Here is a 144,179-nt window from a genome sequence, read left to right as displayed (position 1 = left end):
TATTTAAAGAGTGACTAGTGGCCAGAATTTAATATTTAATATTACTTACATATTTGGTACTGCTTTAAGGATTTTAATTGTTTATTGCTCCTTGTTTGTAGGATATAAATATCTAAAATAAAAAGAAATTATTTCTACAGCTGTGATCTAAAAAAACCCCTCAAGATCTTTCAGGGGCGAATAGTGCAAATTCTTCTCATAAAGAAACACAGCTCAAGTTCCAATCAGATAGACAGGAGTGCTCCACTAAAATTAATGGGATGTTCTTTCAAGAGAAATATATCTAAAGTTATGCTGCAATAAGTGCTCACGGTCAGAAGGCAAGGTATGATTTTTAAAATTGTAGATACGGATATGAAGATATAGATCTTCATCCCGTTGGTCCTTTTAATTATTTTAACGACATGTGCAGAAATAGTAAGAAATGCCTAAATCTCAATAGCTGCTGTGTGCTCTCCTAGCCCAGTGATACTTAGCGAGATGGGAGTGGGAGAGAGGAAGTGCCCACCCACATGAGTAGGCTCCCTGTGGGCCACCTGCTAAGACCAGAGACACCTCTCAGAGCTGCTGCTTGGCTGGTGGGGTTTCAACAAAGGTAGTTGATGCACCTTGACCTTTGATGCCCTAGGCAATAGGGTTACCAACCACTAGGTGGGGTCTGAAGATCTCCCAGAATTATAACTGATCTCTAGATGACAGAGATTAGTTCCCCTACAGTTCCCCTGCTTTACTGGGTGGAGTCTATAGCATTATATCCCATTGAGTTCCCTGCCTGGTCTAACTCCCCCCCCCCCCAAGCTCCACCCCCAAAATCTCCAGGAATTTCCTATGCTGGAGCTGGCAGCTTTACTAGGAAATCACCAACCTATCATGAAAATCCTCTAGGACGATACAATTCTTTCTTCCACACAGATTCTGGGTATATTGAGATTTGTGGACTATTTTGCCTTTTCCTACTTCTTCCTGAGTTTAGGCTTTTCCTCATACATATGTATATCACTTTGCTTATGTATATTAATGAAAGAAATAGAAACTGTAATCAGAAAAACTCTTAATGAAGGACACACATCCTGCTGCCTGCTTCATATAACAATGTGGAACACAACGAACTGGAGCAGTGAAAAGGCCCAAGCCAACTCTGGATGTAAAATTGCCACCTGAGTAACACAGGGACTGTAGTAATTTTTAATAATTCATGTAAACTAGGCCAACAGTCAAATATTTTCTGGATAACAAGATTCTACAGCTGAGTCAAATACCAGGAGAAAATGTGTATCTGTTTATTAATGGGATATGAAAAAGGCCAAATCTGACTACAACTGACAACACGTTTAAAAAACCACACACCCAACCTGACAGATGAAAATTTTGTTCCATAATAGAGTTCAAGCACTGCACATTTTTCTGTTACAGATGCAAATGTTGCATTTGTACTTCTCAGTAAATAGATTCCAACTGCAGCACAAACAGACTTGACAGCTCAGATTTTACGCGCATTGATTATAGTTATGCAAATGCCATAAAACACTAAAGGAAGTAAATTTCTTTAATATTCATAGAGGAATACTTATGTTTAATTATAACGCCAAAAGCCCTTGCACTGTAGTTAGAATGTACACAAAATGCCAATGATTTGAGGAAGGGCGTGGATAGATGTTGAGTACTGTTCTGATTTGTATAGAAATAAGGTTATGTCACATTTCATAAAAAGATGACATTTTAGCTTAATCTTTGACTACTTGATATGTCAAATTTTCTGCCATAGCTATTTATCATAGCTTGGGATACCAATATGTAATATTAAAAATTCTGCAGATTTCCAACACTTTGTGATTATACTACAGGCTGCCATCAACATAAACACTATGAATTCCCTGGAAGTCACTTTTTCATTTTGTTCCCCCCAAACTGTTAACAAAGCCAGCTCTGGTGTGAGATCAATGATTTGATGTATAATATTTTCAATTTCTGTAAATATCCCCCCCCCCCCCCAAAAAAAAACAGTAGCATTACTGGGCTTGACCACCACAAGTGGATGTAATCGCCTTGCTGTTTTGCTTTGCTGGTTATGATTTCTCCAGAATCTTGTATTGTTTGTATTACTTATTCTTGCAAGACATACTGGAATGATATACCATTGATGTAGTAGTTTCAAAGAGTTCTCCATGGGGGCTATCGATACAGTTTTTCTTGTTTGAGTCATCCATAATTTATTCCATATATTTTGTTCTATTTTTATCCTAATAACATTTTCCCATATTGTTCTGAGTCCATTTGACATATTTGTATCTATTTCAATTAAGAATATATTTTAGAAGTTATTATTTTTGTTTTCTTCATATGTTGCATTACAATATGATCAAATTTCATAATCTTTCTGGATATAGTTTGCCTTACTTTAGGATTCACAAAGAGGTAATGTAATTGATGGAGAAGAATCCAGTTCATTACAACTTTTCTTTTTAATTGTGCTACAGTAAGGGGAGTTCCATTTTCATAAAAGTCTCTCATTCTATAAATCTGCTCTTCTTTTCATTTAACATATTCTTCTGGTTTTTTATGTAAGAAAAATTGGGGTGTAATGTAAATGGATGCAGTAGGGAGATTTCTGGAATTAATTTGTTTTCCATTTATTCCAAATTTTTAATTTATCTATTTGATTTATTTCTTCACATTTATATCCTGCTCTTCTCAAACGGGCTCAGGGCACATCACATCAGAGATAAAACAATTCAAAAATAAAACAAAGTATAAAATCAGACAAACCAATTCAGAGTTAAAATTCAAGAATTACAGTTTCAGATGGCACCATTCAAAAACCTCCGCTCTGGCTGAACAATAAATCAATAGAAAGATGGCAGTGATCACAACAATCCTAATTGAGCTAGTATGTGGCAGTGTATAGAAAAGGATTCTCAACCCATTTGATGTCTCTTACTTTTCCCCCACAAAAAACATTTTTTTTCAATTAATTCCAAAATGCTACCATTTGTTTCCATACCCACCCATGGCTTATCAGAAATACCCTCCAAGCATGATATCAATGTTCTCAACTGGCTTGCCGCATAGTATCTAGTTGTACTGGGTTCTCCGCATCTCCTTTGATTTAATCTCTTTTGTCTCAAAGTCTTTGTAAGTTGCGGTCTTTTGCCATTTTGCAAACTCTTTTGGTAGAAGAAGAGGAGGAGGAGAGTTGGATTTATACCCCACCCTTCACACAGAGTCTCAGAGCAGTTTACAATCTCCTTCCCTTCCTCTCCCTACATCCTGTGAAGTAGGTGGGGCTGAGAGCTTCAGCTCTCATGACAACTAACTCTTCTCTCTTTGTGCTGCAGAATGGGAGCTCTGTGATTGGCTCCCAGAGCTGCCAATAAAGCTATGGATAACTGCTATGGGTGTTTCTAGGGCTTCCTGAAGTCCACCACCAGTGTTGCCTAGGAATTGATTGAATCAGTGTCAAGCTGTCTGGAAAAACAAGCCACAAATACTTTAATTTAAATCCTTTTATTTAAAATCTCCTTGTCTCTTTAAGTTAAAGTTGACCATTAAACCTTTGTGTCCGTCATTTAAATTTTGCTTGTCTTAGAAGTTTGGGACAACTTGAGATTCCAGCTATTTGTCCTGTCAGTTGACTTTTCCCCCTCCCCCCATTCTCCTTTGCTGTATCTGCCATTCACTTTGGTCTTTTTCTCCCTCATCTTCTCCTCTTCCTGAATCCTTATCTGTAATGTCCTCATTCTCACTTGGGAATTTCAACTGTAAATCTTTCAAGGTTCTCAATGCCTCTTTTCATGAGGTAGCAACATAAGTTTTATTTCCACTTAGTATAATTAATTTGAAAGGGAATACCGAGTGATACTTTATCTTGGCTTCCTGTAATTTTTTTTTTTAACCAAACACAGCATGTCTTCTCCTAAGTGTTTCAGAGCTTTGGTCTTACATAAGCATCACTTTGTTTTCCTTACAACTTAGGGATGGGAGTTTCCAGGCTTGCTTGAGTAATTGGTCTTTTACTGCATATTGTGTGAAACATACAACAATATCTCTCTTTGTTGAAGGAACTGTTTGGCGTAGTGGTTAGCAGTGCAAACTCTAATCTGGGAGAACTGGGTTTGCTTTCCCATTCCTCCACATGCAGCTGCTGGGTGACCTTAAGTCAGCCACAGTTCTCACAGAGCTGTTCTCTCATGAGCAATTCTTTAAAGAGCTTTCTCAGATCCACCTACCTCGCAGGGTGTCTGTTGTGAGGAGGGAAAGGAAAAGGATATTGTAAGCCATTCTGAGACTCTGAGTGAAAGGCAGGGTATAAATCCAATGTCTTCCTCCTCCTCCTGAAGTCATAATTCTATGAGCTCTTTCAAAGTATGGTCTGTTTTGGGGGGTGTCTGGGACCAGGACATTAAACCAGTCAATAAGAAATCTCACCATATGGTCTCCTTCCACATGCTCCACCATCTCATAAATGTGAATGTTTGTACGGCGAACTCTGTTCTCCAGGTCTGCTATTTTTAATCTCATAGTTTTATTTTGATTTTCCAGTTTTTCAATTTTTTTCATAGTGTACTTTGCTCATATCATATGCTTCTTCAGCAATCTGTTACATTTTTTATATTGTCAGCCACTTCTTTTAATTGGTTATTTATTGGTTTTTAACAATTCCCTCCCTCCATCCATTAGTTCTTAAAGCAAGAAGTAAGATGGGTTTTACAAGCTTAGTTTTTAAGGAAACATATGAAAGAGGTGCTGGATAATCACTTGTGGTCCCTTTAATAGGAAAAAAAACCACACACACACACACAACAACCTTGAAAGAGAGTTGACTAGAATAGAGCCACTAGAAATCTGGTTATAAAACATAATTGCTATCATGTAAAGTTGTCTGCTATGCATTAATTAAAAATAAAATGTAATGGACCATACAGAGATAAGCAGAAGCAGAAGCTGCTTATATTTTGAGGATGGGAACGAGCTAGGAATGATTACACGTAAGTATGAATGATTTATTTATTACTCAGTGCATAACTGAACGAAAGTCACTATTGTTTCTCCAAACTGCTGATGAATTATTATGTGAGATGACAGAAAACTGCATGCTTGCAGATTAGGTCTGCTCAGTTTATGGCCCATTTAGTAAAACCCACCCACTAAGTATGGTGGCCAAAAAAGGATTTGAAAAACCATTTTTTCCCTGTTTGCTTGGAACTGCAACAAAGGTGTGTGGCTTGGCAGTTGTAACCCATAATACAGTGACCCAAAGGTGGTGCTTGTGGCCTGCCTGTCAGTGTGTTTTCACTAGCTTTCCTTTGCCTCAAAGAATCAATCCTGGCTTTTCACCATCTAATCAGAGCTTCAGAAGAGTCCAGGAGAGATCACCTTTATGATTACTAAAAGCACCATCCAGAAATAGCAGCCTCCAGTATAGAAGCGTACTTGCTTTAGGACTTCCCCAAATTCTGCAGACATTCCAACCTTTTGGCAGCCATTTTACAATGGCGTCCACTACCACTTTCCAAAATCCCCACAGTGGCCATAGGTTCAAGAATGCTGGAGCCCCACTATAAGTGATCAGATCAGATGCGTTCTATTGGGTGAGTCACAAGCTACACAGATCTTTTGTCTGTAGCTCTGACTACACTGCATAATGAGGGTAGCCAATAGCCTGGAGATGAAAATGGACCATTAATAGAAGCTTCATGAGTGGAAATAGGCAGCTGAAGCTTTCTGTGGCATGGAGGTAAATAATATCATCTAGTAAGTAACATCCCATCAAGCCTCTGTTAAAGGGACAACATATTGTTTCCTCCAGGTTGTAGGCAATGTCATGGTGGATGGATTATGTTACTGAGTCCACTTTCAGAATGATGGGGATTTGAAAGCTAAGAACAATTAAAATCACCATGTTGTTACTTGATTTGACTGAACAGCACTACAGAGAGAGAGTGTGTGCATTTAAATGACCTTTACAAGGGAAACATGGAAAATCCTTGTCAGGGCAATTATAAGCAAACAGTAAAATAATTCAGCAAGCTCTACTAACTTACTATTCATTACTATAGTAACCTGGTCTGACTGTAATTGTAAGGCAGTAAATGGCAATCATTCTTTTCCTGGGGTCACTGACATTAACAAATGATGGCTTTCTAAAATGGAGCACAGATAATGTTTTCTAGCTTGTTGTGGAAACAAACCTTTCAGTTCTACAGAAAATATTTCCTACTTTCCAGAGGCATGTTGTTACTTTGAATTTCACACACACTGAATAGTGCGTTTTCAATCTACTTTTGATGCACTTTGCAACTAGGTTTTACTGTGTGGAATGGCAAAAATAGCCCTCTCAGAGCCCCAGATACCCACAGTGATTCTCCATTATACTGTATGGGGTCCAGTCTCCATTTGGTATAATGGAGTGCCCAGAGAACATTCAAACACCCTGCCCTGGCTTTCTGATAACCCTGAAGTGGGGGGTGGCCTCCAAACCAAGGGATCCTTTGTTCCCAATTACAGCTTGGCAACACTGTAAGTATGGAGTGCAGGAACAAGATGGCCATTAGGCTAAAGATAAAAATGGCAAGGGCCTATCAGGGGAATGGAAATTGGGTTGGTGAACATGCACCATCAGGCATGATCCTCAACCAGTCTGGAATTTAAGGTTCTGCTTTTGCTGTAGAGGAGGGGACAGAATTATGCCATAGTTCATATCCTCCTCCCATTATTCCAATGAACTATCCATTTGTAAGTCCACAAAGAGGAGGGTGTCTTAAAGGAGGGCCTTGATAAATGCTTGATTTGAAGATGGTGGCTTGACTGCCAGACTAAGGAAATAGAACATCCATGAGAAGAATGTGGAAGATAGAACAATTCTTCATGATGTCCAAAATACAGTGTTAATTTCTCTTCTATAATTTCTGACTTGCCTTTCTCCCAGCAGATCTACAGGCAGGGTAACACATTCATCTTAGCAGAATTGAGAAGCAAGTGATTGAAGTAACATGTCAAGGCATACTAGTTTTGTTCAGGCCAAATAAAACAAAAAAGCAGGCTCGTAGATATGAGGGGGCCTGTTGGGGCATAGCCCCCCGACTTCTGGGTGCGGCCCCCTGACTGGAGGCCCCAAGCAGCTCCCAGGGCCTCTGCCATGATTCTGGGGGCTGCCGCTGCCCCCCTGAGCATTTGGCGGGCAAGGCAGAAGCAGTTCCAGCCTCCAGCTGGAGTTAAAGGGCCCCCGATCAGCTGCTTTGCGGGCCCTTTAGCTAGCACAGGGGCTGGGGCTGCTTCTGCCTCCAGCCCTGAGCACTATTTTAATGGTGGGGAAGGAAGGGAGGGTGGTGGCAGGGAAAGCAGCAGGGAGAGGAGAGGAGGGAAGGGAAGCTCTTCCTTGTCTGTCCCTCGCCACCACCTTCCCTTCCCCACCATTAAAATAGCACTGCGGGGCTGGAGGCAGAAGCAGCCCCAGCCCCCATGCTAGTTAAAGGGCCCACGAAACAGCTGATCATTGGGCCCTTTAACTGACAGGGAGATGGGGGGCTGCTTCTGCCCAGATTGCCAGCTTCTCCTGGCCTCTTTCCCAGTTTCCCTCCCTCCCAGCCCCACTCCCTTCCAAGCCCCGATCTCCCAGCCCCTTCCCCTCCCTCCCAGTTCCAGCCCCAGCACCAATCCAGCTTCTCCTGGCCTCTTCCCCTCCCTCCCAGCCCTGATCGCTGCCTTTTCACCTCCTTCCCCTCTCTTCCAGCTCCAATTGTTGCCCATTCTCCTGCCTGTCACTCTCATCGCCACCCTCCCTTCCCTGGGGTGGAGGGGGGAGGGTGTCAGAGAGGGATAACAACTAGAGGGAAGGTCATGTGGGGTGCAGGGGGCATCAGTGCCCCCCCAAATGCAAATGCCCCCCGAGCTTCCAAATTCTGGCTACAGCCCTGCAAAAAAGTCTTCATTCACTTCACCCAACAAAAAGGTTACAGAGGGCTTTTCTGCATTCTCATTTTCCTTGCTTGTAAGTTCCTCTGTTCTTTTTGTTTCCATGTACTCTTTGTAAAGGTCATTTAAGTGCTGTCTCTCTCCCTCTCCCTCTCCTGCTGTTCAGTCAAATCAAGTAACAACTTGGTGATTTTCATTGTTCCTGCTTTTGGGATTTTCCTCCCTGTTCTGCATGTGTTTTGCTCCCCCTAGTGGTCGATTCAGTATTACGTCTGGTTATTTCTTTCATACAAACCTGAAAACTGCAAGTTCTTATGCCACGCATAAACTGATGTAATATTCAGTTGACCACTATAGTCGCTGACTGTAATAATAAAACTGTGAACTGAACAACTGACCACTAAAGAGAGCAAAACATGTGCAGAACAAAACATTCCCCTCCCCACGCAAAAGGAACTCACAAGCAGAAAAGCCTAGACTTTTAATGACTTAGACACATGATGGCTGCATCCTAGTGGACTGTGTTACACAAGCATTAAAAGACCATGGTCTTCATATGAAATGTGTTGCATTCTTTGTAACAACATGAATGCTAATTCTGGAAGAATCAATCACTCTGGAAGCAAAAATATGTTCCATTCCTTGCAACATGATTTGTTTATTTATTTATTCAATTCAATTTTTAGCGTGCTCTTCTCATAGGCTCTGAGCGGGTTACATCATAAAAACAATTAACAGTAAAAAAACAATTTATATGCACTCTAAAATTACAGAGAACGATAGGTATTAAAATCGCAATTAAAAAAGAATTAGTAGGTGTTGATTGTCCAGCACACATCCTTCAAAATTGTATACAGCATGGGGCAGACACATTGTCTGTAGACATAAAACACATGATAATGAAGATTTACAATTATTTCTCCACACATATAGTAAGGACATAAAATCTCAAACATTACTGTGAATTCATTCCAGAGAATTATGGTCACACAGCAGCACAAGATGGCCATCACTCTTTCCTACGGTAGAACAGTTACAGCAGATGTTTTCTAGTATGCAATCTTTTTTCTGTCTCTATCCAATCCACCATCCATACTGAAGTTCTTTGAAAATGACTTAGCAGAAGCATTATCTGTGGCACTTACCGTATATTCATATTTTTGCAGGGGACATTCCTGTTGTTACTTGCTTACTATGTTATTTCTTTTTAGCTTCAGTGCAAGCTTGTAATTTCAGTAATAATAAGCAGTTACGTATATACATTTATAATAAATAGTTTTCCATATACGTATAAGCCCATTCCCAGGGCTTTTTTTCCCCAGGGTAGAATGTGGTAGAATGGAGTTCTGGAACCTCTTTGTGGAAACAAAATACTAAAAATAATGTTTAAAAGTTCATGAGGGGCACCAGGGGAGCATGATGTCACTTGTGAAGTCGCAAAAATATTAAAATAATTATTTAAAAATAAGATCTAAATGAGGGGATAGTGGCTATGGTGAGCAAGGAAGCAGCCAGACAGTGCAGAGGACTTGTTGCACTTGCCAAGGGTGAGGCATAAGCTGTGAGCTTGGGGAGTCTGGGGACGGTTCAGACAGAAGAGAGAAAATAATCTGCAGCCTACCTGTTGAAGGCTTTTCTCCCCCAGGAGCAGCCATTCAAGCCATTCAGAGAAGAAATGCCCAAGGAGCTGTTTGAGATTTGGGGCACTTGCAGTACAATAGGTATTTCCTCCAGTGAGCATAAAAGGGGACCTCCCCTAACAGTCCTTGATCCAACAAAGTATGTTAAAATGTTGTTGCTTCATTCAGCATGGGGCACCGAAAGCAAGACCAAAAAAGAACTGAGGAAGTTAGTGTCATGCTTAAAATTTGGAAACTGCTTTAAAGTAGAAGTAAGTTCATAGCACATAGAAATAATATTGTTTCCAGGGTTTTGTTTGTAGAAAAAGCCCAGCAGGAGCTCATTTGCATATAAGGCCACACCCCTGACATCACCATTGTTTCACATATGGATTTTTGATAGAAAAACTCAACAGTAACTCATCTGCATATTAGGCCACACCCCCAATGCCAAGCCAGCTGGAACTGTGTTCTTGTGCGTTCCTGCTAAAAAAAACCCCTCATTGTTTCAAATAATTTCATGTATTTCTCCTTCATTTCACTTTTGAGAGTTCTGTAACCTCTTTTTCCAGTAAAAAAAGCCCTGGCCATCCCATCCACAATGGCTGGGTGATTTCTACAGTCCTGTTTAATTTGCCAGCAAGAAATTCTTACTCGTCTGGGCATCCAGTTAAAAAACAACAACACCTTATTGCTGACAACTGTCCTCTTTTTTCACTCACAAAACCTGTGTCCCCAATCTTCATTAACTACTACTGATCCATTGAACTAGATAGATTAGGGGATTGAACCTGGAACCTTCTGCATGCAAAGCAGATGCTCTACCACTGAGCCATGTGCCCTACCCAGGGCTTTTTTTTCATAGATAAAGCCCAGCAGGAGATCATTTGCATATTAGACCATCTCCCCTGCCATCACCATTGCTTCACACAGGGAGTTTTTTGTAGAAAAAACCCAGCAGGAACTCATTTGCAAATTAGGCCATGCCCCCTGATGTCAAGCCAGTCGGAGCTGCGTTCCTGTGCATTCTTGTTCAATAAAAAGCCCTGGCAGTACCCACACACTTATCTGGCTGGATCAGATTTTCATCTGAGATACCGTCAAGCACTGAAAGTTGTTTCCATAGAATAATCACATTTTTTAGCATAACCATATAAACATTTTCATCAGTTAGCCATCATGTACCTGGAAAAGACTATGTGATTCACACGAGAATGATGCCAGAGTTCATAAAAAGGATCTCATGTAGCAGAGTAAGTAAAATCCTCTGCTCAGGACTTTAGAGAATTCTTACCATTCAGAGTAAGAAATATTCTGCTGCTTCAATGGATGATTCCATTGTCTGACTCCAAAAATGCTCCAGGTAACCGAGAAAATAGCCTCCCTATTAGAATTCTTTCATTCTAGTTATTCTGATGGACAAATAACCTCTGTATTAGATAAATTCTCCTTTAATTCTTAGTTACTCTGATGAACAAATGGCTTCTCTATTAATTCAGCCCTCCTTCTTTATTTCTGCTTAGTTATTCTGATGAACAAATAGCTTCTATTAAGGATGAGCACAGGCCAGAAAATGCTGGTTCATTTCACAAACACAACTGAATTGGTTCCTGAACCAGTTCACGAACTGAACTACAGTCTGGTTCGCGAACCAGTTCATGAACTGGTCTGGTTTTTAAGAAGCCCCCTACAGGGCTTCAAGGCTCCAAAATGGCAGGTTATCTCCAGATCACTCTCCTCAATGTACCCACCAAGTCTGGTCCACATTGGACTTCCAGGGGCTGAGTTACAGACCCCTAAAAACGGTCATTCAGTGCAATGCTTTTCAACGGGATGTCACCTCTGCTGGTTCAGGAATGACAAAAACTGACCTGGGTGAGATAGAGGCCTTCAAAGCACACGATTCCTCCCTGGGGTGACCCTGCACATGGCCCACATGTTGCATGCATGTCAGATTTGGGGGGCTTCAAGTAACAGACCACCAAGCAAGGTGCATCCACAAACTGTTTTTAGGGGAGTTGTCCAGTGCCATTTTGAACATATGAACATATGTAGCTGCCTTATACTGAATCAGACCTTTGGCCCATCAAAGTCAGTATTGTCTTCTCAGACTGGCAGCGGCTCTCCAGGGTCTCAAGCTGAGTTTTTTCACACCTATTTGCCTGGACCCTTTTTTGGAGATGCCAGGGATTGAACCTGGGACCTTCTGCTTCCCAAGGAGATGCTCTACCACTGAGCCACCGTCCCTCCCCACTTCAGTGTGGGCCTGGTTAAGCTACAGGCATCAGACTCCCAGAGTACCTCCCCAGGGACCACACACATGGCTGCAGGTGGCTGTGTCTTCTTGGGACCAGCCACCCAGCCTTGGCGACGTGATGACTGATTGGAGCCAAGCCTTCCATCCTACCTGGGAAGGTGACAGGGACAACCAAGTCTGGCAACTGGGACTCACTGCACAGCTGTGGGAGGAGGCACTGGTGGGCTAGCTAAGGGAATGTGAGGGAATATGTGGCAGAGGAGAAAGGATTCTTTTCTGGAAGAGCTGAAAGGTCACCCCACAGCCAGGGAAGAGGGCAGTTAGCCAAGCCCCCCTGGAAATCTGTAGGTAGTTTGGGTGCCTGAGTGGGAGGGGAGAGAGGATACCCTCCAGGCAGTGACTCAAGGAACGCAGAAAGAAACAGGGTGCTTTTTGGAGGAGCAGAGAAAGGGCAGTTTTCAGAACCCACAAAAGTGAACAGTCCACCCCCAAATAAAATCAAAAACATGTTTTAAAAGGAAAAAAATCTATCCATGTTCCCCACTTCTCACAGCAAAGAAAAAGGTGTGGGGGGGAGGAGAAATGTAGCTCTGAATACAAGGAAAGGAGAAAAAAGAGAGAGATGATGCTTTTACTCTGACAGTTTGTATAGAGGCCAGGAGATTCAACAGGTTTTTCCACCCACCCTAGTAGTCCCCCCCCACTCCACCAAAAGATATTTTTTCATGTGCAAAGAGAACAAGACTCGCAAAAACCAGACGCAAACAGAGGACAGGAATGCACCTCCAGTGATTATATACATCCCGCCCTCCTGAGGAAGTCAGATAGATGCCTGTCATTGGAAATCAGACTTGCCTGTCAGCTTCAGACTGTAACTATTGGTTCCTCGATGGCTGGAAATATCCCACCCATACCCACTTTTCAGCGCGAAACTCCAAAGGTGGAGTTTCTTTGCCAAAATTGCACAAGAGGTTCCAAACCGGGCAGAAAGTTCGGAGACTTCCTGGTCCGAACATGTGACTTTCGAACCAAACTGTCCAAACCTCAAACAAGGTAAAGTCTGGGCCAGATTTTAGTTCAGTGTTCAAGTCTATGCCCATCCCTAGCTTCTATTACATCCACTTTCCTTTAATTCTACTTGGTTTCCTTAACCTCTTGTTTACCTAATCAAGTTATGTGTTGGGCTTTTTCCCTTCATTTTTCTTTAGTCCAAGAATGCAACTTCATTTATGTCCTTGGAATGTTCAGAATTTCAGAAGGACTCTTCCTTTTGAGGGAAGAAGGTATAGGTATCTAAGGTAAACCAAAGGATTGAAGCATATCTAGTGATCAATGAAGTCTGAAATTACTTGGTTTGGTATCAGAGCACTTCTGCATTTCAAGATGTGTTCTACATCCCCAAGAGTTTGTCTACTGTCCTGATCATAACTGGAGCTGAATATAGTGTCTGTGTCCTTAATAAAGGCATCATACACTCTGGAAAGTACATGTCCCAGGATTCCATTCACCTGTGATATGGTCATGAGCATGATCAGCAGCACCTCAGGTGCAAGAAATGACATATTGTTTCTATGGTGTCTGTTGTCTATACTAAGACTAGAACACCATTGGAAACCTGTATTGCCAAATGTCCCTAACACCTGGGATGCTGTAATGTTTGGTGTTGCAACATCAACAATAGCACTAATAGCACAAGCCCAAATTGTATAATTGGTCTCACAATAAACTCAGCCATTTTCCAAGTTGTGGAGGAAATTCCTCAGACTGCCAAGCAAAGATGAGTGAGTTTTTCAGTCAGTGATTGTAGCTTTTCCTGGGACTTTACTTCCCATATTTAAATACCACCAATCCACACACACTGGGGCAGCTTAACCAGACCCTGGCTTGCTATCCTCATGATTCTGGCTTCCTTAGATCTTATGCTGACCCACTTCCCAGCCTATTTTCTAATCCCAAAGCTTGCTTGTGCATCGCTAGCTGCCCCATTCCCTTTTGTTCACTCCTCCATACTAATGCTTCTTGTCAGTGTAGCCAAATGCCTAGCAACTTTTTGGCAAGGTAAGCCTGTCAAAGTCTAGAGTGATAGCAACCCCTGCCTGGAGATCTGGCCTAGTATATTTAATGCAACACCAAGTTAATTCATTGACAGAAGGAAGAGATTAGAGCTGCCTAAATTTCCATCCAAGGAGAAAATGCTTATGGCTGAATATAACATACAGTTGGATTACCATACCTATGATGTGGGCTGCTCCTTTGTAGAGTACATGATAAATACAACTCAGATGAGACCCAGCATCATATGATGGCCAGTACTGTGTGCACTAACACAGCTACTTGGGACTAAGCCATAGTTATATTGTGTGTGGCTGCATCTACTTGTGTTGAGAATACAGCAACCACATGGTGTTACCCCACTGCCAATCTGCTTACTCAAACACCATGTTAAAGCAAAAAAAATTCTCATGGGGATAAAAGCCCACTATTATTCGCATGGTGGGACAGCTCACTCTCCAGGTGTTACAACTAATTGCTTGAAATAATGAAATGTTGTCTGGAATAGCAGATTGGTTTCAATTAGCTGATAAAAACCGAGGGCATGAAGACAGAAGGGAGTAGCTGAAACTGCAAATCTGCCCTAAAAAGGCAAAAAGCTGACAGGTCCTTTTTTGAATTGCAGTTGATTAATAGAAGAAGAAAATTAATCAAGATGGAAGAGGCCATACTTATTTATCGCAGGTACAGAGTATTATTTATTAGTACATTTTTTATTCCAGCCTTCCTCTAATGAGTGCCAGGCACTATACACCATTCTTCCCTCCTCCATTTTATCCAATGGCCTTATTCATTTGAATATTTCTAAAACATCTTAATAAATAATGACTTTAATAATATAAAAATATCAATCTAAACCATCTTAATAAGACTGAATCTTATAGATTCAAATGCGTGCATTTTCAATCCTGACTTGCCCTCAAGTATAGTGGTCTTCTGCTTTGTGGTAATTTTTCAAATCAAATGTGTGGTGACTTCTTTATTACCATTGAATAGGAATGGCAAACGTCTCATCCGAGCAGAGGCCAGATCCCATATGACACTCCGGAAACTCCAGCCTGTACAAAATGCTACAGCTCAATTATTATTAGGACCTAGGTGAAGTATGCATCCTAACTACTATTGTTGTTGACTCTTAACATTGTGGAACTCACAAAAGGAACTCTACGAAGACATGGGCTATTTTTGTAGCCTATTATTACTTCGAGCCATTTTCAACTGAAGGAAACTGCAAGATTTCAACAATCTGATCAGTTAATCTATGAACATATGTATATGGTTCAAACTTTATAGACAGCAATAAAACCATCTTTATCAGAATTTATGTTCCTCTTGAATTCCAGACCATATAAAGTTTTCAAGAACTTTGTCACATTGATCTGTAATCTTTTTGGCAACACTCAGTGCAATCTTATACAGAATTATTCCAGTTTAAGACCATCGAAACTGAGGGATTTAGACTGGAATGACTGCATAGGATTGCATTGCAAAAAAAAAAAAAAAAATCATTATAAGATCCAAGTCCATCAATGTCTCCCAGGTCATGGCAGCAGGAGCTATTACTATTCTCCTACTTTACAATGCTGTTAAAGAATGACACGCAATCAGGGGACTGAAAAAATGCAAGACAGTCTTTAATTGCAGCACTGGACAATAAAAGAATAAAGAATTCTGCCACAAATTAACATGAACAGGAGAAATTGCTTCTAAATGTTACATAAGTAGGCAACTGTTTTAGCCCAGAAATAACAGCATTGCCAATTTTCTTCATTTTGTGGCCTTTTAACCTCTAACTGAAAAAAAATAAAATTCTTAGCATTAAGCCCTCGGATTAAAAATGGACAGAGGAAGTGTAATTTTGTTGATTCACCTGGATCTCTCAGTGGTTTTTAGTTCCATCAGTCATGGTATCCTTCTGGACAGCCTTTCCAGGCTGGGTTTGGGAGTACCATTTTAGGATGGTTCTGGTCATACCTAGAGGGTAAGGTTTCAGAAGAAGGTGCTGAGGGAATGCTGCTCAGCCCCTTGATCCTGCCCCCTATGCTCTTCAATATCATTAAACAGCTGAGTGAGATCATCTGGAGTTTTGGGCTGGGTTGTTACCAATATGCTGATGACACTCACTTCTGGCTGATCCCAGGGATGCTGAACAAGTGCCTGGGGGCAGTTTTGGAGTGGATGTGGGCTAATAAACCGAAGTTTAATCCTGACAGGATGGCAGTGCTAATGGTGAGCATAAGTTCTAACCTGGGATTCAAGAGGTCATGTTCTGGGTGGAGTTGCTATATCACTACAATCTTGGCCCATCTACACTGGCTCCCAATTTGTTTTTGGGTGAAGTTCAAGGTACTGGTGCTGATCTTTAAAGTCTGATATGGTTTGAGAACAATACATCTGAAGGACTGCCTACTACCTTATGAACCTACTTTGGTTATCTTTGGAGGCCCTACTTCAGGTGCCTCCACCTTCTGATCTTACTTTGGTGTCAGCCCAGGAGAGGGTCTTCTTAGTCATGGCACCTAGACTTTGGAGCTCTCTCCCCACAGGAGACTGATCTGTCTCCTTCTGTTGCCATCTTCCGCCAGTGGGTGAAGACTTGTTTCATTTGGTGCTCCCTCAATGATCCTCCCTTCCTGGACAATTTTCAATTGTTCTTTTTGTGTTTTTTTATGTATTTTAGCTCTAGTTTAAATTGTTTTAAATTTTTTGTTGGTCTTTAACATGTAATTTCATTGTATATGAGGGAATAAAGACATGGTACAAAAATGCAAAAATATAAACAAACAATCAATTCCCAAGACTTCACATCATTTATCTTAGTAAATCTTACAGCAATAGTATGTGGTAAGGCAGGATCAATATATTCCCCTTTTTGGAGGCTGGGAAATGATTTGGCTGAGGGATGGCTTAAGGCCACCCTATGAGCTAACATATGAACTGAGATTTGAACTTAAGAGTCTCATAAAGTCATTCCTTGGGAGATCAATCCAATGGTCCTTTTAGTCCAGCATCCTGTTTCTCACAAAGGTCAGCAACACAAAGATGAGCTACACAGTAACAAGAACAGTAATTCAAAATAACTGTGTACCAATACTCTACATAAAATCCAAAATATTACATTATTACAGACAAAGTAATTACAAAGTAATTTGTATGTTCAAAAAGATGCAGCTTTTCAGCATGAGCCACTTCAGAGGACAATGTCCCTGTTGACATTATAACAGAATGTTTGCCTGGAACAAAATCTAATCAGATCTGTTCTTTGAGAAAGGATTTGGAAAACATGTTTGGAATAAGCTGGCATTCATGTCAGAGAAAGAAGGACGATCTGTATGGTGAAGGGGTTTTTTTTGCAGACTAAAATTGAACATATCGAACATTTAAGGAGTTGTTACTAATAGTGTGAGTTGGAAATACCACACTCCTTCCTTACATCCTTTGAAGAAGACAATTTGTATAGTATCTGTATGGTGCAGTCTTTTTGAACATACAGAACTGTAGTGTACATTAATTTGTCTGTAATAATATAATATTTTGGACTTTATGTACAGTATTTGTACACAGTTCTTTTGGATTACTATTCTCACAAAAGCCAAGATGGAAGAGCTACAAACAGGACAAGAAGGCTCAAAGGTATTCAGTATTCAAAGGTGTATGAATATGATGTTTCCATTTAGCCATCATGGCTAATAACCTCAGGTGGATCTGTCTTCCATGAACTGGTCTAGTTCCCTTTTAAAGTCATTTAAGTTTGTGGTCACTATTACATCTTGTGGCAGTGAGTTCCAGATGTGGATTATAGTTTGTGTGAAGTAGTACTTTCAGTTGTATGTCCTAAATCCATGGCCCAGACATTTCATGACTGTACCACAGCAGATTTCTGTGGAATACATTGCAGAGTTTTGGAAGGAGGGTTGGCAGGGGGGAAGCTTTATTTAAGTTTACAAGAGACAATTGGGGGGTTTTTTCCAGATAAAGTTGAAAATGATTTAAATAAGGCATCTCCACTCATTACACTGTTTTGAAAAACTGCAACCTTTACATTTTCTATATGGTACAATGTCATTTCCCCGTAGATATCCCTTCTTTTGATTCTGTGGTTGCCATAGGCATCTGTTGGAGATTCTCACTGTTCATTCTATGGATATGTAGTTTTTGAGCTCTGCCTGTTCCTCTGCTGTGCAATTCCAGCCTAGAAGCATTTCTGACCCAGAAATTTTTGGTTAGCCAAACATCAAAAAGCAGTAGGGCCAGCTCTTTGCAGAATTGCCTGTCAATACTTACGTTTATAACCAATATTAAGGCCAATAGTTCCAGGTATTGGGGGGTTCTCGAGCAAGACAAACATTAGTAGCACCCAAGACTGCTGCAGTTCACACAAGCACATCAGCTGAGATCACCACAGAAACAGCAGAAGGCAGCATGACTGAAGAATCTGCTGGCACCATTTTAGAACTAAGTACAACAATACTACTAGACACAAGCCTCTTTTTTACCTGAGATTGTCAAAAGTCCCCAATGTAACCTGGACTAAGAACTTCAGGAGGGAACAACATTATAAATTTGCAGCGGAACAAAATTGTAAAACCCTAGCATGAGACTGCCCTCACACTAATCTTGTTGGCTACCAGCAGCCCTTTTAGTCTATCCTAACAGTTTAAGAGCAAAAGGGCAAGTGTCCCAGCCTTTCCAGGAATCATCCCTGCAGTGTTAGCCTGCAGAACGAGTTTCCAGAACACAAGAGAATTATGTAGTAGGTGGTCACTGGGTCAAGACACTGGGATTAGGTTTGAGGTCAGTTGTAGAGAAAGCCCACAACAAGTAAAATTTAATTATTTTGTTAAGGCACGAATAATATTTTAAGAAGAACAAGGCTGTGACAGAAAACAAGAAATCTAAGAATACTAATACGATGATTCCAACAAGTTACCAGATTTACTCCATCTCAAACTGAAGGTTCTCAGCATCAAGCAACTCTTTCTCCAAAATTAGCCAACTTACAGCAGATTTGTCTTGGCCTCTTTCTCACAGGTGAAACCCGTAGACCTCAATTGGTTGGAATGTGCTAACTGGACGTTGGTGCTAGGCACTACCCCCCTACACAGCTGTGTGTTATCCATAAATAACAAGGTCAGTGTTGTGTCCAGGGTTTTGTGTGCTCCTGTGCTCCTGCAGCAGCTCATTTGAGCCAGCAGCCAAACTTGGGACTTTACGGACAATAGGGAACAGGATCCTAGTTCCTGCGCTCCCCTGACCAATTGCGGGTTTCCTGGCTGGTTCAAACAGGCTTATAGTGTGCCAATGCAGGGAATCCGAGGTGTATATAATTGGCCCCATTGGCCCCTTACAGCTAGTTCAGTTCATACTTACTCTGCCATAATCACTAATAAAAAGCTGTGATCACCATGATAAGTGCCTCCTCATGTATCGAACCCAGTATTTAACAGTCAGCTTTGCTAGCTGTGTCTCTTCTATCTCTGGGTGCCCTCTCTAGGCCACATTTGAGGCATAAACCAAAGATTCTAAAATCACCAAAGTTTTTAAAGAACCATTTTCTTCACAGAGATCACCATTGAAAGAGCAAAGGTCATTATCACATCAACTAGGCTTGCCAATCCCCAGGTCCCAGTGAGAGATCTCCCAGTTTTGTAGGTTCCTCCCTACCATCAGCCAGCTGACTGCCAGGAGAAAGCCCCACCAGAACATGCATGTGCCTTTAAATCTCAGCAGGCTTAAAAGAACCTTGCAAAGAACTGCTTGTGTTTTCGAAGGTATGTGTGTCTTTAAATCTCACAGGACAAAGCTGCAGGGAGTGGGGTGAGTGTAGTGTATCAAGAAATGTCATGCGACCCGACAGGGGGGGGCAACTGGGCAGTCCCAGGAGCCCCAGCGCCGGGAGCCAGTCCCCGCCTACCTCCAGCTGTGGCGGGAAGTTCAACGGGGCTGGATTGGCCCGACCAACCCAGTAGGCTGTACCCGGGATTGTACATAAGCGGGACCCGGCCCGCGTGTTCGCTCTCTTGCAACGTGCTCCTAATAAACCATGTTGCCCTACTCTCGTCTCCGCTTCGAGTACGTTACACTGGCGACGAAGGTGGGATACTAGCCTCAGCGGCTACGACGGAGATCTGGGCAACAAGCGACTGCCGCCGCCATCATGGCCAACCAAGGCGGAATCACCGGCTACCTCGAGCCCTTCGACCCAACCAATCCAGAGGGATGGGAGTCCTACGCGGAGCGGGTCGAGTTCTACCTCCGGGCCAACAAGATCACTGACGCCGGAGCAAAGAGGGACGTTCTCATGAGCGTCTGCGGGCCTGCCACGTTCGAGATCGCCAAGGGTCTCTCGGCACCCGCCCGTCTGGCAGAGAAATCCTACGACGAGATCATCCGACTCCTCACGGGACACTTCTCACCACAGCCTTCGCGGGTGGCTCGCAGGTTCCTGTTCCACAAACGGGACCAGATCGCGGGCGAGTCCGCCGCGGACTACCTGGCGGCCCTCCGCAAACTCGCCGGGAACTGCAACCTCCCCCAACTGGAGGAAGCCCTGGCGGACAGATTCACGTGGGGCCTCCGCGACGAGAGGCTCCAGCAGAAGCTCTTCGCCAAAGAAGAGCTTACTCTCCAGGCCTCCTTCAGCGAAGTGGTGGCATGGGAGCGAACCGCACGAACGTTTCCCCGGGCTAAGATGGAAGCTGCCCACCACGGAGAGCTGGACCACGACGGCCCCGAGGAGGAGGAAGCCCATCAGCTACGCCGCCCAGCCGGGCCACCCAACAGAGCGACCCAACGCCCCCGAGCGACCGACCGACCACCAGCGTCGGAGAGAGCCCCGGCCACCAAGTGCGCCAGCTGCGGCGGCCCCCACGAGCGGAGAGACTGCCAGTACCGGACCTGGGACTGCAGGAGCTGCGGAAAGACCGGCCACATTGCCAGGGCTTGCCGAGCCAAGCCCAACCGCAGGAAGCCGACCACGTACCACGAGTCCGCGGAGTCCCACGCGGTAGACTCTACGTCCCTACAGGTACTGAACTTGCCCCACGATTCCCCCGATAAAATCAAAGTGGCGGTCCTTATAGAGGGGAACCCCTGCCAAATGGAGGTGGACTCAGGGTCCTCCATTTCCCTCATTGCGGAAGAAACCCTAAGAGAACTGTGTCCCCGCCAGCGGCTGCAACTTCGGCCGGCAGACTTCATACTCCGGGACTTCCAGAAGAACCCGGTGCAAATTGCGGGGTGGGCGCGGGTACAAGTCGAGCGGGGGTCCTTCCACGGCCCGCTGGACATCCTGGTGGTTAAGCGCCAGCTGGCCACCCTGCTAGGTCTGGCCTGGTTTAAACCCTTGGGAATCCGCGTGGAGGGGGTGGGCCAGACCATAACGCCCCGGGGGTTCGGGGAGATTTGCAAGGAATTCCCCGAGGTATTCGATGGGTCCCTAGGGAGCTACCGGGGGCCGCCCATCTCCCTGCCCCTAGACCCCACGGTCAGACCGATTCGGCTCAAGGCCAGGAGGGTTCCGTTCGCCTTGAAACCTAAGATTGAGGCAGAGCTAGACCGCCTCACGGCACAAGGCGTCCTCGAGCCGGTGGACTACGCCACCTGGGAAACCCCCATCGTTACCCCCATCAAGCCAAACGGGGAGGTGCGGATCTGTGCCGATTATAAATGCACCATAAACAAGGCACTACAGGACAACCCCTATCCAGTGCCGGTGGTGAGCCATGTCCTGGCCGCCCTAGCGGGGGCTAGGATATTTGGGAAGCTAGACCTGGCCCAGGCCTACCAGCAGCTCCCAGTAGACAATAAGACGGCGGAGGCCCAAACGATCGTGACCCACAGGGGGGCTTTCCGGGTAAAGAGGCTTCAGTTTGGGGTTAGCGTCGCTCCGGGGATTTTCCAGAGCCTAATGGACGCCCTCCTTAAAGGGATCCCAGGAGTCCAGCCGTTTTTCGACGACGTTTTAGTCGCCGCTCCGGACCCCGAAGAATTCGGCAACCGCCTTCGAGAGGTGCTCCGCCGGTTCCAGGCAGCGGGGCTCAAGGTCAAGAGAGAGAAATGCTTGCTGGGGGTTCCACGGGTGGAGTTTCTGGGGTTCGCCGTTGACGCAGCAGGAATCCACCCCACGGAAGAAAAGACCCGAGCCATAGTGCAAGCCCCGGCTCCCACTTGTAAAGCGGAGCTCCAAAGCTTCTTGGGGGTGCTCAACTTTTACCACTCCTTCCTCCCCCACAAGGCAGCCCTGGCGGAGCCCCTCCACCGGCTGCTGGACAAAAAAGCCCCTTGGGTTTGGGGCAAACGACAGGCCGCGGCGTTTCAGGCGGTCAAGGACGTCCTGGTGTCCAATGCGGTGCTCCACCATTTTGACGAGGCCCTCCCCGTCATCCTGGCCTGCGATGCGTCGCCGTATGGGGTGGGAGCAGTCCTGGGGCACCAGCTTCCGGACGGGAGGGAGGTACCGGTCGCATATTACTCCCGCACGCTCACTTCAGCCGAGCGCAACTACGCGCAGATAGATAAAGAGGCCCTGGCAATCGTGGCAGGGGTCCGAAAGTTCCATGAGTATCTATATGGGAGAAGGTTCACCATTGCCACGGACCACAAGCCCCTCTTAGGTCTACTGGCCCCAGACCGACAAACCCCCCAAATACTCTCACAGCGCGTGTTGAGGTGGAACCAATTCCTCAACTCATACACGTACACACTGGTTCATAGGGCCGGCAAGGCTATGGGACACGCGGATGCGCTTAGCCGTTTGCCGCTTCCGGAGACGGGTCCGGACCCCGCACCCGCACACCAGGTCATGATGATAGAGAGCCTCCCAGAGCCGCCCCTCCACGCAACGGAGGTGGCCAAGGCCACCCAGAAACACAAGACACTGGCACGGGTGCTCGACTGGGTGGTGAGGGGGTGGCCAGAGGGAAACATGGGGGAAGAATTCAAGCCTTACAAGGCGAGGAGGGAGGAATTAGCCGCACACAAGGGCTGCATACTTTGGGGCAGTAGGGTAGTGATTCCACCCCCGCTCCAAAGGCGTGTTCTAGAATCCCTACACGAGACTCATCCCGGCATAGTGCGAATGAAGGCTCTGGCCAGGAGCTACGTCTGGTGGCCGGGAATGGACGGGGAGATCGAGGGCTGGGTCCGCGGGTGCCAGACCTGCCAGGAATCACGGCCCGAGCCGCCCAGCGCCCCCGTCACTAGGTGGGAGTCCACCCGGAAACCATGGTCGAGACTCCATATCGACTTTGCGGGCCCATTCCAGGGGCAAACCTTCATCATAATGGTGGACTCCTACACCAAATGGCTGGAGGTCATCCCCGTAGGGTCCACCTCGTCCACAGCCGCGATCAGAGCTCTGCGCAGGGTCCTATGCACACATGGCATCCCGGACACCATAGTCTCTGATAACGGGGCCGCCTTCACCTCAGCCGACTTCCAGGCGTTCCTGCAAAGATATCTGATCAGGCACATAAGGTCGGCTCCCTTCCATCCGGCCACCAACGGCCAGGCGGAGCGGATGGTCCGCACAACAAAGGAGGCCCTCGGCCGAATTGTACAGGGGGACTGGGACCACAGGCTGGCCGCGTTCCTCTTCGATAATCGGATCACCCCTAACCCGGTCACAGGAGTCAGCCCGGCTGAGCTCCTCATGGGACGCAAACTCATAACCCGGCTGGACCGGCTGCATCCCGACCGAGCTTCAGACACCCGCGGGAGCCCCGAAGTCCGAGACGCCGCCCGGGGCTTCTTCGCGGGCGACCCAGTTTTCGCCCGAAACTATGCAAGGGGCCCCGATTGGGTGGCGGGGCGGGTACTGAGGGTAACCGGGTCCCGCCACTACGACATATCAACGGAGGGGGGCCAGGTACTACGGCGGCACATTGACCAGTTGAGGCGCCGCACCCTTCCGGAGGCCCCCACAGACACGGACGAGGCTATATCCAGCGAGGAGCCTAACGGAGACCGCCTAGAGGACGCGATCCCAACATCCGTGATGCAGGCGCCGGAGGTACCGGAACCGACCGAGCCCGAGGGATCCGCTGAACCGGACGGGCCGCCCCCGTCCACTCCAGGACCTACCGAGGCACCATCCTCGGCGGCCGCGCCGCCGCCACCGGGACCCCCCAGACGGTCCACTCGGGAGCGCCGGCCCCCCGCATACTTACAGGACTTTGTACATTAACCAGGGGGGGAGGGGTGTAGTGTATCAAGAAATGTCATGCGACCCGACGGGGGGGCAACTGGGCAGTCCCAGGAGCCCCAGCGCCGGGAGCCAGTCCCCGCCTACCTCCAGCTGTGGCGGGAAGTTCAACGGGGCTGGATTGGCCCGACCAACCCAGTAGGCTGTACCCGGGATTGTACATAAGCGGGACCCGGCCCGCGTGTTCGCTCTCTTGCAACGTGCTCCTAATAAACCATGTTGCCCTACTCTCGTCTCCGCTTCGAGTACGTTACAGTGAGCATGCAGAACACATGGCTATTCCCAGTGAGTGTGTGAGAAAGGAAGCCAGCACAGTTCCTCCGTTAGCATTTGTTTCAGAAGTCAATTGTATAGATAGTAAAGAGTTAACCGGAACCTAGACTCCTCTGTTCAGTACTTTTATTTTCCTGTTAGTCTGAAGAAGTTGGTTGAAATACAACAGATTGCTACATCCAGCAGCTTCCATGAGTGAGAGCACAAAAGTGTGGGCTTGCAAACTGTTCATTTTGGTTGCTTTGTGAGTGTGTTTGTGTTCACTTTCATTTAGTGCAGCTACTTGGGGAACTCCTTGAAGGCAGAAAAGAGAAGGAAATGAAAACTGTATTCAAGGGAACTGCACTGCTGTATTTTTATTTATTTATTTAAAGGAATAGGACCATCTCCTGGCTCCACTCCCAAAGTCCCAGATATTTCCTGAGCTGGACCTGACAACTCTAACAGCAGGTCTTACAGTTGTCATACCAGCAGTACCAAGCACTATTGTGCTTCACACAAATACCACCCCCCCATCTTTTCTCATGCACACACTTCCTTCTTTGAGCTTTTGTAAAACCTACTGGCTCTGTTACAAATAGCTGCTCTATATGACTTCTTTAGAAAATGGGAAATTGCCCTAAAAACTCCAATACTACAATGGCCTCTAAATGGGAAATGTCCCATTTCCTGTAGGAAGGATACCTGGAAAAGTAGCCCCACTCGTTCATGCTTCTTTCTAGTGCTAAGTGCACAGGAATTGCACTCTGCCTCATCCTCCAACAAGCAAAAGATGGCTATTCATGGGAGCCATTCCTGCTTTCTGATTCACCTGAGTGGTGATGACAACCAGGAGTAGTACTCACCAATGATTGTCTGCATCTCTTTCTCTGCATAGCAGCAGTAGCAGAAAAATAGTCTCCTCGTTTGGCATGCACTCCACTGATTCTCCTATTCTCAAACAGCAGGAGGAAGAGGAGGAGCCACCCAACATGTGTACTGAGAGATGGCGAAGGTCGCAATTCTTTTGCTGTCAACAAGTGAAACTAGGCTTCCCAAACCCCAGGTCCCAGCGGGTGATCCCCCGTTTTGACAGGCTTCTCCCCGCCCCCAGCCAGCTGGCTGGTGGGGGAAGCCCCGCTCCCACAGTCATCCTGTAGATTTAGCGCTCCTGCAGGTTTAGAAACCTGCAAACAGTTTTTAAAATGTGTGCCTTGAAGGCTGAGCAGGAAGCAGGAAACAGGAAGGGATTCATGGGAAAGGATCAGTAACAGTTTCCTCAGAGAACAGCCCCTCCCTTTCTTTTGCTTTCGTTTTCAGAGAGAGTAAAGTTCTGCAGGAACAAGACCCAGTAAGTATTTGTGTGTGAGAGAGGGAGGGGGCAGGGGATTCTCTGGTTTGGAGGCCCTCCCCCCGCTTTAGAAAGTGTGAGGGGGGAGGGAAATGTCTACTGGGCACTCTATCATTTCATATGGAGAATGATTCCCATAGGGAATAATGGGGAATTGATCAGCGGGTATTGGGGGCTCTGGGAGGGCTATTTTTTGAGGCAGAGGCACCAAATTTTTAGTATAGCATCTAGTGCCTCTCCCCAAAATACCCCCCAAGTTTCAAAACGATTGGACCAGGGGGTCCAATTCTATGAGCCCCAAAATATGGTGCCCCTATCCTTCATTATTTCCTATGGAAGAAAGGTATTTGAAAAGGTGTGCTGCCCCTTTAAATGTGATGGCCAGAACTCCCTTGGAGTTCAATTATGCTTGTCACACCCTTGTTTCTGGCTCCACCCCCAAAGTCTCCTGGCTCCTCCCCCAAAGTCCCCAGATATTTCTTGAATTGGACTTGGCAACCCTAAGTGAAACAGAGCTCAGGTGGCAATTTCAGCAGCCTGATGAAGAATCAGTGATGAATCTTTCTGAGGTCCCAGCATTTACCCAACAATGTTGACCACATGACAGCACTAACTAAGAAGGTACTGTTGCATTCCTTGGAGAATGTGACCCAGGGGAGAACTCCAGAGCTTTGACATGGGCTGCTACAAAACAGGCATAATTGGGTCTTTCCCAGGCTTATTGAGGTCCTTGGCAAAAGGTTTGGAAACCACAGGTCAAGGAGGCTGGTCATGGAGGACAATGCACACAAGGTCTTCAATTTGTTCTTAAGGGACCTGAGAACCCTAGCAGCTGGCTCAGATATGATGCCCCACAAACTAAGAATTATGCCTCCTTTTAGAAGCTCTGTCAGAAAGCAGATGTCAAGCATGATATTTCTGGGTATTGAATCAATGTATGTACTGGAAGCCATTTCCTCTCTGCCTCTAAATTCTTCTCTCTCATAGCTGCATTTCAAACCTTGCTTCTTCTCCCCCCCCCCCTTTCCTTCCTTTCTCACCTCTTGATAGAAGATTTAGAATATGCAAGAAACCTTGATGCTGGAAGCGAGGCGCCTCCCCTGACCAGTTCCCATCCATACATCTTATCAGAAAGACAGGAATGTCCGGGAACCAGAAGAAGTTGTAGTAACATAATGGTAGTTGATAGTACCCTTTGAACCTTTGTTTCAATTTACATCTGCGTGTTATGTTTTGAAGCTATCTTTTCCAATGCCTTTGAAGTAACCTTTAAGAGTCTATACCATGTGAAATTTTGTATCACTTCCAAGGTATCACACCTTGGAGCAAGTACCGGATTATCAATAAAATGAGTCTTTGTATCAAACAATTGCTTGGTTATTCGAAATACCGATGCTTGACAGCAGAATGCTGCCATTTTCCATGAGTTTCTTATCTATTGCTGTGGTTCATTTCCTGCTGTAATGAAACAGTTAGATATCACAGCCCTTCCCTGAACACTGAACAAAGTTTTCATCTGATAAAATAAGTACTAGAACAGCACAACAAAAGGATAATTGAGCTGTCTATTGCAGGGGGTCACTCACATGACCTGGACAAACATCATTTTTCCGTAAGCCTTATCATCATCTTTTGAGAGACTGTTGGCTGCCTGACGCACACTGTAAGTTCCCCAATTTTAACTGCTGTGCTTCTGAATAAGAGCTGGCACAGCTCAGAGGCGGACACAGAGAGGAAAGTGACAGTGGCCGTAATCCAAATGATCGGCCAAGTGTACCAAGCAAGAGCTCATCTGTTTTCTAAAACTGAGGCTGCAACTCCATCTGCCAGTTTGCATCTTGTTTGAAGCATAACAGTGAATTCCTGATTGGCTAGGTTTCCAAAGGCATACAACAGCAAAGCCTATGGCTAAATGTTCAGCTGGTAGAAGCAGATAATTGCTTCATTAACTTTGGTTGAGAAGCCCTGTGTGCACCTGGTCAAGAAGGCAGGGGGCTGGATTTCATAGAAAACTTCTTCATGTGCAGCAGTCTTTGTACAAGTATTAATATTATTCCCTGCTGTCTATTTAAGCTAAGTGAAAACAACTGTATCCATTCCCTACAATTATCCCTTTCCTGTGAACAAAACATAGTACAAGGTATTCCTTCTTACACAATTTCAAAAAACAAAATCAATAAAATTACGCAAACCATCTGTTGTACATTCCATCATCCCTTGTGCACACTGTTATTTTGTTAACTATTTCAGTTAAGTGCTCTGTGTTGCTGCTACCCTTGCACTTTTACTTGTGAAAGCAGAACTGTACTAAGTACATTTTCCTTTTGTTCACATGTTGCTGGATCCAAGCCATTGTTCAGATACAGCACACACTTCTAGAAGGGATGGGAAAGCTCAGTTTCCACATCTGGTACCCTGGCAAACTGCATCGTAAAACAGGACTTACTGATTTTGATTCAGTTTTACAACTGTATTTATGAGGCTTCTAACCTTTCTCCTGAGCAGGGACAAAAGTGGATAAAAAAGATGTTCAAAGCCATAGCAAGAATGGTTTTGCAAAATGAAGTGGCGATGACAGAAGCAAAAAGATATTATTTCTCTGTAACTGTTGCTTCAGCTAGTTCATGACCGTCCCAATTGCTTAAGAAGAAGAGGTGGTTTTATTTCCCACCCCTTCACTACCCAAAGGAGTCTCAGATCAGCTTACATTTGCCTCCTCTTCCTCTCCCCACAAAAGACACCCTGTGAGGTAGATGGTACTGAGAGAACTGTGACTGGCCCAAGGTCACCCAGCTGGCTTTATGTGGAGGTGGAGTGGGGAATCAAACCCAGTTCTCCAGATTAGAGTCCACTGCTCTTAACCATTACATCAAGTTAAGGTATCCCAATATCTGCTGACTCCTGGAACTGAGGCTTTATTGCCTCAGGAACAGGCAATTAATTGTGATGCCTTCAAAAAGCTGATAAAACAACACATACACTCTAATCTAGATGCCAGGCAGATGAAATAATTTGGTGCACATATGGACCATTTTGACCCAGTTACCATGATGTATGTTTGCAGGATCCTGGGATCTGTGAAGGCTACTATGTATGCACTGGAACTTTGCCCACCTTGGCTGCTAAAATCATGTAAGAACCACACTAATGAGCCTTTGGTGTCCACCATAAATCAATCACTAACTTGGAGCACTTTCTCTTGGCTAGTCAAAGAGGCCGTTATCTGTCCACTGCTTTAAAGAAATCCCTATAGAAAAAAAATGATGTGGCCAATTGTGACCCAGTCTTTAATCTGTCCTTCCTGGACAAAGTGATTGACAGCACAGAAGTGGACCAACTCCAGGTCTTCTTAAATAAGTAACATGCTCTAGACCCTTTTCAGTATTGCTTCAGACCAGGTCAGAGATGGTCCTGGTGGCATTAGTTGATGATCTCCTTCTGAATGTTGACAAAGGACATGCTTCTTGGTTGCTCCTATTGGATTAATCTACTGCCTTTGATAAGCGGATCATGCCCTCCTGTTGAGGCATTTATGTTGCAGTAAGCAATGTCTGGTGTATCAAAGAAGAGAAGAACCTGGCAGGATGCAGCAAGAGGAAAGGTAGGGTTGTAGGGTCATCCCCTTCTTTTCTGAACATTGTCATTCCTTGTAGATAGATCCAAGTGGGCCCATGTTGGTCTGAAGCAGTTGAACAAAGCAGGAGTCAATTTTCACCTTTAAGACCAACAAAGTTTTATTCAGAACATAAGCTTTTCCACTGTACCTGATCCCCTTGTCTGAAGAAGCGTGCTTTTAGGACACAAAAGCTTACGTTCTGAATAAAACTTTGTTGGTCTTAAAGGTACCACTTGACTCCTGCTTTGTTCAATTGTCATTCCTTGTCTGTCTCCAGATTGTTACTCTTAGGGTAATATTCTCCTCCTTCTTAGAAGGTCCCTGCAACATAACTCACTTTTTCTCCCCCGCCCCCCACCACTCCGATAGCTATGTAGCTAGGTAACTATCTCTACCTCTATACTATCAACTATGTTAAACAGTTATATTTGAGTCCAGTAACACTTTAGAGATCAACAGGAGTTTCAGGGCATAAGCTTTTGAGAGTCAAAGCCCCAAACTGAAATTCTTGTTGGTCTCTAGACTTGAATCTAATTGTTTTACTGCAGACAACATGGTTACTGTCCTCTAAGGTGTGCTGGGAAGTGCGGGTGCACAAATTTTTAAAAGGCTGCTCACAAGAGTTCTACAACTCACAACCTCCATTGGAAACAATAGGGGATGAGGGCACCTCCTTCTGAGGCCTGTCAAATTGGACCCCCTGGTCCAAACTTTTTGAAAGCTTGGGGTGTTTTTGAGAAGCAGGATCAGTAACTATGCTGCAAATTTTGTACCCCTACATAAAAAAACAGCCCCCTTGCCAAGACCCAGATACCCTCAGATTGATTCTCCGTTATAGCTTATGGGGCCCATAGAGTACAATGCTGCTGGAGGGGAAAATCATTTTTGCACATCCTTATTATGTTTTTCAGTATGATTTGTAAGCTGCCTTAAGTCAAAGTGAAAAGTGGGACATAAATATTTGAATAAATAAGTAGTTTGGGCAGGTTGATAACATTTAAGCAACTTCTTGTTTATTAGGCTAGGCAGGATTCTGACAGTGATTGTTCCTCCTGTGTTATACTTGATTATATGCTGGTTGTCGTATTTCACTAAAAAACCAAAAGTAGGCTGGCCCTGACCTGGATAGCTCAGGCAAGCCCAATCTTGCCAGATCTCAGAAACTAAGCAGGGTCGATTGTGGTTAGTACTTGGATGGAAGACTTCCATGAAATATCCAGTTGGGAGGACAGGGGAAGACTCTATTCAGCCCACCTCTCCAGGCACCCAGAAGTGGTCAATCGCCAGAGGTTCACACGACTTCCAGATGCAGACATGTGCACACACACACAAAACAAACAAATATTGCAAGAGTCCCCCCTCCCAAGTGAGTATGTTTTCTAATTCTCAGCACAGGGCAACTCTCCAAGACCAGATCTACCAATATAGCGCACTAGGGTTGGTAGAGCTGTTCACCAGAGGCCAAGTCTACCAATATAGTGGAAGGGGTTGGGTTGACCTGTTCTCCAGAGGCCCGGCCTACCAATCTAGTGTGCTGCGGTGGGTAGACCTGTTCTCCAAAGACCAGGGCCGCAGTCACACTCACCATTAAATCCATCCCTAACCCGTCGCTATTATACCCCGCAGCTTTTTTACAACGAATTTCCTGATCAGACATCCCTCCATCCTTCAGTTCTAAGCAGCATTGGTCCCATAGTTGATTGATCAGAGGTCTCAACCAGACCTCAGTTTTTGAGATGGCAATCTGCACTCACACAAGCGCAGTACTGTGGGATATCGTGCTTGGCTTTTTTTTAAAGGTGCCAGAAAAGGTGGGCGATCTCCCCCCCCCCCCAAATTTAAACACCCGGCCAGGGAGGGGAAGCCCAGGAGTTCTCTTTGCTGTCTCTCTGCCTGGCGGAGAGACGGCAAAGGTGGGTCATCTTCCTCCCCCCCCCCCCATTTAAACGAGACAGGGTAAAAGCCGGAATGGGCCGGAACAGGCCGGAATGGGCATCAAACAACATAGACTGTCACAAAAAATGAACACCCTGCCAGGGTGTTTAAATGGGGGGGGGGGAGCACAGGAACTCTCTTTGCTGTCTCTCCGCCTGATGGGGAGAAGGCAAAGGTGGCCAATCTGCCTCCCCCCCCCCATTTAGGAAAGGTCCCCTGTGCAAGCACCAGTCATTTTCGACTCTGGGGTGACGCTGCTTTCACAAAGTTTTCACGGCAGACCTTTTACAGGGTGGTTTGCCATTGCCTTCCCCAGTCATTACACTCCCCCCCCCCCGCAAGCTGGGTACATATTTTACCGACCTCGGAAGGTTGGAAGGCTGAGTCAACAATTGCTGGCGCAATGATATCATTTGGAGTGGGCTCTCGCAGGGAAGCGGATGTGCGCTTGCGACAAGTCAGCTACAATGGAGCGTTCAAACATAGAAAGTACGCGCAGGAGTCATTGGAAGCATTCTTATTCCAGATTTAATGTACTATCAAAAAAGTCCGCGTCTCAGTCGTGGCAGTTCGGGACATGAAGGAGCCAACGACCATTGGCAGATGCTGATGTTTGGACAACCGCATAAAATCCGACATGCATCTGGCTTTCATCCATGCCCATCTCATCAGTTTATGTACGTCTGACCTCGGCCCAGGTCTACTAATATAGTGAGAAAAGGTGAGTAGACCCATTCTCCAGAGGCCAGGTAATCTAAAAACTATGTTACATGATACTAAATTTGTACACTCATTCACAACTTTAATGCTACTAGCTTTTTTTGCTCATGGGCTAGAATTTCTGCTCACAACACTGTGAAGCTTAGAGGGAGCCTTGCTGTCCAGCATGTTAATCCCTGAATAAAGGTTTCTGTACTCTTTAATCAGCTTGTCTGCCTCTCTTTTGCAATCACTCTGTCAACAGTTTGCAGGCAGAAGGAGATGTGCCTTGGTTTAAATTGTTCCACATGGGTCATATTTATACCATTGGAGACCAGTTCAGTGTGGGAGTTGTCCTGTGAGGTTTCACAGGGCGTAATCTTATCTCCCATGTTGGTAGATCCATGTGGGCAGCCGTGCTGGTCTAAAGCAATACAACAAAGTTGGAGACCCGAAGCACCTTTAAGACCAACAAAGTTTTGTTCAGAATATAAGCTTTCATATGCATGCATACGTCCTGATATAAATACAGTGACCATGCATAAAGTTGTCAAATTTTGTTCCCATGCAATCAAATTGCATTTTATGGTTCTTACAAGTTAATGTTGAGGTAACAGATTGTAATTTTAACCAGTGTATTCTAGTTAATATTTTTTCTGGAGCTGTATAATTTTTAATTTTTTTTGTATATGTACTATATTTATTAAGCTAGAAGATGTTTGACCACTACTGTATTATTTGTCATATCTCATTATTTATACTAATATCCTATATTTTATTTTCACATTTATTTTTTAAATATCTTATGTTTTACTTATTTAGGTCCATCTTGATTTTTACAATTTTTATGTGGTTGTTGTTGGCCTGCATTGTGCTGTGTATTTGGTCATGGACCGTAATAAAGCAAACTGAAACTGCATGCATACGTCATCAGACAATGAAATGGGGTACAGTGAGCAGTGCTACATATAACGTGGGCAGTACTACTTTGCATTCTTAACCACTGCCTGTTGGTCTTAAAGGTGCTACTGGACTCCTACTTTGTTCTATCTCCCATGTTGTTCAACATCTGTATAAAACCTTGAGGAGAAATCATTGATAACTTTGGAACTTTGGAATAAATCATTGATAACTATGCGAATGATAACAAGCTCTATATCTCTCTGTCCACACTCTCTGCAATATGGTAGAGGTCTTGAGCTTGACAGCTGTGGTTAAATGGCTTAAAGTGAAGAAACTGAATCTGAACCCAGATGAGACAGAAGTGATGTTGTGTGGAAAGCCTGAGGTATTAAATGACATTGTGCTTCCCATTTTCTATGCATTCAGCTAACTCTATTAAGAGCCTATGGGTTATACTGGTCCCAACATTACCACTGGAGGAACAAATTAATGAAGCCATAAAAATCCTTTCCCCCAACTTGGTTCATCCTGGAAGATAAATAACTAACTTGGCCAATCTGCCCACATGCCATAAAGAAATTGAGACTAGAGCACTGTAATGCAGCAGTTCTCAATCTTTTTGGCACCAGGGACTGGTTCTGTGGAAGACATTTTTTTCCATGGACAGATGTCTGTGTGTGGCAGTGCTGGGTTTTTTGCCAGCCCTCCCCAACCCCATCAGGTTCTTTAAATGGGGGGGGGGGGAGACTGGGGCTGCTCCAGCCGCCTCCCTGTGAGGTGTCAGAAGCAGCTGATCTACCTTCCCCTCCTATTTAAAGACCCCCCACTGATCAGCTGACAAAGCTGCTCTGCCTTGCTCTGGGAGGCAGCCTCAGAGTGAGGCTGTGCCGCCTTTTTCGTCTGCCTGGGTCCCAGGTGGACAAAAGGGGCAGTGTAGTGCCTCTGTGGCCCAGTTGCTAACAGTTCATGGACCAGTACAGGTCCATGGCCTGGGGATTGGGGACCTCTGCTGTAATGCATAGGTCTTCCCTCAAAGTCAGCTCAGAGGCTCCAGCTGATGCAGAATGCTGCTGCTCAGTTACTGTCAGGAGCTAGACACAGCATGAGTATTATACCCATTTTGCACTCATTCAGTTGGCTATCCATCAGTTAGCCAGCTGAATTCAAGCTGTCAGCTATCACATACAAAGCCCTTTAGGGTCTTGGGCCCTCCTCCACCTATTTTTTTTCATGGCAACTTCACTTATCTGAACTGGGCCTTCTGCAAGTGCCACCCTTTAGATAGGCAAGATAAACAACTGCCTGTATACACAGCTTCTCTGTAGTTGCCCCCACCTTGTGGAATGTCCTGTGTCAGGAAGGCTCTCGTGCTCCTGGTATTTTGCAAACTATGTAGAATATAACAAAAATATACTCATTAATTCGTCTGTTGTATTTTATTTTAAATATTTATACACTCCCACCTTGTGTCTTCAGTCAAAACAGCTAACAAAATGGCAGAAGCTGCAAGGATGCAAAAACATCACACACACTCACAATAAGATAAAAACCAATACACAGTGGACACAGTTAAAAACATTTCAAAAAATACTATGCGAAAATGCAGCCAACTCTGCCAAAAGGTCACACATGCAAACCAGCTACTAGAATCTATATAAAAGTTTGTGTGCACTTTGGTGTACCAGGAAATAGCTTATGGCCAGCATTACAGTTCCCTCTAAGCTGTGCTAGGGGTGCTGGTGTAGAATTTTTTAAAAAATTGTTCACAGATTTCTGCTTCAACTCACAACCGAAATTGAAAATAATGGGGGATGAGGGCACTTTTTTCTGGGGTCTATAAAATTGGACCCCCTGGTACCCAAACTTTGTACCCCTACATCAAAAAACCCAGCCAAGACCCAGATATCCCCAAATTGATTCTCCATTAAAGCCTATGGGGCCCATTGACTATAGTGGTCCCCATAGACTACAATGCTGCTGAGGGGGGGGACCAATTTTTGCACATCCTTATTATGTTTTTCAGTATGATTTGTAAGTTGCCTTGAGTCAAAGCAAAAAGTGGGACATAAATAATTGTATAAATAAGTAGTTTGGGCAGGTTGATAACATTCAAGCAACTTCTTGTTTATTAGGCTAGGCAGGGTTCTGACAGTGATTGTTCCTCCTGTGTTATACTTGATTACATGCTGGTTATCATATTTCACTAAAAAACCAAAAATAGGCTGGCCCTGACCTGGATAGCTCAGGCAAGTCCAATCTTGCCAGATCTCAGAAGCTAAGTAAGGTGGATTGTGGTTAATACTTGGATGGGAGACTTCCTTGAAATACCCAGTCGAGAGGACAGGGGCAGACTCTATCCTCCAGGCTCCCAGAAGTGGTCAATCACCAGAGGTTGATATGACTTCCAGGTGCAGATGCATGCATGCATGCGCACAAACACACACACACACAAGTAGACTGCAAGACTCCCTCACCCTACATGCTGGTTTGTTTTCTAAGGCTCAGCACAGGCCAACAGACCAAGGCCAGGTCCATATAGTGCACTAGGGCAGGTACATCTGTTCACCAGAGTCCAAGTCTACCAATATAGTGGAAAGGGGTGGGGAGACCTGTTACCTGGAGCCCAAGTCTACCAATATAATGGGAACAGCTAGTGAAATTTGACTGGATTCTGTTTTTTTCTTACAGTGTTTAAATTATTCTTAAAATATGGTTTAAATATAATTTGAAAAAGTTATTCTGAGATTTTTATATGGTTAGGGAAGTAATCTTCTAAAACCCTAATTTACACAATACTCAAATGTTGACTTGCTCACAACTTTAATGTTAGTAGCATTTTTTTTGCTCATGGGGTAGAATTTCTGCTCAACAACACTATGGAACCTAGAGAGAACATTTGCCCAGCATCCATTTCTGTGATAATAGTGGCTGTGGAAATGTTTGAAAATGGCAGGTTTTTGTTGTTCTTTGCATAAAAATTACCAAGTGAACAAAGTATTTGGACAACTGAGGTGTGAAATGGCTCGTTATGTAAGTGAAGTATAAAGGTGAAGCATAAAACTTAAGCATAAAACATGAAGAATAAAGGTCTAGTGGAAAGAGTCACAGTCAAGGATTTTCTTTGGGACACTACTTACTGATATTCTTCTCCCTCTTTTCCTCTCATAATCACCTTCAAGATAGTGATTGCTGCAGAAGACCTCATCTAATAGATATGGAGACTCCCACTGACTCCTTCAGTTTAGTTGCCACAGCACATCTTGTGACTTTATCCATGGTCACAGTGACACAGAAACTGTGTGCAGCCAACTTCTGAGCTTTCCAAGGCTTAAATCAAGAGAAGCACATTGGACATTGTAATGATATGGCACTAGACTGGAGTGACATTGTTCCTTGTTTCTGAAGCAAGACTTCATCCTCATTTTATCCTAATGCATATAGAAGTCTTCAAAATATATTTTGCTCCCCGCCATTCCTTCTCCAATGGAAAATTCATTCAGACTAACAGCTTGCTGATTGGTGCTATAAAGAGACAGTAATAAAAATTGAAGTCACACAATGGCTGCTCTGTAAAGAGATAGGAATAAACAAACAGAAAAAGGAGCAAAACAAGCCATAAATAGAGCCAGGACACCTTCTTCATCAGTGTGGTTATGACTAGGGGCCACTGGATCTCTTTTTTTGAAATATAATAGCATAAAGGCTTAAAGGGACTCAAGAAATAAGTTCCCTTTTCTTACTTTCTGGAGTCTTAAATTTCTGTTCCCTGAACATCCTTTCTGCTGCTGAGACTCATCATTTATTGTAAACTATGTAACTATATCCTATAATTGCTTGTACTACTACCTTTAGCCTACAGCCAGTTGTGGGAAGAATTTTGTGCATGGATGAAATCCAAGGTTTGATTTCTGGCATTTCCAGAGAGCTGTGATGAGAAAGATCAAGAGCATCATAATCAAAACCCATAGCCACAACAGAACTAGAAGGTCTGTTACCTTCTCAGTTGCTCTAGAGAGACATGGTTCATTTGTCCATCAGGCAATCCCCCCAAATCTTCCTATGTGACTGACAGATGTGGATATTTGTGGTTCAGAAAATATACTGCTCCTTTCAGTTTGGTGAATTTTTAAATCTCAACCTTTGCTGGCCCAGAAGGACATGCCATAAAGGTTAGATTTGTCCCCTCCCCTATTTTAAATGCTTGATTAATTTTCTTTAGTATTGAATTTTAAAGCTAGGCATCCTACATTTTAGGACAGCAATATGATTGTTGTTTTAGCTGTTGTTTCATTGTTAGCTAGCATATGAGTGGAGTAAGCCTAGAAGTTCTCTGGCATCAGTGACCCCATGGACTCTTAGGGTGCTGGTTGCTCTCAGTCAATCTGCGTAAGAAGCCATGGGCGGACAGCTTGAGATTGTAGTGTAGCATAAAGCCAGGATGGATTTCCTGGCAGCTTGTTGTTGCAGTGTGAATCACAGTTCTGAGTGTAACTCACTCTCCCTAACTGGGGTGATATTCTCATGGATGGTATTGCTCAAGAGATCCCAGATCCCAAATTTTAGACAGATAAGCAAACATGTCCCTGTTGTGCAACAATGAAAATTTTGCTTGCAGAGAAGACACAGGTATGTGTGACTTGGCCTGTGAGCCCACTTTCCCCTGTTTTCCAGGCCTGATGTTGGCCAGATCTGAGTTTATTTTGATTTGTTTTACAAAAACAGAATATACAAGTGAAAGCAGCTAAACTCCCTTCCTTCCTGTAGGTTAACTCACTGTGTTCCAGAACATTTAGCATTTTTCTCCCAGCCTGGTTGATGTCTTCCAGTAATGGAGCCCGGGCAGGAGAAAATAATGCTTCAAAGAGTTGAGTGCTACAAAGGCAGGTACAGAAAGGAGGAAAGAGGATTGGTGCCACCATTTGAACCTCTTTACTGATTGCTATGGTAGGGTATAATGGTGAAGGTCAGCAGTTTTTAGCCCAGCCCAGATTTCTGTGCAGGCAAAAAAAAGAGAAGCACTGCAGTTTTGCCAGACTGAAATTGCTGGAGGGTAGGAGACTGGCAACCCTTTGCAAGGCCCGTTAAAGGAACCTCCACTCAGTCACTGGGAGAGTTTACTGTTGGGGAATTTCCCCTTTTTATTTTATTTTCTTCCCCCACTCACCATTTCCCAAAACAAATTGATTCTCCCAGCAACTATTGCATGAGACGCAAACTCACTGTTCCATAAATAACTGATACTATTTTATTTTTCTTAGTACCCCAGCTACTTATAGAAAAGACAAAACAATTTCCAGTTTTAGAAGTTTTAGATAAGAAGTCTTATATGCTATACTTTATTAGTTAGAGACTTATAATTTTCTTTTGTACCTGCTAGATTCTAAGACTGCTAAGCATTTTAGAGATTAAGTCTCAAAGGCTCTCAAAATTTTCTCTAAGTGCTCTCAGCTCGTATCTATTAGAGATCTCTAAAAGAAATTGGCTGGCCTCCCCAGAGCAGCATTGGCTCTCTAAGACAGGCAGCAAGTGGTGGCAACAAACTTAAGGCTTATATAGAATCTGGCTATGGGAACTCTTCTCTTTTCACATGCTTATCTCAGATAAATATCTTGCCTATTAATCTTTGACATCTTTCTTAGCACCTGCTAGAACAGATGGACTCCCATGTTGGCTATATCCATCTCCCTTAAATATCAGCTGGACTCAGATAATGTCCAGTGAGAAAATCTTGTTATCTTAAGTTTCTCATCTCTTAACTAACCAAAACATCTTTCTTGCCAATAATTGGTTCTTTCCCATCTGAGATCTCCTTAGATAAACCCTTCTGACCTAAAATACTCTTCAAGCAGCTAAATCCTGCAAAGCTTATAGGCAATAAGTGATTTTAAGTGCTTCAAACAGTGTACGAGTGATTTTTTTGTTTTCATGAAGGAGCCAACTTAAAATTTTTCCACGACAACTGGTTATGAAACTCAGCTGGGAATTAAGAAAACTCATTTTCACATGTTTTAAGAATCTAATGAAGGACTGTATCAAAGGCCCATCTGTCCAGCATTCTGATTCCAGCAGTGGTCAGACAGGTGTTTGGGGGTAGTTTAGGAATGAGTCCTGAAGGAAACATTTCTCCTATTGCTTACAAACACCATCTGGAATTTAGAGGCAATCAGACTTCATTTAATTCTGGGAAACTGAATGAAGAGGGTGAGATGGGATAGAATCTCTTTCTTTTTTTCATCAACATTTTGTCTCTTATGTACTCGCATTAAAAAACAAAACCTAGTTGCTTATTTCCTATGTTTTCAACCCCAGCTGTCTGTTCACAAATGCAAAGGCTAGTAAGGTAAGATTATAGCATGCTCATAACATAAGTTAGATCTCCAGAATCTCAGGCTGAGGTTTTCCATAACATCTCCTACCCGATCCTTCTGCAATCAAAGCAGATGTTCTAGAACTGAGACCTGGCCCTACCTTGCCTGTTCCCATGTTAGGAAAACTGTACAAATTAGAGTAAGAATGAAGGAAAAGGAGCAAACATTCCATTTGTAAAACCCAGAACAAGATAGCCCAATAAAATCCCTTTTGCTCCAATTAAAATCAATTAGCAATGCTTAATCTTTTGTGGATTTTGCCCAGACTTTTTTTATTGCAGTAATGGTGACCCAATTAGGATAGACTAATATTCTGCAGGATCTTGACAGCAACCTACGCTAACACTGCATTCCTGGCATATTTCTAGGTTATTTAATAGTGTTGATTTTGCCCCTGGCTTGAGAAATGTGTTTGTGAGAGATGGCAAAAGCTTTTCTCAGTTTATTTTACATTCAGTGCCTGCTCTCCAAACACTTTCCATAACACATGCAAGTATATAACACCCAGTGTGGTGCCACGGCCTTTCAGCAGGATGGACATTTTTTTCTATGTATCCTTGCCATGTAAATCAGTGGGGGACAATATTTATGTGACTGGAATAGTGAACACTGCCAGCTCAGCAGGTTCTCTGGCTTGCTACTTATGACACAGTCAATTTAAGTTTCTCTAATCTTTCCATGAAGGTAGATGTAGGTGAGTAGCTGTGTTGGTCTGAAGCAATAGAAAAAAGTTAGAGTTCAGTGGCACCTTTAAGACCAACACAGTTTTATTTAAGGTAGGAGCTTTCGTGTGCACACACACTTCTTGTTGGACTGTGATTAATCTGCTGACTTTTACATTGCTGCCAATATTTTATCAGTGATCACAGGTGCAAGTCAACGTATATGAAGGTGCAGGAATTCAGAAGTAGAACAAAGAAACCTGAGACAAGTGACTGAAGGGTCCAACATGAGAAAATAGAGTTTTGGGAAGATTTAGGGTTGGGGAATGTATGCAGTCTCTCTCTGGCTGTGCTAAGCCAGCACAACAATGTCAAGTTCCTGCTCTGCAACGTTTTCCTTGGTGATCTCTCATCCAAGGGCTGACCCTGCTTTACTTCCAAGATCTGGCTATGCAATAAGATTACATATTCCGACCTGTACATTGGGCGTTGTGAATTTAATAACTTGCATAGTGTGAAGTAGGTGGGGCTGAGAGAGTTCTCCCATAACTGCTCTTGAATGGAACAGCTCTGAGAGAACTTGTGGCTGACCCAAGCCTGCTCTGAGAGAACTTGTGGCTGACCCAAGACTGACCAAAGTGCTAAGTATTGTGATCAACTCAGTAATTTGCCACAAAGCTCTGGGCTGGCTAAACACAGTCAGCCTTTCATTTCTAAAACATTCCTACTTTTGGGGGGTGGGGGTGGCTCAATTAGTGGTCTTTAAACTTTCCAGAACCAAAAACAACTAAACTACATACACAAGACAGGTAGTCACGAGACATCAGAGTCATGTGACAGAAAGAAGAGCTAGTTATAACTTCACTTGACATCAAGGAGAGGACCATGGGCAAGAGACCAAAAGAGTTAAGGAGCAGACTGATCAGAGTTTGTGGCTCAGCTGAAGGTACTCTGGAACCTGCCTAAGAGAGTCCTGAACCATGGTCGAGACCACTGGTTTGAACTTTATACTGCTTAAACTAGGGTTGCCAGGCTCTGCTTGCCACTAGCAGGGGATGGGGGGGTAGGGTTGCCATGTTCAATTCAGAAAATATCTGGGGACTTTGGGGGTGGAGCCTGGAGACTTTCCCATTCCCTAAAATACATAATAAAAATACAGCAGTACAATTCTCCTGAATACAGTCTTCATTTCCTTGTCCCACAGCAGTTAGTTGCCTTTCCACTAAATGAAAATGAACACATACATGCATATAGAGCAGCCAAAATAAACAGTTTGCAAGCACACACTTGTGTGGTCTCACATAGGCAATTTACTCATAGGAACTGCTGGATTTAACCATCTGCTGTATTTCAACCACCTTCTTCAGATGGATGCTTTCTCCAGGGAAACTGATCAATGTAGTCTGGTAATGAACTGTAATTCCCTGGAGGCTGGCATCCCTAGCTTGAGCCAAGGCTTGCTTTGCTTACTACCCTTGAATTATTCAGGACTGCACTTTGAATTTTCCTGGGTTGTGAAAACTGATCAAAAGAATAGCTTTTTCATTGAATCAGCAGACATGTAACTCAGGGCTTGATCCATTCTTTACATGCCAAGTTAGCGGGATCATTAATGCATTCAGGGCTGCTAACAACATAAGTACCTACTTCCAAGTACGGGCCCACACCTGTCTGCATTACTCAGGGCCCTGGGGTTTTGTTTTCTGTTCTGGCCACAGTTACTCCCTAATATGACTTGTTTGTCATGTGCAGAAGTTGCAAGCAACAATCTCAGGAATCAGGATTCTGCTTTTCACAGCTGAGTGAAGCTTTCATTCCAGTATCATGCAGATGAAAATAAGGATAAGACCCCTTTTCTCAGGCTAAGTGTTACTGCTGACTTTCCCCAGTTATTCATGACTGAAAGGTCTGTTCAGTCTGCTGTTGTGCAATAACTTGGCCTGCCCTATGTTGAAACACAACTAGGTTATTCTTTAGGTTAAGGTATGATAGAAATACTTGTCTAATGCTCTGTCATAGTGGCCCCCAACCTATTCGGTACCAGAGACTGGTTTGTGGAAGGCCATTTTTCCAGGGGCCGGGGTGGGGATGGGGGGGGGCAGTGTTTTTGGGATGATACGATTGTGCACTTTATTTCTATTAGTTTGGCATGGTGGTTAAATGTGCAGACTCTTATCTGGGAGAATTGGGTTTGATTTCCCACTCCTCCTCTTGCAGCTACTGGAATGATCTTGGGTCAGCCATAGCTCTCACAGAGCTGTCCTTAAAAGGGCAGCTTCTGGGAAGAGCTCTCTCAGCCCATCTACCTCACAGGGTATCTGTTATGGGAGAGGAAGGTAAAGGAGATTGTGAGCCACTCTGAGACTCTGAAATTTGGAGTGGAGGGCAGGATATAAATCCAATGTCTTCTTCTTCTTATTATTATTATTATTAATATTACATTGTAATATATAATGAAATAATTATACAACTCATGGCCCAGTTTCTAACAGGCGATGGACCGGGACTGATCCACAGACTGGTGGTTGGAAACCCCTGCTCTGTCATTTTCAGTGGTTCAAAATGACATGTAAGATGATGCCAAATATTTGTGTATTAAAGATGAGATGTATTCATGTTCAGAGGTTTAATATCCTGAGTCCCTGGGGAGGAAATTGAACCCCAAAGGATGACAATGTGATTTGCAATATTTTAACAAAGCATTCCAAAAGAAGACATATATTAGGACAACATAGGAACCATGGCCTATACCCTAGGACTCTGCTAAGCAGAGCCTGAAGCTTTCTCCAGCAACCTAAGCAGACTTTCCCCAGTTTTAATGGTGTTTTTTGGTGGTGGAAGAATCACTTGGGTCGGAAAGAAGTAGACCAAAGGATAGCTTCAAACCTGGCAAAGTGAAAGGATGCAGGCTAGTGATTTACTAGAAAAAGGGAGAGCAATGTGGAAAAGAACAGTCAAAACCTATATTGATTAGCATATTGACTATATCAACTAGTTGAAAAATCTATATTTTCTAGCACATAACTAGTCAATAAAGATTTTACATTTATGTTGATGTAAACACAACCAGCCTACTCTCATTGTACATCTTATCTTCAGATGCCCCAGGGAAAACGGGGAGGAACTGGCCACTATGAACAGGGCAATTGTGCTTACTAGTTTAAGGCAGTTTCTCCTATTACAAAAGTGCTTTCTGATCACAAATAGTGAGAAACCTTCATATTGATCAGATGTGATGCTCTATTTGTATGCCCAGAACTTGCATTGTGAAGCACATGATAATCTATGTTTATTTTAATGGACCTAAGTGCAACCCTCAGATAATTGTGGCAGATTCTTAAATAGAAGTGCTTCCATATTGGTTCCAGGGTATGGCTGGAAGGTACAGGATGCAGTGCCAAACAAAGCAGAAGTCCAGTGGTTCCTCAAAAGCCAACACCATTCGTTCCATAAGATCATTTCCTCAGAAACAATGGAAAGAAAGAAAATCATTTTCATAATTTTTACACAAAAATGCAGAAGGGGAAGGGAGAGTTGAGCAAAGAGAGACCTGGTGTCATAAATCAGGTGTGGCTGAAAGGCTTAGGCTGTTATGCAGTAAACTTGCTGAAACAAAGGAGGTCTGGATTTGAGAGCCCTTTCAGGGATCCACATACACCATCCTGGGCTCCACACTAGCCAAAAGGTGTAATATAAATGTGATAAATGAATATAGGAATTTTGAAACCTATGAAGCAGATACACTTATTTTTCTGTTACACGGCAAGATCAAATCTGCCACTGTCACAATTTTCAAGGGATGTGGTTGGATCTAGTCTGTTTATATGTTTGGTACATGGGGGAATCAAAGAGTTACACTTTGTAACCTTTTACTAATATTGAAAGGGGTCATGCTGTTAAATACATATTTGATTTATTTATTTACATTATTTCTAATCCGCCTTTTTCACCAAGTGTCAAGGCAGATTACATGGAGTAAATCAAATACAACCAACATGATGAGGCATCCATAAATAATGCATTAGGTTTGTAGAAATCCGGAACCAACCAGAAATCTGAAACAGAGCTGAAACAAACATAATAACAAAACATAAGCATTTAAATATACATTAAACAATGCAGAAATTATATAGAAAGACTGTTTACAGTAGCAACCACAGCAGTACAGCTCCCATTCCTTATACCAATGCAATTTTCTGAACCTTTTCACAACTCTAGATTACATAAACATATATAGCAGAGGTCCATCAGTGGCTATTAGCCATAAGGTATGTCTGAGGCATTGATGCTCTGTATTCTTGGTGCTTGGTGGAGCAAGAGTGGGAGGGCTTCTGTAGTCTGGCACAGCTGGTGGACCTCCTGATGGCACCTGGTTTTTGGCCACTGTGTGTCAGAGTGCTGGACAGGATGGGCCACTGATCTGATCCAACATGGCTTCTCTTATGTTTTTATGTTCTTAACCCCTATTTCTCTTGGCTTGACTTCGCGAACGAAGATTTAAGAAGGGTGCAGTAGTCCATGTCTGCTGCAGGCTCGCTGGTGGCTGACAAGACCAATGCGGGACAGGCAGATCCGGCCACAGTGGCTGCAGGGAAAAGTCTGATTTAGGGTTGGTCCTGTAGCAGTGCGATTCTTCCTCAATCTCCTTTTGTCCTCAAGACCAGCTATGCGTGCGTTCTCAAAGGAAGAGACAGCCTGGTGGATGGTGTGCCTCCATGCTTTGCGATCTGAGGCTAGGTCAGACCACTGGTGATGGTTGATGCGACAGGTGCCAAGGGATTTCTTCAAGGAGTCCTTGTACCTCTTCTTTGGTGCCCCTCTATTTCGATGGTCGGTGGAAAGTTCGCCATACAGAGCAATCTTGGGAAGGCGGTGGTTTTCCATCCTAGAAATATGCCCTGCCCAGCGCAGCTGCGTCTTCAACAGCAGTGCCTCGATGCTTGTAACCTCCGCCCTCTTGAGGACTTCAGTGTTGGTCACAAAGTCTCTCCAGTGGATGTTGAGGATGGTGCGAAGGCAGCGCTGATGAAAGCGCTCAAGGAGTCGCAGGTGATGACGGTATAAAACCCACGATTCGGAGCCGTAGATGAGAGTTGTCATCACAACAGCTTTGTAAACATTGATCTTTGTGCCTTTTTTCAGATGCTTGTTGCTCCACACTCTTTTGTGCAGTCGGCCAAATGCACGGTTTGCCTTTGCCAGCCTGTTGTCAATCTCCTTGTCGATCTTGGCATCTGAGGAGATGATGTACCCCAGGTAGCTGAACTGCTGGACTGTCTTCAGAACTGATTCACCCACAGTGATGCAGGGAGGGTGATAATCTTCCTGGGGTGCAGGCTGGTGGAGAACTTCTGTCTTCTTCAGACTAACTTCTAGGCCGAATAGCTTGGCAGCCTCTGCAAAGCAGGACGTCATATGCTGCAGAGCTGATACCGAGTGGGAGATGAGTGCAGCATCATCAGCAAAAAGTAGCTCTCGGATAAGTTTTTCCATTGTCTTGGAGTGAGCCTTTAGTCGCCTCAGGTTGAACAGGCTGCCATCGGTGCGATAGCGGATGTAGACACCATCGTCATCATCTAGATCTACTGCGGCTTTTTGAAGCATCATGCTAAAGAAGATCGTAAAGAGAGTTGGCGCGAGAACGCAGCCTTGCTTTACACCTGTGCCTATTGGGAAGGGCTCCGAGAGGTCGTTGCAGTGTCTGACTTGGCCTCGCTGGTCTTCATGTAGCTGGATGATCATGCTGAGGAACCTTGGGGGACATCCTAAACGTTCCAAGATTTGCCACAGGCCTTTCCTGCTAACGGTATCGAAAGCTTTGGTAAGGTCGACAAAAGTCACATATAGACCCTTGTTCTGTTCCCTGCATTCTCTTGGAGCTGCCTGAGAACAAATACCATGTCGGTGGTGCTCCTGTTAGCTCTGAAGCCGCACTGGCTCTCTGGGAGGAGTTCTTCTGCAATGGTGGGCACCAGTCTGTTCAGGAGTATTCTGGCAAGGATTTTGCCTGCGATGGAGAGCAGGGTTATCCCCCAGTAGTTGGAGCAGTCTGACTTTTCCCCTTTGTTCTTGTGTAGAGTGATGATGATTGCATCGCGAAAGTCCTATTAAAGTCCTTAACCCCTGTTACCTGTGCAAAAAAGCCTTCCTGAACAACTCAGCTTTGCATAGTTTGAAGAAAGCAGGAGCCTTCCTGATTTCCTTGGGCAGGACATTTCATGAGGTCTACCCACTCCGTGCCACTGTATTAGTAACCAGGCCTCCAGAGGACAGGTCTACTCATCCCAGTCAACTATATTGGTAGCCTGGCCTCCAGAAAACATGTTTCCTCACCTTTTTCCACTATATTGGTAGACCTGGCCTCTGGAAAACAGGCCTACCACTTACCCACAATGTTAGTTCACTATGTTGGTAACCGGGACTCCAAAGAACAGGTCTATCCACCTCTTTCCATTATATTGGTAGACCTGATTTTCAGAGAACATTGTCTAATCACCCTTTCCATTATATTGGGAGACCTGGCCTCTGGAGAACAGGTCTACCCAACTCAGGCCACTATATTGGACCATCACCCTGTGCTGAGTCTTAGAAAACATGACCAGTACTTTTTTGGGGGGGGACTTTTGCTGTCTACTTTGTTTTTGTTTATTTTTCTTTAAGTGAAATATGACAACCACCGTCACAAGTCAAGTATAACAGAGGAAGAACAATCACTGTCAGAACCCTGCCTAATCTAAGAAACAGGAAGTTGCTGAAATGTTATCAACCTGTCCAAACTATTTATTCAATTATTTATATCCCACTTTACACTGTGACTCAAGGCAGCTTACAAATCATACTGAAAAGCATAATAGGGATGTGTGAAAAAATCAGGCATAACAGAGGAGGAACACTTTACTGTCAGAACCCTGTGTAACCTAACAAACAGGAAGTTGCTTAACTGTTATCAACCTTCCCAAATTATTTATTTATTCAAATATTTATATTCCAGAAAGAGGGTGTAGAAAAGGTTCTCCCTCTGTGGTAGGGGGTAGTTTTCAAAGTATTTTGTGGGGGTAGTTTTTGATTAAACTTGGGATGTAATGTTGACTTTCTTGCCCAGATTCTTTGTGGATATTTCATTTGATTATGTAACTGTTTATCCCAGAATATTTTTAAACCCCTTTCTTTTGGAAAGTATGGAATGATATGTTTGTGGATTTGTTCTAGCCCCTTCCTTTCCCCCCTTAGTTTGTACGCAAGTCTGGAGTTGTTTCCTCTTTCTTTTTGACAGATTCCAGATACTTCAGGGAAAGAGGGAGTAGTATGGAGTAGATTCCAACACATTCTGTAGAGGAAACTTTCTGATCAAACTTGATATGTTATGGTGACCTTCTCTACCTTGGTTCTTTGTTGATATTGCCCTTGACTGTAAAAGTTTTTTTATTTTGAATGAATTTTACCGTTAATATTTATTCCACATCCCAGAACACTTTGACTTTTCATTCCTCTCCCCTTTTTATGGAGCGATATGTATATTACAGGTTCTAAATAAATTTTATATTTTTTAAAAAATATTTGTATTCCACTTTTCCCTGTGACTCAAGGCAGTTTACAAATCATACTGAAAAAAAGAATAGGGGTGTGAAAAAAACTGATTTTTTCCCCAGCTCCATTGTAGCCTATGGGGCCATTATAATAGCCTATGAGGATCATTAGACTACCACCATATTGTTGTTTTAATTAATCGTACATTGTTTAACTAATGATGTTTGTGGTTTTAATTATATATTGTTTTATGTATTTATGTTATAATCCACCCTGAGTGTGCCATGGCAGGATGAGCGGAATAGAAATCCCAGTAATAAATAAATAAATAAATAATGAAATAATAGTCAATGGGCCCCATAAGCTATAATAGAGAATTTATCTGGGGTTTGGGCGGTCCTGCTTTTTGAGATAGAGGCACCACGCTGCAGCATAGCTGCTGGAGTCCAATTCTATGGGCCCCAAGAAGGAGTTGCCCCCATCCTCCATTGTTTCCAAATGCCTTATGGACTGAAGCAGAAATCCCTGAGCTGCATGTTAAAATTCTGTGCAGCAGCACCCCCTAGCACAGTTTAAAGGGAACTGTGGTAGTCTCTAACAGCAGCCATTTGAGTCTGAGCCATGAGGACTGATTTAAACCAGTTGAAGGGACATCCCTGATATGCATTTCTGCTTCCATCCACCTCAATAGGATGGCATGATGATTTACTGTATCAGAAGATGTCGGTAGACCCAGTAAAAACAACAAAATAGCATGGGTTTTGTCTATATTCAAGCAGATGAATATAGAGAAAGCAGGAGTAGCAGTTAAGGATACCAACCTCAAGGTGGAATCTGGGGTTCTTCTAGAGTTATAACTGCTTTTCAGACTATTGAGATCAGTTCCCCTGGAGAAAATGGACAGTTCTGGGAGTGGACTCTATGACATCACATCCCCACTACACTCCTCTCCTTATTCAAACTCTGCCCTCTCTAGATCTGTAGGAATTTCACCAAAAGGAGCTGGCAATTCTAGCAGGAGTGCCTCTGCATCCCCACAGAGTGTCACTGGCTGTGACCAAAGACACTAAATAATGTACTTTCAACCCACTTGCAATGCACTTTCCAACTGGATTGTACTGTGTGAACTGGCAAAATCCAGTTGGAAAGTGCATTGAAAGTGCAGCATTTAGTGTGCGTGATTGCAGCCATAGATTCAGACAAGGATCATATGCATGATGACTGGGGCAGTCCCACGATACTCAGCTCTTGTGAGTTACACAGACTGAACTCCATGTAATCTGCTTCTGAATGGAGATGCTTCAGGTTAAGCTTTCAGAAATGTAATATGAGGCTGTTTCAAACCCAGCTGGGCATTCTGCTCCTCTTGTAACACACAAAACAGCTCACACAAATCACTCAGACTCTCAGAGATTACATTTGGCTCTGTATGTACACAAAGAACCAGTGTTTACAGTCTTCAGCAAAATGGCCAAGTGTTCTTTCTATAACCACATGGAAAAAGAGAGCAAATAAGAAAAAAGGAGGGGGGAACCCCCCTTCCATAACTTAGAGAGGGCAAACCCCAATAGAATGAGATGTGTGGATTTCAAGGGGGGGCAATAAACATGAACAAGGAGATTTCCTTGCACAAATGTCTGAGGCAGAAGTTCAAGGAAGCAAACCTTGCTGGTAAATGAAACAGACAGTAAAGCAAAGAGGCAGTGACAAAGGTTGAGGTTTCCGAGCAGTTACACTTTTCTGTCTATGATCTGTCTTTTGGAAAGCTGCTGACTGAGCCTTGGCATTTGATCATATCCAACTGCTGATTAACACGGCACTGTTTTATATTTAACTCTGACCAGAGCAGGAGGAGTTGGGGGTGGGGTTGCTTGGTTTATAAGGCATGTAGCAGCAGCAGCTACAATGTTCTTCTGTGTTAATTTCCTCTGCCTTTCCTCCCTAGCTGCATTCTTTTTGAGCAGTCACTTTCCTTTGGTTAAAACCAAATGTTATTTTTTAATCAATTGAGTGTCTCCTAGGGAGGTAAGGTGGGAGGAGGGAGAGAGAGGGGAGGAGTCAGTGAGAGAGGAAAGAGATACAAATCTTAAAGTATAAAACGGAGCTTGCTGAACCAGTACTTTAAAAAATTCAAAAGTGGCAGAGTGAGACTTTTTGCTTTAACTGTGGGTCTGGGGAACAGAGATGCAAAGAATGGATTTTGAAGATAAGTCACCCAAAAAGTACTGCATGAAGAAAAAACATGTGGCCATCATCTGTGGTGTGGTCATTGCTGTTGGTCTAATTTTGGGACTTGCACTAGGACTGAGCAGACCAAAGGACTGCCATGTTTCTGACGACGGTGGGCAGGTGACAACAGGACCACCCATAAGCCCTGCACCAGAAGACAGAGACCCTTGCCCTGCCCAGAATGATGACAGTGGAGACTGGAGAAATTTCAGATTACCCCTGTACATTAATCCACTTCATTATGACTTGGAGCTGATGCCAGAGATGGAAGCAGATCGTTACACTGGAAATGTCACTATCTCCATCCAGTTGAAAGAACAGACCAGGCACTTGTGGCTTCACCTCCGAGAGACTAAGATCACAGAAATGCCCCTGCTCATGAAGTCCTCTGGTGAATCAATTACTCTAAAGCAATGTTTTGAGTACAAACCACAGGAATATATAGTGATAGAAGCAGCAGAAGAACTCCTTCCTAACACTTATCTCCTGACAATGAAGTTCCAAGGCCATTTGAATGGTTCTCTGGTTGGATTTTACAGAACAACTTACATCGAGAATGGAATGACTAAGTAAATCTCTTTTTTACAACATATTAATACTACTTCTCTATTTCTCATTACTCAAAATTTCTCTCTGCCTCTGTCTCATCTTACTTTTTTCTGTGTTTCCATAAAACTGTGTACTTTATATGAACTTAGAGGATATTTAAGTGTTATGGCAACGACGTGGTGAGCAGATGGTTCTGCTCATTCTGGATTTGGGGGAACATTTGAACTTCTGTGAACCAGCGTGCCCCATGTGTACAGAATCCAAAAGTTATAAAACCAGTAGATATGACTTGTGCAGTGGCAATCTCAATCTGCATTTTTGTCATGTGTCTATCTGTCTATATTGTTGGATTTTTGCCAACAAGTCACAGCTGACTTATGGTGACCCTGTTTTCTAGGCAAGAGATACTCAATAGTGGTTTGCCATTGCCTGCCTTTGCATCAAGTCCCTGGTATTTCTTGGAGGTGGTCTCCCATTCAAATACTAGCCATGGTTGACCCTACTTAGCTTCTGAGATCTGATGAGGTCAGGCTAGCCTGGGCTATCCAGGTCAGAGTGTCTACACTTGGCACTAATTAGATGGCTAGTAACGTAATTTTCTTTTAAGTGAAGGCCATGAGCTCCCTATAAAACCAACTAGCTGGAGTCATTCTAGCAATCCAATTTAAATATAGTTATTTAGAACAATGGGCTCCATCCCATGTGTCTATTCCCAATACTTTTTTTCCTGGGGAAATGCTGCAGAATGGGGTTCCAGAACCTCAAAAATGTTTAAAAGTTCATGAGGGGCACCCATGTGTTTCTTCTTCATTTCCCTTTTGAGAGTTCTGGTATCTCTTTTTCCAGGGGAAAAAAGCCCTGTCTATTCCACAAATGGAATCACTTTTACCAGGCACAAGTGGCCATCTCCACCACAGTAGCATCTTCCGGCATTATCAATGGGCAGCTTTTCCACTGACCAAAAGTGCAGCCATTGTGGGCAACAGATCTGTGGGATGGGCCAGTAAGCAGAATTAATTTGATGTACTCAATTTTGGCTTCTCTTTTAATTTAACATGCAGCAGTTTCTATTAATAGAATGATACCATACTTTTAGAATTTGGAAACTTCTGGTCTGTAAGGTGCTGGGAAAGGAAAGGGTTGTAAGTTAAGGCAGGGATGAGTAACTTCTTCAGGCCAGGGGGCTGCCTCTTTCCTAGCAATGGTGTCATCTTTCCCCCTTTCCTCCAAAAAGGCAGATTGGCTGGGAAGAGTCTGGCCCCACCTTGTAAAGAAGGCTGGCTTAGGGCTCTGTGTAGCTTTTTGCATTATTACAAAAGACAATTCTCTACAACGTGGTATGGTATTTCACAACTATTATTTAGATACCCATAACCCTGTATTAATGCCTACATTTATTAGCTTACTTATGATGGACCTTGTTGAGTTTCAATGTCATTCACTTTATAGAAATACCGTAGCCTAGTATTGCAGCTCAATATTGCTGTGCTGCCTAAATCTTAGCACCAGCCCTTCCCCAACCTTAACCAAAGCAACACCAGTGATAACTTTTGCTAGCCTAACAACACATTAAAGTGTCTGGAGAAAATCTTGACCATCTTTCCCCCATCTGGTCTGAATAATGTGCGGGCAGGTCTGAAATTTGGAGGAGGAAGGACTGTGAGTTGAGAGCTGGAAGGGGTGTGTGTATGTTCTTTCATTTTTTTTTTGTTATCAGTGCCAAAAGAGCACTCAACACAGCCTAATCCAGTGTCGTTTTCTTAGCCTGTATTTAAGTTGACAAGAGATATATGGATTTCCTGATGCTGGTGTTGTATAAGAAGCTTCCAAATGATAGTGTTTATCTTCATAACACTCTGTAAATATATATTTGGCAGCTCTCTTTTTATGGCAAAAAAGCACATAAAAGAGACTCAAAGCTAAGTAGCAAGACTGCTGGTTTGCATCATCCCTCCCCCTTGGAACTGCAATTGTGGGGAGGGCAGTGGGTTGGGATTTCCAACAAAGGATTTTCAGTGCCCTCAACAAATGAAAATTGACAGAGTGTTTTGAGGGATGCAATAACAATTAAACAAGGTACAAAAGTTACAATGTAGATATACCTGTAGATGAGTAACTATCAAGGGAATCCATTGATGAAGCTTCATTCAATAAGCCATAATATTATTTTCTGTATCCAAGGAAGTGGAACTGAAATCCTTTGTGGATGATATGATAACCAGAGATACTTAATGAGCAAAAGGAGAAGGTGGCAAGGATCCTAGCCATTGGCTGTAGCTGTTGGTCATATGGATATTGCCTGCAGGGAGCCTATAGATCAGGGGTCCCCAACCTGTTTGACCCTGCAGGCACTTTGGAACCCTTGAGCTGGAGAGTCGGCAGCTGCCAAAGCAACATTTTTAAAACCTGCACAGTAAATCAAATCTTCAATGATCAGTCAGAAGCTCTGCTGGGCAAAAGCCCCTCATGGCCTAACCCACTTTCTAAGAAAAAAATTTGGTGAGCACCATAAAAGGTTTGGCAGGAGCCATGGCACCCATGGCTATCTTGTCAGGGACGTCTGTCATGTGTATATAAGCTTCAAGACAGATTGTGTATATGTGCATACAGCTGTAGGGCCATGGTCAGCTTTCCTTCCACGATGGGGCTTTAAAAATTTGAAGGGGAAATCTGGCTTTCTTTAGAACATATCAGAAACTTCTATAAACCAGTTTCCATATTGCATGCACATTTAAGGACTTATGATGAACTGTTAGGATCAGAAATGAATAAGCTGAGTTAGAACAGTACCTAAAAAAGTTCTAAAACACTGACCTCTTTAAAACGAACACTTCCTTGAGTATGTCAGAACTTCTTGAAGTAATTTAACATCCTTTAAACACCTGTCATACTTACTAGATAAAGGAATAGGGTTGCCAGGTCCAGCTCAGGAAATAGCTGGGACTTTGGGGGTGGAGCCAGGAGCAAGGCTGTGATTGATTGAATTCCAAAGGGAGTTCTGGCCATCACATTTAAAGGAACCACACACCTTTTAAATGCCATCTATTGGAAATAACGGAGGATGGAGGCTGCTTCTTTATGGGGTTATATAATTAGACTGCCTGGTCCAATCTTTTTGAAACTTGGGAGCTTTTTTGAGGAGAGCCACCAAATGCTATGCTGAAAATGTGGTGCTCCTACCTGAAAAAAACAGCTCCCTCAGAACCATGGCCAGTGTGTAGGAGTAGGCCAGGTAGGCAGCCCCATCCCCACTCACCCCGGCTAGCATGGCTCTGAGGTGTTCGGAGGAGCTCCAAATGCCTCAGAGCTGAGCAAACATGACACACACCCCTGCCCAGCACCTTTTGGATCTGAAGGGAACTGAGCGGGATGTGCATGAGAGCCTGTTTTCTCAGCCCTGAGACATTTGGAACTTAAATGCCTCAGAGCTGAGAAAACATGCCTTTGCCCAGCCCTTTCCAGGTTCTCTGTGCCACCTCTTTCACCTGCCTGGGACCTTCGGAAAACAGCCTTGGAGCAGGGCAGAGATGCCCCTTTCTTCTTCTTTTCTCCACTACCCAATGTTGTCATCTTCTTTTCTCCATTCCCCAAACACCACCTTCTCCAAGATCCCTCCCTCAAATCTTCAAGAATTTCCCACTGGGAACCCTATGAGTTTTAGCTGGTAGCAAATATTTTTTGAAACCGTCTTCATTAGTGCCTTCAACTTGTCCACCAAATGCTGCATGAGATGCAATTCAGAAATATTACAGGGACTCGCTGGTGTCAAAAATCGAAGTATAAATTACTTCCTGAGTTAAAAACTTCTGTTCCTCTTGGATTAATCTCAGTTCACAGTCCTCTGAAGTTTGTGCTTAGAGACCTTAACAACATTTGAGAGTCAGGAGGGTGTATTACTAGGCAGCAGAAGAGGAGGCATCCCTGCTTCATAGAAAATCTGTTGAGGAGGTGGCAACTATATATAGACAGGCAAAGAGATAATTGGGGTGAGGGAAAAGAGGAAAAACAAGCAGGCCATTATTTGAGCTCTGTCTCCTTGTTCAAAAGACTGTTCAAGACTACTTAGCACAAATTAGTTATCCTTTTAAGCACTTTGTAACCACTCAGACTAGATGGGTCAAGACGATGAAAAAGCTGAGGGTGGGGGTTCCCCATAATTTAAGTATATGTGAATGGGTGAAATGAAGCATATTGTGACAGATATTTCAGATTAAATAGTAGAGAATAAAACTGAGTGACCACTAGCCCGGTTCTTTGTAGAGGACAATCTGGCAAGCAAACAGAAATCCCTCAAAAAAACCATCCAGGTTTAAATATCTAATATATTAAAAAGATCAAATTATAAAAAAGAAAAAAATCCCTCATTAAACTGATCTCTAAAGTACAGAGATCAGTTCCCCTCGAGGAGGAGGTGGTAGCTTCAGAGGTGAAACTCTATAGTATATCTCAGATTGTAGCTGAAATCCCTACCCAATTTTGCCCATCCACAGGCACTGCCCTCAACTACCCAGGAATTTCTTAGACCAGAGTTGGCAGTTCTAAAATAATGAGGCCCTAGAATTAATCACAGACTATCCACATGCTTAGGGCTGCCAGACCCCCCCTCCCATGGAGGTGGGGGTCCCCTACTGACAGGTCCCACCTCCCCATTCACCAATCAGTTGGCCAGTGGGGAGAACTTACCTTGAAAAACAGGGAGATCCATGCAACACGCAGTGACACATCTACATAACTGCCCATGACCTGGAAGTGATGTTATTACATCTGGGACATCAGGGTAATACTCCAGTATTCAGGCAAAAACTCTATGGTAGAAGCCAAATTTACTATAGATTTTTTGCCCAAATTCCAGGTCACATCACTTCTGGGTCACATGAGCAGTAATGTAGACACATCACTATATGTTGGATGGGCCTCCTACTCCCAGAAAGTCCACCCCCTTTGCTACCAATTGCCAGGAGAGGTCTGGCAACATGGTCCAGCGACTACTTTTGCTTCCACATAAATTGGTGCAGTTGTATCCTGTGATTCTTCTTCCAGCTCAAACATTACATTTTGTAACCTCTCATCTTAGTGAATCAATGAAGAACATTCCCAAAAGTAACCACTGATTTTCTCCCATTCTGCAAGCAAGTTTTGTTTTACTATACAATCTGTGTATTTGACCAAAAAAAGTGTATTGATACTTCAGTCATATTTTATTTTGGTAACAACAGCTGGATTTAGTCACAGCTGCATGTACTCAGATTATATTTACCCATGTCTCCCTTCTGGATCTTATTTTGAGGCCTAATACCAACTGCAAAGATGGAACAAGCCTTGAAGGAAAGACAGTTTTATCCTAAATGTACATAGTATGTTCTGAAAACCTATAATATTTCATCTTTATTGGTACTTGCGCAATGCAAAGAAAGAAAAAAAGAAAGCATGCCCTAGAATTCTCTTGTTTCCACCTTTAAGAAGTGCAGAGAGAACTTGCCAGTGGGCATAATTCAATTGGAGAGCTATGCAAAGACCCTTCTGTATGGTTTCCATTTATTTTCTTGGGGCTTTTCCATCCACCACAAAATAAGCAGGAACAGATGTATTATCCCATTATAAGTAATCCAAAATGTGCTTTCTCACTGGCAGTGTGACACAAGGATAGACAAACCTCCAAACAGGATTTTTAAAACAATAGTTTAAAAATTATTTCTCTGTAGGCCAAGGTTAATATAAACTTTGAATATCATGTAACTCCTTGAAGAGGAGAGATGAACACCAAATAACTATAGATAAATTATACTAAGAATTGTTTGATTCATTTAACAGAGGTGACTGATTCTGATGCCCCCTCCATAATTGAGAACAATGTGACCCTAGGTAGACTTAGCCCTACTAAGTCCATGGAAGTCAATGTGTTTAGAAGGGTATACTTCTGCTTTGGATTACACTTCAGAGAATTTAGACCATTTGATAACGGACATATTTTAAAAATATTGTATAAATAGAACATGAACTGAGCAAGATTATGGAAACAATAGTCCCGATAGGATGGTTTACTGTTTGAACGCAGAATTCATAAACCACATTTCTACAGATGCTTGTTTATCTGCTGTCTTTAACCCAGATAAGACCATTTTTACATATCTAAATAACTTTTGCTAGCATCCTCTTGGACATGGAATTTTGTCCAATCTTCAATTTTGTGTACAGTGTGTACAATATTTACAGTGTTCTGTACAATGATCATGCTGCAGAGATCATGAAAAGATCAATTCCCTGGGTTGCTTTCAACTACTCTGTTCATTTACTGTTATTTCATGTTACTCCATTCCATATTACTCCAGCTGAAAGTGTTGGAGTATTTCCAGCCAATCTCCTCTCTTGCATTCTTAGACAAGGTGTTTGAGTAGGTGGTTTCTCAGCTCTAGGGTTCTTGGAAGAGGTTTGTTTTCTGGACCCATTTCCATCCGGCTTCAGGCTGCAGTTTGAAACAGATGCTGTCAGCATCTTGGTTGATGACCTCTAGTGGGAACTAGATGGGAAATGTGACCCTGCTAGTTCTGCTGCATCTCTCAGTGAGCACTGAAGGTTACTGACCAAAGTATTCCACTGAGCCTACTGGGACTCGGGTGGGGGGCACCATGTTACAGTGGTTTAAGTCCAATCTGGGGAGGCATTGTCAGGGTGGGGGATTCCTGCTGCACCCATGGATGCTGAGTTGTGGTGTTCTGCAGGGTTCAATCCTATCCCTCATGCTTTTTAAGATCTAAGTGAAGCCAGGCAGTTTGGGGTGTAGTGTAACTAACATGCAGTTGATACCCAACTCTGTCTTTCTTTCCCATCTAAATCCAAGGCTGTTGTTGATGTTCTGACTGGTGCTTGGAATCAGTAATGGGCTGGATGAGGGTGAACAAGTTGAAGCTTGATCCCAAAAATGTTTAACGTGGGGTTATAATCCCCTTAAAAAGCCATATTCACATCTTGGGAGTTGTATTCAACCCAGAAGACACCATATGGTTGGTATGGCTCAGAATGCTTTTGCCCAGCTTTGGCTGGTGCATCAACTGTGTCTGTTCCTGAGTAAGTCAGATCTAGAAACAGTGATAATTCCTTAATTACCTCTAGATTGGACTATATCAATGTGCCTTACTTGAAACTACCCTTTGAACAACCTTCAAGGCTTTGAACATTCTTCAAGCCCCAAGAGGCTGCTGCAACTAGTGCAAAATGCTATGACTAGACTGCTGATCAGGGCCAGCTATTGGGAACATGTGACCCTGACATTCCAGCAATCACACTAACTACCAATCCACTCCAGAGCCCAATTCAAGTTGGGTTTGATCTTTAAAATCCTATATGGCTTGAGACCAGGGTATCTGAAGGAACATGTTCTCTCATATGTTCCTGCCCAGGAATTAAGATCATAGGAAGAGGCCCACTATATCCTATTGCAGATATTTTGCTCTTTTTTTACTGGACAGAATAAGAACATAAGAAAGAAGCCATGTTAGATCAGGCCAATGGCCCATCCAGTCCAACACTCTGTGTCACACAGTGGCCAAATTTTTTTATATATATATATATAGCCACTGATGGACCTCTGCTCCATATTTTTATCTAACCCCCTCTTGAAGGTGGCTATGCTTGTGGCCGCCACCACCTCCTGTGGCAGTGAATTCCACATGTTAATCACCCTTTGGGTGAAGAAGTACTTCCTTTTATCCGTTTTAACCTGTCTGCTCAGCAATTTCATCGAATGCCCAATTTCATCGAGTTCTTGTATTGTGAGAAAGGGAGAAAAGTACTTCTTTCTCTACTTTCTCCATCCCATGCATTATCTTGTGAACCTCTATCATGTCACCCCGCAGTCGACGTTTCTCCAAGCTAAAGAGCCCCAAGCGTTTCAACCTTTCTTCACAGGGAAAGTGTTCCAGCCCTTTAATCATTCTAGTTGCCCTTTTCTGGACTTTCTCCAATGCTATATTTTTCCAATAACTTTTTGTTGCACTCTCCCTATATTTGGTATGTTTTTATCAGCAGCTCCTTGTTTCTCCCCAAATACCTTTGCTTCCTACCATTGTTTTCCCACACTGACAGCCAGTGTGTTTCAGTAGTCAAAGACACAGACTAATTTCGCACTAGGGCTTGTTCCGGTGGAGAGCCCTTTTGCCCCCGTCGCTTCTCTGCATTTTTGCACAAGCTGCCACAGAGCTGCGAGTTGGCGCACCACTTGTAAAAGGATCTTGCTTGCTATGGGAAAGCAGTGCGCCCGCTCTCAGCTCTGCAACAGTTTGTGCAAAAATAGAGAGAAATCTAGGAGCAAAAGGGCTCTCCACCCAGAAGAAGCCTAGTGTGAAATCGGTCACAGAATAAGACTGGAGAGAGCTAGATCTGAATTAATTCCCAGCCAAGAAGCTCACTAGGTGGCCTTAGGTCAGTGATTCTCTGCCAGGGCCAAACTACATGTTATGCTTTCCTGGGTTGATCCCCAGGTCTGGTTGACAAACATGGTCTGGGAGCTCTGTATGTCCTGTGCATGCAAGGATGTGATTCAGATTGGGACTATAAGGAGTTAAACCTTCCTCCCCAGACCAGTTTTGCAAACTTGGGGAGATGCTGTTTGCCCACTATAGTACATGTTAAGCTCATCAGCAGAAGCTTACATTTCCCCCAGGGCAAGTAGGAGCTCTCTGGGCCATTTCAACTTGAGAAAATCACGCTGTAGGGTAGGCTTAAGTCCATGCATACCATACTTTAAATCTGAATTCCTACATGTCTGTGACTTGAGACTGAAGCACAGAGCTCCGAGACTTCATTTGCTGACTGGATCTGGAGGCGGACCTAGGAAAGTTGCAACATGCAGTTAGGCACTCAGCATAACCCAGTGCACAGGGTTGTTGTGAGGATAAAATGAGGAAACGAGAAACCATGTATTGAGCTCCTGGATGGAAGTGTGGGATAAAAGTGGGACAGATATTTTTGTAACGTAAGTATCTATTTATTAAGTTGCTTTTCAGATTTCCTGTTGTTCATTAAAGGTTATATTCTAGCTGGGGGGATTGTATTTGTGTGTGTGTTTCTGCACCTGGAATTCATGGTGACTTCTGGTGACTGACCCCTAGTGGAGGCCTGAAGGATATTCAGAGAGGTGACTGAATAAAGCCCTGCCCCTATCCTCCTAACTGCCAGTATTCCAAGGAGGTCTCCCATCCAAGTACTTGCAAGAGTGGACCCTGCTTAGCTTCCAAGATCTGACAATACTGGGCTTTCCAGATCAGGGCATATTCTTGCTGTTTTGTTTGTTAAGATGAGCCCCCCTTTTAGTATCTTTTACAACTGGCCCATGCAACCTATGATTAAACAACTGAACACAACCCACGCCCAGGCATTCTAGCTTGCCAAGGGTTTAACAGCACTCCTATTTTTACAGTTCCTGGTAGGCAGGAAAAACAAGACAGTTACTGAGCCTCTGGTAAACCACTTTACATGGCTGCTTGGCAGTGTGGGCAAATCCCAAATTGTACAAACCTGTTGCGTAATAATTTCACACAAATCTGCTTATCTACTGACATTTTCCTCTTGAATTGCTTAGGTGATCTGGGCAGGAGCAATACCACCTGATAGTTGAGAAGTAGGGTTGCCACCTCTGGGTTGGGAAATCCCTGGAGATTTGGGGGTAGAGTCTGGGCAGGGCAGCAGGATATAAACCCATATTGTCTATCCTTCAAAGCAGCCCTTTCCTCCAGGTCTGTATAGTCTGGGGGTGAGTTGTAGTTCTAGGTGATCTCCATGTCCCACCTTGGTAATTCTGTTTCATCACCTGTGGTGCCTTTTGTCAGCTTTGGCTCTTCCTTGAAAGGGTGTTCTGAGCACAGTGATTTATAATAATAATTTTTAATTTATATCCCGCCCTCCCCGCCAAAGCAGGCTCATTTATACTCTGATCACACTCAGGTTAGATTACTGTAATGTGCTCTGTGTAGGGCTGCCTTTGAAAACTGTTCAGAATGATCTGTTGGTCCAAAATGCTAGGCTAGAGTCAGGCATTGGATATAGGGATGATGTTGAAAGATTTACAGTGGCTGTCCATCTGTTTCTGGGCACAGTTCAGACTTCTGGTTCTTACCTATAAGACCCTTAATGACTTGGTCCCAGGGTACTTGAAGGATCACCTCCTCCCATGTTGCCCAGCCTGTCAGCTGGGATCCTGATCTCAAGCCCTGTTCTTTGTGTCCCCGACTGCAGAGGTAAGATGTGGGTGCAACCAAAGATGGAGGCTTTTTTTTTTAGTGGTGGCACCTTGCCTTTTGGAATGTCCTCTCCTTTGAGGTACACCTGGCAGCTACCTTTCTTTTAGGTGTGCCCCAAAGCATATCCCTGTGCCCAAGCTTTTAACTAAGGATATTTTCAGCTGTTTATATTCTGCAGAATCTTTTATCCGTATCATTTGAGACGGTCCCATTTTATGTGCTTTTATGCCTGGCTTGCTCATAGTGGAGCTTTTAAATATTACGTTTTTATTACTGAGCTGGGTTGTTTCATTGTGCTTTCATTATTAGTTTTTATAGGATATTTGATTTTGCTTTGTTGTTGTGAGCTTAAAACAGGTTGGGATAGATTATGGAAACATTTTCTAAATAAATAAATAAGAATGTCATAGGAAGCCTGTCTGTGTAGCTTGAAACATTTCTCTGAGAAAGTGCCTTCTGAAGATCCCTTCCCAGCAGGAGGGGAATTGCACTGGTTTCTCCTTCTTCAGAGAGTCATGAGTACCTGTTGCTTTAACAGCAATTAATCTACCCTTACCTTATTCCCAAACCTAATTCCATGCCTAGTAACTACACACTATGGGCCAAGTACTGACATGGTTAATATCTTGTTCAAGCTAACCTGCGTGTTCTGCTTCATGCAGAAGTAACTCACATGGCTGTTGAGGATCAAGGCAATCTGAGCCAGTAGGCAAGTGGGGCAGCTGCCCTGGCCCAACCACCCATGGCCCTTTTACTCCTGACAGGGGAAAGAAAATAAGAACAACAACAGCAGGTTCCTGCTGGTTGTGCCTGTTCCATTCAGGGCCCAGACAATCAATTCCGTGACAGCAGCCACTTGGGCCTGCCCCATGTGAAGCGAGGGCCACACCTTACTTGGCAATGGTTCTGGGGCCCCTTCCTGAACTTTTGACCAGGTTTCCAGAATTATTAAAAGCACCCCAACTGAGGATAAAGTGGAAGATAAGAGAATAATATTACAAGGTACTTTGAGTACCATTAGAGAGAAAAGAGGAATGTAAATCTTTTAAAATAAATGGAAAAATAAGGATCTGGAACACCCAGGTTCAAATCAACACTCTGCCATGGAAGCTCACTAGGTTATTTTGGGCTGGTCATTCTCCCTTAGCCTAACTTACCTCACAGGATGGTTGTTGTGAGAAGGGGAGGATAACACTGTAAGCGGCTTTGGGCTCCCAGTTTAGAAAAAAGCAGTTTATAAATAAATAATTTTGCTAACATAGAAACAAGGATAGACTACAGCTAAGAAGGCCTGAAGGGAAGACAAGACCGAAGAACTGATGAAAAGGTTTCAACAAAGCAGTGGATAAAAATGAAGACTCTCGAGGAATTGCGATAGGGAGGGCATGGAGTTCAAAGGCACCTGGAAAACAAAGATACAACTGATACTCATTTACTAATTCAAATTTATGTCCACACCATTTGGTTGGCATCTCACTACCATACAGTAAAACAACAGTAACCCAAACTTATTCATATCTCCTTGGTCAGATTTCTAGATGCTATTAACAGTTCTTTATCACTAGCTAAACAATGAAGCACTGTAGGAAAAAGTCAAGGACACTGAAACACTGACTAATCAGCTGTCCAGATAACTTATAGATCTTCAAGAATGCTACAGGCTATGATCTCCAGTATTCAGTTACTTTTTGCTTCCTTTCTTTTTGAGAGAATAACCACTCTTACATAGCTCAAGGTATTTGCAGACGTGGGCTTGGAAAACAGCCAGCACATTAAATTAATTGAAGAGACAACTTAGATGTGCTGACCCGTCAATCAAATAGCAAGCATGCTCCATCACAGACTGCTGAGCTGATATGAAGAGCTTAATTTGATTTAGGAAGCAGAATTTTTAATGTGAACACTGACAACAAGTTTAATGACATCATGTTCCTTAGCCATTTATTTCCAGTGCAAGTGAAATATTCAGGTACTAGCTGCTTAAGGTGGATACCCCAATGCACTTCCATTTTCCTGTCAATATTCCAAACCACTCATGAAGCAGAATATAATTGCAATGAAAGGCAGGTGTGCAAAATTATCAGAGGATGATTAATGAATGTGCAGTAATGTAACTAGCTTTTGACAAACTGCTTAAAGCCATCCATCCCCCATAAAAGACATACATTGTACACTTGAAGCCTTTTGGTAGTGTCCTGCAAAGAGTATAAGGTGGGGTCAAGTATCAGGGATTTACCTGGTTATTGAACAAGGTCAAGTCACCTGACCCAATAGTCATGCTGTGAATATGAACTGAATGGAATTTTACAGCTTTGTACATGAGTTGAAGCAGCTAGAAGATTACTTTAGCACATAGCTGCAGCACAGCTGTATTCACATTTACCTTGTCACCATAAAGTTGCTCAAAATGAGTTTATGGGATAAACAGCAAATTGGGAGGATGACCAAGGACAAGCTATGGTTAACTGGTAAAGCATCTACTTGACATGCAGAAGATTCCTGGTCCAATCCCCAGCATCTCCAATTGAATGCATCAGAGAGTAGGTGACATGAAAGATCTCTGACCTTGGAGAGCGACTGCCAGTCTGAATAGGCAATACTGATCTTGACAGACCAGAGGCCTGATGCAGTATAAGGTAGCCTCATGTGCATTTGCAAAGTACTCATATAACTATTAACATATACATGAAATATGCATGGATCCAAATTCATATGCTCAACAAGCTGGTGTACTTGTGTGAACTGGTGCTGGGGTCCATCTATTCAATCAGTACATTTACAAATAATCTACATTGTCATCTCCTTGAGGACAACATAGTTGTTTCACTCCAAGCCAAGCTCAGACCACCTGTTTTAGTTGCATGCCAGTGGTTGAAAAACCACTGTTTTTGTTGCATGCTAGTGGTTGAAAAAAACAAACACCCCAGGTAGTTAGCAAGTACTTGACAAAACCCATCCCAAGATTGTCAGGCTATGCTCAGTTTGGTGGGTACCATCTATGATGGTCAACCTTGTCTTTGTTTTTTAAAATATTACCATATAATGCTTAATAGTATCTCTTTTGCAAATGTTCCCTTTAGATTGTTCATGTTGCTCTTATGAGTTGGATTTTCCCTTCACTGTATTTATTTTAGATAAAGCATTTGTTTTATTGGCTTCAGGTGATCTAATTATGTACTAATATTTGGTCATATTAGGAGCCCCTTGTCGCAGAGTGGTAAAGCTGCAGTACTGCAGTCTGAGCTCTCTGCTCATGACCTGAGTTCGATCCCAGCAGAAGCTGGGTTCAGGTAGCCGGCTCAGGTTGACTCAGCCTTCCATGTTTCTGAGGTCGGTAAAATGAGTACCCAGCTTGCTGGGGGGAAAGTGTAGATGACAGGGGAAGGCAATGGCAAACCACCCCATAAAAAAGTGTGCCATGAAAACGTTGTGATGCGTCGTCACCCCAGAGTCGGAAACAACTTGTGCTTGCACAGGGAACTACCTTTTTTTGGGGGGGGGGGTCATATTACCTGTTTGAGAACAATCGTTTGATGCAACCTTTCATTGTTTCAAAAGGAGCATAGCAGCTACTGATCATGAGCCCACAGATGCCCGGAAATCATTTCCTTGCTTTGATGAACCTAACAAAAAGGCAACCTACAATATATCCATAGTACATGAAGATACCTATCAAGCTCTGTCAAACATGCCAGTGGAGGTATGTGCACTCTTACCATTTCTGTCTGTGTCTTTGTGTATGAGAGAAATGCAACCTGGTAGCAGCTGTTCTGGAGCCCTGTCTCAGCTGCAGCTGCCCCCTGGGCTGCACCATTCCCCAGGCAGGGCTTGATGAAATGACTGGCTCCCCCTGGCTGCCAAACTCTATTATTTAACCTAGAGCCTGCAGCCATGTCCTGCCTCTTTGGGGCACATCCTGGGGGGAGGGGGTGCAGCTGCCAGTTTGTCTCAGCATTGCCCCTGCAAGTCCAAGCTTGGTCTCATTGCTGGACACAGTGATCAGTGAATCACTTGTTCTGGACCAGTCCTTTAATGTCCCCAAAAGCTTTAATGGGAATTCTCTAAGAATACTCTCCAGTACAAGGATTTACTCTATCAGAGTTTGATGGGCAATAGGAACAAATATGTTGCCATTGTGCAATATATTCCTCTTTGCCCACTCACAGAGGAGGGTGTCAAAACCCAACAAGTTCATGGTTCAGAATGGGCTATTTTTAGCAGCTCTGTTGCAAATTCAAAGTCTTCTGTGGAAGTCACTGGCATCAGTTCTCTTACTCTAGGATTTGCAGTGGGGGGGAAATCATATGGACCTCAGCCATAAGAAGTTTCTATAAATAGCCTAATTGAACGTCAAAGCCACATAACTTGGAATGAATGGTTTTCAAAATTTCTCAGTGGATAATTTTTAAAAAGTTAATTCTAGCCACCCAAACTGCTGGCTAGAGATATTATTTCCCAAGACTCACATAAACATCAGTTCAGTGCAAAGTTCAGGGAACTAAGTATTCATGTTAAAAAAGAAAAAAGAGATTCAGTACACAAAATCATACCTTATCTATATATTTTATAATATTGTCATGGTGCTGATGTCCTGCTGTTTACTGTATGGGGGGGAGCCACAATCCAGAACAATGTACATAACCATAATTCAGCACAATTTATGCAGCCACAATTCAGCACATAGTTAATTCTCATTTATTTCAGTGGGATTTAAGTGCACAGAACTATGCACTGATTAATTTGGACTGCCCATCTCTGCCCAAGGTTCCATTAATCTGCCACTTCTTTACTTTTTAGTGAATACTCCCACTATTTTCCTCTACACTGTGGTAACTAGCATCACCTCAACAATATATCTCAGACATTCTTACCACATTTTCCCAGTATTGACCAAAGGAAGGGTAACTGTCTAGACTTTTAAAAAACATGAAACCACAGCTGATCACACTTGTGCAGAGTGTATGATGAAGTGCTATCCAAGAATCCAGGTGCCGGCTGATGCATCAATTTACAGAAGCTGACACATTATCAGTGGCAGATGCAATGAAAACCAGTGTGATGGAGTGGCTGGAGTGTTGGACTAAGAGCTAAGAGGTCTGGGTTGAAATCCACACATCACCACAGAGCTCCCGAGATCACCTTGGGACAGTCTTTCTCTCAGCTTAACCTACATCATAGAGTTGTTCTAAGGATACAATAAAGAAGGTGGAGACATGTATATTGCTCAAAGCTCATTGCAGGAAGCGTTAGCTCAACATGTAATAATAATAATATACATTAAATGAACTATCAAGACAAACCAATAAATGATATCACTTAGGTATCATGGCTTCATGAAGTGCACAGGACATCCAAAATGTTTGTATTTTATGAGAATCACAAATATACTAGATTATATAGTATATATCATACAGGTTTGTTTTATGTTATGTATTATAGCAGTGACAAACAAGTATGTAATATTTCCAAGGAAGGCTGATAGAAAGCATATATGCACAGGTACAAAATGTTAATTCATCATAAATATATCTGAAATTTTAATTTACTAACTTGCATATTCACTTATATATACACATACATATAGTGAGAAGCAGAATCTTAGATATAGTAAGCATGTGGTCCCTGTTTTCAGATAATTTAAGTGTTGCCACTTCCCCCCCCCCCCCCAAAAAAAATAAGGATGGCAAATATTTTGAGCAAAATTACACTGATAAATAGTCTGACAAGAAACCTTTATTAAATAGCCATTTATCAGTCTGCAAACGGAGGGTTTATTTTTGACCATGCTAGCCAATTTCATTTCAACAATAAATGCTGTGAAAGAAATCTTATACCCATTCATTCCTCAAAAATAAAATACCTTCCATGAGAGTAAAATTATCCTTCCACACCACATATTATACATTCTTGGCTTGTAAATTTATAGAAGGAGAATGTTATCTGTGTGGGTTTTGTCCCCTTTCTAAAGTTAGAACCTGAAACTAACCTGAACTGGAAAATACAGAGAGCATCACAAAAGAAAAGCCACATTGCATAAATATAGCAAAACAAACAAACAAAACCTTTCATGCAAAACACATAGAAATAATGAAAAGAGAATTCATTCTATAGCAGGCAATTTCTTGTAAATTGTGTACCATTGATAATTATTTTGCTTTGTTCATATCTTCTTTAGCGTACAGTATCATTGGGCAATGGTTTGAATCGGACTATATTTGAAAAAACAGTTAACATGAGCACTTACTTGGTGTGCTGGGCTGTGCACCAGTTTAGCTACACAGAAAGAACATCAGCCAGAGGAATCCCTGTAAGTCTTATAAGTTTGAATACACTTCTTCAGCTGATTACTACAAACTTTTTTATTTGCAAAGTGAAAACAAAAGAGTTGTTCTCATTACATAGCTTAGGGTTATTTTCTGGTATTGGTATTTTGCAGAATATTCTAATAATCTGGCTACAGTCACTTTTATATGGATCTGTTTTAGTGATAATATTGTAAACCACTTGAGACAGATATTGCAAAAGTGGGATACAAATTCTAAAACCTAAATAAATTACTAGCTTACTTCAAAAGCAATGGGATTTGAGTTAGCACATATACATACTTCATTTTAACAGTATGAATGCTGTTTTGAGGAAAAGTCTTGCCCCCTATGGAAAACTTTGGGTTGTAGCCAGTGGGGATGGGCACAGCTCTTATTGGCTACCTGTGTAAAGACATTTTCCACTCACTCTTTCCCTCTCTTGGAGTAGCTTTTGAAGGTTAAAGAAACATTACAAAAAATAAAGTACCACAAAAATATTTGATCCAAAAGCACGCGGAGGGAGAGATAGAGAAAGAGAGAGCTGGGTGGGGTGGGGTTTCCAAATTTTTCTCATCCTCCCACAGTCCCTCTTGGGATGGTAGTCATGAAATGCCAAGAACAAAATAACTGTTTTCCAGGGCCTGACTAGAGGCCCATCCCGTCTTCAACAACAGTCAGCCAGATGATCCTGAGAACTTTTCAGCAGAGCATGCTGGTGATTCATTGCTGTCCTTCTTGATTACATGCAGCATCTTTGTTCTCAAAAATGTTCCACAAAATTCTCCTGTGCAGAGTTTGATGCTGAATGTTTTTCCAAATGCTTGCGTACTCATATTAGGTATAAAGAAACCTGTTTATGGGCAACTTTATGTATGAATGTTTCCAGTCCTTCTCATCCAGGGTTTTTTTTTTTGAGCAGGAACACAATTCCAGCTGGCTTGGCATCAGGGGTGTGGCCTAATATGCAAATGAGTTCCTGCTGGGCTTTTTCTGCAAAAAGCCCTGCTGTAATCATTCTTTTTGTACTGAGAGCTATGATGATGCTATATTTTAAAGATCTACCTGCAGCCTAAGTACATTTTTCCTGATTAAAAATGATACGAGTAAACACATCAATTGGCACATCTTTCTACAGCCATAGTCCTAAAACTACTCTGGCTACATTTAGAAAGATTCACATCCATAAATGCACTTGCTTCTTGGAACCAATAAGTTGCATGAGAAAGTGCTTTATGCTTATGGTCCTGTCTTTCAAGAAAGAGAAGTCAATAGTATTAGCTCTCAGAATGCCCTCAAGTACACTGGTGCTAATAAATGCTGATTTAGATCCATCCAATTTTACTGCTTGATCTCACCTGCTTCTTCTCATAGCTACAGCTTCTGACTCTTATGGCTTTTGTTCATGCAGACAGCATGATCCCCCAGCATAGCCTTTTTGAATGATTAACAGGGATCCCTTTTTCAACAGTGGAAAAGCTGGTTGGATCCAACCCACTCAGTAGAAGTGGGGGGATTCTCCACTAATGCCTCTCTTTGGTTTCCAGCTCCGAGTTTATGCCCAGCCACAGCAAATACACACAGCAGAGTATGCGGCAAATGTGACTAAAATCATATTTGACTTCTTTGAAGACTATTTCAATATGACCTATTCTCTTCCCAAACTGGGTAATTATTACTGTTTATGTGCCTTTTTTGTTGTTAATTTACTGTTAATTTATTGTTTGACAGGCAGCATCTGCACATCATTGAATATCATAATGCTCATATTGCAATACAGTAACAATATGTAACTAGTTTTTCCTGTGTGGCCAAAAAAATCCAGTTGCAAATAATAATGCAATATCTAACTATGTATAGATGCAGCCCCAAAGCGGCTCATCAGGATCTCTGACAAAGATCTTCTTCAATACAGTTACTTGAATTCTTTTAAAATAGACACAAAACTTGGGGCCTTCTATATGAAACTCATGTTTTGTACCACTGGATTATGAATCCCACTCATGAGCTATGGATGCACATAGGAAGAGGCATACTTCAGTCACAATTAAGATACTTCACTCCTTTAGTTCTAGCAGCTGAATTTAAATGCTAGCACTGCTAGTGGTGTGTGTGTGGGTTGTAAATCATGGGAAGACTTGGTGACATGGGCAGTGAGAGAAAGCTGGACACAACAAGATGCAGCCGACTGATTACAGTCCCAGGAAAGTCTGGACCAAATCCATCAAAGATCTAAGGGTGGTGGGACCAATTTGCATACAGTTTCCTCCAAGTCCTATGGCAACTTGGGCATAAAAGTACAAATGAGCCAATTCTGATCTGGTCAGTAGTATGGGAAGCTGACAACTGCCTTCCCCCTTAACATTTCCCCCCCCAAAAACCCAGTGGCTGTGGAGTGGGCATAATTCGCATTGTTGGAAGGCTGCAATTGCCCACATGCATCCTCCTGATAGTGTATATAACGCTTGCCCTCAAGGCCTCTGAGTCATTTTGACTGCCAAAAATAGCAAAGACAGAAGGCAGGAGCCCCTCCTTCCATACTACTGTCCCCACTAGAATCAGGCTTTCATGTAATTTTTTCAACACAAGCTGCAACAGAATAGGTGCAAGTCCCCGAGGAGAACATGTGAAAAAAGTAGCATATAGTTTAATTCTAACTCAATTAAGAAACTTCAGGTGGCATAGGTAATTCATTAATCTAGAAATGAAGTGAAGGCTATCAGTTTTTATATTCCTGCTATTTGGCAGGAGTCTCTAGGCACTGAAACTTTTAGATTTAGGCAATGAGAAAGGCCTGTCAGTATCACTAACATAAATAGGGTTGCCAGGTCCAACTCAGAAGATATCTGGGGACTTTGGGGGTGGAGCTTGGAGACTCTGGGGGTGGAACCATGAGACTTTCCCATTCCCCAAAACAAAATAAAAATACAGCAGTGCAGTTCCCCTGAATACAGTCTTCATTTCCTCATTCCCCAGCAGCTGCACTTCCACTGAATGAAAGTGAACAGAGAGAGAGAGAGCAGTCAAAATAAACACAGTTAGCATACACACACTTTTGTGATCTCACTGGGGACATTTACTTGCGGGAGTTGCGGGATGTAACATCTGCTGTATTTCAACCAACTTATTCAGACTAACAGGAAAATGAAAGTAGAGCAACCTAGGGGGTAGAGTTTTCCTTCAAAACAAACAGAGGGGCTCTGCTCACTTATCTTCCTTTCTCATATGCTTCACAAACTCACTGGAATGACCCATGTAGCTCTGCCTACTCACCCTGCCCATTCAGCTTTCCTCTTGCTCAGATTTAAAGGCATACATACACAGTCCAAAACACAGGCAGTACAGGAGAAGAACCAGGAGCCAATCTTGAATAAGGAGCCATGGCCAGATGTGACAAAGTAGGTGTGTATACTAAACCAGAAGAAGTCAAATTTTGGACAAATGACACCAGCCAAGCTGAAGCGGACTTGGTGCCAGTTGTGAAAAACACCAGTTCCAGTCATCCTATAACTGGTTGGGCTTGAACTGAAGAAATATTTGGTCTACTTGTAGTGGGTGCCACCATGCTAACAACCTGTGCGTGGACTTCCCCCACTGGGGAAGAACCTGGCATTCTATTCCCAGCATCTTGCCAACCTGCAACACAGCGGGGACCACAAGTGATGGTGCAAGGGCAGGTAAGAGGCTGGACTGCAACAATCAAGTCCATAGGGTCATCTGCCATGGGAAGAATATGTTCAGAGTCCCCTGAAGTGGGTCAGGTAGCAGCCATTCCATCCCCCTGCATCTCCAGGAGCACAATGGCCCATGTGAGAGAGCAATCACAGATATCGATCTGAGTATCATGATTGATGGGCGCCCCAAAGAAGAGAATTCGACTATAGCCATGAACTTGTGGAGAGGCAAATAGGGATTTTAAGGCCTGCTAGCTGGAGCATGAGAGTCCCTCCTGTGAGGCACATGCTCAGCTCTGGTCAACCAGCTTACGCAGCTAAATACAGTGGCACACGGACAAACAGATTTAGCAGTGCAAAATGAGTGCTTCCTAATCCCATAACCAGAATACCTGAGATCCTGATGGTGAAGATTCAAACCCAACCTCCCAAAACCCTCCATATAATGGTACCTTGCTCCCTGAAAAGCAGGTGGACGGACTATAGATTTTATGGACCCTGCCCAGAAAGGTACCTGAAGTTGGCCAGCATTTTCCTGACCCATTTCTGACTCACAGGACTTCAATGGTCTTCTTTTGTTGCTCAGAGACTGCCACTTTTATGGACAGAACTGAGACTCCTGGGGTAGCTGAACTCAGCCGCGGTGCACCATTTCCCCTGAAGGATCAGTCTTACTCGAACTGCAACACTTCTTACTGGTGGAGAATTCTGGACAAGCCCCCAATTTGTTCCATGCAATCCGTGGCTAAGTTTGCCACCCCCATCCCAAAGGAGGATATCTTTGTTAGTATTATAACTATCTTAATTTTTATCCCTAAATTTTAATTATGTTTCTAGATATAAAATGTATTCCAACTAATGCATTCCACAAACCTAAACATAAGGCCTTAGTCTCTGGGGAAACTCAGAAGAACAAGAAGAAAGCCTGTCAGTTTCATTGGAGGGCGAGGTTTGAATTCTTTTTCCTCCAAAAGAACAAGCATATGTGCACCAGTAGTTGTGCACATGAATGATTTAATGTTTAGTCAAAATTGGTTTCTCACTCATCTTTTAAAATAAATAAATGTTCTTTTAAAAATGTCCTTTAAAAAAAAAACCAAACAAACAAAAAGCCCAACTTTAAAATACCAACAACAAAGCAGGAGCCCAGTTTCAGTGAGTGGAATTGACTCCCTTCCTTGCACAACCTTGAGACAGATATGGAGATGCATCTGTCTGAGCCTTCTGTATAAGGCAGCTGTTTATATTCTTAGCACATATTTATTTAGACATATCCTGTCCTATATCTATGGTAAGCGCTTTTCAGAAATCAACATGTGTTATAAGCCAGCAAGAGCCTTGGGGACAGTGCAGGTTATTACAGCATGGTTAATATGAAAATATAAAAATATCCTGGCAAAAATTAAATAGCGAGCAGTGGTTTCAAAACTTTTGGACCAGTAAGGAATGCTTCCATTGTGCCCATCTTTGAATCCATTTGAATTCTATGCTAGACCAAGCAGCAGTGCAGTTAGTCCTCTCAGAGGAGCCCAAAGTCCATAATTCTCATTTAAACTGGTATTGATTGACAGCCATGAAGACATGACCCTACACATTATGGTGAGCAGAAGCAGATGTCGTTCATTACATGGGGATTTAGTTTACTTAATATGCCAATAAATATTTCTTAGCCCCATTTACAGAATCCTTTAACAACGTAATCATAGGAAGACATGGTAGAGATTAGTTTGGCATTACCAACAAGGCAATGAGTATCCCCAGGGGGGGGGGCAGACACCCAGCTTGCTAAAAACTGTGCATCTCTCTGAGAGATGCTGCACTTCTCTGTTGGACTTTGAGTGGCTCTCTTTCTTCTTAAGTTTACAGACAGAGGAACAGAAACAGGGCTTGCCATTAAATGAATAAGCCTTACTGAGAAAAGCAAGCTGTCCAAGTAAGACTGAGAAAAAGTAAAAAGTATGCTCACGGCAACAAATTGAGCAAAAAATACAAAGTAAAGATTTAAATCTACAGTTCCGATGTCATTCACTCTGTACCTACAGTAGCTGATCTTTTTCTATGGGAGGCTGTTTGAAGTTTAAGTTTTCTAAAAGCTTCCCATAATTTTGGAGTCTTTTCCAAGCATTCAGCCCTGTGTCTGCTCCACATAGCAATAGCAGCCATCAAGACAGAACTCTGTGTGAGACCTCTTTCCTCTTAATGTATTCAACTAGAACAAAACCAACAAATTCGACGCTCTCCTTCCATGCCAAAGGATTTTCCTCTTCTGTTTCCCTGTCATTGTGTGCATGAATGAATCCTTTCCTGAAATCTCCAGGAAGATAGCATCTAGCTCCTTGCACCCCACCCCCCAAATCCTAAGTGTTAGATTCCAGACAAGATGTGAGCAGCTGACCATTTCATTGCCTTTGACCAGGATGGCCATGATGGTTGATACTTAGGTGAAGCTTAAAAATAATTTACTTTCCCCTTCCTGCCTAACTTGTTTTAAAACTAAATCTGGAGGTTTATCAAGACAAAAACCCCAAGTAAAAAGGTATTTTCCACCACACACTTCTTGTTGCAGATCTGTCATTCCTCAGCATCACTCAGGAGTAGCATTTTGTGGAATGGAGGCAGGAAACTTCCATTCTCTGTCATTGGAAAATTTAGTCTGGATCCAACCCAAGGTCTTCCACCTACTAATTGCATTTTTATTCCACACTTCCTCTAAGAAATCAGAGCATTATTTCTCCCCTCTTCCACCCTTGCAAAAAGCTTTGAGGTAGATGGGGTTGCAAGACAGACTTGACCAAGGTCACCCAGAGAGGTTTATGGCTGAGCTGGAATTTATACCTTTCAACTCACTCCCAGTCTCATACTGAACTGGCCTTTGGTCCTCCTACACCATTTCCTTTTCATCCTCTTAGATCAGTCCCTACTTTTCTCACACATTTTCTCCTTCCCTGTCTCTTCCCATGTCCACATTCCATTCTGTACAGTTAAACGTGATTCAATATAATTTACTGGCCAAGAAGATGAACTGAGCCACATAGCCACACAAAAAACAAGGATTTCCTCAAAAACATCATGATGCATGTCCCAGTATCAGATGTCCATGCCCTCATCCTGTAAAAGCAAATGCCCTATAAAACATAGGTCGTTTTTGCACTCACCTTAATCAGCAGCGACGACCCTCTTCACCACGCAGGATCTGCGCGGATTTCGCACTAATTGCCGCGGAGCACCCAGAAGAGCCGGAAAGTCCTGACGCTTTTGCGGCGCAAATGGAAACCGCCAAAAACCAGTTTCCGTTTGCGCCACAAAAGCGCCGGGACTTTCCGGCTCTTCTGGGTGCTCCGCGGCAATTAGTGCGAAATCCACGCAGATCCTGCGTGGTGAAGAGGGTCGTCGCTGCTGATTAAGGTGAGTGCGAAAACGACCATTGTTACACCCATGCTGCTGCCACAGTGGGAAAAGTGAAACTGGGGCAAAAGTTCTGTGAATGGTGGCAGAGGAATCGATGGTTTCTTCAGTGCTTAAGTAAAAAAAAAAAAAATCTCTCTTCTGTGCAGACAAAATAGCCATTCCTGATTTTGGTACTGGAGCCATGGAGAACTGGGGGCTAATCACTTACAGAGAAACAAATCTACTTTATGATCCCAAAGAATCTGCAGCTTCTAACAAGCAAAGAGTGGCCGCTGTGGTTGCCCATGAACTGGTACATCAGGTACAGCTGACAAAGCATTTGATGTCCTAAGCACAGCCCAGCAGTGGTGCCCCTTGGTCCTTCCATTGCTTAACTGACAAGTCATTAAGACTCAATAAGCGTTTACCATGCCAAAGAATTTTTTTAAACAATCAAATTAAAGTTGAACACAGCAGATAAGGACAATTACAAACAAACAAAAAAGATTAAGGTGGAGTGTGGCAGTAAAAGAGCTAAGTGCATGATAGCTGGAGGGGGGAAACTTTGTGGTGCCCTTAGCATGTGCTTATTTGCTTAATTGTTAATCCAGGGCTGCATTTGCCATCAAAGCACCAAAAGACAATATTTTAATCATGAAAATAATTAGTTGCTTATCCCATAAATCATATTTTGGGCAGTTCTCTTTGCTACTCAGTTTGTAGAACTGTAAGCTTTCAAACTATTGAAGTATACCTGAGATAGTATTTTTGCCTCATTCACATCCAGCATCAGCACTTTCAAGGTTTACTGAAAAAGGCACACAATGCTGTAGCTGGTCCTCAGTTTCCTGTTGAGTTTTGCTGATACAAATTTTAGTGAGTTCCAGGAGATGCTGTGCATTCTTTTCTCTCCTGATTCTTCTCCTCCTCCTTGCACAAAAGGATGGAAGAAAAATCAATATATGAAATCTATTTCAACCACCCAATGGACTTTAGCAAAATCCAGAGTATATCAGAAGAACCTTGCAGGCTCTGCATTAGTACTGGGGTATCTAGGAGCAACATGGCCAATTTGCAGAGGCCTTGAAAATGGACTACAGTCATGACTCAGAACCTCACTTTTAGCACACAAATGAAGATATGAGTTTTGTGAAAAGGTACCACAAATGCATAAAACAATATTTTAAGCTTAAAAAAAAAAATAGCAGGCTATAGTGTGGGGACCCCAGACCCTACCTGTATACTCCATAATGTGTGCATCTAATTTTCCAGCTTACTTTAAAACAAAAATTATGTTATAAGAAGCAGCAAGAGCAATTTGAAAAAAGGAACTGTTCTTTATATTAATTTTAACCCATCAACAAGTATTTGTAAAACCCTATATATATGCTATTCTCTGAAGTTTTGCTAAGCTACCATACAGCTATTATCCTTCACTGACATTGTTTGTTTGTTTTTAAAATGCTTCCAATTCTAGTGGTTTGGGAATATTGTGACCATGGACTGGTGGGAAGACTTGTGGCTGAATGAAGGATTTGCCAGCTTCTTCGAGTTTATAGGTGTAAATGAAGCAGAAAGAGATTGGCAAATGGTAAATATTCATGTGATGTGTATTGTTCGCTGTTTGGTTAACATAAGTATTTTGATGACTAGTTTATGTAGTTCAAACCAAAGACTTGAGCAATAATGATTTACTGGAGAGGAAATAAGCAAATGATGAATAAAGAGCATAGGATCATTTGATGGCATCATATATAATGTTGTTTCAGTGCAGGGAATTGGGCTTTATAACTCTCCACAACTTCTGCAGTCCTAAAAATCAAAGTTCCATATAATTTTGTGCAGTTGATTGTTGAATGATAGATGACACTAATCTGTTCCCTCTCTGACAAGATACATATCAAGCCAGGCCAGCTACAGGGACAGCTTAGATCCACTATATTGTGCTAGTTTTACTGAATCTCTTTCCATAGCATTCACTGCATCTCAAAAACCAGATTTGGCAGTTAACAGACATGGAACCCACTTCTTCACATATAAAGAGCAAACACTAGTGCTGAATACCGGCTTAACCCAATGCCACTGAAAACGGTCAAAATAAAGAAAGTACTGCAATCAGGGCCTTTTCTGAGCAAGAACGCACAGGAACGCAGTTCTGGCTGGCTTGGTGTCAGGGGCTGTGGCCTAATATGCAAGTGAGTTTCTGCTGGGCTTTTTCTACAAAAAAAGCCCTGTGTGAAACAATGGTGATGTCAGGGGTTGTGGCCGAATATGCAAATAAGTTCCTGCTGGGCTTTTAATACAAAAAAAAGCTGTGACTGCAATGCTTCTAAATGCTTAGGCTAGGTCTTTGAGTTCACAAGATGTAGGGTTGAAAGGCATCCTGGTGATTACAGTCAGTCAGAATATTATATAGTATGAAGTATCTAAAATCAGCCATTCTGTGGTTCTTTAATTCTGCAGATCAGGGGTGATGTGTCATATGTTGCTGTAACAAAAAGACAGATATGCAGAGGATAAGAGAAAGATCCTATAGTCCTAGTGTAATAGTCTGTAGAGCTCTTAATCCATTTTATGAGCTAAAATTAGTAACATGTGTACTCTTTCTTTGTTTGCTAAGCTGCAAATGTAATATAATGTGCATCTGTGAGGGAGAAATGTTGTGAAGAGTAAATAATATCAACAAAGAAATTGTCTAGGTGAAAATAATGTTTCCATCCTTAAAATACTGTGCTGGGAGAAATACCCTGGAATAGTAAATTGTTACTGCCACATTTGTACCATAAAATGACAGAAATAATGTAAACAAGGTAATACCTGGCAACGGAAGCATTGTTGTTAGAGAAGATATACACAACATTCTTAATGTGTTCCTTTTCATTTAAGTGAAGCCATAAACCGTTTTCGCACACAGCTCACCTCGCAGTCACAATCCTGTTCCCTCTGCAGCATCTGGTCGGATTTCCCACCATCTGCGCCGAAGTTACAGGAAGTGCCGCAGCTTTTGCGTAGCAAACGTAAACCGCTAAAACCCAGTTTATGTTTGCTACGCAAAAGCCGCAGCACTTCCTGTAACTCTGGCGCAGATGGTGGGAAATCCAACAGATGCTGCGGAGGGAACAGGATTGTGACTGCGAGGTAAGCTGTGTGCGAAAACGGTCATAGTTGAAAATCCTACACTGTCATTATTTTTAATAATAAGCAGAAATAATTTTAAAAACATTTTTTCTTGGAATAGTTTTAATATAGTATGTTTTGATCTACCCCTCCCTTCATTTCCCCCCAGCTGGACCAGATTTTAATTGATGATATGTTTCCAGTGCTGAAGGAAGACTCTTTACTCTCCTCCCACCCTATTGTAGTGAGCGTGACTTCTCCTGATGAAATAACCTCTGTCTTTGATGGTATATCCTACAGCAAGGTAAGAAAGCTCTTGTGTTATGAACACATTTATGAACACAAGTAACAGGAAAATAAAAGTCAACTGGGATGGGCCCAAAAATAGGATTAGATCCAATGGAACCCTTCTGTGTACAGAATGACTCCTTTGCATAGAAGAATGACTTTATGATGGGCCCATAATAATACCTATTGATCTGTGGTTTTAGAAAAAGGCTAGGAGATGCAATTTTAAGGAAGTTGGGTACATCTACATTGTGTAAAGTTTTGCCTTTCATGGAGAAGATGCTGGATCAAGTGAAAATGGTTTTCTTACTATTAGGAATGGTGTGATTTGTGGAGTACCCTGATACCACCACAATTCCATATTATATGTATGTGCTGGAACTGCGGCTCCATCAGCATCTCTATTATAGTACATGGCCCTCAGTTGTGTTGCAAGCTGGTGCAGAGTCAATTCATCCAAACCTAGTTCATATAATCAACCCCACCATTTTCCATTTGAAGATAGCATTTTCCAGTTGCAGACACCATTTTCGTTTTCTTACATAACACTCAATGCCAAGGATTACTGCTTGGGTCCTCACACTGTACAATATTTTAATTGACTCTGCAATAGAACTAGTGCTGCAATTATCCCAAAAGAAGAGGATATTTATTCTTGTAATTCAAGATAACACTTTCACTAACACTAATTTCCAATTTGTTAGAGGCCAGCTGTAACATGTAAAAGGGTAGGGATTGCATTTCATGTTGCTTTGAATTATTTTGTGTGCAAATTCATGCTCACCAGACAAGACTGCCCAGGTGGGCCGGTGGAGATGTAGCAACCACTGAACCTGTGATATTAGGCATGCACTGCAGGGATAGTAGAGTCAAGTCATACCTGTATTCTATATACAATCAGGCACTAGCTGGACATGGTAACTGAAACATTAACTCTTTTTCAGACATTTTGTTTTGCTATTCATAACCCTCCCTTTACACACTGTCACCATCATGTGTGAATGGGATAATGTTCACATGACCCATTCGCACAAAATAACAGACACACGTGTATAAAGCAGGAGGAAGCTCATGTATGAAGCATGCTCCTGTTATATACAGCTGGAAAACCAAAATGGAATTCATTAAAAGGGCTGTTCCCATCAAAGCAAAGCCACTGGTGACAAGCAAAACTAGTTACAAGTAATAGAGACTATTTGCTATTAGCATCAATTGCCCCTTGCAGGAACTCATCCAGTCATTCTCAAACTTTTTGAAGTGAAACTCATTTGAAAACTTACTGCACTATTTTGAATAGATTTTTTGGGACACACTTTTCAGCTTAGGCTGCTTTCATACACATTGAATAATGCACTTTCCATGGAGATTAGCAATCATTTCCAAGCAGATTTCTCTGGGTGAAACAGGAAAATCCACTTGTAAACAATTGCTAAAGCTCATGGAAAGTGCATTATCCAATGTGTGTGAAAGCAGCCCTGGTGCAGTTTTAAAGACATATGCAGGAAACTCTGAAGACATTTGTTTACACCAAAGAAGTTTATATTTTATTTTCTTGAATTCATTTACACATTCAAAGCATTACAGAGAAGCAAACTGTATTTCATGGCCTTTTCGCACATTATCAAGCCCAGATTTGCTATTGAGTCCCCTTCCAGCTCTCTCTCCTGCTATACAAGAGAAGTGCAATTCACTTTTGATTTCCAGTCTACAGTTTGAAAACCACTGGGCAAAGGAGGAGCAAGAACAACTATCCACAAGCAGAAAGATTGTGGTGTTGGACTGGAGCCCTGACTCCAACTCAAAAATGGGTAGGATCAGGGAGCTGAGTGGATTTGACACACATTTTCTGGATTCTGTGTTCCCACACCATGCTAAAAATACTGCACACAAAACTGGAAGCCAGAATCTGACACAGTTGGAATTTCTTGGCTTTTGCAAGCATTTGCTCATTTGAAAAAAAAACAGCTCCTAGGCCTCTGAGAAATGGCAAAACAATATAAGAATGCAGGCAGTATCCACTGAACCTGCAGAAACTAAGCAGAGCTTTGGATGAAGTGTTTTGTGGCCTGAGGGTGGAGTTTCCCTGCCTTTCCTGCCAAGCCAGAGGCAACATTTAAGATAAACTCTCAGTTGTTCATGACTGAAGTTGGCTGATTCATGCCAGCCTCATATCTGTGGCTGCTAGTTCAGACACTGATGACAAAGTAAGCTGTTAATCTAAATGGAAGGAATAGTGTGCCTTGACCTGGATGGGCTAGGCCAGCAGGATCATGTCAGATCTCAGAAGCTAAGCAGGGGTTGATCCTGGTCAGTACTTGGATGGGAGACCATCAAGGAAATCCATGGTTACAACAGGCGATGGTAAACCACCTCAATTTGTCTCTTGCCAGTTTGTTGCCCTAAGTTAGCTGTGAATTGATGCCACTTTCCACCCTCAAGGAATAATATACATTGCTGGGTTGTACAGAAATAAGAAAGCTATGTTTTATCAATCTATGCCATTTATTTCCACAAACAACGACTTCTTAAAGAATCAAGAACATGACCACCTGAAACTAAGACAAAAACCTTCCTGTCTTTGTTTAGGGAGCATCAATTCTCAGGATGCTTCAAGACTGGATCTCTCCAGAAAGCTTCAAAACAGGGTGCCAGGTATGATTTATGCACAAAAAACAATCATGAAAAGAGGAACTGTTAGTAACTTGATATTTTGATTGAAACTGAAAGGAATTATGTCTTTAAGTTCCAAAGATCTCCAAGTGCGGTGTAGGCATTCCTCAGAAGGATGTCTCCATCCATTTTCTTCCTAAAAGGCCATAATCTATCTCAGTGTGAAATATCTGACAACAGCAATTATGAATTTATACACATTAAGTACACATCCATTTATACACATCCAGGTGTATAGGAATTTATACACATAAAGTACATGCACTCCCTCTTTCTCTTGCACAACCCCGATTCATACAGGGACATGCTGTACTGAGATTATGTATCCAGGTCAAATTTGCCCTGCTTCACTGTAACAGAGAAACCACACACCCATGCCCATTATCTTGAGGTGACTCATAGAAGGCTGTTGTTTGGGGGCAGGAAGGGGGTGGGAACCCAACAAGTTTTCAGTGCATCACATGAGAACAGTAAAGTAAACAAACAGAAATCATGCAAGGTGCTTGGCTCGATTCAGCAACAGTCTGAGCATCACAAAGGAAGTAGTGCTGTCATGAAAACTAGCAGCATGGTCTTGCATGCATGTAGTTTCTGCTTGTACATAATGTCCTTCATCTATTTCCTGCCACTGTATCATAGTGTATCATAGTGTCTCTAGTGCCCACTGTCTCTAGTGCCCAGAGACAGAACTGATATCACCATAATAAAGACATCCAAGCTGATCCCCACCTTCCTGCTATCCCACAATACTCACAACTATAGTGGGAGATGCCAGTTGATTTTAATAGGTCACAAGTAGGTTCCAATTAGTGTACACACTATAGTCCTAGGCTGCCATAATAATAATTTTAAAAACCTAGAATAGTAATGCACAGAAGTTTCTCTGTAGCTATGAGTGAGACAAACATCGCCATCTACTGTCATAGCATAGCACAGCTATAGAAAAATGGACAATGTGCTCTTGGACATAGCTTGTCAAACAGCACATCTTAAATTAGAGAAAAATTATCACACTACTGAGCCCTTTTGGGAATGCATGGATTTACCCAAGTAGCATCCCCAGGACTTTTTTCAGTTTGAAAACTGGAGCAGAGGTGGGGGAGGTTAAAACTCCTTCTTCATCAGTGCTATTGTCCTGATTCCTATTGAACAGTGCTGGCATGGAAATTGAGGAAGATTAACAGCTCACACAGCTGTTACAGGGTGGAAACCCCAAATGCCACCAATGTACTCTGTACTATGTGAAGAAAAGACAGGTGGTTGTGGAGGATCTGCTTCTGTGGGTCAGACTGTCTCACTCTCACTCATACATATATAGAGAGACAACAAGGGCCGTTTTCGCACTAGCGTTTGCTCCGGCGTAGCGCCCCATTTACCTCCGGATCTTCTCTTGGATTTCGCACATGTTGCTCCGGCGCTGCGCTTTGCTCCGGCGCTTCAGGGATTTTACGCCGGAGTATGTTTTTCAGCATGTTGCCGGAGTTTCCGAAAACCTCCGGATCCACTCCGGATCCACTCAGCGGAGTTTGCTGTGCGAAATCCATCCACGCCGGATCGACTGCTTTGTGGGCGTCACCCTCTCCCTTTCCGTCCTCCCACCCCATCCACCCGCTTGGCCAATCATCAGCCTTTCGCGGCGCTTCCCCAAAGTGCCGGCACGGCCATTTTTTTTAAAAAACTTCACAGTTTTGCGTAATAGCGATATTTCGAAATTAACAAATAAAAAAAAAAACCCCTCCTGGAATAGCCTCAATTGCCACTTCAATTGGTTTCGTTAGAATTTTTTTTATTATTATTGACTTTAGTTGCGTTATTTCGCTGTTGCGTTATCTTGATAATGCGAAAACGACCATTGTTGGGGGGGGGGGAATCTAGTGCCGGTGCGGGCCAAAGCGTTCATGTGTGTGTGTTTTAAAAAGGGAATGCCTCCCTCAGCTGTGCCACCAGGATTTCTGGACCTGCACAAAATCGCCATGTATAAAATGGGAAGTTGGAGTCCTGCATTCTTCTCCCTGGCTACATTCCGCTCGGTTAGAAAATAGACGCGACCTCGCTCTTCACACGCGCCATAGAAGGGGAAGGAGAGAATGGAGGGGGGGGGAGCTCTGGCAGCAGGAATCAGTCAGGTCCCCGTTGCAAGCGCCAGCCGGGGAGGGGAAAGAGAGCGGAGGAAATTGGGGGGGGGGATCTAGTGCTTCAGAATTTTTTTGGGGGGGAATCTAGTGCTAGGATTCTCCACTGTGAATGCTTCCGTTAATACATAAAGGGCTGTGGAGGATTCTACAGCTGCAGCCAATCCATAAGCAGCAGCAGCACACGTGATGCGGTTTGTCCAAGAAAAGAAGGGGAGGGAACAGCTCGATGTTATGTTAGTACGTTAGTACGTCATTACGCAACCAGACTTGCGCTTAAAAAAAAAATGATTGACAGGGCATCGAACTCAAGCCGATGCCAGTGGGAAAACGATTTGAGCCGGGGCTTCAGGGAAGGCGACTCCGCAAAAAGTCACTAGTGGGAAAACGAGAAAAATGATCCGGACATAATTGCGCCGCGGAAAAAGGGGAGCAAACGCTAAGTGCGAAAACGGCCAAGGATACATCAAAAGCATCCATACCACTTTTTTTTTTTTGGGGGGGGGGGGATCAAGAAAAAAACCTCTCTTACACATGCACTCCCTTGCAAAAGCATTCTCTGCTTTGTTTTTTTGCTTTGCAATAATAAGTCACATGTTGAATCAACCCTGTAAGGGGCTTGCAAAAGAAAGATAAAAAGTACAAAAGATAAAAATAAACTGGAAGAGTACTCATGTCATGCAAAGGGATGTTATTTATGCTTCATGCTGAGCTTTGGTGACCCTAGTTTGTCTCTTTGTGATGATCCTAGTTTTGTCTGCTTTGGTGACTCTAGTTCTGTCTGTGTGGGAGCCCAGAACAAAGCAAGCAATGTGTCTGTCTAGTCAAGAAGTAGCAGAACAAAGTTTGAGTCCAGCGGCACCTTTAAGACCAAAAAAGTTTTGTTCAAGGTATAAGCTTTTGTGTGCATGTATACTTCTTCAGATAAATCAAAATGGAAGATACCAGTCCATACATATAGGCTGAGGGTGAGCAGTAAATTAGCATACAGCATAATGAAGATGTTTAACAGATTCAAGGACCAAACAGGAATAACAAGCTTCATTACCATTTGCTTGGGTTTAATTCCTGCAGGGGGGGGGGTGTTATATGCTAAATCCTGGTGGGCTGCTGCCTGGAATTTCTCCACCCTTACAATTGGGCATGCAAAGTGGAGCATAACTGTGCTGCCTTTCTCTCTAGCCAAATCTATCAGTTAGGGAGCTTGGTGGTGGGAGGGGGCATGCTCCTTTCCCAGGACTGTTTTGGTATCTCAGCCAATCATAACCTGGTCTTTTATGTTACATTTGCAAAGGGACCAGAACAATTTGGATGAAAGTATCATAAACAGAGACATCCTCTTCTAAATCCAGTATAGTCAAAGTACGATAACTCTGTTCAGTAGTGCACTGTAATCTGGATGACATGGCCATAGTTAAGAAAGTTGATTGAAGTGAGTGGGCCAGACCTGTTATGAAGAAACAATGGGAGACATCTAGATGCTTAACATGGAACATGCATAAGAACATAGGAGGAGTTCTGCTGGATCAGACTAGTGGTCCATCTAGTCCAGCATCGTTTCTTACACATTGGTCAACCAGCTCCTCTGAAGGTCCAACAACAGGGCGTAGAGGCCAAGGCCTCTCCTAATATTGCCTCCTGGCTCTGGTATTCAGAAGTTGATTGTCTTTGAACATGAAAATTCCCTTCAGTCACCACAACTAGTAGCCACTAATATCTATCATCCACAAATTTGCCTAATGCCTAACACCTAGGACTGTAGCAGGGTTGAAACTAAAGTCAGAAGTAAAACCAGATAAAATGATAGTGAACACCATTAAAAGCATTCTATAACAAGATGGAACTCAGCTGGTACCCAGATACACATTAAAAATGTGCCTAGGTAGTGAATTCCAGTTTCAGAGAATACAACCGAAGTCTACAGTATTCATCTCTCTCTACTCAGAATAGGGTTGTCAAGTCTGTGTTGGAAAATACCTGGAATCTTTGGAGGTGGATCCAGGAGAGGGCAGGGATTTGGGAGGGGAGAGGTCTCAGCATGATACAATGCCATAGAGTCCACCTTTCAAAGCAGCCATTTTCTCCAGGGGAGCTGCTCTCTGCCAGCTGGAGATCAGTTGTAAAAGCAAGAGATCTCCAGGTGCAGCCTGGGGATCTCTTGCTTTTACAACAGTCTTGCTTTTACTACAGTCCTAACTCAGAAGATAGATGGGGAAGAGCATCATATGAAGATCTTAAATTATGGGCAGGTTGCCAGCAATGCTAAAAAAGTCGAGCTAATCTCAAAATAAATTCTCTCTCTCTCTCTCTCTCTCTCTCTCTAATATCAGGGGTGGCCAACAGTAGCTCTCCAGATGTTTTTTGCCTACAACTCCCATCAGCCCCAGCCATTGGCTATGCTGGCTGAGGCTGATGGGAGTTGTAGGCAAAAAACATCTGGAGAGCTACGATTGGCCACTCCTGAATCATGGTGTACACAATGGCAAAGATCAAAGATTTTAAAAACTGGTTTGATGATTAGACTACATAGAATGTCAGCATGAGCTTTACATAAGCTATAATAATTTTACATACAGCGTTGATGATTTCGCATTCAAAGCTAATGGAAATATCAAATGACTCTCTGTCACCTGGAGATCAGTTGTAATTCCAGGAGATCTCCAGTCACCATCTGCAAGTTGGCAACCTTATGGCAGTTTATGTGTTAAAGAGTATTGCAGGCCTCAGTTTAACCTTTACAGAGTTAACATCAACATTTTGAATTTAGCTCATGACCAACAATGAAAGTTTTAAAACATGGGACAAAAGTTAATGGTGACAGTTCTCAACCAATAATTTGGCTGCTGCATTTTGTGCTGATGGAAGTTTCTATACACTTTCAAAGCGTGTAATGTGTTATAGTAATCTCCACTTTGATCTGGTGGCTGCCATCGTTGCAGTTGCTTACAGATCATTCTCAGGAATGCTTAACATTTGCCTCTGAGTGATTGACCTGCATGTAAAGAAGCCCTACCATGTAGGTAACATTTTCCTAGATTCCCTGGAATATAGAGCAAGGTGGAACCATTGCAAAGGCACAGACAACCACATGAGCCAGATATGTGCAAAGACGGCCTGAGTCCATGGACAACAGACAGATGTATACTCTTTGTGTATTATACTTTCCCATCAGCGGGTGATTTAACAAGTGGTATAGTGTGCATGTAACCACTTGGCTTTTGAGTCAACATTATCATCTTACAAAATGTTGTGGAAAGGTCTGCCACATATTTGCATGCCCCCACCCCCCAAAAACTGGAAAAGCAGGAAGTGGTAAACGTCTCCTAATGGCTTGGTAGGATAAAATGGCTGATCAGCTTACCAAGTGGTGTTGTGTATGCTATAGTAAATTACCACTTGGTAAATGGCCACCTGTATTATTTACCCTCCATTTCCTAACAAGCCAGGCATGAAATTGTAACCATAAAGAATGCCTCATCCAGCAAAGCATTTCACATATATTCTCCCCGACATCCAATGGTTTCTTTTTCAAGCTGATCTCAGGTATAAGTGTGTGTGTGTGGGGAGGGGAATCCATCTCAATTAAAAACAGCCAGGGTACACACATACCTGAAGAGCCAGTTCAGCAAAAACCCAGCTGTTCTTTGACAATAAAACCCAGAGTGGAAAAATAAACATTTCCCCATCTCCCAGTCTTGCATGTCTGCAGGATCCATTCGCTAGTCCCTGAAAGCAAGCTGGGCTCTCCAAAGGACAGCTCTATTCTTTATCCAACGGTGACTTTGGGAGTCAGCATTTTCCAGCCTGACATGTTTTATTGGACAGCACATTTGTCCCAGAGAGGGCCATGTTCTTTCTTGTTTACCAAAGTCTACATGCTGTACTTGTGTTATATATTCCTGTCTTGTAAAATGGATGAGAGCTATTTTAAGATGATGGGGCATAAGGTGAATCAGACTATGAACAGAACAATCTGTACAATAATGTTGAATTGAGGGGGGGGATAATTGTTAATGAGAATTACATTTGTATCACTGCTTACATCCAGGGCACGTTCTTTTCATAATAATAATCTTTTTAAAAGCTCTCATTTATTCATCTTGCTGATCCCCCCCTCCCCCGGTAAAATTGTCACAAATAATAGAAACCGTTGGCTGCTCGGCACTCTATAGGGTTGCCAAGTCCAATTCAAGAAATATCTGGGGACTTTGGGGGTGGAGCCAGGAGACTTTGGGGGTGGAGCCAGGAGACATTGGGGCGGAGCCAAGAACAAGGGTGTGACAAGCATAATTGAACTCCAAGAGAGTTCTGGCCATCACATTTAAAGGGACAGCACACTTTTTAAAATGTCTTCCTTCTATAGGAAATAACAAAGAATAGGGGCACCTTCTTTTGGGGCTCATAGAATTGGACCCCCTGGTCCAATCGTTTTGAAACTTGGAGGGTACTTTGGGGAGAGGCACTAGATACTATATTGAAAATTTGGTGCCTCTACCTCAAAAAACAGCTCCCCCAGAGCCCCCAAAACCTCCAGATTAATTCCCCATTATACCCTATGAGAATTGATCTCCACATAGGGAATAATGAAGACGTTTCCCTCTCCTCCTCCCTCCCCCCCCCCTTTCTGGCAACTGAAGCGAGGGACTGGCCTTTCTACTCACGAGTTGCTGCCAGCTTCTTTACAGCAGCAGTCACACCATCCCAAAGTGGAGCCTTGCAATCAAGCCTCCGGAGGTGCAAAGGCACATGGTCCTTTGCAGGCGGGGCTTCTCTCCTCCCCCCCCCCCAGTCAGCTGACTGGGCGCGGGAAGCAGCTTGCGAAAAGGAAGAACGGCTGCTGCAACGGGGCTGGGTGGGAAGGGAAGGGAGGAGGAGAAGCATCGGGCATTGGAGTCCGTCAAGACCCGCCTGCGTTCGGCAGCCACCTCCACCCGCTCGCTGGCGAGCCAGCCTCCCTTCTCAAGATTCCCTTGCCAGGCTCAGCACCTCCTCCCCGGACGACGCAAATGCTCCTTGGCGCCATTCCCCCCTCCTCCCCCCGCTTCCAGAGTTATGGAAAGCGGGAAAAGAGGCTGAAAATCCAGTATTCTCCCGCCAGGGCGGGAGGCTTGGGAAGCCTAGCACTCTAACTGCTGGAACTTTTACGTGTTTATTCATAAGGCCCACTTTGTTTACTGGAACTTCCCACCTAATGTTTAAGCTAGGAAGCATGCGACCCAGCCCAGTGCAGTGTTTACATCAGAGTACATCACCAGGGCATGCTGTCAAGTAAACATGGATAGGACTGTAGCCATCAAGTCAGAACCTGAATTTTTTGGAGAATCTGGCCTTCAACACTTCCTTCAAATAAATAGATCTGAGCTGGTATGCACATTTGACTAATAAGTGTCCCATTCTTACCAGCACACTGCAACAACAAAAACACACACATAGTGAGGATGAAATTAGGTCTAGAAAGCCTGTTCTGCCCCCTGGTGCAGTCCTGGTTCTGGGTTCACTCTCTCACAGGCTTTTCTTTCATTTACCTTCCAGCCGTTGGTCAATGCATACTGCCAATCTATTGCAAAATGTTGCAGTGTATACTCCTGTTTCATCAATATCGATTTTTATACTTAAGCTTCCATTTCTTGGCTGTTTTTTTTTTTTTTTAAATTGGCATGTTTTTATTCAACTTGGTCTTCATTGTGTATTTTATTGACTTGGCTTACTTTATTGATTCATCATGATTGACTTGGTTTAATGTCTTATTTCCTTGGAGGTTTTTGTTGCATTAATTGTAAGTTATGTCAAACATATAAACTAGTGGGGGGCGCAATACAGTGTACTATTTAGAGTGCCAGACTAGTTATGGGAGACCTGGGCTTGACTCCTTATTCCACCATAGAAGCTTGTTGGGTGACTTTGGACCAATCACACACTCTCAGCCTAACCTAACTTTCAATGTTGTTGTGCAGATAAAATGAAAGACAGGAGAATTATGTAAGCTGTGTTGGTGCTCATTGGTGAGGAGGCTAGGATAGAAATGAAACAAGATAAATAAAGGAATATACTATCTCTGTATGATATGCCTATAGATATAATTACTTAGATATTTGTTCCCTACTTTTCTCCCTAAAAGGGGCTCAAAGCAGTTTACAACATTCTCGCCTTTTCCAGTTGATCCTCACAACCCCATGAGGCAGGGGCGTAGATGTTTTAATTTCCCTGGGGGGGGGGGGCTGGGGCCCAGCCAGAGACATTTGATCCAGTGACATCATAGGGAGGAGCCAGTGATATCACAGGGAGGGGCCTCCATTATCACTACCTATGAATTTATGGAGAAGCTTCATAAATTGTAAATTCAGGTTTCATGGAAGCCATCCTAGCCAGGGCTTATTTTTGGTAGAAAAATCCCAGCAGGGACTTATTTACATATTAGGCCACACCCCCTGACATCACAATTGTTTCACACAGGGCTTTTTTGTAGAAAAAGCCCATCAGGAACTTATTTGCACATTAATATTGTTATATGTTATATAAAAGCCACAATAATATTGTTAAGAGACCAGTTCATTTTAGCTGTAGCTACCTAGGTAGGGATGCCAAGTCCAGTTCAGGAAATATCTGGGGACTTTGTGGGTGGAGTCAGGAGACTTTGGAGTGGAGCCAGAAGACATTGTGATGGAGCCAGAAGCAGGGTTGTGACAAGCACAACTGAGCTCCAAAGGATGTTCTGACCATCACATTTAAAGGGACTGCACACCTTTTCTGTTCCTTCCCTCCATTGGAAATGATGAAGGATAGGGGCACCTTCTTTTTGGGCTCATAGAACTGGACTCCGCAGTCCAAACTTTTTGAAACCTTGAGGGTTGCTTTGAGGCAAGGCACTGGATGCTATCCTGAAAATTTGGTGCCTCTACCTCAAAAAACAGCCCCTCCAGAGCTCCAGACACTCACAGATCAATTCACCATTATACCCTGTGGGAATCAATCTCCATAGGGAATAATGCAGTATCCAGCAGACATTTCTCTCCCCCCTCCCCCATTTTCTGATGACCCTGAAGCAGGGGGAGGGCCTCCAAACTGGGGGATCCCCTGCCCCCAACTGGGGATTGGGCAAACTGGAAACTGCAGTATACTGATTAGCAGACACTAGAAATAAACCACTAAATTTTTATGTTGCAAATAAATGCTTAAGCAATTTCTTTAATAATGATGCAATTATATTATTATCATCACAAACCAAAATTCATTAAATGTCCATAGAAAAATCAAAAAGTTATTTCACACCACTCTTGTAAGGTAGTACTTTCAAAATCAAAATGTTATTTCACATCACTCTTGTAAGGTAGTATTTTACATTCCACTGTCTCAGTTCTCCTTTGCTTGGTAGACAATACCATGCTTGTATGTGATTCCTCCTACAGGTAACAGACTGAAATGACAGGTGTGGTGGCTACACAAATCCTAGGTTCAGTTCTGTGTTTCATTCACCTTCCTCTGGCCGTTTTCTTTTAGCTTTGGAACCCGTGCTTAAGACAATTGCTCACACATTACAATACAATGTTTCTTTGCAGCTTGCACGAATTGGGGGTGGGGGGGCAAAGCAGTCTGCATCATTCTCCTCTCCCCCTACGTGATCTGAACCCTGAGAGGCAGGTTAGGCTGGAAGTCTATGCCTGGTACAAAATCACCCAGTCAGCTGCCTTTCCCTTGCTGTCTTCCCACCCACCCAAGTGAAGGCATTCCCTCCCCACCCCCCACCCCCACTTCAAGGGGAGCTGATCTCTGCCATCTATTTGGATAGCAGTTGTAATTCTGAGTAATCTCCAGCCCTCACCTTGAGATTGGCAACAGTGTTTCTCCAGCAAGCAAAGCAAAGCAAAGCAAATTTTATTTTTATATCCCGCCCTCCCCCACCAGAAGGCGGGCTCAGGGCGGCTCACAGACATGACAAGCATGATTCGGTTAAAATAGACAGCAATGGTTTAAATAATACAATTACATGAATTAATAAAGTTTAAAAATATAAAAATAAGAGAATAGGAGATTAAAAGATATAAAAATATAAAGTAGGTAGAAATAGGTGCTATATTTCTGTCGGTCATAGTTTACATATTGTCATACATCAGTTCCAATTTCAACATAAAGTGGCTAAAATTACGATAGTTAGTCAGTTTGGTCAGGTCCTGTTCCAAATGAGAGCTGAAAAAGATGGGTTTTGCAAGCCCTGCGGAACTGATTCAGATCCCGCAGGGCTCGCACCATCTCTGGGAGTTGGTTCCACCAACGAGGGGCCATTAGTGAAAAGGCTTGCTCCCGGGTTATCTTAAGTCTGGCCTCTTTTGGCCCAGGGATTTGTAGAAGGTTTTGGGAGCTGGATCTTAGTGCTCTCTGGGGAATATATGGGGAGAGGCGGTCCCGTAGGTAGGCAGGTCCTCGGCCATATAGGGCTTTAAAGGTGATAACCAGCACCTTATAGCGAACACGGTAGACAACCGGCAGCCAATGCAGATCCCGCAGCACAGGCTGCACGTGTTCCCATCTAGGTAGTCCCGCTAGCAGCCTGGCCGCCGCATTCTGCACTACCTGGAGTCTCCGCGTTCGACACAAGGGCAGCCCCATGTAGAGGGCATTGCAGTAGTCTAATCTTGAGGTGACCGTTGCGTGGATCACAGTTGCTAGGTCGTCGCGTTCCAAGAAGGGAGCCAACTGCCTCGCCCTTTTAAGATGAAAGAAGGCGGATCTTGCGGTGGCGGCTATCTGGGCCTCCATTGATAGCGAGGATTCCAGTAGCACCCCCAAGCTCTTGACCCTGCGCACTGGTATCAGTGGCGCACCGTCAAAAGCCGGCAGAATGATCTCCCCTTCCGGTCCGTCCCGGCCCACGCAAAGGACCTCAGTCTTCGTTGGATTCAGCTTCAGCCCACTCAGCCTGAGCCAGTCAGCCACGGCCTGTAACGCCCGGTCCAAATTTATAGGGACATCGCCAGTCCGGCCTTCCATCAATAGATAGAGCTGGGTGTCATCAGCGTACTGATGACAACCGAGCCCATACCTCCGCGCAATCTGGGCAAGGGGGCGCATAAAGATGTTAAACAATATCGGGGAGAGAACTGCTCCCTGAGGCACCCCACAGTGCAGAGGGTGTCTCTGAGACAGCTTCCCTCCAACTGCCACCCTTTGTCCCCGATTTTCGAGGAAGGAGGAGAGCCACTGTAAGGCTAGCCCCCGAATTCCTGCGTCGGCGAGGCGGCAGGCCAGCAGCCGGTGGTCGACGATGTCGAACGCCGCCGACAGGTCGAGCAGCAGCAATACTGCCGAGCCACCCCGATCCAGTTGCCGCCGGAGGTCATCTATGAGGGCGACCAAGACTGTTTCCGTCCCATGGCCCGGGCGAAAGCCGGACTGGCATGGGTCCAAGGTGGAAGCGTCCTCCAGAAAGCTCTGCAGCTGCAACGCCACAGCCCTCTCAATAATTTTGCCCAGAAAGGGCAAATTTGAGACCGGCCGATAATGTGCCAATACGGACGGGTCTGATGTAACTTTTTTCAAAAGAGGGCGGACCACTGCCTCTTTCAGGGATGTTGGGAAAACACCCTCCGAAAGGGATCGATTTATGATGTCCCGTATAGGACATTTCAATTCCTCCTGGCAGGCCTTAATTAACCAGGAGGGGCAAGGGTCCAGGTCACAAGTTGTGGGTCGTGCAGTGCCAAGAATTCTGTCGACTTCCTCCAAGCTGAGTGGGTCGAAGCAGTCCAAGGTTAAATCTGAAGACACGTATTGGGCCTCAAGTTCACTTACTGCATCTAAGTTGGCGGGGCAGTCGTGGCGGAGCGATTGGACCTTCTCTGCAAAAAATTTCGCAAAAGCCTCACAGCCTATCTCCAATTCCTTAGCTTTTGGATTGCCCTGTGGCAATGAAGTAAGATTCCGAATTATTCTAAATAATTGGGCTGGGCGCGAATTTGCAGATGCAATCTTGGTCGCGAAGTATGTTTTCTTTGCGGCCTTGATTGCCATCTCATAGGATTTCATAAACTTCCTATAAGATGTTCTAGTCGCTTCGTCGCGAGTACGTCGCCATTGCCTCTCTAGCCGTCTAAGGCCTTGTTTCAGCCGGCGCAATTCCGGGGTATACCACGGAGCCGGCCTAATCCGAGGTCGCAGAGGGCGTCGAGGTGCAATCCCCTCGATGGCCCTAGCGAGCCGGTTATTCCAGGACTCAACCAGGTCATCGAGAGGAATGCCAGAGGGCCAGGGATCCCGCAGAGCCATTTGGAACCGTTCCGGGTCCATCTGGCTCCGCGGGCGAGCCATAATAGGCTCCTCGCCTAAACAGGTTTGGGGAGGCATATCTACATGGGCCTTGAGGGCAAAGTGATCCGACCATGGCACCGCCGTGGCGGTTATATCGCTCACTACAACCCCGGCCGCAAAGACCAAGTCCAACATGTGACCAGCCTGGTGAGTGGGGGTCATAACAAGTTGAGAGAGTCCCAGTGTCGCCATGGAGGACACTAGGTCCGTCGCCTGACTGGAGGACGGGTCATCAGCATGGACGTTGAAGTCACCCAGGATTATCAACCTTGGGTGCTCCAGCGCCCAGCCCGTCGCCGCCTCCAGTAGGGACGGTAAGGCGCTGGCCGGTGCGTTAGGCGTACGGTACACCAGCCAGACCGCCAACCCCTCTCCAGCCTCCCACGCCAGGCCGGCACATTCGATACCCTCAATCTTTGGGGCCGGGAGTGCCCTGAAGGAGTAAGCCTCCCGTATAAATAATGCCACCCCTCCCCCCCGCCCACTAGTCCGTGATTGATGTAGGACTGAGTAACCCGGGGGAGTTGTTTGCGAGAGGGCTACAGTATCATCCTCTCGGGTCCAGGTCTCAGTCACGCAAGCCAGATCCATGTTTTGTTCGAGAAGAAACTCTCGAAGAGTTGAGGTCTTATTGTTGATGGACCTGGCGTTGCACAACACCAATGACGGAGGTGGGTTATTCCATCTAGCCCTACTACCTGTCACCCTTGGGATGGGACGCAGATTGGAAGAAGGCCGAGCACTGTCTTGTCTCTGTCCTCTTCCCTTATAATATCTGCTCCCACCGCTATATCTCCCCCTCCCCAGGAGCACTGGAATCCCTGAGCCTGCCATCTCTCGTTTGGTGGCAGCTGCTATGGTCACCACTATCAGGCTGGAGTCAAAGATGTTTCTGTTTCTTCGTCCCACTAGGTCCTAATATTCCAATTGACCCAAAAATTCAAAGATCTACCTCCCCCAATTTCTTATATACATTTGGTAAATTAACTCCTATAGCAAATTAATTTAGTCCCTCTTGATTGCTTTAAATCACTCAAATTAATTTAATCCCTCTTGATTACTTTAAATCAATCAGCTAAAAATTCATACAGTCTGATCCAAATATATAGTAAATTAGTCTATGTGTCAATTAATAACTAATCCAATTTAAACCAGTAGGTTACGAAGTGCAGTTGTAAAGTGCAATGCAAAAATTCTCTTAGGAGGTAGTGAGGTAACAGCGGGGTGTTGTGGGTATTGCTGATAAGATGTTTAGCAGCCAGTGCAAGTTAAAGTGCAAATGCGGGTCAGGGGCTCCGGCCTCCGTCCGTTAGCAGCCAATGTAGATTAAAGTGCAAGTGTAACGTCAGAGTTCCAGGGTTCCGGAGTTAATATCTAGGTGTTCTGGGTGGATCTGGTAGTCGCAAGTTCTGGGTGTCAGGTCTTGTGGATTGGGGGCTACCCGATGTTCCTGCCTAGGCTGGTGGGTTCGCGGTGAGTAAAAACCCCCTCCAGGAGGAAAGGCCTTGCCTCAGAGGCCTATGGTGATCCCTTGGGAATTTCCCAGCAACCTGGAAAGGTACCATTAAAGGCCTCTAGGCCAGTGCCCCCACCTGTTGCCAATCTCCAGGTGAGGCCTGGAGATCTCTTAGAATTACAACTGCTATCCAAAGAGATGGCACAGATCAGCTCCCCTTGAGGTTAGGTGGGGTGGGGGGACATACAAATTAGGGCTTCAGAGTGCGATCTACCAGACCCAGGTTCTTACTCCTAGTACAGATAATAAAGCAGACAGTCAACAAATGTGAGAACTGAGTTGGAGCCCAGTAGCACCTTTAACACCAACAAAGTGGTGTATATAGCCCCTTCAGGGGGGAGGTGTTTGTGAGTTTCCTGCATTGTGCAGGGGGTTGGATTAGATGACCCTAGAGGTCCCTTCCAACTCTATGATTCTATGATTCACAGTGCCTTCTTACCTTTTGATATTGTCTCAGACACTAGAGTTTCTGGGGTTACACATAGACACAAATATTTTTCTGACATGAGGCATGGATTTTTTTTTTTTGCTAGGGGGTTGGATGGGGTATAAATTCAAACTTTCATACCTCCATACTTTCTTTTCTGTTGGTGCCAACAGACACCAAACATATTTAAGTATTGATGTGTTCTGCATATCAAAACCTTAGTAATTAATTTAGAATGTCCAAAGATACAGCAAAAAATTTTGTGGAAAACTTACCTTTGCAATGTCAATTGTCCTCCTTCAGCCCTCTAGACAGGTCAGATGAAAGGATAAAAAAGCACCTTTTCTTTGTAGATCTGTCCCTACTGATAAGTGGACTCCACCCCTGTTGCCTTATCAAAGTTCTCTGTCCCCACCCACTTGACTGCTCAGGTCAAAACAGCTTTTCCCAGAGACAAAGATTCACACATATGTGTTTCCTGGGGAGATGTTTACTGCAGCTCAATTAGCATTTGTGGGGAAGGTGCGAAAGAGTCTCTGACAACTGACTTCCGTCTTGGCAGCCAGAGGAAAAAACATAGAGGGAATAGCTGCTTTACCGCTTCACATGCCTTTGAAGGAGATAATTTCAAAGGAGTATTCCCAGCGGGGCTTAGCCCCCAGGGAAAAAAATTCAGGGGGGGGGGCAGGAGCCCCAGAGCCCCCGCGTACTTTACGCCTATGCCATGAGGTAGATTAGGCTGAAATGAGTGACCCAAAGTTATCCAACTATCATCCATGGCATGGCCTCAGAATGGGAGGGAAATTGATTAACTCACCCAGCTCCTCCTCCTCCCAACCAGAACACATTTCTTTTAAAGTAAGTTTTAATTAAGAATTTTTAAACAAAAAGATAAAAACTAACAACATATATTTTAAAAGGAAATAAAAATATAGTGCTAAAGAAAACAGAGGAAAAGGACAGAAAGAAAAAAGAGATAAGGAAAGAACAAATATGATTTTCTCTATGACAAATACAAGTAAAATTACAAATGTGACATTACTCTATAATTATTAATAAAAGAGCTCTCTTTTTTCTTTTATCTAATTTCCCCCTTAAATCCTCAAGTCATAATTTCATTTTCCAGTTAACAATAAAAATAGATAATGTTTTTTCTCTAATCAAAGAAGTAAGTTGAGCCATCTCTGAGAGTTCCATCATCTTTACCAACCATTCCTCTGTTGTGGGTAATGTCAAACTTTCCCATTTCCCATTGCTGGCATTGTCATATATAAAAATAAAGTTCCATGACTTTTTTTGAGCATCTGCACATTAGTCCCAAAAGACTCTGGTTTCAGTTGTATAAGCTTCTGGATTAATGAATGTATTTGTATTAAAAAAAATTGTCTTTGTTACATGTCCACAAATTATAGAACATCCCTTCTTTTTACTCACATTTCCACTTTCCTTCCCCATCCTCTTCTTCTTGTGGGCTTGACTCACCCTCCCTCAGTGGAGTTGGTTCATGCCTATCACCCCCAGCCCTTTTCCATTGGCCAAGGCTGCCTCTCAGGTGAGATAGTGTGCCACCTTCCTGCCTTCTGTCCCCTCCCTTGTGCCAGGTATTTTCCATGCCTGGCAAGATCCTGGCTGGCAGAGGATGGGGTGGCACTTCTAGTGCCACAGCTGGCCACTTCTGGTGCCACAGCTGTTCTCTCAGCATCTTCTGGGTCCACCTGTCCCCTGTCTGGCCTCCTCGTATTGGAAGCCTTGGCGCTGGCTGACTCCCTCTCTTTTGTCATCTGCCTGTACTGGGTGAACTCTGCTCCTGGCCCTGCTGCTGGCTGTGCCTCCTTCACTCCCACTGGCTGCATAGCCTCTGCCAACCTCCACTGCCTCATCCCAGCTGTCACTGTCTCCCAGGGTCACAGTGCAAGGGGCGTTCTCTTCCTGCGGCCCTTCTGCTGGCCCTGGACAGAGTTTATGCACAAATACCAGAGCATCCTCTGTTGCCAGCAATGTGATGCACCACTTCTACCCAAGAAGTGGCATTGTGGTGTTGCCAGTAATGTTGCTGCACCACCAGAGTAAGCCTTCCCCCACTCCTGGTAAGTCCCCCACTGGTTGTCAGGGCAGCCCCAATATCCAGCAATTCCCAGCACTACCCTATATCACACCCAGATTTTTCCCAGAAGTGAAAGAGCAGGTCCCTCTTCCTGAGCCTCTGTACTGGCTTTCATTAGATGCGGGGCTTTTTTTTGAGCAGGAACACACAGGAATGCAGATGAGTCCCTGAAGGGCTTTTTCTACAAAAAGCACTGTGGGATGTCAGGGGGTGTGGCATAATATGCAAATGAGTTCAAGCTGGGTTTTTTCAACAAAAAAAGCCCTGATTAGATGGATTCAAAAGATGGCTGGAATACAAAGAGTATTCTGCTTCTTTTTAAGATTAAAGACATTTAAGATTTCATAAATTAATTCTGATTTCATAAATTAATTCTGATACTTAGTATACAGGAACCCTGCGGCACAGAGTGGTAATCTGCAGTACTCTAGTCCAAGCTCTGCTCACAATCTGAGTTTGATCCTGGCAGAAGCTGGGTTTAGGTAGCTGGCTCAAGGTTGACTCAGCTTTCCATTCTTCCAAGGATGGTAAAATGAGTGCCCAGCTTGCTGGGGTAAAGTGTAGATTACTTGGGAAGGCAATGGCAAACCACCCTGTAACAAAAAAGTCTGCCAAGAAAACATCATGATGTGACATCACTCAGTGGGTTGGTAACAACTCCGTGCTTGCGCAGGGGACTGACTACCTTTACCTTTGCCTAGTAAACAACAGAAAACCAGTAGTGAACATAAAGTTGATGCTGGTGGGAGGGTGGCCAACTTACACCACAATGAAAGGCCTGTGGACACAAACTTAAATTCCAGTAACACTGCTGAAATTACATAGGTAGAGAGTTGGTCACTCCTTAGGGGACCATCTGAGAATCTCATGGGTGTTATTTTGGGTACCATAGGATGAGTACAGGGTACAAGCTCAAGAAATACAACAATATAAAGCCACCTCCTGTGATGAGATTTACAGTGTGTAGTCATTGTCTCACTTCTTCCTCCCAACAGAAATACTTAGCCAGCTACCATTTCAAAAATGCAAAAACTGATGATTTCTGGGGATCCTTGGAAGAGGTATGTCCTGTAAAAATTTAGACTCAAGATATGAAATGTTTGTTTGTCAAGATACAAAATGTTAGCAGTATTTTCTGATAAGTTATGCCTGCCACAAACAGAGATTTTTAGCTTTTATTGCAAACAGTATGAAGGATGTATGTCTGGAGATAACTTAAACCAGAATATTCCGAGGGTTTTCCTTTTTGGCCCTGGAACTCCCACAAAACAAATGGAGTCTTTGTTCAAAAGCCCATGATGGCCACCTTGACTTATATCTGTGGCAACAACCTCAGGGAGGCTCACAGTTCTTCTGGTGATGGCTATTTCAAAAACCATCACCCTAACCCTAACCCAACCACAAGCAGTACCAGGCAAAGGCCTAAAACCCAGAGCAGGAGCTGCATTGGAGAGCAGTGCTCAGAAGAGCTGAAAGTGGCATGTTTAAGAGCCACATGTGTCTCCTGAGCTGAGCGAGTATGACTGAGAGCAGCAAGAGATGTCAGTGGCTGAGATATGAGCAGTAAGTGGCATGGGGACAGGGTGAGTGGACACTGTTCCTGCATGATTCCATCCTGCTGCTTTCACAGTAAGAGTGGCTTTTTCTGCTTTGGTTTTCTGATCATTACCACCTTCTTTTATTCTTAGGCAAGTGGTAAACAAGTGAAAGAAGTAATGGACACCTGGACCCGGCAGATGGGATACCCTGTGCTGAATGTGGACTCTAACGCAAAAATCACTCAGAAACGGTTTCTCATGGACCCCAAAGCCAATGCTTCCCAGACACCTTCAACATTCAGGTACAGTTTCTCCATAGGTTCAGGTATTGGTCTGAAGCAGCAGAACAAAGTGAGTCCAGTGGCACTTTTAAGACCAACAAAGTTTCTCCATAGTTCAGTCCGCTGTTGCAACATGGACTGGGTCTAGCTGAGATCTTTTGCTGCTCCAAGTGGCTGAATCACATGATTTTTTTTTTTATTTTTGCAGTACCTTTGCTTAAAAAAAAATTAGAATTTTGAAATTACATAAAGAGAATCTTTCTAGTCCTGTGAGGTGACTCATAATGGTTTGTCCGATATGAATTTAATTGAATTGGTTTTCATTACCATTCAACAAAATTCTGGATCTTTTTTTGGTGAGCTCTATCTATCAATATGTGCATTTTAATAATTTCTAATATCTTGATCATCCGCTTTTGATGCTTGGAATTGTCACCCATTTCCACAACCAGGCTAAATATAATCAATGGATAATAAAAGTTATCATAAGTAATTTTGTAGGTACCAGGCTACTTAGCACCCAAATAATTTATTAGTACAATCAACCAACCTAGTCAAACATTTTCACCACTCATTTGAAAGCTTTGATGACAGTATTTGACTACAGTATTTCCAGAAGCAGAGATATCACCCCTCCCACTGTTAAGTGCTAACGTTTTGCCCAATCTGCAGAGCATTTCAAGCATTTGAACCTGTTAGTCTTAAATGTTTATTTGACCTAGATAGAACAACATCCCAGACACATAGCAATTTATATTGTGCTTTAGGGCTGCCAGCTCTGGCTTGGGAAACACCTGGAGATTTTGGGGGTGGAGCCTGGGAAGAGCAGAGTTTGGGGAAGGGAGGGACCTCATCAGAGTACCATATAATACCCATCTCCACAGCAGTTATTTTCTTCAGGGGAACTGATCTCTATTGTCTGGAGATCAGTTGTAATACTGGGAGATCTCCAGCTACCATCTGGAGGTTGGCAACCCTAATGAATGTGCTTCATCAGGGAGACTCCTAATGACACTTTTAATCTAGCAATAAATCTTCACTGGCTTCACTCCATGTTTCCAAATGTGTGCTACAGCAGACTTTGAAACATCAAGAATGCTGAGATCACCTCTTAATTGGCCCTCCGGCTGTTATTTTCAAATGACTATTAGGGTAGCTGGAACTATCAAGCCAGTGCTTTCCTGCTGAATCTGCCAGGCTGTACCCTTTGTAGTGTGTCCCCTTGTGAGAGGTCTTTGTGGCCTCAGTACTGGGAAAGGAGAGAATTAAACTCACCTATAAATCCTTCCTCTCCCGTGCTGGGATGCTCCATAACCTAGCAGAGAGAGTCCTGCCATGTCCTCCTTGACCATCAGTTGACTTTCTCTTTAAAGGTATTACTGGAGCCCCACCCACTCAGGAAATTGCATGGTAGAGAGTATTCCTGTGAGATCTGAGACAGGGGTGTGGCTTCATCCCTCACAGGGGAATTCCCCTGGTCATCTTCTGGGTCTGCTGGCCAGCTGGCAAAAAACCCACTCAGCTTTACCAGCATTGCTGGTTTTTGGAGCACTGTTGCTGTTCCAGGACCCACCAGCTCCTTCATGGAGACCAGTGGGGCAGACTCATGTCACTGCACCCAGCTGGGTGGCAGGTAGTTGCTTCCTGCCAACTGCTGGCCATGGTAAATGCAGAGGTGAGCTGCCAAACCCAGACACTAAAGAAGAGAAAATTAAAGCCAAACTTACCCATTTCATCCAGGCTATTATCGCATGCTTTTCTTTTGTATGTGGAAAGTGCTGTCAAGTCACGGCCAACATATGGCAATACGTAAAGGTTTCAAGTCAAAAGATGGAGGTGGTTTTCCATTTCCTGTGTCTGCTCAGCAACCCTAGGCTTCCTTGGCAGTATCCCATTCAACTACTAACCAGGGCTGTCCCTGCTTAGCTTCTGAGATCTGCACCATCCAACTCAGAGTTTTTCATTGAATATCTTTTCAATATTGTTGGTTTCTTCTCCACCCTTTTCTGCTTAGCATATAATTATCATCATCACCTATATGTAAAGAGGGCAGTGTTTGACATAAGTTAGCTCACTGTTTGAATCAGTAGAATCAGTAGAAATACTATTTTTTCTCTGTAGGAATACTATTTTTTTTCTGGAACTTGTAGGACAGGCCAACAAAATTTGTGAGCCATCCAGCTGAACGTATGCCACCAGCCATGGATCATGATCCTTCTGGTGTTTAACATTCATCTGGTGCTTGACATCTTCCTACTATTTGCAATCCCAAGCAGGCACCCCCAAGCAAGCAAGCAAAAAACAAAAAATCTGGCTGAGTGAAAGTGTCACCCAGAAGAAAATTTAGAAAGAAATAGTGATGTTGTGTGTGTGTAAAGTGCTGTCAAATTGCAGCCAGCAAGGGGCTTTCAAGGCAAGTGATAAGCAGAGGTAATTTGCCATTGTTTTCCTCTGCAGAGGTTTCCTTGGTGGTCCCCCTTCCAAATACCGAACCTGCTTAGCTTCCAAGATCTAATGAGATCAGGCTATACTATGCTGCCTTCTCTCCCAAGGTTATAATGAAGGTCTGAAAATCCCCTCCCCCAAAATATATGTTAATTTCAGAAGGCAGGCTGTGAAGTTTACCCAAGTTTGCTTTCATGTCTTCAGCACACAGCTCAGCATAGAAGCTCTAGAGTCACAGTTGTCTAGCTAATGCAGGAACTATCTTCTGGCAATATGGTGAAGAACAATGCCAGAAGGCATGGAAATATCTCTTTCCCCCCTAGGCATCTCAGAAACATTTGGTGTCCTAGTGCAGAGTTACATCAGAACATTGTAAGATAGGAAAACAACACCCACACTGAAGTCAACTTCACAGCACCTACTACCAAAGCATTCAATTATCCATATTAGTAAGCCTGTGAATAACGTGGCTCATCATTAATATAAATAAATTAAACTTTGGCATTCATTGCTGCTCAGTTGCTTTCACATAGTTAGAAGTGCAGACCTTTCCTAAGAACAGGGCTACTAAGAGCCACTCTGAGCCTCAGGCAAAGGTTTCATAACATAAGAGAACATAAGAGAAGCCATGTTAGATCAGGCCAATGGCCCATCCAGTCCAACACCCTGTGTCACACAGTGGCAAATTTATATATATATATATATATACACACACACACACTGTGGCTAGTAGCCACTGATGGACCTCTGCTCCATATTTTTATATAAACCCCTCTTGAAGGTGGCTATGCTTGTGGCCGCCACCACCTCCTGTGGCAGTGAATTCCACATGTCAATCACCCTTTGGGTGAAGAAGTACTTTCTTTTATCCGTTTTAACCTGTCTGCTCAGCAATTTCATCGAATGCCCACAAGTTCTTGTATTGTGAGAAAGGGAGAAAAGTACTTCTTTCTCTACTTTCTCCATCCCATGCATTATCTTGTAAACCTCTATCATGTCACCCCACAGTCGACGTTTCTCCAAGCTAAAGAGTCCCAAACGTTTCAACCTTTCTTTATAGGGAAAAGTGTTCCAGCCCTTTAATCATTCTAGTTGCCCTTTTCTGGACTTTCTCCAATGCTATAATATCCTTTTTGAGGTGCGGTGACCAGAACTGCAAACAGTACTCCAAATGAGACCGCACCATCGATTTATACAGGGGCATTATGATACTGGCTGATTTGTTTTCAATTCCCTTCCTAATAATTCCCAGCATGGCGTTGGCCTTTTTTATTGCAAACGCACACTGTCTTGACATTTTCAGTGAGTTATTTACCACGACCCCAAGATCTCTCTCTTGGTCAGTCTCTGCCAGTTCACACCCCATCAACTTGTATTTGTAGCTGGGATTCTTGGCCCCAATGTGCATTACTTTGCACTTGGCCACATTGAACCGCATCTGCCACGTTGACGCCCACTCACCCAGCCTCAACAGATCCCTTTGGAGTTCCTCACAATCCTCTCTGGTTCTCACCACCCTGAACAATTTAGTGTCATCCGCAAACTTGGCCACTTCACTGCTCACTCCCAACTCTAAATCATTTATGAACAAGTTAAAGAGCATGGGACCCAGTACCGAGCCCTGCGGCACCCCACTGCTTACCATCCTTGATAATGCTTTCTACCAACTTTCCCGGTATTGAAGTCAGACTGACTGGCCTGTAATTTCCTGGATCTCCTCTGGAACCCTTTTTAAAGATGGGGGTGACATTTGCTACCTTTCAGTCCTCAGGAACGGAGGCAGATTTCAATGAAAGATTACAGATTTTTGTTAGAAGATCCACAAGTTTAACTTTGAGTTCTTTCAGAACTCTCGGATGTATGCTATCCGGACCCGGTGACTTATTAGTTTTTAATTTGTCTATCAGTTGTAGGACCTCCTCTTTTGTCACCTCAATCTGACTCAGGTCTTTCAACACCCCTTCCAAAATTAGTGGTTCTGGGGCGGGCAAAAAGTTCTCATCTTCCACAGTGAAGATGGAGGCAAAAAATTCATTCAGCTTCTCAGCCATTTCCCTATCCTCCTTCAGTAATCCTTTTACCCCATGGTCATCCAAGGGCCCCACTGCCTCCCTGGCAGGTTTCCTACTTCTAATATATTTGAAGAAATTCTTATTGTTGGTCTTTATGTTTTTTGCAATATGCTCCTCATAGTCCCTTTTTGCCTGCCCGATTACAGTCTTGCATTTGATTTGCCACAGCCTGTGTTCCCTTTTACTAATCTCACTTGGACTGGTTTCCCACCACTTAAAGGAGTCCTTCTTACCTTTTACAGCTTCCATTACTTTGTTTGTTAACCATGCAGGCCTTTTCTTATGCCTGTTTGTGCCTTTCCTAACTTGTGGTATGTATTTTATCTGAGCTTCTAGGATTATAGTTTTAAATAGTTTCCAAGCTTCCCCAAGGGTTTTGACCGTATTTACCTTTCCTTTCAGTTTCCTCCTCACATGCCTCCTCATCTCAGTGAATTTATCCCTTTTAAAGTTAAATGTGGTTGTGGCGGTCTTTTTGGGCAACTCCCTATTTATACAAATGGTGAAATCAATAACATTATGGTCACTGCTCCCAAGTGGCGCAATCACTTTTACATCTCTCACCAAGTCTTGGGCATTACTTAGGACCAAATCCAGGATTGCCCCACCCCTGGTAGGTTCTGAGACCATCTGCTCCATAGCACAGTTATTGAGAGCATCAAGAAACTCAATCTCTTTCTCTCGTTCTCTCTCTTTTGATTTGGTGGGCGATAACAAACTCCCATAGTTAAATTTCCTTTTGGGCCCTCTATTTCAACCCAAAGCATTTCTAAAAGTGAATCTAAATTCTCTGACCTCAGTCTTACTGGATTGTATATCCTCTCTGACATACAGAGCCACCCCACCTCCAACCCTTCCCTCCCTATCCTTCCGATATAACTTATATCCAGGAATCACCGTGTCCCACTGATTCTCCTCATTCCACCAAGTTTCTGAAATTCCCACAATGTCTATGTTTTCTCCCAACACTAAACATTCCAATTCACCAATTTTACTTCGAACACTTCTAGCATTTGCATACAAACATCTATAATTTCCCAGGCAAGCTAGGCCCACCGCCTTCCTCCTGCCGCCTTGAGACTCTGGCAGACAGTCCATACTGTATGTCACCATCACAGTGGACAACTCTGATCCATTACCCAGTAGAAACATAGCAGCCAACCCTTCATCTCTTTGAGATGAGTCCTCCCGAACCAGTAACATTTCATCTCCTGTCGGCTTTCCCCCAAGATTTAGTTTAAAAACTGCTCTGCCACCTTTTTTATTTTAAGCGCCAGCAGCCTGGTTCCATCCGGGGACAAGTGGAGACCGTCTCTTTTGTACAGCTCCCGCTTGTTCCAGAAAGCATCCCAGTGCCTAACAAACTTAAACCCTTTCTCCTTACACCATCGTCTCATCCACACATTGAGACTTCTAATTAATGCCTGTTTCATGTGGGTCTTCCATGTGGCCCTGATCCAAACCGAATATCTAGAACACCTGGGCTGGAAAAGGAAGGAAAGCCACTCCTGCTTCTTTTGCACGGTTTTGCACGGTTAAGGTGGCTTCTATAGATAGTGGGGGCCTGCTTCAGATTGCTGAGCTCACAATATTTAGCAGTAGTTTGAATATTTAATGAGTAGTTCTTTCACCTGCCAAAAGAGTTGCAGCAGTACCTGGTGAACCAATAACAACTGTCCTCTCTTTTTTGTGAACTGTTGGCAAAATTTGATATATAACAAATGCCACACCCCATCTTTCTCCCCAAGACAGCTTCCATTGTCCTCTTTTCCATCTTCACAATGACTTTGTGATGTAGGTCTGGCTGAGAGTGTGTCACACAGTAACCTTCCTTGGCATATGGAAAGGAAAGGTCCCCTGTGCAAGCACCAGTCATTTCTAACTCTGGGGTGATGTTGCTTTCACAACGTTTTCATGGCAGACTTTTTTTTTATGGGGTGGTTTGCCACTGCCTTCCCCAGTCATCTACACTTCCCCCCCAGCAAGCTGTGTCCTCATTTTACTGACCTTGGACGGATGGAAGGTTGAGTCAACCTTGAGCCGGCTACCTGAAAACCCAGCTACGCTGGGGATCGAACTCAGGTTGTGAGCAGAGCTTAGGACTGCAGTACTGCAGCTTTAACACTCTGTGCCATGGGGCTCCTTGGCATATGACAGGTTGCTTAAGAGCTCTCTTATCACATGTTGCCTATTGTGGAAATAACTTGATCCAAAATGTTCCAGTCACTTCATTTTTGGCACAGCAATTCCTGTCATCATCCTGAAACTGGTGGCCAATTTTCAAGCACCCAGCATTATTTTCTGATGAATTTTGTCTGCCACAAACAGAGAATTTTAGCTTCCATTTCAAATAACACAGGTGGTATGCAATGTTCCCTCTAAGCTGCAGAGTCTTACAAGCAAAAATTCTATTTTGTAAGCTACTGGTATTAAAGTTGTGAGCTACTGGCATTAAAGTTGTGAACTAGGACTTCTGGGCTCCGTCATCTTGGCTTCAGAGGGGTTTGCAGATCGTCCTCCTGCGGCACTTCTGAGTCTTTGGAGGGGTGTCACAGAAATGATGCCCCATAGGAAAGCCCTGAAAGGTTTTTTTCTTCGGCATGAGACTTTTATGGGGAGCTGGGGGTACAGCGGCGGCTGTCCCTGTGCTTCCTGTATGTCCTGAGACACCACAGTCATGAAAAGCTGGCGCACCAGCAGAAAAAGAAGAACGCCCGACTGTTTTTTTGCTTTCGCTTTTCTCAATACGCCTTTGATGTAGCATCTTTCTACTCCTAATGTGACGATTCTACTTGACAAGTAAGTGACTTTTCAACTCCGCTGGCTAATTGGTCACTTTGCATAACAATGAGAGGCTAGCTCAAAGGAATAGAAATGAGGCCTTGGAAAGTTACGAGCAATCTTAAGTATCGGTAACTATTTAAATTGGATTGAATACAACTACTAAAATCAACCTGGATTATAATTGGACATATACTAAAGGGATTATTATTAGGCTGCAATATGATCTGAACATAAAGGAGATATATTTTAGAGAGATCTGTCTCTATCGCCTAACTGTATTTGAAAGGATAACATTTGAAATCTCAGCTGGAGCTGTTGTGGAATGTGGATTTAGCAGGATCTTGAAGCTATTTTCCAACTTGGATTAAGAGACTGAGGCCGTTTTCCCACTCACGTTTTACTGGCGCCACGACCATCCTGACGCCGGCGAATCTGCCTGGATTTCGCAACAGAAGCGCCGGCGCTCCCAGAAGCGCCGGCGCTTTCCGTCGCTAAGCCAGCGCAAACGTTTTCCTGCATCTTTGCGATTTCCGTTTGCGCTGGCTTAGCGACGGAAGTAGCCGGCGCTTCTGGGAGCGCCGGAGCTTCTGATGCGAAATCCAGGCAGATTCGCCGGCGTCAGGATGGTCGTGGCGCCAGTAAAACGTGAGTGGGAAAACGGCCATAGTTTGCTGTCAGAGAAAAATGGCACTGCCTAGCGAAATGTCTAATAAAAAAGATATCTTATCAAATATCATTTCTCTGAAACAGTATCTTGGCTCATTTATGCAGCTTATTAAAGAGCAAATGGGTTGTTTTATGCTGAAAGCTAGTGAAATTACAAACCTACAGGAGCTAAGTGCTAAAGAGATTCTGCTGACATCTGTGGAATTGGAATGGGAAAGTGATATGCTCCGAAACAAACAAAAGAAAACCAAAATGGTCCCCTATGTTGCAGTATTAAAACAAGACCGGAAATTAAGATCCAGTGAAGTCATGCTGAGAGGGAAAAATGGCGTTGAATTCTTCCTGCCACTGTTGAGGGGGCAGGCCACATTGAGAAGAGAAAAGGTACACTCCGACCAGCAAATTAAGATGTGGAAAGCTTTCCGGAAGAAGGATCTTGAATTTTTTTCATTTTTGTGGATGGTTGGATATGGAACCCTGATTAAGAAGTGACATGCAATTTCAAAAGGCAAAGTGTGAAATTTGGGTCACATTAAATGGGCTGCCTCTGATGTAATATGGATGTAGAAATTAAAGGAACTCAAAAGTTTTTAAATTTGGGGAAGAAGGATTCCTGAATTTTGATTTTTCTTTTTTTGTGGCTAAACAAATATGCAATTATTAATAATGAATAGATATGTGATTTTAAAAGACTAAGGGAGATCCTAAAGAAGGAAAAGAGTTGGTAAAATTGTAATTAAATATATAGTCAATTTGGATTAATGCTAAAGAGTGCAGATAACATATCTCTTTATATAGTAGATTTATTTATAGTATGCTTATTTGGTGAAAATGCTCATACTGATGTAAGAGCTGGATTAACTGTCAAAAAGGCAGATAGCACAATTGTTTTGTAATCTGGTAGATTTGTTTCTAACATGTTCCTTTGGAGAAACTGTTTAGACTGAGATAGACAGATTATTAAATTGTATCTTTTGTAATTTGTTAAAGATAAAGATATTATTTTTGTGCTTGTTTTAATAAGGATTTGTTAAACCAATAATTTAATTTGTGCCTCTAATAGGGTTAAGTTAAATCAGATAAAATTGGCGTTGAGATGGTTTTAAATTTTTTTAACTTTATATACTTATTTGTGTTCAAGAAGAATTGTTTAGATTCATATTGCTAGTAGTTTATTTAAAAAGTGTGTAATGAAAGAAAGGATGGTAAAATATATGGAGATCCTTATACTTGCAGGTAGAATGATCTGAGTATTTTATTTGGAGGTAGAATTAAAATTGCTCTGGGGCTATTTTTCCTAAGCTATAACAAAAATGTGTGAGCTGGAGTCTAAAAATCTGTGAGCTAGCTCATGCTAACTCAGCTTAGAGGGAACACTGGTGGTATGTGTGTGTGTTTGTATAGATAACCTTACCCAAGATGTTCCAATCCCTTCAGTTCTTGCCTCTATACTACTAGGTATGTTCTAAGTTGCAAAGCAGGATAGACGTGAGAAGGAATTAAGACCAATACTTGGAAATAAGGGAGGTTACAGAAAAATTAAAAGGTGGAGGGAGAGAGAAATGTAGGCAGATCATGAAAGGAAGAGAGTGAAAATGAAGGAGGAGAAAGATATGGAAAAGAGAGGGAGAAATTAAAGCAATGAGAAGAAACTATGAAGTTGGGTGGAAGGAAAAGAAGAGGAAAACAGACTGCTGAAAACAAGATTCTTGTTAGGAGGCTGCAACTTGCCAATTACTATAACAGCTATCATCAGCGCTTGATGGTCTTGATTTCTTCAGTGCTGGCTTGGTTGATGGGCTTAGCAGCATTCTGTGATAAGCAAGTGCTTGCCTCAGCCTCCTTCCAGTAAACTTTGCAGAAAGCACAGCAAGCAGATAGCCAGTGGTACTGCTATTTACAGGGTTCTCTGCCTTCTGACTGCACCTAGTGGCTGTAGCGTAGAACTGCATTCAAAGTAGAATTAATTGAATGAAGCATGATTCATAGGCTCTTCAGCTGATTGGAGATCCTGAACTTTGTATCCCCAAGTCCCCAACCCTGTGGCAGCCTTGGCTAAGAGTTTATAGATAACCCCTTTGGAAATGGAACTGAAAATAAAACGAGGCTGCCCTCTGCTTCAAAAAAGTGACATCATGAGAAAAGAAACCTGGGCCTATTGTTTCCTGGGACTCATTGGTGAGATGGGTCATTCTGAGGTGGGAGAAGAGTAAATAAGGACCCTGTATGAACACCATACGCAATAATTCTGTTTGTGGTTGTTTGTCATTCTGGAGTTGTGGTTAATGTGTTGGATTAGGACCTTGGAAACCTGGGTTTGAATCCCCATTCAGTGATGAAGTTCATTAGGTGAACTTGGGGAGTCCATCACTCTTTCATCCTGATCTATCTCACAGAGATGTGAATATATAATGAAGCAAGGAGAACCGTGTATGTTACCCTGAGATCCTTGGAAGGAAAGGTTGAATAAAAATGGATTTATACCTTTTCTCCTTTTGCTTGATTATTATGACAGGAAAGATCATAGTCCATTACTATGTTATTCTTCACAGAAGTTTTGAAATATTGCTCTTTTTTCCATTTCCCTCCCCCCAGTTACATGTGGAATATTCCAGTGAAATGGCATGAGGCAAATGTGACCAATATAATTCTCTACAATATGTCGGAATTGTCAGGTAATTTTAACTAACAGGTGATAGCTACCTTTCCAATGTGCTTAATCAAGAAGCAAAAAAAAAGGGTGAACTTTTATTTAAATATCAGTGTTCCTTTGCTTAGAATACTTTATAAGAATGATGTATAGGAACAGGCAGGGATGTCACAGAGACAGAACAGAATTTATATAGCTGCCTTGTATCAAATCAGACCATCTGTTTATCTAGCTCAGCATTGTCTGTTCAGACTAACAAAGGCTCTTTACTGCCCTTGAAAGAAAATGTCCTCAGATACTTTAATTTGGAAGATGCTGTGGAATGATCACCTTTTGCATGCAAATGGACATGTTCTATGACTGAACGGTGGCACCTTCCTTGAGAGCCATTTCAGCTCAGCTCTTTGGTTATAATATCCAACTGTTGTTATAAATAATGACATGTATCAGATGTGAACATCAAAGGGAAAAAACCCTTTTGCTTGTAAAATAAGTGGCCAGGTTCAAAATATGGTACCCTTGGTTGGTTAGCAATATCTGTTGTAAGTTAGTCTGAGCTGGTATTTAAGCCATTTTGTTAAATCCTAAAAGTAAGAGCCTTCTGACTTAGGACTGATGCCCATTACTATTTGCTTTTTATGCCCAGATGCAGGTTAGGGGTAAGATCAAATCATGCAATCAAGTTGCCAGAGTAACTTGTAATCAATTTTTTTTAACCAATCCCTCATTTCTTGTTCTCCTGCAAACCTGCTGTAATGTGGCATTGGAAATATGAGTTGGATTATGGGTAGGGAAAGTGGTGCAGCAAACATGTAAGCACTCCACTGAGCCCAGCTCAAATCGTTTTGACAACAGATGTTACCACAGATGAATTTAGTTACATAAATCAGCAATGTCCAGATGGGTGGTAAGCACTACATTGGGGCTGAATCCACAGTTAAGTGACTGTATGAAGGTTTCACCATTTGCCCTGCTGACACTGTTGAGTGTGAACTGTGATCTGCATTCATGGCAAAGCAATCAGGTATAAGTTTGTTGAGGATTCAGAATTCCCTCATCTATTAGCCTACCTGTCACCATGTTAAAGCATAGTGTGCTCTTCAATGCTTTTGAAATATGCACAATTGGCCAAATCCATGACAACAGTGAAGAAATACTTAATACTTAATGTCAGATTTGGGAATAGAATCACTGCTGCCAAAAGACTGTACATATCCCTGGCCTTTCTACATTCTATGTACCTCATAAACTCATTTCTTCTCCATTTATATTGCCTCAGCAGTCATAAGTTGTCATAAGACATGCAGTAGCACAAATTAAGAAGTCTGTGTATCTCTGCAAAGCTCAAACAGTAAATGGTTAGGATAAAAAAATGGGAGTTTAGGATAAAAAAAAATTATTGCATTAATTGCAGCGAATTGATGGTGCAAACTAGTGTCCACTAGTATTTTAATCATATAGATATAAGTGCTTGATTTACCTTTTTTCCTTATGTAATTTCCCTATTAATCATTCAAACTATTCTGGGCAGTATACAGTCCCATGGCTGTTTTCACAAGCGATGCTTTAATTTATTTTTGCATCTCCCCCATTTATAAATCAAGTTTTTTTAAAAAAACCAAACCAACATTAAATAGAATGTTATATTTGATTTTTTAAATATGTTGATTGATTTCTAGACAGGCTGACACGACATAAGCTATGCATGTCATGCTAAAAGGCATTATTTGTCTCATTCATAGAAACACTTTTTAACTGTTCAGAAGTTTACAGTGAGTATCAGTAGCCACTTTAACATACGAAAATGTTTTAAAAAACCCTCCCCTCTGTAACTCGTTAAGTGTGTGCTAAAAGGCTGTGACAGATGATGGTGGCTGGTTTTGCAATACTCTGTGGCTGCTGGTTTTCCAGCCCAGGTTAATTGACTCATGTTATTGCTGCAGAGCAAAAACTTTAGTTCTACTCATTCCTTCATGCCTTACTACAGCATTTTGTAACCCTTTCTAGTAGGGAATGCCAGCCTACAGGTGGGACTTGGGGATCCTCTGGAATTATATTCATCTCATCTCCAGACTAGTGAGATCAGTTCACCTGTAAAAAATGGATGCTCTGGAGGATGGATTCTATAGAATTCCCCCCATGATCCCTATCCTTACCAGGCTCCACTTCCAAATCTTCAGGAGTTTCTCAGCCTGGATCTGGCAACCCTACCCCGTCCTCTCCTGCCAGTGGTCAGGGAGGACCTGGCAACCATGCCTTCTAGATTCTTCATTTACAGACATAGATGTTAGGAAAAGAGGATAAGAAAAGGCCTACTGTGTATAATGTTAATTATCCATGCCATGTTCTTTCCACGTATACTTTGTTCAAGTGGAATAGCTTTATTTCATAATGCTGCTTCTGTTGTATGTATATGCACACCACCAGCACATTTTTTTAAAAAAATAGGAGGAAAATATTCATTTGACCACCAAAGACACTATGCTGATCTACATGGTCAAAAGTCTTGTGGAGTGTGGTCTGTAACCTGAGCAGGGCAAGACTGAGTGAAAAAACTGGCTGGATCCAAGCACTAACCTCAGATAAATGGTTTCTCACTAAAAGGCAAAAGACCCAACAACTTCCCAGTAGCAGTACATCAATTAATTTTTAAAACATGCCTCGCTGAAAAGTGGTATTTAAATTTTTTCAGATATATAAATAACACTCAGTATTGTGAAATCTGAAAATCCTAGAGAAAAAGAAATGAAGACAAAGTCTCTAGCTATAAATGTTTACAACTCAAGGAAATAACTCCCCCATTCATCATCACCAACCACAGACAGACATCTACTGAATCATGTGAAAAATATAAGGAATCAAGTCCATATATGGTTGACAGCCTCCTGATGATGGCTGGAGTTCTTCTGGGATTACAACTGATTTCCAGGTGACAGAGAGCAGTTCACCTGGAGAAAATAGCCTCTTTGGAAGCTGAACTCTATTATACCCCATTGAGATCTCCCCCCTCCCCTCCCCAAACCCTGCCTTCCTCAGCTTCCTCCAGTCTCAAGGTATTTCCCAACCCAGAACTAGAAAGGGTTGCCAGCCTCCAGGTATGACCTGGATAACTCCCACTTTTACAGGTGATCTCCAGCTGGCAGAGATAGATCCCCTGGAGAAAATGGCTGCTTTGAAGGGTGAACTCTATGGCATTGTACCATGCTGATGCCCCTCACCAGCCCCCAAACCCTACTCTTTCCTGGATCCACCCCCAAAGTCTCTGGGTATTTTCTAACACAGACTTGGCAACCCTAGATGAAAACCCTAAATCCTTACATGTGCTGAAGGCTGCCATCTTCACCGTACATAAGAATTCATGGCAAAAAAACATATAACAACCACTTTGTACTAAACAGAAGCTAAAGCTATATGCTAAAGAATAGGTCCGATCAAAATGCTACTGAATAAATATGCTGAATATCATACTGTCACTAAGATAAATAGTAAATATTAAAAATACATATTACCCCATCTGTCTTGGGGGAATAAATATTTCTTCATCTGAGAAAATTGCCAATTAAACCAATTTCATTAGTTTAGTTTAAGTTCTGCTGCTGTGACACTGGTTTCAGTTTTGAAACAATCCTTTTATCAAAGTTACAGACTCTAAATTGGGGTACCAAAAGACCCACCAATTTAACAGAACAAACTTAACAGAACAATTTTGATTAAATTGGATCAGGTTTCTTATGAATACAGGATGTAACCATCTCATTACCTCATTGACTTCAGAAGCTATTGGAACAGGGAGAAAGAAAAGTGAAAGAACATCATACTGGCGATTCCATAATTAACTTAGTTTTAAAGCTATGAAATAGCAGAAATAAGAATTCAGAATTAACTCATATTCTACCAGTGGTATTAAAGTTATTTCATCTTGCCCTTTACTCTTATTACTTCAGTTGAAACAAATTTTTCCCTTTGTGGAAACAAACCAGTTTTTCACAATAACGTGAGCTTTGACCTGGTCTCAGTGGGTAGTGAACAGTTCAGTCTTACTTGGTTAGCATTTCAGATGATATAGTACATTTCCACATACATTCTGTCAGTAATCCTTACCATAGCCATGTAAAGAAGGGTGCGATTTTATCACTTGGCATTGGTGTGGATTACAAAAGCCACACAACAGAGCCATCCACCTACAGGGTAGGGGTCTCTGAATGCTCAGGAAACTCCCTGGGTACGTAGAAAAATATGATTTTGTAAATGGATCTTAAAGAAAAAATAAGCCCTGTTCAGTCATTATTATTTTGGCACTGCCATGCACAAACCAGAAGAGTGCACTGCCCATGATCCTCCAGATATATGTGGTGGCCATTTTGTGTGAATTGGGTAACACATGTATTTTCCAGATTTGGTGCATGCAAACATGTATCTTCAAAAATCTGGGTTTCTGATTACACATACTGAAACTGAAAAACACATGATACCCTATTCATACAAAATGGAAATTACCAATACCAAGAGGTTTGCATGTAGCATGCTGTTCCATTATGCAAGACTAGAGTGCCAAAATCATGATGAAGAAGAAGATATTGGATTTATATCCCGCCCTCCACTCCGAAGAGTCTCAGAGCGGCTCACAATCTCCTTTACCTTCCTCCCCCAAAACAGACACCCTGTGAGGTGGGTGGGGCTGGAGAGGGCTCTCACAGCAGCTCCCTTTCAAGGACAACCTCTGCCAGAGCTATGGCTGACTCAAGGCCATGCTAGCAGGTGCAAGTGGAGGAGTGGGGAATCAAAACCATTTCTCCCAGATAAGAGTCTGCACACTTAACCACTACACCAAACTGGCAAAACATGACTAAACATGATACAGTCCAGGAAGAACTGTAAATGCTTCAAAATGAATGGAAAACACAGCTGAATGTCAAAGGAGTAAAGGTAGAAAAACATAATCAGCCCACTCAAGCCCTTGAGGCCTCATAGAATGCTTCAAGGGGAACATTAAGGGGTTATGGAATTTTGTGGGGTGTTGTTCCAAGTTGTCCCTCCTTCCCACGAGTCCCCTGGGGCCCTTAGTTTATCAATTTATAACTCATCAAAGGGTTGTGGGGGCGGGGGAGGTTAGTAGCTGAGGTAACTTCTAAGTCAGATTTCCCATCTTGCACCTCAGAGGTGGCCAATGGTGGCTCTCCAGATGTTTTTTGCCTACAACTCCCATCAGCCGCAGCCAGCATGGCCAATGGCTGGGGCTGATGGGAGTTGTAGGCAAAACACATCTGGAAAGCTACCGTTGGCCACCCCTTTTGTACCTCACTCTTAGCAGGTCATGGCTTTCAGTGTTAACCATGAAGATGATTTTGACCCTTCCTAGAATCAACTGAAAAATTTGAAGAGCACGTATTTCATGTAGCTTTATGTATATAAGCCCTTCACTACTTTTCTTTGCCACCACAGGAATTACACTTACACGGCCCAACAATCCCACTCCTAATTCTTTCTTGAAAGTTAATCAGGATCATGTCGGCTTTTATCGTGTCAATTATGAAAATGAAACCTGGGCTGACTTAGCCAGTTTTATGATGAACAACCACAAGGTCAGTATGACGCAATTAACTGGTGGCTGCTTTTAGAGATACTCACTGAGTCATGTTTTACACATCAGGCACTAACTGCTTCTCCTTTCCCTTTTGCTCTCACTAGACATTTTCTTTGGCTGACCGTGCTGGCTTTTTAGAGGATGCCTTTTCATTGGCCAGGTAGGTGTAATAACAAGTTAATGGAAGTGTTCTGGGAACTAGAAAACTTGCACTCTGCTGTGTGACAATCCAATCAAGACTAAGAAATAACTGATAAGAACAAACTGACTTTTTATTTAGAGAATGTTTAAAACGCAATCATTGATATTAGGAATGAAGTAAATACAAAGCAAGCTCCAGAAAACATGGGTGTATGCATTTCATACAAAGAGCAAGGAGCAGGTTCAAAATGAAATATTTCCACATACCCAGTGTGTCCAGTGACTCATAGTGGTTGAAAGTCCATAGGGTGATAATCCATGGTGGGAGAGCAGGGCACAGCCCTGGTCCATCCATCGGGTTGGCCAGTGCACGGTGTGTCCAGCAACTCAAGTAAGGTTGATAGTCCATATAGGGAGATGGGGCAGAGCCCTGGTCCCCCCATTGTGGTGGATAGTGGCGCATGGTGTGTCCAGCAACTCAGAGGAGGGTGAAAGTTCATAGAATGAGAGTCCATGGTAGGAGAGCAGAGCAGAGTCCTGGTCCCCACATCATTGCGTCTGGTGGTGCCTGGCCACTTCTTCCTCATCTCTTGCTGTCACTCGGAGTGGATCCCAGATATCCTTTCATATGCTAATCAAAGGATACAGCGGCAGCTTCTTGTTTTATATTTTAAAAAAACCATTGAACACCACCACTCTTACATTAACGATTGGGTGCAACCCCTCCCAATTAAGAAAAAACTGTGGGGTTTGGTAATAGGTACAGAATAAATGCACAGAGTACACTGGAGAAAAAAGAATGGTGCAGAAGGCCGGCATGCAATCCAAAATCAAGCTTAAAGGCTTGACTTCTTGCAGTAAGCTGTGCATGCAGAAAGCACCAGAATGAGAGACATATGAACATATGAAGCTGCCTTATACTGAATCAGACCCTCGGTCCATCAAAGTCAGTATTGTCTTCTCAGACTGGCAGCAGCTCTGCAGGGTCTCAAGCTGAGGTTTTTCACACCTATTTGCCTGGACCCTTTTTTGGAGATGCCAGGAATTGAACCTGGGACCTTCTGCATCCCAAGCAGATGCTCTACCACTGAGCCACCGTCCCTCCCTAAGAGACAAGAGACCCCACTGAAAGGAGTACAGGGTGTTAAGATTAAACAACTGGAAAGCTGTTTGTAGTAAAGTTCTGTAGATTTACACAGTGAGTAGCTGGTCTATGAAATTATTCTAAGGAAAATGGCAAATCATATTAGCATATTTTAAAATACCGCAGGGATGCCATGGATTTGGTTTGGGTACTTCCAACAACACTCACCAAAAACATTGATTCACTCAGTGGTTAAGTCCAGGCTGTTTCAGTTTAGTAAACAAACATTCAGCATACAAAATATTGGATAGAGAAGGTCAGAGTACTTGCACTGGCTTTACCAATTACTTCTCATGCCTTTACCATGGGGTGGGGGTGTGTGGATTGCATATGACACAGAATCAGCCACCGCGAATATTGGTTTGTACAAAATAAACCCCTGATGCCAAGTAAATTATAGTGGAATTCCAGATACCACATGCTAAAGGAGGAGGCCTAAGTAGCATGCAGAAGGTTGTTTCCAAGTATTCCATCATGGTTCTTTTTATATATGCTATTTTTCTGCCTTACTTGTGCTTTGAAAGTAGGTGTAATTTGATAGCCACACCATAATTCTTCACTCTGGAAAATATGCAGTGGCTTCCAAGAAGTATTAATAAGTGTCCAATAAGTAGCAGATTTTTCCTATGATAATTAAATCTAGGGGATATTTGGCACAGTAAAATAACTGAGGTCTAACAGAACAATAGAGAGGTAGTTCCTCCACATCATGCCATGTCTCCTTATCCATAAAGCAGGGATCACACATAGGTAGGTCATTGTCTGCTGCAAAGTAGCTTGTATATCCCTTAGAACAGGGGTCCCCAACCCTTGGTCCATGGGCCGGTACTGGTCCGTGGCCTGTTAGCAACCAGGCCGCGGAGTGAGGCACAGGCACCACACTGCCCCTTTCGCCCACCCAGATCCCAAGCGGACGAAAGAGGCAGCGCAGCCTCACTCCGAAGCACTGCCTCTTTCATTCGCCTGGGTCCCAGGTGGGCAGAAGGGGCAGCGTGGCAGTGACTTTCACCTATCCCACATATAAAGACCCCCATGGGGGGCAGGGACTGGGTGTGGGGGCAGCCTGGGGCAGCAATAACCCCAGCACCCCCACCCCTACCGGTCTGTGGAAAAATTGTTTTCCACAGAACTGCTCCCTGGTGCCAAAAAGGTTGGGGGCCGCTGCCTTAGAAGATCCTGGGGAAGGTAGGACATATAATTGTCACAAACTTGTTGCATAATTTAAAACATAAATGTAAGGTGCATGCTCCCGTCTTTACAATTGTCCTTACATTATTCGTAGGCACCTTTATGAATCTCAGATATAAATATTATTGAAACAGAAAGATCCCATAATATTCTAACAGCTGTTGTTGCACCATGTGAGATGGATTTAATAATTCTAAAGACTGAGATATAGTAATCTTGTTTGTACAAATTTTTGTATTGACCATACTTTACATATCTGCAATATACTTGTGATCCTGTTCATAATCATTGCATACCAAACCTTATGGCACCATTCTCTGATTGCTGCTTCCATACTTCAGACAATATCATTCAAGCTGTAATAATTAGATGGACAACTACTTGGGGTGGTCCTGGTGACTCAAGGGTTTCATGGGGAGGATGGTATCAAATACTCCCCAACAAATAATTCCCATGATGAAACTTCAGTGCACTATTCAACAGCACACAATGTATGTAAGTTGTGGTGGTAGTGGTGGTAGTGGTGGTGATGGTTTATGGAATTTCTAAACCAGCCACCCCTAAAGGACTCAGGGCAGTGCACATCATGTGTAATGTACAATTTCATTTAAAAATCAAACAATTGATCACAATTTCCAGTGAAAACCAGTAAAACCATTAACCTTCAGTCTTAGATAGTATTTTACATGTGGTTGTTTCCTCCAAGGGGCAGGGCCATGGGCCAAATGAGATGGAAAAACCCCACCATAGAAGTAAGATAAACTTTACCTTGAGAAAGTGATACGTATGTGCCATATAAATGGACCCTATAAATGAACTGCGTTAACATGCCATACAAGCAAGGCTCAACCTGCTATCGTGTTGACCTCACCATGGTATTTTAGTTACTATCAAAAGTGTAGGGCTTCTAGTGTCCTGGCCCCACTGATGGACCTTCTGATAGCACCTGGTTTTTTTGGCTGCTGTGTAACATGAAGTGTTGAACTGGATGGGCCATTGGCCTGATCCAACATGGCTTTTCTTATGTTCTTATGTCCATGATATTTATTTTGTGATATGTTATTCATTTCATTCCTATCTCCAACCTATGCTACAAGTTTCTTCTGGGCAGTGTAATGACTTTATATGCTGCAACAGCAGCAAATGTGTGAGATGCAACAGAATGTGGTCTAGTCACACATGACATGGTCTAGTCACACAGTTTTTGTATCTGACTGTACACACTGATGTTCAGTGGAGCAGGTTCCAGGTTACCATACCCATTAGAAAGAAGAATGCACAAATGACTATAACTATAATTTGAATGTAATAAAATATAACTTACTGTGAAAATAGGTGTAAGCTGTCATTCTAAAATAAAGCAGGATTTGATGCTTCTCTCTTTTTTTCTTCAGGGCTGGGCTCTTGGATTATGGTTATGCATTGAACCTCACAAGATATCTACAAAACGAGACAGAATACATACCTTGGCACAGAGTCATAGCATCAGTATCCTATATTGGAAGTATGCTGAAAGATGATCATACACTCTATCCTAAATTTCAGGTAGCAATTTCGCCAATGAAATGTTTATGTGGAACAAAAGAGAAATATATGCCACAATAAGACAAACAAGACCTACAGTAACTCTAGTAGAGTCCTACTGAATTCCTACACTGGAAGATTAGAGTGAGAACTCTGGATATTTTTCAAAGGCCAAAAACCATTATGGAAAAAGTAAAAACGGGTTGTCTCTAGCCAGCTTTTCTGCTGCTGAAAAAGGAAAGAGAGGTCCTTTGGTTTGACAGAAAGGCTATCTTGGGGATCATGGAACCTGCATAGACAAAAACTATGTGGGAGAGGGACTCCTGCAAGGTGGCAAATTGGGCAAGATTAAGTCAAAATGTTAACTAGATTTAACCTAATGAGTTTCCAATAACAGACCAAACCTCTAGGCTATTTTCTTCCTAATTTTTCCCCAAATGTTTTTTCCAAGTTTTTACTATATTCATATCACTTATTGCTCAGTATGAGTAGAAGTGGTTATTAAATCTAGTCCCATAATATTTTTTTCCTAAATGCAATTGCTGCAGAACTGCTTGGTCAAAAGAGAAAGGGGCCCTTTCCTTCCCTGCCATTTTCCTACTGGAATATACTGCCCCCAGCTACTTGTATCTCATTTGGGCAGAATTTATGGGTACATAGTCCTTTGTTTTTAAGTTTTTCAATTTTTGTTATTCTGTGCTGTTAGCTGTGTTATAACTCATCAAGAATATTTAAAATAAATACATAACTGAAAGCCTCACAATACTTACTGATACTGTGCTCATCTTTCAGGAATATTTCCGTAGCCTAGTCAAACCCTTAGCAACCCAGCTGGGATGGGACAACACTGGAAGCCATATTGACAGGTGAAGTCTTCATTTCACTAGCAAAGGACATGCTTATATTTCCTGAACTTGTTTACTGAATATGCCATATTCTTTCCAAGCAATCCCTTCTTCATTGGGCAGAGATGAAAGGTGCTGGAAAATATTTCAATTTCTTGCACAATTTAGGATGCTTCCCATTATTCTGCACAGGAAGTCAAACTCCCTAGCATTAAGGAGACAATCAGTTCTAAAATGGTTGATCAGCTCTTTTCACCTCTCTAGGACTAACCAGCTGTTCAACAATGAAAACGTTAGACTATATTCACTTTCTAATGTTGTCTTTTATAGTACAGCATATGTTCCTGAAGATGTCTATAGAAGTTTGTTCCAAAACAAACATTCAAAGTTGCCTTGCCATTGAAGACCTTTGAAACTGGCCAAATAATTTTAGATTATTTAATATACAATAATTTAAATCTGATTTTCCTCCCTCCCCATTTCTTTTTTCCAGTCTTCTCCGTGTGACAGTTCTAGAGTTTGCATGCAGTATGGATGATCCTGAGGCTTTGAGTAATGCATCTAGTTTATTTAAAAACTGGCTGAATGGAACAAGGTAAATATGTGCTACAGTTTTTAATTCAGATAAATGCATGACACACAGAAGTAAAATATATCAAAAATGTAGCCAATAGAATTATTTTTCAAATTTAGTCCAGATGTAAATCTCCGCCTCCTGGTGTACCGGTATGGAATGCAACACTCAGGCAATGAGGAAGCCTGGGATTACATGTTTCAGAAGTACCAAAATGCACCATTAGCTCAAGAAAAGGAAAAATTGCTGTATGGCCTGGCATCTGTGGAAAATGTCACCTTGATCGGCAGGTAAAATAAGTAAATTATTGGGGTTTTTTAGGTAAACACAACTCTGCTTCTTTGAACTGCTTTAGCCAATATCTATATTCACTGCTGAGCAAATTATGGCCCTGGAGCTATGTCTGGCCTGCCAAACCTTTACATTTATCTCTCAAGATGCTAAACCACATGTTGGGAGCACCAGCACTTCCCTGAAAAATGGCTTGCCTGCCATACCAACCTTTCCCTGATAATTTCAGCTGCAAGGAGCATTGAAGGTTACAAGAAAGTACATATTCTGTTCACATGGGGTAACAGCAAGGCTTTTTTGTAGCAGGAACTCCTTTGCATATTAGGCCACACACCCCTGATGTAGCCAATCCTCCAAGTGCTTACAGGGCTGCTAGTACAGGGCCTTCTGTAAACTCGTGAAAGATTGACTACATCATAAGCGTGTGGCTTAATATGCAAAGGAGTTCCTGCTACAAAAAAGCCCTGGGTAACAGTGAGGCCCAACTGACCTGGCCAGTGACCCAGTGGAAGATACATGATTAGAATATGCCCCCAAATTATCTGCCATGTTGGGATTCTTTCCATGGGTTCTTCAGCAGACCAATAGATATGGAAGGAGCGCTTAAAAGTATAGCTCACCACTTTCACAGGAGATGGATGGATGTGTTATGGATCTAACAACCTTAGGTGCACAGATGGTTTTAGTTCCAATCTAGCGATCAGCAAGCACAACAGCAGATGCACAAGTCAGAGATTCAAAAACTCTACACAGAGAGAGAAAGAGCCCCTCTGTTCCCCAGCATCTGATAGGTACAGTCATCCCTTTGGGAATGGAGAGGCTCTGCATTATGTAGATCCCTGACTTCAGAGCCATAACCTATTGACTCCTGAGTGATTTAGCATTCTAAAACACAATAAAGCCATCTGTAATACCACAGTCCATCTAGTTCAACACTTTCCACTCACCATTCTCATAACATCCCTTTAGAGTTTTTGCTTGAGGAGTCTGACTTCATGGACACAAGATACAGAAATAGTTAAAGAAAACCTTGCCTGTTTCTTGCAGATGCATATTTGAAGATGTAGTTTACTGCTCCTTTTCTAGCAGCCCTAATGAAATAATCATTGTGCATAATTGCTTCATCTCTGATTACTCCTAGATTTTTAAGGCAGATCAATGAAACAGATCTCATTAAAAGTCAAGACGTGTTCACTGTGTTGAGGTATATCTCATACAACAACTATGGCAAAACAATGGCTTGGGACTGGGTACGACTCAACTGGGAATATTTAGTCAGCAGGTATGTTAACAGGCTGTCAGAACAGTTTGCTTTTCTTGCAAAGCCTTTTGATGTGTTTAATTTCTCAGCAAATATTAGGACTTCATTGGACTTTTAGCAACATGATAAAAGTAGAAGTGTTTCGTTTCCTTTTTCTGAAAACAAGCAAAACCCTAATAGTCACATTGTTTGCATAATAAATCTAGGAATAATGTTTATGTAGCCAACTCAAAGATGCTTTGTCACATGAGCCAACATATGATCCCCAGGACTCCAAAGATGTTTCATGCCTAAACAGCAAAAGGCATTTTTGGGAGATGCTTCTATCTAATCTAGACTAAGGGGTCCTATACAAATCTGATCTTAGAGTTTGATGGCAGGTCATATGTCCTAGTGGGAAAAGGGTGTGGAGCTTCAGGGAACTGGTGTTCCCTCTCCAGATTGTAGAATTAACCAGGACTTTTTTTGTAGCAGGAACTCCTCTTCTTACAGGGCCTACTGTAAGCTCTTGGAGGATTGGCTACATCAGAGGTGCGTGGCCTAATTTGCAAAGGAGTTCCTGCAAAAAAAAAAAAAAAGCCCTGATTGAGCTCTTGCGCTGCTACAGATGGCATACAATATCTTTGTAATGTCAGGTTCTCTTAGGTGCTAACTTGATTCCAGGGAAAGAATAGAGTCTTACTAGTACTTTTTAGTATCCTTTCCTAAGTGATTTTTCCTGGGTCAGGTGAAATAAGGAAGTACACAAACTTATTATCATTCCATGATCAGTGGATATTTTTCTGGAGCTTTAGAACTATTATAACTGATAAAATCAAGGAATCTCTGTGTATGTCTGTCTGAGCATTAGGGGTGGCTAGGATACAAATATAAATAAATAAAAAATAGCAGAATATTCTAAAAACCGGATCATTACAATGATTTATTATTCATGCTGTATTAATTAATAAGTTAATAAGGCTTGGTGATGTAAGATCACTATGTGATACTGTTGCATTATTTTTCTAGATTCACTCTCAATGACAGAAACCTTGGCCGTCTTGTATCAAGAATAACAGACTCATTCAACACAGAACTCCAGCTTTGGCAGGTAGGTATGGATATGTTTTCAGACACTGAGTAATAAAGCTGTCTGAAATGAAAAGTTTCTGCATCATTAATAGGATACCAATCTAAGCAAACTCACCTTCATTGAAGATTTCAGGTTTTCATGGCTGGTAACATCATTAGGGTTTGTAGAATCTTTCGGGCTCAAGTGCTGTGTTCTACTGGAGAAAGTTTTCCTTCCAGACGTTTCGTTCTCAGCTGCGGAGAACATCCTCAGTGGCATTGCAGCCGGAGCAGGCGCTCTGACCTTCTTGGCTGCTGTGCATTGAGTGGGCTCAATGCACAGCAGCCAAGAAGGTCAGAGCGCCTGCTCCGGCTGCAACGCCACTGAGGATGTTCTCCGCAGCTGAGAACGAAACGTCTGGAAGGAAAACTTTCTCCAGTAGAACACGGCACTTGAGCCCGAAAGATTCTACAAACCCTAATCACCTTCATTGACTTGAGCAATGCAAAACTGAGGGCTGAGTCTAGGCAGCCTTTGTGCTTAGTCTCAGCCAGCTCCTCTCTTTTGGATGTGTTTAATTAGCTTTTGTCCATGATCTCCAGCATGGCCTTTTTGGTGGTCCACTCTTCTCTTTTCAATTAGTTGAAAAGCTGGTTGGATCCAACCTGGAGAAAATACCAAACTCTTATTTACTGAATATAGAGTTATCTAAATTTACATTATAAAAGCATCTTTGTGAGAATGTTTCTTTTAATCAAACACACACAACATTTTATCCAAGCACTGAAGAGCTTGGATCATGAGTTATAGTTGTAGAAAGTAGTGTGAGGATATGGAAAGCATACATAGATCTCCAATTCCTCACAATGCCTGGGCAAGATGATTCTCTGTGTGTGAAGGGTGGAAGGAATAAAATACAGCAACCCTCAGTCAGGACATACACAAATGCTTTTGGCTGTCTACAACTTGGAAGGAAATATTGTGACCCTTAAATTCTGCAAACTTGGAATAAGCTGAATTGTTATTAATCTACTGTGAGTTCTGTGACATTAATGCCTGATTTTCTTTTCTTAAGATGGAATCTTTCTTCGCCAAATATCCTAATGCAGGAGCTGGAGCAGCATCCAGACAACAGGCTCTGGAAACAGTGAAAAGCAACATTGAATGGCTAAAGAACCACAAAGAAGCAATAGCCACCTGGTTGACCAGTTAAGGGTGAACCCATCTTGCATAAAGTTCTTTGCATTTATTGTTCAGTCCATAAACTCTTTGGGACTTTATTCTCAAAGCACAACAAATGAGGACTTGTATCTGTCTTTCTTTGGGGTCCTGACAAGGTGGCCGCCATGCACAAAGAAAACAACAAACACTCCATTTGCAAATATTAATTTATTTAAATATCTGTTCCAGCTAGCTTGAACACCTTGCTTGTGATCAAGACCTTTGCTCTCATTTATTTCAGTGGGATGTCTAACCTGTGTAAAATGGTTATATTGTGTTGCTACTTATAGGATCAGGATGTTTGTGCTGGGTTATTTGTGTTTGTATTGACCACATGCAAAATATTGAAAAAAGTCCTTTATTTTTATTTGTACAAAACCTCCGTATACTCAGGATGCCCTTCCAAATGAAACTTAGTCAGAATCTGTTCAAGAGTGAGCATTTTGCTTTCCATTTAATGATACCATTAAAGACAATTATGTAGAAGTATTTTATCAACTAGTTGATATTAACTAGGATGTGAAATCACAGCCTAAACAACTATCAGGGCCTTGTTAAACAATTCTTAGGGATGATGTTCTTTACCATGTGCAGAAATGTATTTGCAAAATATATTGGGTTGGGTCCAAAGTTCAGTTTCTATCAGTGGAAGACAGTTCCATCAACAGAACAGAATTTTCCTCCTTCCTCTCCCCCATGAGCTCCCCCAAAAGGTTCATCATCCCCCAGAAGAACCATTTCAGGGAATTCAGTGGGCTGTAGTGAGAGAGTGGAGGCAGAAAAGTTGACTAGTGAACTTTGAAATCTAGCCCTGATAGCACCACTGCAGGTAACTGACCAGGAACACCTCTGTCCAGGGTTCTGTAGAGCTGTTGACAGTCCAGTGATCCAGCTCTCAGTTTTGTGTGTTTCTATGATCCCTTTCTCACTCAGGACTGCATGGGGCAGGGAGATAACCATATGCACCCCCCTCCCCAAGGATGTACATATCCACCTTGCTTTTAAGTGCAAGTAATTGGAACTAAGTTGTGTATACCATGATTCTAATTTCCAAGTGTTAAAAACCCCCAGAAATATGCATGTCCTCCTTACCACTCTGAAAACAGCACCCAAACCAGATTTCCCACTACAAAGAAGCTCCCATTGATTGTGTTGATTATAGAAAGAACCTTTATACTTTCTCTAGCAGTTAGCATGAAGACTCCCCGTTTGTTAGCTACAATGCATATTGTAAGCTGTTCTCAACATTGCATTTGGGAGCATTCAGGTGTTTAGTGCAGCTACCCTGTGATGAGCATAGTGCGCATCCTGACTCCAAGGTTCATATGCTTGTAATCAGAATGCTGAATATTATTCATTAAATCACTCCAGGGCAAGGGAGTGGAATTGCACTTTCTTATTTTAAACACTGGTTTGTCTCTTAGACTTGTGACTCCATTAACACATTCTATAAATAAGAAGCAGTGTTACTTGGCCTGTCCATTCGATAGTTTCTTAATCAAGTGCAATATTTCATGACTATAGGACTGCCCTTGAACATTAGTTCAAACAATCTGTGTTGAATATGCTGTCAGTCTCTGAATTTGGGGTGGGAGGGGGAACACATCTATGATTTCTCAACCAATGAGCTTCTGGGTACAGTTAAAGATACAGCTTTTTTAGCCTATGGAGCCCTTCACAGGCTGGATCTGATGACTTATTTTCAGGGATATTTTGCTATGGCATTTAGAAATGTCCTGGGATGAGTGTGTGTTAATTTGTTAATTTAAAAAGACTGTAAATTGCTTCACTTTTTAAAAACTTCTCAGGGACTGTGAATGGGATTTATCCTGTCTGAAACCACTCAGCTTCATAATATTTTCAGTGTGAATCGTAAACATCCAAAGTCTACATTCCACCTACTGTGGTAGATTCTTTTTCAACTAGCACATGGTTTAAATGCTAGGGCTCCAGTTTCTATTTTATTAATACAAATCTGCTGAATGTAAAAAATAAAATAAAACAAAGGTAGGAGTGAATAGCACAGATTTAGCAGTTAAAGGAAGACAGGAATTAATCAATGCAGGTGCAGGCGGTAATATTTTAAGTTTGATCCTTTGATGTATCAAGAGCAGCCTCTAGTGGCTTACAGAAATCATTGCATACTGAAACAATGTGCAGATTAAGAGACTCAATTATAAATGCTGAAACCATTGCAGCAAATTAAAACATTCATGCAAACTTTTGCAGTTTGTCATGTATTCTAAAGACACCGATCACATTTTGTTTGACTGGAATGCCTGTGTGGATCTGGAGATTACAAAACATCCAGTGTTTGTTAGTCATATAAAGCTTCAGGTCTTGGTATTTATTATTTCCAAAGATATCAGCGCACATATATGTAATTCTAGTGACATAACATAAAAGAGCCATACTTTTGTGTTATCTTCATACAACTCTCTGGTTTCTCAAAGTGGTTATATATATTAGGCATATAATTTAGATACCAAATACGACTCATTTAAAACATTGTTATGCTACTTTCCCACCCAACCAGGGTCCCCAACATAATCCTTTAGGGCCAACCCAAATATCACAAAAACATGAGTGCAAGCTTTCAAATCCCCCTCCTCATCAGATTGGATATGAAGAACAAAGTGAGTGGCCTAGGGCAGGGTGATGCTTCAGGGAGTGATTGAAAGAAGTGCATCTCCAGTTCCACACAGGCCTAAGAGAAGTCTGAAATCTGTTGTCATCTTGCAATAGAGACCAGAAGGTAATGAGTAATGTTCCTCCTCATGTTCAGAAACTTTTCAAAGCTGTGATCCTGCTCACAAGTGCAGAGCTCTGCGTGCACATTTGTATGCAGGAAAACTCTGTGCTCACGAGCCAACGATTCAGCATTGATGGGGGTCAGCATACTCAGGTCTGCTTCCCCTGAATGTATCAGTCAGTTTCAATGCACATGATGTTGTCCACAGAGGGATATTTCAATGGTGTGCAATTGTGGACACAAAACCCCACATAATTCCCCACATAAAAACCAAATGCAATTAAATTTCAGCTACAACCAAATGCATCCTTTTTGTTTTTTTTAAAGAGGGATGAAGTGTGACATCTATGCAAGAGAATCTCTGTGTATGAAATGTTACAAGACAACCTATTGGCATAGCCAATGCCACAAGATGCAAAGCTAAAGGCCCTTTGGCTTTCATTAGCCAACCCACAAGAAGCTACAGACTTTCTGTGTCCATAGGACCTTAATGAAGTATGGAAGAACCCGTGTTCAGCCATTTTGATCTCTAGTACCTCCTGCCAGAAAGGTCAACATTCTATAGCCCCAGGGAAATACATAATAAGTTAAGCTAGCCTTTCCTTTCACCCACTGCTTTCCTAAACCCCTTTAGTTCTGCATGCTTACCATATATTTCCTCCATTTGAGACCCAGTTCAGTGTAGTGGTTAAGAACGGAGGATTCTAATCTGGAGGTTGATTCTCCTCTCTTCCATGTGCAGCTGGTGGGTGACCTTGGATTAGTCACAATTCTCTCAGAGCTGTTCTCTCAAAAGCAGTTCTCTCAGAGCTCTCTCAGTCCCACCTTCCTCACAGGGTGTCTCTAGTAAGGAGAGGAAGGGAAAGAGATTGTAAACTCCTCTGAGACTTCGAGTGAAGGGTGGGGCTAAATCCAATCTCCTCCTCCTCTGAATTTCCTGTTCTTGAGTTTCCAGGGGTTTTTATGGGAACATTTTCTTGAGAGACTAGGCTTATTATGAATGATGATTCTACTACCAAATATGCTATGCAAATATGGTTGTTAGGCAATGACATGTACTATAATTTCAAAGTATCATCCACTCCAGGAGACAGCAACGGCTTAAAAAAAAGTATTTTAAGTAGTAATGAAACCCTATATTTTGAACCAAATTCATTCATCAAACAAGCAATATGAAGGGAGAAAACATGTGTGCATCGTATGAGATTAAGCCAAGTTTCACAATTTTGTGTTCATGGATCAAAAGACAAGGGAGAAAATGTCTGAAGAAAACAATCACCCTTATAATTTACAATAACCTAGTCAGTTCTCAGTAAAATAATTAAATAGACGGTTAAACATATGAAAATGAGGAAAAAATACACAAATATATAAAAGGAAGCTATCAACAAAGTAGAAATGTACACATGTTGTTCCTACAAGGTGATAACTGGACCACAGCCGTACAGAAGTTTGAACCTTACTAGTTCTTACAAATTCCTGTAGTGTACTCATTGCAATAATACTAATGATTATCCAACCTCTCAGGATTGGCAAACAATCAAACTGCATTCGGTAAAACCTTTAAAATCAACAAAGTTTTATTCAGAATGTAAGCTTTTGTGCACATACACACTTCTTCAGACAAGGAATGAGGTACAGTGAGCAGAGCTACATAAAGCTGATGGTCAATGGTTTAGAATGCAAAATGGTACAAAGTTAAATTCCAATTGCAGAATAGCAAAATTAACAAATTGAAAAAACCTTTGATCTGGGTAGCATTAGCGTGGGAAACCAATTAAACAATAACATGTCAGAATGTGAGAATATCTGTTAATTATTCTATTGCTAGTAAGCCTAGGCCAAAATGAGGGCATTTCTTTCTCAGAGGTTTTTCCCGTTCAACTAATTTACCTTTTAACATGTAACATACATATAAACATCCTTTTAGTTTGCCATTAGAAAAAAATACATTAAAATATAGTGGAAGGTGCATTCAGTACTAAACCCATCTTCCCCTTCAGTGCAGAGAGCAAGATCTACTCACTTGAGCATAAGTTTTGATTTTAAATTGAAGGTTACATAACTGGCCATGGAGGATCAAGAAACTGAGGCACAGTCCCACAGCCTATTCCACATATAGCCCCTAAACCCAAACAATTGATTGGATCCAGAATAAAGTGGCAATTTTTCTACCCATTACCCCTGTCTGCTACAGACTCCCTTCATATCACTCAACAGGCCCCCTATCGCCTAGGAGCCAGCAGCATTTCGTAGAGATTAGTGGGCTGCACTGGGGGGAGGGAGGCAGGAAAATTCCATTCTACCATCAGAAAAGTTACTCTGGATCCAACCCAAAGTGTGGAACAGTCCAATGAATGGTAACTTTTGTTTAACATAATATAACTTCTCATACACTTCATTTTTTTTTGCACAAGATTGAGTTTTTGAAATATGTTTATTTGCTTCAGTGTAATTTGATTTATTAATAGATCATTCCATCAATCTTTAAACCAAGAGGTTTAACTAGTGTGTGTAGGTTCATAAGAAACAATAAATTAATAAATACATACATAAATATAAATGTATTATTTAAGGGTTCATAAGGAACAATAAATTAAATTCTTGCATCAAATGCAAGCATCTCTGGAACTGTGGGCAACAGTGATGGACAAGGCCATACCTCACAGCTTCACTACCAAGTTGTTTACAACTTCCATACTTTTGGCTCAAAGACTTGTGGGCTGATTCCTTGGCTGAGGTTTCCCCACCCCCAGCCACTTCTGCCTCTCTTAAAGGCACCAGACTTGCCAAATTTGGGGTTTTCTTTTCATAAGATAGCAAAAATGTTTTATTGTGAGGCAAAATATACCATCAGTTGGGGCATCTGTTGGTTTTCTTCTTTTAAACAATGGACAGTGAATCTGAAAAAGTCCTTGAACTTACACTGGCCTGCTGCAGTTGTTGATTGCTTCTTTGAATAGCTGACCTATCAAAAACAAATTTTGAATATTCTCCTCAGTTTCAAAAGCGACCTGCCCTGAGGCCTATTTGCAGACTGGAGGAGCTGCTATCTGAAAAAACAAAGTCTAAACCTCCCTTGGGTTCGTAGAAATAATTTCATGTTTTTTTGGATTCTGGCCATCAGAGACAAATTCTTACTTTAAAAGATGAAGTTTCACTGAGGCCAATAGAAGTTAAGCAGCCAAGGAGTACTGGATCCAGTTCATACTTGGGGAATCAGAGGTTTCACCAGCTCATAAAACAAAGCAAAAGCCAACAGCTCAGTCACATCTATCAGACATCAGTTCTACTGTGACCTCACTAGAGGGAGCAATTTATTTTAAAATATTAGTCAATATTAGCTCTGTGCTTAGCCAAAACTCTTGTGAGTCAAAACTCATTTCTGAAGCAAACATGCAGCTTCGAAGCCGGGGGGGGGGGGGGGGTGGACACAAGTATAACAGTAAATGAAAACATAACATTCATTCAAAAGCATCTGAAGAACTCCAAAAATCACACCAAAAGCTTAAACATTTAGGACTTTGCATTCACTTAGACTTCCCTGCTAAAATTGCTGCCATTTTATTGGTGTTTTCCTTGCAAGTTCTTGCTGAAGGATATCTTCAGCTTTACAAAAGTAATTCCAACTTAAACTACATTTTAAGTTTTCATTTTGAGAGATTTGTCTTTTAAAACTGTAGTTTGGAAATCAAAATAAATGCCAAAATACCAACTCCTCCTCACTGACAATGGGACTGAGTGTGTGTCAACATTGACTCTACAGCCTCTATTCAAATGTGAGGCATTTATGACTACTGTAAACATCCATTTAGGATGGCCTCTTGAGAGGCAAGGCCACTGCTGAGGTAATATGTTGGTTTTATTGTTCAAAATCCTAAATGACTGCTTGTTTTGACGCAACATTTTCAAGGCTAAAAGTCCTGCTCCAGAATTCAGGTAAAACAACATTTTGGGATTAAAGGTAGTTCAGTCTCATCAATACCAGTAGAGGCTTAATTGTTTTTACTCCACTTCTTCAATGTAACCAGGCTTTGTATTAAGCTGCTATGTACAAAAGTTTCAAAAGTAAAACAGCCATGAATTAAATGTATATATTTGCAATTTTTAAATTTAGATTTCCTCTCCAAAATGTTGGTATCAGCCATGTGTCTATGCCCTGCACTGTCAAATTGTATAGCAGCTGCCACATGTAAGAGTTTCTATATGACCATGTCTCCTTTTTACGTGAAACCAGGGGATCAAGTCCCCCAAACCTCCTGCTAACTGATTGTTTCCTCTTTCTATAGGATGACATCAACCAAGCTCTCCTTGTGTCAGGAACAGTTTTAATGTTTTCTCTTATTAATGAAGGAAACTAACAGGGTCATCCTAAAGCAGAGATAAACCCTTCTAAACCCACTGGTTTCAATGGAATTAGAAGGGAGTAACTCTGCTTAGAGTAGCAGCTTTGGGCTGTAATTCTAAGAATACTTACTAGTGAGTCAGCCCCATTGAAGTCAATGGGATTTACTTCCTGCATATATATGCCTCGACTTGCACTGCTAGATTAAGCCTAGGTGACAAACTAAGGCCCAGTCCACACAAATCAGGTGCTAGATGGTGGTTACTTGAAAAACAAACAGCATAGACTGTGCTGTAGATTGCAAACCAGCTATGCAGCTGTACAGAGCATCAGCTACACAGACTAAATGGTTGCTGTGCCAATTTTATTATTTCCAAATACACTATATGACTCAAACATTTTCGTTAGAGGATATTTGCAAAACTAAAAGACCAGAATATTTGTTATAACCCATTTCATGCTTTTAGAACATAGCGGCAGATTGGATGGGTATAACAGCTTTATATACCTCTCCCTGGATCCTCCAGAACCCTGTTCCAAAATTACAGTGAGCACATGTGTAATGTGTAGGGGCAGTTTTAGTAATCTGAGGGGCCCTGGGCAAAAATCCAGGAAGGGGTCCCCCCATTGACCCCACCCATGAGGACCAAGCATGGGGCAGCTCTTGACCTGTGCAAGATAGGAGAGAAGCCAGCTTCCCAAACCCAGACAAAGGCATATGTGGCAGCAGGACCTTGATTTTCTTCTTTTCCCCTTTCTTGATGGGGTGGGGACATGGGCAGTTGTTACCACAGCTCTAGGCTGGGAGCAGCTGCTCCTCCCATTGGTGAAGACCACCCTTGACAGTCTGTGTACGGTGTTCACTTGAGTTTTTTTTTATACATGCATTGTGCAATTCTTATGTTACATTCAATGCAGATACATCTGAATGTGTGATTTAAATCCCATATTTATCCAGGTATTGGTCCCTGGTTTCATTTGTAAAAGGAGCACATGTTGGCTCTTTCTAATATGCACAAACATGCAGGATGCATGTGTGTTTCCTGTAAAGTGAACAAATTTGTAATGACAAAGAATGACTGAGCATTCAGTCCTAAATTTTTGGAAAATACAAGAGGTACATAGGTGGTTGAAAATCCAAAGTGCAGATGGCTCTTTCAAATGGCCTAATGAAAACCTCCAAGCTGCAAAGAGTTAAATCTTAACCTGAATTTCTCTGCAAACATCTAGGATTACACATAAAATCTTTTAAACACTTGAGCTTACCCGTGAGGCCCCAAGAAGCTCACAGTCTTTGGCCTTCAGGGGGGGATTTCACAATGGGCCACCCACTGAGAAAGTTGAAGTTGGCACCTATGCCAATGTGGTCCGTTCTTAAGAAGCTCTTCCAAATATTGAAGTGGGCTTCCCTGTTTAAAACAGAAACATTAATGAAAAGGACTGATCTGATTGACGCAATCTAGAAAGAGGTTAAGGCGTAAATCACACAAGGCATTCCATTCTTTCAAATGTTGGAGGTAAGCCCCTTGGCGTTTATTTTGTCCAACTGGCCAACTTCAGACAGCTACTTAAAAATAATACAGTTGGGGTTGGCTGGCTCAAATTTCAAATAAATGCGTCCACGCGCACACATCCCTTAAAGTATTAGGGCTGAAAACTTTAATCAGTAGATTAATCAACTGAAGATCAATTAACTGAAGTAGGAAAGGTTCTCCTGTTTATTCCTGAGGCTGTTTTGGTTCTGATGTGTTGCCTTAATAATGACTACACAGAAAATATCAAAGGCACCCTTTCCTTTTAACAGCAGCCCAAGTTAGTAGACACCATGGACCTCAGGAGTAAACTGAGGGCTCACATGCCCACCTTCACTGTGCATATGTGTTTAATGGGAACGAATGTACACTGGCACAAGGGACTACATAGGCAGCCCACCACTAATTTGAGCATTTTTCCCCTTCAGTGGGAAGAGCAAGATCTACTTGCTTGAGCATAGGTTTTGATTTTAAATTGAAGTTTACATACCTGGCCATGGAGGATCAAGAAACTGAGGCACAGTCCCACAGCCTATTCTACATATAGCCCATAAACCCAAACAATGAGTTGGATCCAGACTAAAGCGACAATTTTTCCACCCCTTTCTGCTACAGACTCCCTTCATATCACTCAAACAGGCCCCCTATCACCTAGGAGCCAGCAGCATTTCGTAGAGATTAGTGGACTGCATTGGGAGGAGGGAGGCAGGAAAATTCCATTCTACCATCAGAAAAGTTACTCTGAATCCAACCCAAAGTGTGGACCTGCCCAATGAATGGTCACTTTTGTTTAACAGAATATACCTTCTCATACACATCATTTTTTTTTCTGAACAAGATTGAGTTTTTGAAATATGTACATTAGTTTCAGTGTTTTATTCATAGATTATTTCATCCATTTTTAAACCAAAAGGTTTAATTAATGTATATTAAGTATGTGTATGTATGTATGTGTATATATATATTGGTTCATAAGAAACAATAAATTAAATTCCTGCATCAAATGCAAGCATCTCCGGAACTCTGCATAAATCTAACATAAATCTGGCCCTGATGGACAAGCAGGGCCAGTGCTAGGCTTTCTGGCACCCTAGGCGAATCACCCACTAGCGCCCCCCCCCCCCTTATGAAAAAATATAGGGAAAATGAAGAGCGCCAAACTTGAAACTTTTCACATTTTTAATTTACTGATTTTTAATTTTGATTTTTTTTTATAAAAAATTGTGAGAATAAGTGCTTGCCGGCCATGTTAAGAAGGAGGGTAGCAGGATAGGATGAGGTGGGAGACCAAGTCACACATTGGGGAGAGGGGGTAGCTTGGCAGTGTTGAGGGCAGCTTGGTGATGGTAGAAGACAAGGTGACAGTAGTCAGGAGCCAGAGTAATGTGTTTGGGAGGGGGCACCACTGGTTGGTGTCCAGGTGGCACCCTAGGCGACTGCCTACTTTGGCTACAAGGGTCACAGTAAAGGCACAGGGCTTTTGGCATAAATCAAAAGATTCTAGGAAGATCACCACAAGCCTGGCACTTTTGAGGAAAGAGACAAGAGCTTTATTAGTATTCTCTGAAAGGCAAGAGGGGCCACCATGCCTCTTGGGGGGGGGGGCAGGCTAGGATTCAGAGGCCAACTTTGTTGTACCCCACCTCCATCCTCAGTTCACCCTCCACTGCTCACCATGTAATAGTTGATTTGCAGACTGAAGAATTTTGCTTTTTCCATCCTGTAACAGTAGGAAAACAAGTCAAAAACATGCACATACATCCATGGGCAAAGTGAAACAAGAAAAGCATTGGATCTCTTCTTCTGTCTAAAAGCACCTGTGGAGGGACTGCATAATGCACTGGTCCATCCATACGCATATAAAGCAAGAATAGGACAACCAAGTTCCAAGCATACAAAATGGAACATGATAGTGAAGAGAGATTGAGCCTGACACTCTTCTGTGCCATATTATGCTGTATGCAGAAACATTTAGTTGTCTTCAAGAAGCCTACTAGCTTCTTGGTGGATCCAAAGTTATGAAGCAGCTGGTGGGGAAATGAAATGAAGGATGCTAGGCAGAGTTCATGTGGACAGCGTATAGCATCTATTGCCATTGTTCATTAAAAAATAGTCCCCTGCCTCCCACCTGGGTCAGGATTCAACCAATAGGAAGCTACAGAAACATACATGTCAAAACCATACCAAAAAACAAACAACCCCCCTCCCAAAAAACCCCCCAAACTATGTATCTTCATGGGTTCTCTTTACAAAAGAGAATTATGGTCTGTAAAATGGGGGATCTTTCTCCTCTCTGTCTTGGAAGGAAGATTCTATGGGTGACTATATCCCAGTTGGCTGGCAGAAAAAGGAAACAGAATGGCCACTAGAATGGGGATGGTTTTTCTTATCACTGAAATTTGGAAGGGAGTTTCCCTTGGATGTGTATATAGCAAAATGGAGTTATGTGGGAGGGGAGATGTGTTTCTTAGTGAAACCAATGGAAACTGCCACCATATGGCATCTTTTTATTAGGTATTTCAGCAACAAAATCAGTACATAGAATTAATATATGGCCAGGAACATATAAGAAACACACATATAAAGAAACACACATATAAGAAACACATAAAGCCTTTGTGTGTGAGTCACTGATATATGGTGATCTACTTGAAGTTTCCACCTGTAAAGTAGGAGCATTAGGAGCCTATCTTATAGAACTGCTGAGAACATGAAAGAACATGAACAGCAAAATAAACAAACAAAAAAGAACAAATAGACTCAAGAGGGCACAACCATGCCTATCAATCTGTGAAGCATTCAAAGTTTCCACACTCAGCCTCAGGACAAAGTCTGGAAGGAGGGAGGGGGGTTGAGGCTAGAAAACTTTCCCAAAACAACAGCAGTAAAACGAGTAGCACCAGCTTTAGTGAGCCAGAGCCCACTTCTTCAGATGGATGAAGTGCCACTGTCATTCAGCAGATGCATAAACACACACATTGGTGCAACAGAAGAAGTGGCCTCACATTTTGTTGGTCTTTAAAGTGCTACTGGATTCTTGCTCTTTTCTACTGCTATGGAAGAAGTGGATAAAGGTAAAGGTAGTGGGATAAGTTAATACAAATTGAGGTCAGAGGTTAAACAATCACAAGATAGGTATGTTACACTACAATGCAGACCCACATGACTCACTTTTTGGGTTTCAGCTAGGAATGCTGCTGCCTTTTGCAACTCTTCTATTTCATCTCAAAAAAAACCCCCAGCTTGATCCAGTTTTTCCCTTGTGCAAACTAAACCCATGAGTGATTGTCACACCATTTCTATCCCCTTGTGCCAAAACTTTATGGTTAGATTGACTTTATGTTTAGACTTTATGCAGTTCACAACATTAGTTTTTGCATCAATTGAATATAAAGGGCACAAAAGAAACCAGCTACACATATGAGTCAAAAGACTCATAATGACAACATATTAAAACAAAACAAAATGTAAAAGGGCATCTTTGTATTTTCCCTGGTTGCAACAGACCAATACACAGCTATGTGTCTGGAAAGATATCCAGGCATACCTGAAACTGTGGGCACAGACAATGACTTGTTTATCACTTTTTCCCCAGACAAGGAAGGCTGTAAAAAGTGTGATAGATAGTTGTGGAATCTGAATCCAAATTATTTTCTTGCACAGGGGGGCAGATTTAAAACTAACAGTCACCTCCCCTATTCATTTTGCATTAATATCCCAAGCCAGCAAAAGATCAATTTATTTAAATCAGTTTTTCATATATCAAATAGGCATGAATACAATTTCAAACATGAACACACTCTTCCACATCCAAACCAGAGCTCCACAACTAGTCAATATATTTTGTCAATTTATTCAATTTGCATGCAAGTCTTAATTGAAGTGCCTTCTGAGAATCCTGGAGGAAGACAAGATTCCTGCCCTGCTGAAATGTGAGGAGATTGGCAATTTAAAAACAAATGCTATTGCTAGAAAGGTGGGGGGGAGAGTGTTACATTTTAAATGTTCTTCAGGAAGACCAGTGCTTTTTTTGAGCAGGAACACACAGGAACGCAGTTCCGGCTAGCTTGGTGCCAGTGGGTGTGGCCTAATATGCAAGTGAGGTCCTGCTAAGCTTTTTCTACAAAAAGCCCTGTGTGGAACAATGGTGGTGTCAGAGGGTGTGGCCTAATATGTAAATGAGTTCCTGCTGGGCATTTTCTACAAAGAAAGCCCTGTGGAAGACAGAAGCTATATAAACAATGCAGAGATTGATGTGTGTGAAACTTGTGTATACATCTGTTTTATCAGACAAACTTCCAGCAACTATTATGACAGGAGAAAGGAAAGATTTCTTTCACACCCTTTGAAAATTACATAACAAAAGCTAATATGGCACAATGTTTCAGAGCACAATGAACTGAGAGACCCCTGGTTTGAATCTTCCCTCTGCCATAAACTTACTACGTGACCTCTGTCTTCCATCTGTAAATGAGATAATTTTGAGACTATGAGGACAGTGTATGTAAAATAGTTTCAGACCATCTGAGAGGCAATTTATAAGTAGTAGTATTATTAGTTGAGCATGAGTCAGCAGTGTGATCCAAGGACAAAAATGGTGAATATGATTTTAGGCTGCATTAAAAGAAACATTCAAGTTATCAAAAGTAATAGTTCCACTCTACTCTATACTTTTCAGACTTCAGCTACAGTATTGTGTACATTTCTATCACTGCACTTTTTAAAAAATGTAGATAAACTCAGAGGAGGGCAATGAAAATAGTCAGGAACTGGGTTTGCTTAGACTAGAGGAGATAAAACCAAAGCCTCTTAGATATTCAGTTTTAGTGCACCAAGAATGCATAATGAGAAGACATATAACAAGAGGAGTGACACACTATTCCCCATATATATACAGCACAAATGGAACCCCAAATTCAGGCATACCAAAGCACATGAAAAATGCATGCATTGCCCCAATGGTACAAAATGGCAACCACACACATAAGGAAGGTCATACATAGTGCATGCTTCCATTATGTGCAGTCCAGAAAAGGCTCAAGAGAGGATATAATTTCACTTTTTAAATACCTGAAGGACTATACATGGGAAAGAGCAAAGAGTTGCCCTCGGTTGCTCTGAAGGGCAAGGCTAGATATAATAGGGTTGGGTTTTAGGAGAATACATTTCAGTTGAACCTTATGAAAAAAACTTCCTAATGGTGAAAGGACTGTAACAATTAAACCAAATACCTGGGTGGGGATGCTCTCCCTTGCTAGGTCTTCAAGCAGAGGCTGGACAAGATCAACAGTGTTGACCAAAAGGCCCATAAGGTCCATTTAAACTTTTATGATTTTAAATAGCTGTTATTGGGAATTGGATATTTTGCATGGAAGTTGACCATATGTTCCGTTGTCATTTATCATCCTTCATTGCCCACTACAGGTCATCTCAGAAACTAGGAAGACTGGGAAGAAGTAAGAAAGAATGTCAGAGTATTGCTTTTCCAAATAATAGATTTAGGATCAGGAGCTCTCTCGAGCAAAGACTTTTGTGGTAGGAATTTTTCCTTTGGGGGAATATCAAAGCTTCATGTTGAACATGATCTTTGTGTCAGATGGATCTGAATTATGGCTAAGATGTGGTCCTAATAATAAGGGACAACATAAATTATGAGGAAAGTCATACTCTAGTCACGAAGAGGGAAGCTAGAAACATAAATTGATCTCTGGCTTGCCACATACTACAATCTCCCTCTTCTCTATGTTCAAATATGCTCTACTTTGTGGAGAAACCACGTAAATGGGTTCCCATGGTATTAGAGAATTTAGTCGCTGTGGAGCAGCAGTTCAGGAATGCTGGCAGAAGAAAGCAATTCTTCTCCCTGTCTAAGTTTCTGTTTCCTTGAGCGTGGACAGTTGTTGTGTCAGCAAACGACTTCATGGTAAGGGAAAAAAGAAAGGATGACCAAGAAATAATAGATGTTGGACCCTAGAACAATCACTGGGAAACTATTTCCATGGGTTCTAGACATTATTTATATGTGTGTGTCTAGCAACAGAGCTCTGAGTTTGCACACCACCTCTTTGAGTCAAGCTATCATGTCCTTAGAAACATGGAACATGATGCCAGCATCGGTGGTAAGACATGTCCCAGATGCATTTTTGTTAAAACAGTGAATTATTTCAATATAATGGTCACAGTCTAGAGAATATTATCTGATGGCTTCAATGTCCATTATTCATAGTTCCATCTGTATTCATGTTATATATTTACTACCACTTTTGTTTTTTTTAAATAGACAAGAACATCGGCAATGCAATTCCAAGCTTAGTAACACCCTTCTAAATATACTGAGGTCCAGACTAGACTATACATCTGGCATAAGTTGGATCAGGAGAACCCCAACCTGGCTGTGATGCCTGCACAACCAAATGTGACACTGGGGGACTCCATTTGGCTTGGGTTTATAGTACGGGGGAAGAGCTTCAGCCTTCCTCTCCATGCCATTTCTCCAATCCAAGTGGCTGAAGTCTCTCCTCTGCCTAAATCACGATCCCGTACCAAATCAGACCCCAGCATGCTTGGGAACTTTGGTAATGCACATTGGGGCCAAAAATCCTAGCTATAAATACAAGTTGATGGGGTGTGAACTGGCAGAGACTGACCAAGAGAGAGATCTTGGGGGCATGGTAGATAACTTACTGAAAATGTCATGACAATGTGTTATTGCAATAAAAAAGGCCAACGCCATGCTGGGAATTATTAGGAAGGGAACTGAAAACAAATCAGCCAGTATCATAATGCCCTTGTATAAATCGATGGTGTGGCCTTAGTTGCAGTACTGTGTACAATTCTGGTCACCACACCTCAAAAAAGATATAGCATTGGAAAAAGTGCAGAAAAGGGCAACTAAAATGATTAAAGGGTTAGAACACTTTCCCTATGAAGAAAGGTTAAAATGCTTGGGGCTCTTTAGCTTGGAGAAACGTTGACTGCAGGGTGACATGATAGAGGTTTACAAGATTATGCATGGGATAGAGAAGATAGAGAAAGAAGTACTTTTCTCCCTTTCTCACAATACAAGAACTCATGGGCATTCAATGAAATTGCTGAGCAGTTGGGTTAGAACTGATAAAAGGAAGTACTTCTTCACCCAAAGGGTGATTAATGTGGAATTCACTGTCACAGGAGGTGGTGAAGGCTACAAGCATAGCCAGCTTCAAAAGGGGAATAGATAAGCATATGGAGCAGAGGTCCATCAGTGACTATCAGTCACAGCTTATTGTTGGAACTCTCTATCTGAGGCAGTGATGCCCTGTATTCTTGGTGCTTGCGGGGAGGGCACAGTGGAAGAACTTCTGGCCCCGCTGGTGGACCTCTTGATGGCACTTGGCTTTTTTTTTTTGGCCACTGTGTGACACAGAGTGTTGGACTGGATGGGCCATGCAGAATGTATTATGCGATTATTGAATCATGTATTACTTCTTTACTATTTCCATTTACCCTTTCCCCTTCCTTTTATGGAAATCTAATAAAACTTTAAAACTGGATGGGCCATGGCCTGATCCAACATGGCTTCTCTTATGTTCTTATTTTCTGAACATCGCTATTTGACAGCACAAACATCAGTCAGGTTGAAGGTTCCCCAAACCAGCTTATGACAGACATAACTTCTGGTTTGAATCTAAGCCTATTAGAAGGGTGTAACTCAGTGCTGTAAAATACCCAGACAATAAAATTCAGCATCACGTGATATGGTAGCCCTATTGCTAAAGCTGATTAAGCTCTGTAGAGGAGGGGGGTGTTGTTCAATAGTAAAGCATCTGTTTGCAACCATAAAGTCTTGAAGTTCAATCCCTGGTATCACCCATTGAAAGGATCAGGTAATAGGAGAACATAAGAACATAAGAGAAGCCATGTTGGATCAGGCCAATGGCCCATCCAGTCCAACACTCTGTATCACACAGTGGTCAAAAATTTTATATACACACACACACACACACACACACACACACACACTAATAGCCACTGATGGACCTCTGCTCCATATTTTTATCTAACCTCTTGAAGCTGGCTATGCTTGTAGCCGCCGCCACCTCCTGTGGCAGTGAATTCCACATGTTAATCACCCTTTGGGTGAAGAAGTACCTCCTTTTATCCATTCTAACGCGACTGCTCAGCAATTTCATTGAATGCCCATGAGGGATTGTATTGTGAGAGAGGGAGAAAAGTATTTCTTTCTCTACCTTCTCCATCCCATGCATAATCTTGTAAACCTCTATCATGTCACCCCACAGTCGACGTTTCTCCAAGCTAAACAGCCCCAAGCGTTTTAACCTTTCTTCATAGGGAAAGTGTTCCAAACCTGTAATCATTCTAGTTGCCATTGATTTATACTGGGGCATTATGATACTGGCTGATTTGTTTTCAATTCCCTTCCTAATAATTCCCAGCATGGCGTTGGCCTTTTTTATTACAATTGCACACTGTCTTGACATTTTCAGTGAGTTATCTACCACGACCACAAGATCTGTCTCTTGGTCAGTCTCTGCCAGTTCACACCCCATCAACTTGTATTTGCAGCTGGGATTCTTGGCCCCAATGTGCATTACTTTGCACTTGGCCACATTAAACCTCATCTGCCACATTGATGCCCACTCACCCAGCCTCAACAGATCCCTTTGGAGTTCCTCACAATCCTCTCTGGTTCTTACCACCCTGAACAATTTAGTGTCATCTGCAAACTTGACCACTTCACTGCTTACTCTCAACTCCAAATCATTTATGAACAAGTTAAAAAGCATGGGACCCAGTACTGAACCCTGCGGCACTCCACTGCTTACCGTCCTCCACTGCGAAGACTGCCCATTTATACTCACTCTCTGCTTCCTATTAATTAGCCAGTTTTTGATCCACAAGAGGACCTGTCCTTTTACTCCATGTGATGTGCAAGACCTCTGCCTGATAACCTGGGGAGCCACTGCTAGTAAGAGAAGACCAGACTTCAATATAAGGTAGCTTCTTGTGTTCATGCTAACAATGGGAAAGTCCATCCTGCACACATTGGGGTTGACAGTTAAACCACAGTAATGTGGGACTACTCATTCCCTTGATTCAATGTACACAGGTTGCAGTACTCCTAGGTTCCAGATAAGCTTACCAGCATCACTCATATCCAGTTGCACTCTCATCTAGTCTTCAGAATATGCCATAGGACAAACAGAGCATAGTTACCATTGTTATTCCAAGCCAGGTGTACCACTATAGATCAGAGGGTTGCTCTAGTATAGAATCAGAATCACAGAAATGGAAGGGGCCATACAGGCCATCTAGCCCATCCCCCTGCCCAATGCAAGATCAACCTAGAACATCCCTGACAAGTGTTTGTCCAGCCACTGCTTAAAGACTATAGAATCATAGAAACTCTACCAATATCAGAAATGAGGCAAGAAAGGATCAGAGGCAGGCCTTCTAGGTTACATTTCTTATCCATAGGTTTTGCCTGGAACCAAATCTCCAATCTTTTTTGGTGCCAACCCCTCCCCCAAATCTTTATATTCTTGAGCTTTTATATAAGCATCCTCTCACCACTGTGATTTTAAAAACAACAACAACCCAAGCCTATGGTTTTAAGCTGGTGCTGAGGTTTATGTTTTACCTGTTTTATATTCCTTTTAATAATTTTTAGCTTGCACTGGTCTGTTCTTTTTTACACTGCTGGTTTTTGGATGTATTTTGTTGCTTTAATTTAAAGGCAGTAAGTAAGATTTAAACATTGCTATGTATACATAATGCGTGTTTTGAATGCTGGCTATGTTTTTGGACTGGGAGGGCAGGGGAGAACTTTATTCAAATGGTCATTAGGCAGCAGTATGTATAAATTCAACTCACCCTTCAATATACTGACTATATAACTTGTTTGCTTCACAGACAGTTTAAAGTCCGGCTGGCCCACAACTAACCGGCACTGAACTTGAACTGAGTGTAGCTGTAAGATCGCTGTATGGTTTTAATGTTTACGTATATAACCATGACAAATGTCTAGATTTTAACTATGTAAATTATGAAATGTTAACCTTTTATGCTTAATTTTATATTTTATGTTAGTTTTTATATGTTGTAAGCCGCCCTGAGCCACCTGGTGGGAAGGGCGGGATATAAATTACAAATAAATAAATAAATAAAATAAAGTATCATTGTTAGTTTAAATCCCAGATTAGCAAATTTGAAGAGAAACGAATAAGTAGGTAGGATAAGTTAACCAGGACCCTGGATGATAGACTTTTCTCTTACAGGGTTAATCAACTCACATTATGGCCCCTGGGGGGGGGGGGATGGAATCTTAATATAGATTAAAAGCAGATCTTGTCTTGTTTGAATAAGGGTTCATAGTAATACTTTCATGGCACTTTTAATCAGTGAAGAAACTGCTTGAATAGGCTCATAATGGAGTAACTCACTTGTCTTAACTCACATGAAGACGACGACGACTGCAGATTTATACCCTGCCCTTTTCTCTGAATCAGAGTCTGAGTGGTTTACAATCTCCTATATCTTTTCTCTCCACAACATACATCCTGTGAGGTGGGTGGGGCTGAGAGGGCTCTCACAGCAGCTGTCCTTTTAAGGACAACTCTTGCGATAGCTATGGCTGATCTAAGGCCATTCCAGCAGCTGCAAGTGGAGGAATGGGGAATCAAACCCGGTTCTCCCAGATATGAGTCTGCACACTTAACCACTACACCAAGCATGGATTAATTATCCAAACTAGTGGAGGAAAAGAAAGTCCTGTGTATAAACAAACTCCTAATTATGAAGCATGCATTAAAGATGTGTTTCTTAAGAGTGACTTAATCTATTGCTTTCATATAAATAAACTTCTTGAGTAGAACAGCAACTGGAAGTTGGAGCTCCTGGTGAATTGTACAAATGCAAGGAAGGATGTTATTGTTCACAAGGGATCTTTTAAAAGACTGGCCTCTTTGTGGCCAAAACAAGAAGCTCCTTATACAATTACTCCAGAAGAAATTGCTCTTCCTCCAAACAAGAGGCTGGACAAAGCACACACTTATTTGTACACTTCTAATATCTATCAACAGTCACAGATGGATCTTTCCTACTTGCTTGTGCAGCACAGCCCAAAGTTAGGATAGATTCCCAAGTAGGCCTTGACCTAACAAGTACCGCAGGTTGGAATGCAGTAACCGGTAGCACACCCTTAATGAAGATGGTATACACACCTGTTCCACTCTAGGCAAGACTATTTACACAACCAAACATTACAGTAACTCTCATCAGTGGATAAATAATGGTGGTACTGACTGAGTCTCTTGAAAGAATTAAGTACCATATGGAATTGACTCCTCTGTAGTTCAGCGCTACTTCTTAAAATCCTTACTCTCGTTCTCTCCTGCAAGAAAGTCACCAATGATTAAATTTAAATTCAGTGTTTTAGTTTAAATTTAAATAACAATGCCTTTGATAGAGCGATGACAGGCAGAAAGGTAACACACAGTTTTGTCCTGGTGCTGCATTCCCTTGTTGGGAAGAGCTTGAATTTCTGCTTGTCCTGCAGAATTGTGACTGCTTAATTGCCAAAGGTTGAGGAGTCCTGCCAGGGGAAAAACAGAGAGGCGGCAATGCCTACAGGGAGAGCACCCTCACTGCAATTAGCAGAGCACTGGCTTGGCAGTCAGAACAGGGCTGCTGCTCATCAGATAAGGCTCCTACACCCTGATTTAATCAGCAAGAAGCAAACATAATGAAAGGGCTATGATATCTGTGATATTAGTTCTGCCTGTTATTTTTAGAAATATGGTGATCCGTATGTGCCAGAAGTTCTTTTCCCCCAAGAAGCAAGGTGTCCTACAAAAAGCAAGTGGAACATCAGATACAATATTTAGTCAAATGCAAGCCTGGGTTTTCCCCCTATGTGTGCCATCAGGAGAGGAGAGGAGAGGAGAGGAGAGGAGAGGAGAGGAGAGGAGAGGAGAGGAGAGGATCTTCCATTCATATTTCAG

General features: G+C 42.6%; 1 protein-coding gene across 1 annotated transcript; it reads left to right on the top strand.

Annotated features, from left to right (window-relative positions):
* Positions 1 to 49,269: 49,269 nt before the first annotated feature.
* On the top strand, positions 49,270 to 123,625 carry ENPEP (glutamyl aminopeptidase). Its single transcript, XM_060246927.1, has 20 exons — positions 49,270 to 50,154; positions 63,928 to 64,069; positions 66,545 to 66,676; positions 68,219 to 68,339; positions 73,900 to 74,054; positions 75,210 to 75,323; positions 77,019 to 77,153; positions 79,724 to 79,789; positions 97,284 to 97,349; positions 97,977 to 98,128; positions 108,670 to 108,749; positions 114,167 to 114,306; positions 114,413 to 114,468; positions 118,176 to 118,326; positions 119,098 to 119,171; positions 119,644 to 119,745; positions 119,844 to 120,014; positions 121,157 to 121,297; positions 122,285 to 122,366; positions 123,403 to 123,625. The coding sequence occupies exons 1-20, from the start codon at positions 49,541 to 49,543 to the stop codon at positions 123,538 to 123,540; spliced, it is 2,832 nt and encodes a 943-aa protein (XP_060102910.1). The 5' UTR covers positions 49,270 to 49,540; the 3' UTR covers positions 123,541 to 123,625.
* Positions 123,626 to 144,179: the final 20,554 nt, after the last annotated feature.

Source organism: Heteronotia binoei, chromosome 9 (assembly GCF_032191835.1).
Source record: "Heteronotia binoei isolate CCM8104 ecotype False Entrance Well chromosome 9, APGP_CSIRO_Hbin_v1, whole genome shotgun sequence".
In the NCBI taxonomy this organism is placed as follows: Eukaryota; Metazoa; Chordata; class Lepidosauria; order Squamata; family Gekkonidae; genus Heteronotia; species Heteronotia binoei.
The sequence above is the reverse complement of the archived record's forward strand: the minus strand, read 5'-3'. Positions and strand labels throughout refer to the sequence as shown.

What these genes read in the sequence shown, in the direction of transcription:
- ENPEP (XM_060246927.1), top strand. Translation starts at nt 49,541, where the DNA reads ATGCAAAGAATGGATTTTGAAGATAAGTCACCCAAAAAGTACTGCATG. An exon ending in TCTGGGGATCCTTGGAAGAG is followed by an intron (nt 97,350 to 97,976) that starts GTATGTCCTGTA and finishes TTTTATTCTTAG; the next exon opens with GCAAGTGGTAAACAAGTGAA. An exon ending in CAGACACCTTCAACATTCAG is followed by an intron (nt 98,129 to 108,669) that starts GTACAGTTTCTC and finishes CCCTCCCCCCAG; the next exon opens with TTACATGTGGAATATTCCAG.